General features: G+C 40.7%; 2 long non-coding RNA genes across 4 annotated transcripts in view; one reads left to right on the top strand and one right to left on the bottom strand.

Annotated features, from left to right (window-relative positions):
* Nucleotides 1-1,160, top strand: part of LOC147367529 (uncharacterized) — an 11,368-nt gene extending 10,208 nt beyond the window's left edge. For both annotated transcript variants that reach the window (XR_015168836.1, XR_015168835.1), the window contains one exon: nucleotides 752-1,160. This is a non-coding gene — a long non-coding RNA (uncharacterized LOC147367529). The remainder of the gene's footprint in view (nucleotides 1-751) is intronic.
* Nucleotides 1,161-73,811: 72,651 nt separating this feature from the next.
* LOC147367528 (uncharacterized) lies at nucleotides 73,812-143,930 on the bottom strand. 2 transcript variants are annotated; one of them, XR_015170171.1, is made up of 4 exons: nucleotides 143,501-143,930; nucleotides 113,163-113,219; nucleotides 112,944-113,075; nucleotides 73,812-75,196 (listed from the first exon to the last, which is right to left on the bottom strand). It is a non-coding gene; the product is annotated as an uncharacterized LOC147367528 (long non-coding RNA). The 2 variants fall into 2 exon arrangements; XR_015170172.1 differs by lacking the exon at nucleotides 143,501-143,930 and adding an exon at nucleotides 118,896-119,006.
* Nucleotides 143,931-144,179: the final 249 nt, after the last annotated feature.

Raw genomic sequence — 144,179 nt, 5'->3', positions numbered from 1 at the left:
GAAGATGAGATGGCTGGATGGCATCACCAACTCGGTGGGCGTGAATCTGAGTGAACTCCGGGAGTTGGTGATGGACAAGGAGGCCTGGTGTGCTGCGATTCATAGGGTAGCAAAGAGTTGGACATGACTGAGTGACTGAACTGAACTGAACTGAACTGAACCCTGAAAGAAACACCCTGCTAGAGGGGAAGGCATACAATAAAATAAAGAAGAAAATTATACAGAGCATTTGAAAGTGAATAAGTGCTATAAAGAAAAATAAAGCAGAGGAGAGGCGTGGGGTACCATATAATTTAGCTACAGTGCTAAATTAGGTGATAAGTTTTGGCTGAGAAGTTGGCACTTGAGCAAAGACCTGAAGGATGTGAGGGAGGGAGCCACACCCTTTCTTAGATTCCCTTAAGAAAAGAAACAGCAAATAATGCAAAAGCCCCTTGGAGGAGCAGCCTGGGCATTTGGAGCAGCTGGAGGCTAGCTGAGCTACAGGAGAATCAGCAGGGGGGTGGTCACAGGGGACAGTTCCTACCAGGAGGGCCAGGGAGAAGACAGCTTTGTCACATTGCGGTGTGCAGGACCAGGAGCTCCAGAGAGCAGGACACTGTCTCATTCTCTCTGGTGTCCTGGCACCTTGCACCAGGTGAGCATGAATTATTAGCACTTGAGAAACACAGCTGGAGGGAATAACCTCCACGTGGGGCATGGTTTTCTCTCTCCATCTTCACTGCACACTTCCCTTTCCTTTGGCATCCAGGACAGAGGCCCAGGACACCTGTCACTAGACTGTGAAGAAACCACCCCTGAAGCCAAGAAGTAGGAGTTGCAAAGGCCAGAATCCTGTGTGCTCAGCTTGCCGCCTCTGTCTCCAGCTCTGCCACTCGCCCAAGGTCCCTTCTTCAGTCTCGGGATCCCCAGGCAATGCCATCTCACCTGAGCTCAAAGCCCTGGTCTTCCATCACCTGTGGGAAGCCCAGGGTCACCCACAATCTGGAGAGAATGGGAGAACATCAGGTGGGGAAGGGAGGTGTAAGGAGTTGGGTGGGGTGGAGAGAACAAAATGAGAAGCAAATGAAGCTGGTCTGGGCATAGGGACAGGAGGGAAGAGGACATTAGGAGCTGTTTGTCCTGGTGCTGTGGAGTAATAAAGGGTTAAGTGATTTGCATTACTGTATTCGTGTGCAGCCTCCGAGGCCGGCTGGGGCTGCGCCTGGGTGGTCTGGTACAGTCTCAGGCAGCGACCTATTAGTGGTATTGCCACGTGATTTATGCAGCTGTCAAGCTGCCTTCACCAGGACAAGTGAACTGTGGGCACCGGCCGGTGGCCGTGCTCCTTCCAAGAGGAAAAGTAAATGGGGGCCAAAGAGAAAGGAAAACAGCTCAAGGTGCCTCCCCTCATCCTCCGGGGCCTCTAATGACGAGTCCCCTCTATAGAAAAACAACCAGCTGCCCACAGGAGACCAGCTCACAGAGCCCCACTGTCTGCGACGGCTGGCCGGGCGGGCTTGGCAGGGAGCCACCACTGATGATTCGGGAGAGCCCAGGCCAACAGACAGATCAATGGCCCCCACCCCGCCGGCCAGCATGGTTCGGACCCAGGACCCGCCATTTCAGGCTCAGGGGTGATGGTGACAATGAGAGGATATGGACTGTCATCTTGGGGCCAGGGAAGCATTGTCACCCTGACTTGCCATCCACAAGGTCCCCTGCTGCTCCGGTACCCCAGTGGGAGATGCACCTCCTCACTGCACAGCCCAGGCACTGAAGGGTGGGGGTTAGTGGGGCGAGATGCCTGGGCCACCAAGCATCCAGTTTGAAGTGTGACTCGTCTTTCACTCGTGCCCCTCCCGGACTGCTCTGCTGGTAACCACCAGACCCCAGAACCCATCATAACACACACACACACACACACACACACACACGCACCTACACACACCTGTACACACAGTCCTATACACCTATTGTCCACAGAGGCCGTGGCCCCAGAGGAGAGGGCTATCTCTCTCATTTAGTGTTTGATTGACAGTGAAGGAGCCCCAGACACGTGCAAAACTAAATTTACAGCCCTGGGAGTGTGTGTGTGTGTGTGTGTGTGTGTGTGTGTGCGAGCGCATGAGAGAGAGAGGTCACACAGCAGCAGGACTGCCCTTCTTAATACCATCAGGGGTTTTTCTTTAATGGGCCTCTTTTCTCTCTGCTGCCAACCAGCATGTGGGGCATTGTGTCTGTGGGGCAGCAGTGGAAGGCAGGTGTTCCGTGTTGGATCTGGTTTCCAGCCAGAGCGTTTGGGAGGTTGGGGCTGGGGGCGAGACCAGCTCCTGATCAGGACTGAAACAGAGGCAGCACTGCGTGCTTTCGGCCAGGGACCCAGGGACGAGGCGGCCACTGCTTCTTCACTCCTTTCTCCCATGAGTCCTCTGCCTGCCCTGGACTCCAGGGACCCCGGGTTCCACAGGGGTGAGGGAAGGGGCTGCAGAGGATATCACTTAGCTGGACTCACATAGACACAGGTGGCACCAGCAGCTGCATGTCCCCGGGTCCCTTGACTTGGCCATTTCACAGTCCTGTCAGCACACAGGCAGGAAGGGACAATGGCATTTTTAACAGGCTTCCTGTTTGTTCAGTTAGGAAGCTGCTAATGTCTCACTTTGAAATGAGGTCTGGGGGTAAATGTGCCAATTCGCCCTCCAAGCCCCTGACCGCCTGGTCCCTACCCATTCAGCCGGAAGTTTAAAAGGTTGACAGTTTCGTTCAGGGCATGGCAGTGCTTGTATTCCCCACTGCCAGGGGCCTCTTGAGGACCCTCATGCCCGTCTGTTTTCCAGGGTGCCATTCTTCTGCGTTGGTCTGGGTATAAAGGGAGCAGCTGCACTGGAAGCTGGCTGGAGCAGGCTTGGCCAACATTCCTCATGTAATTCCTGTCTTGGCGCTCGCCCCTCGCCCCCACGTCCGGTAACAACAGACAGTTTTGTGGTTTCTTGAGCTGCCTTCCAATTTCAAGTCTAAAACATGGAGCTTCTGGGCCATCCCCCAAAGAGATCACCTGCCTCGTGGGAACCCCTCACCATACCCCACACCTCGTAGGGCTCACAGGACACAAGGACTCCTTTGGGGCTTCATTTTCTGGACAGCTTGCCAGAGACCCAGGACAGAGAATGTCACAAAGCGTGTGGAAAGCATCCTTTCCCTTTTCCATTGCGCTTGAGAAAAAAGAAGGCTGGTGACAGAAGCCTAAACTGTTATTGTTTCTCAAGTGCCTTTCCAACAGACTCTGTGGGGAGGTCATGCCGGAAAGTAACAGGGGATGGGGCCCATAGTGATGTTTCTCTGCTAATACTTCACCTGTAGGGTCTTCAGTAATAAACTTAATAAAAAGACTGCCTTCTTTCCATAAAGTTGAGAGAAGGTAAAATTTTACAGTAGAGTCAGGATTTCTTCTGTGGAAGCCATGAAGTCAGTTTGCCATCTCCTCTGTTCCTACACAGGCCTGCCACGTCCCATCAAGTTCACTGCAAGGACTTCCTAAAAAGCCACCCCTTCCTGCTTCTATCATGATCACCTTCCCAAATCTGAACCAGATGGCACTTCTTCCTCCTGTACTATCTTCCCCAGCACTCCCTGTGCTACATCCCAAAGTCAAGGGTGGTATTCCAGGCCTTCAACAAGATGGATCCATCCAGTCTCTTTTTCTATCTCCTCCTTGTAGAAGATTCAGATAGTATGAACCTGGGTCTACAGAGAAGCAAACACCACAGTGGGATTACCATTGCACAGATTTAATGAAGGCTAACACCTGTGGAGGGGGGAGTGGGGAGGGAACTGGACAAGGCTTGAAGAACCCTCAAGCTGTCATGGCAATTTGACCCCCAGTGAAGGAGAGAGGGAGGAGATGCTGGGTAGAATCATCAAGGTCTGCCAAAGACCCTGAGAAAGTTGCAACAAGGCCACTGGGAAGAGATGTCAGAGCACATCCAGGGAGAGTCAGCCAACAAAGGAGTTCCATCACTCTTAGGAATGGGCCAGTCTTAATGTCTCTGCTTGACTCGACCACTGGCTGGGTGCAGCCCCTAGGGATGCACATGGTCTTGATGAGATCCCAGGTGGACTGGTTTGCAGATTTCAGAGGGTATTAGCTGGGGCCCTTGGTCAATTACACTCACTGGACTTGGATGTCTGCAAGGGACATTCCCATAAGCATTCTCATAGCTGCCACAAGACAGAAGTCAGCCAAAGAGGTGACCTTCAGTTTCCACAGCATAATCTTTAATTCCACATATACATACATTTCCTTGTGCCTTCCTCCTTGACTGCCAAGTTTTTCTTCCATCCCACCTTCAAATGAAACCCTACTCATTCTTCAAGGATTTACTCTAATGCCACCATCTTCACAAAATTTTTCCCCCCCACATGATGAAACTTTGCCTACCCCTCTATTATAGCATCTCCTTGAATTAGAACTACTTGTTTGCAAATCTATCTCCTCTCTGGCCTTGAGGGAAGAGACTGTTTCATTTCTCTTCAAAAGAAGTAGTCACATGTCACATCCATTCATTTATTCATTCAACAAAATGTATTAGTTGTTTATTATTGTGTACCAGGCACAACGCTAGGCCCTGTTGCTCTGGCAATGTACCAGACATGAAAGGAGCATGCTTTCAGTCTTGGTGAGGAAACTAGAAGGATGATAATGTGTTGAGAGTCAGAACAGTAAGCAATAGTTGATACTAAACCTCCCAAAAGAGAAAGAGGACGTTCAGAGATGACTAGATACTGGTTTTTAAAATTATACAGCAACAATTTATGAGATCTTGGTAGGCTAACGTTGAGGAGTTGAAGCTGAGACTCCTACAAAAGTTGGAATTCTCAAAGGGCTTCAACCCAATGAAAGGACAAATGAACGTCAATGTCCCAGTGTGCCCAGCAGAATGACCAGTAAGCTTATATCTTCAATGGTTCTGATGGGCCAAAAGTCCTCTGCACCTGGGTCTTGCACCAGTTTAAAACTTTTAATTTTTTTTTTAAATTTTATTTTATTTTTTAACTTTACAATATTGTATTGGTTTTGCCATATATCAACATGAATCCACCACAGGTATACACGTTCCCCATCCTGATCCCTCCTCCCTCCCTGTACCATCCCTCTGGATAGTCCCAGTGCACCAGCCCCAAGCATCCAGTATCGTGCATCGAACCTGGACTGGCGACTCGTTTCATATATGATATTATACATGTTTCAATGCCATTCTCCCAAATCATCCCACCCTCTCCCTCTCCCACAGAGTCCAAAAGACTGTTCATCAGTGTCTCTTTTGCTGTCTCATATACAGGGTTATTGTTAACCATTTTTCTAAATTCCATATATATGCGTTAGTATACTGTATTGGTGTTTTTCTTTCTGGCTTACTTCACTCTGTATAATAGGCTCCAGTTTAATCCACCTCATTGAAAAAAACTGATTCAAATGTATTCTTTTTAATGGCTGAGTAATACTCCATTGTGTATATGTACCACAGCTTTATTATCCACTCATCTGCTGATGGACATCTAGGTTGCTTCCATGTCCTGGCTATTATAAACAATGCTGTGATGAACATTGGGGTACATGTGTCATTAGCTATGAAACCCCAAGTGAAAGTAAAGAAATTAACAAATAAGCTTAAAAGAAAAGTTCTTCTGAAAGTAATTTTTCACCAAGAACTACAAAATACTTGAGCAAACAATCCATCATGAGTGAAAGTCATCAGATACAATAGATGATTAATCCATCAAAGACCTCAGAGAAAAGACAATGTAATATAAGCAATAAAGTAAGTATATTTAAAGGATAAAAAATTAGAAATATATGAAGGGGTTAGACTTTATGAAAAATGAACAGGCAGATTTGAAAAAAAACCAAATGAAACTTCTACAAATGGAAAATATTTTCATTAAAATTTTAAATTGAATGGGCAGATCAAATAGTATATTACCCAAGACAGATTTGAAAAAATTATTGCATATAGCATAGAGAAAAATGATAGAAAATATGAAACAAACAAAAAAAATATGAAACAGAGGTTAAGAAACATAGATAATGGGATGGTCCAATGTATGTCTAGTTGAAGTAGAGGCAATATTCAAAGAAATAATAATCTGAAACTTTTCTCAAGTAGATGAAAGACATAAATCTTCATATTTAACAAATATGAATCCTAAGCAGAATAAATAAATATGAAACTACACTTAGAACAGCATATTGAAACTGCAAAACACAAATGTCAAAGAGAAATTCTTTAAAACAACCAGAGAAAAAAGAGAGATCTCTTAATTAATATAACTCAATAGCTATAATAGAGGCCAGAGATACTGAAATATTGTGAAAATCCTGTAAAATGTTCAACCTAAAATTCTTTCAGTTCAGTCATTCAGTCATGTCCGAATCTTTGCAACCCCATGAACCGCAGCATGCCAGGCCTCCCTGTCCATCACCAACTCCCGGAGTCCACCCAAACCCATGTCCATTGAGTTGGTGATGCAATCCAGCCATCTCATCCTCTGTCGTCCCCTTCTCCTCCTGCCCTCAATCCTTCCCAGCATCAGGGGCTTTTCAAATGAGTCAGCTCTTCGCATCAGGTGGCAAAAGTATTGGAGTTTCAGCTTCAGCATCAGTCCTTCCAATGAACACCCAGGACTGATCTTCTTTAGAATGGACTGGTTGGATCTCCTTGCATTCCAAGGGACTCTCAAGAATCTTCTCCAACACCACAGTTCAAAAGCATCAATTCTTCGGCGCTCAGCTCTCTTTATAGTCCAACTCTCACATCCATACATGACCACAGGAAAAACCATGGCCTTGACTAGACGGACCTTTGTTGACAAAATAATGTCTCTGCTTTTTAATACACTGTCTAGATTGGTCATAACTTTCCTTCCAAGGAGTAAGCATCTTTTAATTTCATGGCTGCAATCACCATCTGCAGTGATTTTGGAACCCAGAAAAATAAAGTCAGCCACTGTTTCCACTGTTTCCCCATCCATTTGCCATGAAGTGATGGGACCAGATGCCATGATCTTAGTTTTCTGAATGTTGAACTTTAAGCCAACAGTTTCACTCTCCTCTTTCACTTGCACCAAGAGGCTTTTTAGTTCTTCTTCACTTTCTGCCATAATGGTGGTGTCATCTGCATATCTGAGGTTATTGATATTTCTTCCGGCAGTCTTGATTCCAGCTTGTGCTTCCTCCAGCCCAGTGTTTCTCATGATGTACTCTGCATAGAAGTTAAATAAGCAGGGTGACAATATACAGCCTTGACGTACTCCTTTTCCTATTTGGAACCAGTCTGTGGTTCCATGTCCAGTTCTAACTGTTGCTTCCTGACCTGCATACAGGTTTCTCAAGAGACAGGTCAGGTGGTCTGATATTCCCATCTCTTTCAGAATTTTCCACAGTTTATTGCGATCCACACAATCAAAGGCTTTGGCATAGTGAAAAAGCAGAAATAGATGTCTTTCTGGAACTCTCTTGATTTTTCCATGATCCAGCAGATGTTGGCAATTTGATCTCTGGTTCCTCTGACTTTTCTAAAACTAGCTTGAACATCTGGAAGTTCATGGTTCCCATATTGCTGAAGCCTGGCTTGGAGAATTTTGAGCATAACTTTACTAGCATGTGAGATGAGTGCAATTGTGCAGTAGTTTGAGCATTCTTTGGCATTGCCTTTCTTTGGGATTGGAATGGAAACTGACCTTTTCCAGTCCTGTGGCCACTGCTGAGTTTTCCAAATTTGCTGGCATATTGAGTGCAGCACTCTTTACTCTGATAAAATTTTATACTTTGTTGTACAAGCAAGAAAGCATAACTTAAATACATTTCTAGCAAATAAATACTGACATAATTTATAGTTCACAGATCCTCACTGGAAAAGACTTGAAAGTATATATCTCAACATGAAGGAAAATTAAGCCAAAGAAGAATATAGAGAGGTAAAGACACAAGAGGTGAAGATCACTTAATAGTTGTTTAAAGTTTGTTGTTGTTGTTAGTTGCTAAGCCATGTCTGATTCTTATGCAACCCCGTGGAATGTAGCCCGCCAGGCTCCTCTGTCTATGAGATTTCTCAGGCAAAAATGCTGGAATGGGTTGCCATTTCCTTCTCCAAGGGATCTTTCCGACTCAGGAATTGAACCCGCATCTCCTGCATTATAGGCAGATTTTTTTTTTTACCACTGAACCACTTGGAAAGCCCATTTAAAATCTAGGTAAATCTAAATTGAAATTGGCTGTAAAATTAATGACAATAATTATGAATAATTTTAGCTAGTTTAACCCCAAATGAATTTAAAGTACTTGATAAAAATCACATGTGAACTATGGGAGCCTGTCAAGAATAAAATCTTCAAAGCCCAAAGGCCCCACCCCATTGACACAATTCAGGACTCTCTGTGGGTTCCATCCCAGCTCTGGAACTCATGGTGGCAATGACTGAGGATTCAAGTACAGCTGTGTGGCAGCTCAGCTTCTCCTTCTGCCCAGTCCTGCTTTCCTCGCTTCCATACAGGTATGACTCCTGAGAACATATACTGATAAATATTCTGACTCCAATTCTCCATCTCAGTATCGGTTTTCACGGAACCCAACCTAAGACAATGAACGAACATGTCTGGAAAGCCACTTGTACCCACTACCACCAATAATCTGCAATGCTTCACAGTGTGTTTGAAAATAACATCTCTGAGATATCCTCCTATAAATACTTTAAACTTGTCTGACCCAAATTTGTTTGCCCAGAGAATCTTCTTTTACTGCACACTAACTTGGAACATATTTTGGAGGTAGTGGTTCAAAGAGCAGATCGGTTTATAAGCTATGGATCAATCTGCATCTATAAGCTGGGTTTTGTTTTTAGTTTTGGCAAACATAAATCAAGAAACTAAGAAACTGGTCTGCGCACGTGATCACCACGACTCCCTGCAGGATAGCAGGACACCCTCAGGTATTGGAAAGAGACTGGAAGACAGTTAAATCCAACTCTGTATATCCTGGCTGTGAGACTTCTGTGTGTGCTGTGCTTAGTCGCTCTGTCACGTCCAGCTCTTTGCAACCCCATGCACTGTAGCCCGCCAGCCTCCTCTTTCCAGGGGGATTCTCCAGATAAGAATACTGGAGTGGGTTGCCATGCCCTCCTCCAGGGGATCTTCCCAACCCAGGGATCAAACCCAGGTCTCCCGCATTGCAGGCAGATTCTTTACCATGTGAACCACCAGGGAAGCCTGGCTTTTGTCTAATGAGTCCCTTTTATCTACCTTATAGAATTATGATAAGAAAAATAGATAAGCAAAGGAAAAGTAGAAAGGTATATACTGATAGAGATTGTATTTACAGACTTAGAGATAATGTAAGTAAAGTAATCACTGGGCTTCCCTGGTGGCTCAGATGGTAAAGAATCTGCCTGCAATGCGGGAGACCTGAGTTCGATCCCTGGGTTGGGAAGATACCCTGGAGGAGGGCATGGCAACCCACTCCAGTATTCTTGCCTGAAGAATCCCAATGGACAGAGGAGTCTGGCAGGCCACAGTCCATGAGGTTGCAAAGAGTCAGACATGACTGAGTGACTAAGTACACAACACAAAGTAATCAATACATATTATAATTTTGAACTTTCATTGCAACTCTTTACCATCTTTGTCATTTGCTTTTTTTACTCTATTCTTTCTTTTCCTAAGTGACTAAGTTAGATACAATGAAAATAACATAGAAAATTGACAAGATGATAAAGGAAGAAAAAAACTGGAGCTGGAGTTCCCTGGAAATTTCACTGTCACCGTGATCATTGTGCATAGAAAGGCTATGAGCCATTGATTCATTTGGATTCAGCAAGGAGATGCTAGAGTATGGGTCCTCAATGTATGTTTTCATGGTTATACTCTTAAAACTGAATAAATATATGTTGACAGTTTGGGGGACCTGGGGTTTGTTGCAAACTGATTCTTTTGTCACATTGACACAGTGAATGATTAAATGACTGAGTGAATGGCACACAGCATCAGTAAAAAGCCTGCAGAGAGCAAACATTCAGGAGATCCTGGCCCTGGTGTCCAAACTGGGAAAAATAACCCCCTCCAAGCAACTGGTTATTCTGCTTTACTTTTGGCACCAGACAGGAACTAAGGAGTTCTAATGATCATTCCTCTTCATTCTTGTTAATTACTTTGTGGCATCATTTTGCCATTTCTAAAAAAGTCCAGTATTTCCAGCCATGCCCAGAGTTGATTGGGGAGTTCATCACACATGAAAATATAAAAAAAACACAGAGGCACCTCTATGTAGAATTAGCCTTGGATTCTCCCATTCTCTTACATCTTTTTTTCCCCACTATAAGTTATTAGGTGATTTCAACCCTCACTAGACTCTTTGCCAAAAGTAGGAAGAATTATGTGTATGGTGAAGCCCACAGTGGCCAGTGTTGGCTTTGCACAGTTCTCTGGAAGCAACTGTACTAACCTCACTCCTCCCCCAGGTGCCCTGTCAGGAGCTGGGGACAATCACTCACCCAACACTGAGTGCAGCATCTGCTCTTTTGATTCTCTCTGGGATCACCTATGGAGCGATGTGGAATCTCTCTAGTCTAAGATCAAGGAACTTAAAGATCTCAGGAGACCAGAATCAAGAGGACATGGATAATCCAGATCCAAGAAATGGAGCTCAAAACTCACTCTCTCCCATAAGCTGAATTTCCTAATTAAACCGAATGAAGCCTCATAAAAGAGTTTCCCTCAATGACACAAAAGTAGCATCACCATAACACATACATAAATCTGGCAAGCTCTCCCTTTTCAGTCATGTCATATGATATAATGGGAATATATTTTTTTAAACCAGCTCATGTCTCTCCAATATATTTACAGTCTGAGCCACTGAACCCAGTGGTATATGCAGTAATGAAATATTTAAGAGGAAGAAACTGAAAAAGAAGACTTCTCCCATCCCTTGGGTATTTCCCTCTGAAAAGCCTGTTTCCATCCATGTCTAGAATGCCTCTCTTCCCTGGAGCCACCTCCTGTGTACAACCTTGTGATGAGGACCCAGACAGAGCCTAGACTTGGAAGTAATTTAACAGTTTAAACTATATTTGAAATGGTTTCCTGGTTGCCAGACCCTGGTTTTGATCCCTTTTCTCCTAATTATGCCAATCTCCAAGTCCAAAAGGCATACAAATGACTCCAGAAATCCTTTATAGGTATTCAACAAAGGACTTTTGTTTATTTGTTTATTTTCATAATAATGATCTCACATTATCCCCTCAACATTTGGATCTGCCCAGGAGGACTTCATATTTCACTATGCAACATTCTTTCCTACTTTACTGTACTTACCGATTTTTTTCTTGCCCAATTTTAAAAGGTGAGTTTTGCAAAAAGTGAGCTATAGAACTTATATCTTCGGAGTTCAGTGTGACTTTAACCATTAAATGTAAGTAATAGTGTACTGAAGCGCATACAATCTAAAAGGAGAAAAGACTGATATAGCTGGAAGCATCTTTCTCCAATCTCCCCTCCCTTTCTGCTCAGCAGACACTATTTTTGTCTGTGTTGACTTTCCAAACCATAAGCTTCCAAAAGGAAGACTTCTCAGCCTTCTGGAGCTTGAATTCTATCCGTGTCATACGCCTTCTTGCAACTCGAGCTGTGAACTTTCCTTGCGTCTAAGCATTGCTCTGGGCCAGTCCCCTGTTTGGCCCTCTGGCTTTGTAGCTCCCACAGAGAGAGTTGGGCAAGTGCCTCAGGCCTTGGCAGGGACACCTGTCTGATTTCCTTCTCCCACCCAGCATCTTGATCACAGTCCCTGCACGGAACTCTACCTTTCAGAAGATTCTCCATGCCAATGGGATTAACAACTTCCTAACTCTAAGTGGGGCAAGAAGGATGTTTCCCAGTTAGGGAAAAGGCATGGGTTTTGAAGTTGGATAACCTGGATTAATACTGTTCATACTGTTCATGGGGTTCTCAAGGCAAGAATACTGAAGTGGTTTGCCATTCCCTTCTCCAGTGGACCACATTCTGTCAGATCTCTCCACCAAGACCCGCCCATCGTGGATTGCCCCACGGGCATGGCTTAGTTTCATTGAGTTAGACAAGGCTGTGGTCCTAGTATGATTAGATTGACTAGTTTTCTGTGAGTATGGTTTCAGTGTGTCTGCCCTCTGATGCCCTCTTGCAACACCTGCCATCTTACTTGGGTTTCTCTTACCTTGGGCATGGGGTATCTCGTCACAGCTGCTCCAGCAAAGTGCAGCCACTGCTCCTTACCTTAGACGAGGGGTATCTCCTCCCCATCACCCTTCCTGACCTTCAACATGGGATAGCTCCTCTAGGCCCTCCTGAGCCCACACAGCCATGGCTCCTTGGACTTGGGGTTGGTACTCCCTCCGCCCCCCCTGGCCTCGGGTGTAGGGTAGCTCCTTCCAGCCACCATGAACAGTATGAAAAGGCAAAATGATAGGATACTGAAAGAGGAACTCCCCAGGTCAGTAGGGGCCCAATATGCTACGGGAGATCAGTGGAGAAATAACTCCAGAAAGAATGAAGGGATGGAGCCAAAGCAAAAACAATACCCAGCTGTGGATGTGACTGGTGATAGAAGCAAAGTCTGATGCTGTAAAGAGCAATATTGCATAGGAACCTGGAATGTCAGATCCATGAATCAAGGCAAATTGGAAGTGGTCAAACAAGAGATGGCAAGAGTGAATGTCGACATTCTAGGAATCAGAGAACTAAAATGGACTGGAATGGGTGAATTTAACTCAGATGACCATTATATCTACTACTGCAGGCAGGAATCCCTCAGAAGAAATGGAGTAGCCATCATGGTCAACAAAAGAGTCTGAAATGAAGTACTTGGATGTGATCTCAAAAATGACAGAATGATCTCTGTTCGTTTCTGAGGCAAACCATTCAATATCACAGTAATCCAAGTCTATGCCCCAACCAGTAACACTGAAGAAGCTAAAGTTGAATGGTACTATGAAGACCTACAAGACCTTTTAGAACTAACACCCAAAAAAAGATGTCCTTTTCATTATAGGGGACTGGAATGCAAAAGTAGGAAGTCTAGAAACACCTGGAGTAAGAGGCAAATTTGGCCTTGGAATATGGAATGAAGCAGGGCAAAGACTAATAGAGTTTTGCCAAGAAAACCCCACTGGTCATAGCAAACACCCTCTTCCAACAACACCAGAGAAGACTGTACACATGGACATCACCAGATGGTCAACACCGAAATCAGATTGATTGTATTCTTTGCAGCCGAAGATGGAAAAGCTCTATAGTCAACAAAAACAAGACCAGGAGCTGACTGTGGCTCAGATCATGAACTCCTTATTACCAAATTCAGACTTAAATTGAAAGAAGGAGGGAAAACCGCTAGACCATTCAGGTATGACCTAAATCAAATCCTTTATGATTATACAGTGGACGTGAGAAATAGATTTAAGGGCCTAGATCTGATAGATAAAGTGCCTGATGAACTATGGAATGAGGTTCATGACATTGTACAGGAGACAGGGATCAAGACCATCCCCATGGAAAAGAAATGCAAAAAAGCAAAATGGCTGCCTGGGGAGGCCTTACAAATAGCTGTGAAAAGAAGAGAAGTGAAAAACAAAGGAGAAAAGGAAAGATCTAAGCATCTGAATGCAGAGTTCCAAAGAATAGCAAGAAGAGATAAGAAAGCCTTCTTCAGCGATCAGTGCAAAGAAATAGAGGAAAACAACAGAATAGGAAAGACTAGGGATCTCTTCAAGAAAATTAGAGATACCAAGGGGACATTTCATGCAAAAATGGGCTCGATAAAGGACAGAAATGGTATGGACCTAACAGAAGCAGAAGATATTAAGAAGAGATGGCAAGAATACACAGAAGAATTGTACAAAAAAGATCTTCACAACCCAGATAATCACGATGGTGTGATCACTCATCTAGAGCCAGAGATCCTGGAATGTGAAGTCAAGTGGGCCTTAGAAAGCATCACTAGGAACAAAGCTAGTGGAGGTGATGGAATTCCAGTTGAGCTATTCCAAATCCTGAAAGATGATGCTGTGAAAGTGCTGCACTCAATATGCCAGCAAATTTGGAAAACTCAGCAGTGGCCACAGGACTGGAAAAGGTCAGTTTTCATTCCAATCCCAAAGAAAGGCAATGCCAAAGAATGCTCAAACTACCACACAATTGCACTCATCTCACATGCTAATAAAGTAATGCTCAAAATTCTCCAAGCCAGGCTTCAGCAATATGTCTAAGGTGAACTTCCTGATGTTCAAGCTGGTTTTAGAAAAGGCAGAAGAATAAGAGATCAAATTGCCAAATCCGCTGGATCATGGAAAAAGCAGGAGAGTTCCAGAAAAACATCTATTTCTGCTTTATTGACTATGCCAAAGCCTTTGACTGTGTGGATCACAATAAACTGTTGAAAATTCTGAAAGAGATGGTAATACCAGACCACCTGACCTGTCTCTTGAGAAACCTGTATGCAGGTCAGGAAGCAGCAGTTAGAACTGGACATGGAACAACAGACTGTTTCCAAATAGGAAAAGGAGTACATCAAAATTGTATATTATCACCCTGCTTATTTAACTTCTATGCAGAGTACATCATGAGAAATGCTGGACTGGAAGAAACACAAGCTGGAATCAAGATTGCCGGGAGAAAAATCAATAACCTCAGATATGCAGATGACACCACCCTTATGGCAGAAAGTGAACAGGAACTGAAAAGCGTCTTAATGAAAGTAAAAGTGGAGAGTGAAAAAGTTGGCTTAAAGCTCAACATTCAGAAAACGAAGATCATGGCATCCAGGCCCATCACTTCATGAGAAATAGATGGGGAAACAGTGGAAACAGTGGCAGACTTTATTTTGGGGGGCTCCAAAATCACTGCAGATGATGACTGCAGCCATGAAATTAAAAGACGCTTACTTCTTGGAAGGAAAGTTGTGACCAACCTAGATAGCATATTGAAAAGCAGACATTACCTTGCCAACAAAGGTCCATCTAGTCAAGGCTATGGTTTTTCCAGTGGTCATGTATGGATGTAAGAGTTGGACTGTGAAGAAGGCTGAGCACCGAAGAATTGATGCTTTTGAACTCTGGTGTTGGAGAAGACTCTTGAGAGTCCCTTGGACTGCAAGGAGATCCAACCAGTCCATTCTGAAGGAGATCAGCCCTGAGATTTCTTTGGAAGGAATGATGCTGAAGCTGAAACTCCAGTACTTTGGCCACCTCATGCGAAGAGTTGACTCATTGGAAAAGACTCTGATGCTGGGAAGGATTGGGGGCAGGAGGAGAAGGGGACGACAGAGGATGAGATGGTTGAATTGCATCATTGACTCGATGGACGTGAGTCTGAGTGAGCTCCGGGAGTTGGTGAGGGACAAGGAGGCCTGGTGTGCTGCGATTCATGGGGTTGCGAAGAGTCGGACACAACTGAGTGACTGAACTGAACTGAACTGAACCTGGATTCGAATACTGGCCTCTAATGCTCATTAACTGTAATCCTATACAATCTACAACCTTATCTGAACCTCAGTTTTCTTAGCTGTGTATCGGAGATCATAAACCTTTAGGGGATCACAGCAAACAATGTATGTCTCATCTATACTTCTGAGGATCACACTGTCTGGTATATAGCAAATGTTCAACAACAAATATTAATTCCTACCCTCTTTCTGGAAGCTTCACCTTTTTTCCATCAGTTGCTTGATGAGCTATCTTCTAATTTGGACTCTTTGTACTTTCACAATATCATCTCTGAACAAAACTTTAGAGTGTGTTTAAAGATGTGGCATCACTAACCCCAACACTCCTTCCCAGATATTGGCTGTAACAAAAGTCATCATTGTTTTTCTGGCTAAGGAGAACATCCTAGATGACAGGTCAATCCATCAGGCATTTATTGAGCCTGCAATCACGCCAAACATTGTGTTGGCTGTTTGGTATGCAGAAATGTGTCAAACACATTTTAAGGAGAGAAGTTCGTTTTCTGGTATAACATCAAGCCATCCCCATGCATTTTTTTTCCTGAAAGGGTCACATCTATTTTCCTCAGTGTGTCTTTTGGAGAAATGTGAACTTTTCAAAAAATCTGCAGCCTTAAAAAAAGGAATATACTATACTGGGCTATTGTTTGGCAAGTGATGGGAGTAAGTGGGGAGGTACTGCTATGGATCCAACTTGCTTTGAGTTTCCATTGACAAACTGTCTCTTGATGTGTTTCAGTTCAGTCCAGTTCAGTTCAGTCACTCAGTCGTGTCCAACTCTTTGAGACCCCATGAATTGCAGCACGCCAGGCCTCCCTGTCCATCACGATCTCCCGGAGTTCACTCAAACTCATGTCCATCGAGTCGGTGATGCCATCCAGCCATCTCATCCTCTGTCATCCCCTTCTCCTCCTGCCCCCAATCCCTCCCAGCATCAGGGTCTTTTCCAATGAGTAAACTCTTTGCATGAGGTGGCCAAAGTATTGGAGTTTCAGCTTCAGCATCAGTCCTTCCAATGAACACCCAGGACTAATCTCCTTTAGGATGGACTGGTTGGATCTCCTTGCAGTCCAAGGGACTCTCAAGAGTCTTCTCCAACACCACAGTTCAAAAGCATCAATTCTTCGGCACTCAGCTTTCTTCACAGTCCAACTCTCACATCCATACATGACCACAGGAAAAACCATAGCCTTGACTAGACGGACCTTTGTTGGCAAAGTAATGTCTCTACTTTTTAATATGCTATCTAGGTTGGTCACAACTTTCCTTCCAAGGAGTAAGCGTTTTTTAATTTCATGGCTGCAATCACCATCTGCAGTGATTTTGGAGCCCAAAATAATAAAGTCAGCCACTGTTTCCACTGTTTCCCCATCTATTTCCCATGAAGTGATGGGACCAGATGCCATGATCTCAGTTTTCTGAATGTTTAGCCAACTTTTGCACTCTCCTCTTTCACTTTCATCAAGATGCTTTTGAGTTCCTCTTCACTTTCTGCCATAAGGGTGGTGTCATCTGCATATCTGAGGTTATTGATATTTCTCCCGTCAATCTTGATTCCAGCTTGTGCTTCTTCCAGCCCAGCATTTCTCATGATGTATCTGAATGTAAGTTAAATAAGCAGGGTGGCAATATACAGCCTTGACTGTGTTTAGGAAGGTAAAATATATCATGTGCAGCAGGACAAAAGCTATCACCATGGAAGCTCCTACACTTTTTCCTCACTCTGCCCTATGAAATCAAAGAGAAGAGTGGGAGAGGTAGAGACAATAAAATGTCATTAGATTGTTTTAAGGGAGAAAAGCCAATAAGAACAGAGAAAGAAGGAAGACACATTACATAGACTGGTCATAAAAGGATCCTGTTTTGTATTGTCTGAGAACTATGTGTACAAATTTAATATGTCTTTACATGGAATTGTGTATCAATGAACCTTAAGAAATCTAACCTAACACATGATGAGGTCTGCCAGTTTATGCTAACCTGAAAAATGTATGAGAACCCAGGAAAACACCAACATTAAGGTTGAAAAAGAAGTATTTTACCTTCTGGTGTCATCTATGGTATACAGTGGAGAAGGAACACACGTTATTTCTCATCTGTTTGAGATTGTTCTGATACAAATCAACCTCTTTCCCATCCTACAGAAGCAAGCAAGAAGGAAGGAAAGAAGAAAAGTGAGGACGTGAATGCTGCCCATTGTAAGATGGATGGATCCTAGAGAGTTTCCTGCATCAGACATTACCCTTCAATGTGACTTTTCAACACCAACTGTTGGAAGTCCTGCTTGTTTTATATTATCAAGAAATACAGTACCAGTGTACTCTCACGCTCACAGGATTTCTCTGCTTTGTATTAAATTCTCAAAGGACTTCTGCCTTAGGTTTTAGTTTTTTACATTATTTTATTATTTATTTATTTATATTTGGCTCTGCTAGGTCTTCTTTGCTGCAGAAGGGCTTTCTGTAGTTGTGGTGAGCGGGAGTTGGGGGATGGTTACTCTTTGTTGTGGTGCTCGGGCGTCTCACTGTGGTGGCGCCTCTCGTTGCAGAATACAGGCTCTAGGATGCCTGGGCTTCAGTACTTGTGGTGCATGGGCTTAGTTGCCCCACGGCATGTGGAATCTTCCCAGACCACGGATCGAACCCCTGTCCCCTACATTGGCAGGTGGATCCTAAACCACTGGACTACCAGAGAAGTCCAGATTTTAAAGATTCAGCGGAGCACAAATAATATTCTAAAATTATTCCAGGGACTCAATAGAGTCATTCCCTTTTCTTTCACAAAAGTCCTCTGAAGGTTTCTGAATCCAGGACCCTTGAAGATGGATTTTGACAAAAATGAGCTGGCAGAGTCAGATGGAATGACAACCAAGGATGCTGGCAGTCTAGGGAAGCACTACAGCTGGATGCAGAGATCATCTTGCCCACAAAGACCTTTCAGAGGGGACCTCTGGGTGTTTTCAAAATTCTTAACTGCAACCCTTTCTTGCTTCTTTGGCTTTTACTCATATGACTGCATCAAGCTTTGTTTTTCCTTGCTCATTTTTGGAAAAAAAATACTGAAGACTATAGTCTCTAAAAGACTATAGACAATATAAACTAAAGACTATAGAGTAGAATAAGCCAGCCTGTTTTGTGTCCTGCTATAGATGCAGGGCTGGTGTCCAGTCCTGTGTTGTCACTATGGTGTGTGTCTGGGCTCCGCACAGGCTAACAATGACAGTCAGCAAAACACACTTTATATACAATTGATAACCCCCATGGTCTGCTGTTATTTTCATTCTTGTCACTTTTTAGGTGGTTTATTCTCCTTCACTCTCTCATCTATACATGTTGCTATGGACTGAATGTATGGGTTCCCCCTAAAGTCATATATTTAAATCTAACCACCCCACCCCCAAGATGGTATTTGGAGGTTGGGCCTTTGGGAAGTGATTAGGTCATGAGGGTGGAGTCCTCATGAATAGGATTAGTGCCCTTATAAGAAAGATCCCAGAGAGTAGCCCAGTCCCTAGACCATGTGAGGACACAGTGAGAAGGCAGCCGTCTATGAACCAGGAAGTGGGACTCCACCAGACACCCAATATCCCAGCACTTTACCATGGACTTTCCAGCCTCAAGAACTGTAAGAAATAAGTTTCTATTGTTCATAAGGCCTCCAGTCTGTAGTATTCTATTATAGCAGCCCAAAGGGACAAGACACACATGAGCATGACAGCTTCTTCAGTGTCCTTAAGGACACAGCATAGGACGTACCAAGGGCTGCATGGAGCGGGCACACTATGGGCTTCCCCATTGGCAGGGTAACCTCCCTGATTCCAAGTCCCTAAAAAGCTGTTCTGTGGCCAGGAACCTCATTAGATATAGGTGAGAACTCCATGGGGTCACTGAAGAGGCTCTTCTCTCTCATTTTCAAGAGAGGGATTACACCCTCCTGGGCCTAATACTATATCTACATTGCATCACTGGGTGTTTACAACATCTGACAGCAAAATTGACTTTACTGTAAAGGGGAAAGCTGTTTGAGGGAGGACTAAAGTTTAAAGTGACCAATTATTTTTTCTCTTATGGTGACTCTCTATATAACCTCATAACTCCAGAAACATGAATAGCAAATACCTGGGCAGTGAGAAGCCCACCCAATCCAGAAAAGTGGTTGACTGGCTGATAGGCATTAGTAAGTCATGAAATGTCTCAGTGCCCTTGACCCCCTAGCAGCCACTGCCAACACTGAAATGTACTCCCTTTATGGAGAAATGGGCCTCGTGCCTACCCTGGAATGTTGTAACAATCCTATTTATCACTGCTGTGCTGGGCCATGCTAAGCTGATTCCGTCATGTCTGGTTCTTCATTATGATGGCTTATAACGAACAGAAGCAATATGTTTCCCAGGAAGTCTTCTTCTTACACAATTTTTAAAAATCATTTTTCAGAATTCAATGCCATGTAAACACCTTGTCTTAAACATATTTTTCATCATTCAAAACTATTTCATAATTCTACATATTTCTAATTTTTTTGCTGGGAGAGGCAGGGAAGGGAAAAGCCTTCAAAAAGAGAAAAATAACCATTTTTTCTCATTTGTTTTCCCTAGACTGTCATGTCTTTCACCAAATTGAGAAGCCCTACTACATCCTCTCCTCCCCATTCTGTCTCTTCTTCTCTTGGGGCCCAAGATTTGGTAGCATTAATGGTAAAGAACCTACCTACCAATGCAGGAGATATAAGAGACATGGGTTCAATCCCTGGGTCAGGAAGATCCCCTGGAGGAGGGCATGACAACTCGTTCCAGTATTCTTTCATGGAGAATCACCATGGACAGAGAAACTGGCTGGCTACACTTCATAGGGTCGCAAAGAGTCAGACAGCACTGAAGTGACTGAGCACACACGCACACACTCAACATATTGACCTTTTCTCCCAAACAGTCAAAGACCATCAGCACTTTCTCCTCTGGCTTTTGTTTCTTCAGGGCAGTTCTTCAGACAACCATCATTAAAATATTCCATTGCAATAACAGAGAGGTCTTGATAATGCCTTGAAGAACAATTTTGCCTTTATCACATATTCCCTGTAAATCCACCTTTGCATAAGTCTGGTCAACTGATATGTTACTCATCTGTTCTGTAATATTTGAAAAGTCCTTCTCCCTTCTCAATAGAAATATGTGCCTTATCAAAAAGAAGGAAATCTGAAGCTCTGAGAGTTCAAGTTCAATTCTGTTAGACACCTTGTGGTTATTTAAATAACTAATCTAATCTTGGGTGAATCACCTCCACTTTTTATATTGTGGACACTTGAAGCCATGACTGCTTTGAGTCAATGAGCAGCTGTCAGATGAGCTGGGCTTTTTGTTTCAAGGTCAGACCCACATCTATGCTAGAGCTTTGTGGTCCTTCAGCAACAGGCATTTACACAGACTCTTGCACATGCCTGTGACAAGCACATGTGTGCATGTGCAAGTACATACAGAGTGAAGGCTGAAGATTTGCAAAATTTTTAATTTGTCCTACGTTAGCCTAAAATTTTTAAAGTTCTCTTTGTGTGACCATTTCACAGACATTGACTGCTAATAAATGGATTCTTTCCTCATTCTAGAATAGGAATTCTAGTTAAGTTATATGATTATATACATACAGCTTTAGGTATTATTTAAAGCAAAACCAAGTATTTGCATAATAAATAATTACCTGCCACTATCAAATAACATACTTTTCCTTTACTGGAAGCAACAGAATGAATTTGTCTCTCAGACTTATGCTGATTCACTGTACAAAGGATTTTTGTTCCCTGAACAAAAGCTTTTTCCATGTCCTTGCTCTGAAAAATAAAGCAGTTTGCACACAACTCAAGACAATAGCAACCCGTTTCCTGGGTGCCAGCACAAATGCCCCCCTAAGCGTCCCTAGGATCTTCCTTCTCCATCTACCCCTTGGCAGAGTCAACCACCAGTGAGCACGTGAGCTGGGTTTCTCAAGGAAAATGAAGCAAGGCTGATACACTGCATCATTATCACTATTGTACCCAGAGGCCCAGGCAACTAGGCATGTCTGCACATTGCAAAATAAATGTAATCAGCAGCCCTTGAGTCAGCAGCAGTGGGTTTGACCCAGCCAACACTGAGGGCTGTCAAATGGTGCTGTGCTGTGCTTAGTCCCTCAGTCATGTCCGACTCTTTGTGACCCCATGCACCGTAGCCCGCCAGGCTCCTCTGTCCACAGGGATTCTCCAGACAAGAATACTGGAGTGGGTTGCCATGCCCTCCTCCAGGGGATCTTTCCAATGCAGGGATCAAACCCAGGTCTCCCACATTGCAGGCAGATTCTTTACCAACTGAGCCACGAAGGAAGCCCATGAATACTGGAGTACATAGCCTATCTCTTCTCTAGGGGATCTTCCTGACCCAGGAATCAAACTGGCATCTCCTGCACTGTAGGTGGATTCTATACCAGCTGAGCTACCAGGGAAGCCCACACACAGTGACGACCCTTAACATCCCAAGTGTTAGCCAGCTCTCAGTTTATCCCACTGTAATGAGCCAAACCCTCTCCTCCTTTCTCTCCCACTACTGTCTGATCCTTTGCTTAATGCACAGTGAGCTCCTGCCTTCCCAGCATGTGGACAGGCCAGCAGAGGACCAGGAACTGCAAGTCTTGCTGCCCGCACCTCTCCACCTTACTTAGCTCACTCTTTCATTTCTTCCTTTCCACAGTAATTGTGCTTCATTTTCCCCACAAGTATTACTTTGCAAGTGTTCTTGTTTGGCTTAGTCAATATCTAGTTTATATGAAATAATAATCACAGATAGGAAAGTGTTTCATATGTTATCTCAATTGTTTACCCACTGTTACCTGAACACCTAACTGAGGTAGGTTAGAACGCTACCTATTTGTGAATGTGCATTTTCCAGAGTGAAATTGAATGATTTCTTCAGGTTCATATAAAGAGAAAGAAAAGCCAAGTCATTACCCAAGTGTGATTCCAAATCCAGTGCCCTTTTTATTCTACAATGCACTTCTTTATTTTTCAATAAAGGTGAAATTTATACTAACATAAAATTTAACCATTTAGAAGTGTCAAATTCAGTGACATTTAGTATACACACAACATTGTACAACCACCACATTTGTCAAGTTCCAGAACATTTTCATATAGGTTTGATGTGCCTTTCCCTAATGACTAATGATTTTGAGCATATTTTCTTGGACTTGCTGGCCATTTATATATCATCATCAATCGTTTGTTCAAGTCTTTTGCCTCTTTTTTAGATTGTCTTTTTCTTCTTGGGGATTCCCTGGTGGCTCAGCTGGTAAAGAATCCGCTTGCAGTGCAGGAGACCCAGGTTCGATTACTGGGTCGGGAAGATTCCCTGGAGAAGAGAATAGCTACCTACTCCAGTATTCTGGCCATGAGAATTCCACGGACTATATAGTACATGGAGTCACAAAGAGTGACTTATTTTCACTTGTCTTTCACTGTGGACACGACTCAGTGACTTTCACTTTCACTTTTCTTGCTGAGTTGTAGGAGTTCTTTATATTCTTAATACTAGACCCTTAACAAATTTATGGTTTGCAAATATTTTCTTTCATTTTCTAAGGTGTTTTAACTTTCTTGATAATTCCTTTGATACACAAATGTGTTTAATGTTGAAGAGTCCAATCATCCCTTTTTTTCCTTTGCTACTCATGCATTGCGTGTCATTTTACTTCTTTTTTACCTAAAATACTTAGACTAGCCTTATACACCTAGGATATAAAGGAAGGATATAAAGGATATAAAGGAAATCAATCAATGTTTGTCAGATGGTTTCCTATATCTATTTGGCTGAAGAAAATGATCTTTAACTTCCTGTCCACCTCAAACATTCTAGGACTCTAAGGCTATTTGAAATCATACTTCAGATTATGTCATAATTTCCTTAAACCAACATATTGCTTCTCGTGCTCTGTCACTCAGCCATGTCTGACTCTTTGAGATCCTGCAATCCTGCCAGGCTCCTTTGTCCGTGGAATTTCCCAGGCAAGAATACTGGAGTGGGTTGATATTTCCTTCTCCAGGGAATCTTCCCAACCCCAGGGATTGAACTCTCATCTCCTCATCTCCTGCATTGGCAGGCAGATTCTTTACCACTCTGCCACCTGGGAAGCCCTACTAGACTCTTAGAAAAATCATAAAGATATAAATCAGTTTTGATGCACATCTTTTTTTCATGTTTTCATAGTATGCATATTTTTGCCTGTTTTACATGTCAGCATGTTTACCTAGAATACATGTTTCTTACAGATATGACATACATATTTACATGTTTGTATGGTGTATATTATGTTACATGTTTCATTATACACATATTTTACATGTGTGCTTTCAACATGTTTGTGTGGTATACATGTTTTGCTTGTACACATGACACATGTGTTTTACATGGCACTTTTGTTTTTTACATGTTTTATGTGGTCTAACATTTTCCCTTCTAAGAAAGAAAGGGCAAATTGCTGGTCTTCTGCTTGGCAATCGTCAATGTCTTTTTTGCTATTCTTGGCTCCTGAACAGCTCTGACCTCCTTTTGAAAATATAGACCTTTGGGTGCACTTTTCTCAGGCATAAATCATGAGGAAGAGGGAGTAACCTGAACGTTTAATTGTGTTATAATTGCTTTTGGACTGCTATACCACCTCTAACTTATTATTCCCCAAGAAATGATACCATTTCAATCTTTCTGTGGTGATTTATGGCTACGCTCTGCAGAAAAGTGATTTATGTGGCTAATAAATTCTAGATGAATTTCCCAGGTACGTAAGAGAGAGGACGGTCAGCGTTTGCTTTGTCCTTCATTACTCCCCATCCTCCAGTGGCCGGCGCGGACAGCTAAGACAGCCAAGACAGCCAAGAGCAGTCTCCACCCTCCACCGCCCCACTGCCGCCCACATCCTCCAGCTCCTCATCAAAGCTTCACAAATGTTTCTCACCAATTCTTACGTAGATAATTGTTAAACATGGCTTTGATCTGGTGACTTCTAATCTAACACCCAGTTTAGAATGCTCACATTCATATCTAATAGTTCTTTAAAAAATGATTTCTGAATTATTTGTGCAAACCAATTCAAATAATACACTGATCTATCTTCTAGGCATAGAGCTGAAGGGAAGAAATACACATTGCATAACTACCATCCCCTCTGAAATAATGAGGATAAAACTATTCAGTTGGATCTGGGGAAAATATGAAAAATAGTTGTAAAAGCATTGTATTTGAGTTATGAAAAGCCAGCTACAAGGAAATAGTTCACAAAATCATAATTACTAATTCCTTAGGAAATGAAAGCCCTCAGAAGAATAATATATAATAATTATATATTATTATAATAATTATAATATATAAATTATAATAATAATTTCTTAGACCTGGACCAGTTACACTGTAAAAACAGTAGAGGGATTTCTCAACCAAAAAAAGGGAAAACATACAAAACAAACATACAAACAAACAAAAAATATATATGCCTATATCCTCCTCAATAAAATGGGTTAAAAATAGTACTGAATATCTATTACATAGGGATTTTAATGATTAGCACATAGTGAGTATTTCATAAATTTCAGCTACTTCTTTAAAAAGTGACATAGTATAGAATAGACATATTCTTATCTTAGTGACTGGAGAAGGAAATGGCAACCCACTCCAGTCATCTTGCCTGGAAAATTCCATGGACAGAGAAGCCTGGCAGGCTACAGTCCATGGGGTTCCAAAAAGTCAGGCATGACTAGGCAACTATCACTATCTTAGTGACATAATATACAACAGAAAAAATGGAGACAAGAGGGTGGCTCTTTTGAACAGCAGTTCTATCTTGCTTTTTTCTTTCCTTTCTTCTACACACATAACTTCTTGCTTTTTCCCTCTCTAGAAAGCTTTCACTTGTGTGTCTGTGTGTGCACATGTGTGTGTGCACCAGTTCATGAGTACATACTTGCCATAATATGGGAGTAAATAATGTGATTCTGACTCTGCATCTGATCAGAGTGGCCAGACACTAGAGATACTAGAATTTATAGTGAATTCAATCACCAATGTCTAGGGAAACAATTTCCTTAAAAACAAGTCATATGTGCTGCATTCACACTCCACCATTGTCTCTAGCCTGGTATTTTCTACAAGCTTCTGACTTGTTCATTTGGTCCCCTCCATAACCATCCTTACCCCACACCCACTAGACTGAGACAGAGACCCTGTCTTGTACTTTCTGATTCCTCAAATCCACACAGAAGTTGTGAGATGAGCAATGGAATAAACTAGAAACTGCTGCTCAAACAGGCTGCTGTTATTGAACTGATAAAACAACTGCTATTCATTGGAGTTATTTGTCTATGCCCGGAAAGTACTTTACCCTAGCTTTCCACAGAATTAGACTTCCAATTTATCAAATCAGAAATGATATAGTACTGAAGTATTGGAAAAATTACATATTTTTAGTGGAATAAGAGAGTCAGAATGTTCCTTAAAAGTCAGCTAATCCAGCCAGCTCATTTTGTAAAAGGAGAAAATAAGGCCCAGAGAGATTAAGTGCTTTGCTTAAGGTTCACAGCTAATTATCATCAGAGCTGGAAACAGAACCTGAAATATCACCACAAATTTTACTAAACATCTTTGGTCCTATCAGGGTCTTTAATAAACTTCCTCTGTTTTTATAACAAGTCTTCCCAAAGCACAACCCTAATGTTTTTCCTCATCTGTAAAAAATCCTCAAATAACCAACTTGGCAAGTTACTAGCATTTACACTGTGCATTCAACTAAGAAAAATGGAATGGTAATGTACAAGTGGGAGCATATGCTGGCTGCCTTATTATCCTTTTCTTAAGCAGAAATCATGAAACCTGCCTCTATTTTAATGATGGAATGGGAGCTAGGCATTCCATCCAGGCATCCTTGTGAATTTAATAAAATCAAAAATAACAATGAGAAATTTTTTAAAAAGCACAATGACAACAACAGTAACAAAAAAAATCTAAGAATTCAACAAGTGTCAGCCTCACTTTCCATCAGAGGAAAAAAATGCCCTTTGGAGGTAGGGATGCCAGATATAACAAATAAAATTAGAGGACATGAGGTTAAACTTGAAGTCTAGGTTTAAAATGAGTAATTTTTAGTCTCCAGTATTGCATAGGACATACTCTTAATAAAAAGTTATCCATTATTTATCTGTAATTCAGACTTAATTGGACATCATGTATTTTATCTGACAGCAGTAGCTGAGGGAAATGGAAATTTCAGCAGTTGGGCTATGGCCCTTTTCATTCCCCATGCCATGGAGACATGTGACCCCACTGGGAGAGTCCACCAAAACATGCCCTCAGGAATGAACATCTTAGGATGATTAGGGAAAAGCAGGACTCCTGCTCTCAGGAGTCCTGAGAGTCAGGGCAGCTCTCCTGTCCCAGACAGCCAGTGAGGTGTTGACCAAATCTTTCCATCCGTCCTCCTTTCCATTGTGAAATTTGCTACATAAATGATGGCCATTCCAGCATGGATGAGTTCCTGAATGGAGTACAAATTAAATCACATTTCTAATTGGAACAGGAGAACATCTTTATTTACAGCAATCCTTAAAATAAACTCTCTGTCTCACTCACATACACGCAAAGAAACAAATCCCACCCTCCTTACCACAAAAGATCACTCCCTAATTAAAACTGTATTGCATTTCTGTCACAGTTTTTCTGAAACTGAGATAGATATGTCTATCTCAGTTTTTTATATATATATATACACACACACCCCCTAGTTTTTATATGTATATATGTATATAAACATAAAATCAAGAGATATATATGTATATATCTTAATCACAGCCTGGCACAAGTATTTTTAACTGTGATTTCAATGAAAAAAAAAATCTGCATTCCCTCCTCACAGCTCACTTCCACTGAGCATTCCAACACCACCTGCTTCTGTTTAAGCAGAGAGTTGCCCAGTTCTTCCCCCCAAACTGGGCTCAATTTAATTACGGCTTTTGTTTTAACCCACACCACTTGGTGATTAAGGCAACAACAGAAACCAAAAGAACCAAAAAAAGCTGGCATCAAGTCTTGTTTCAAACATTTTGAGAAATATCTCATATATTTCTTTGTCCCTGTAATATAGCCAATGGTGACATTAAAGCCTCTCCAGGGGAAATTCCCCTGTTATGACCACTCACAGTTAATAGCATGCCTTTCCTTTGGAAACTTGAAAGGACCCTCAAAGGTCTCTAGATACTTTAAATCAGAGCCTAGTGCTTCCTGATTACTTATGAATTACATCAGAACCATCTAACATTCCATGGCAAAGACACAGTGGAAATGCCCTTATGTATGCAGCTGGTTAATACCCATGGATTATTCATGAAGCACCACCATTCCAAATTGGCCTCGAGGAAACAACAGGACAAAGGACTCAGCAACCAGCTTGACTAACTGGAAATCTGATCAGATGAGGTTAGTGTAGTCACCAGAACTAAGGCCCTCATCAGATCTGATTTCTGATGAGTTTCAGCAGAATCTGAGCAGAAAATAGAAAGCAGTTGTTATTGCTGAGGCGCCAATGCTAGCGGCTATGATCCTTCCAGATCTACAGGCCTTGGATAGTAAGGGACACTCAGTGACATTCCCTCAGAATTCATGGATATGAGCTCTGCTGCATGGTCCTTGATGAGTAGCCGGCTCATTTTTAGGAGGGCCAAAGGCTGGGAGCTAGGCAATATACAAACCTCCAAGGCTCGATCCAAACCCAAACCCAAGTCCCTCAAAGGGACTTTCTCAAGGGAAATGACAAAGCAAGTGTCAAAGACAATACGTGGCCTCTAGGTTGCTGTCCTATCTCAAACAAAGCTGGGGTTTAGTGTTCTCTTTTTGCAGATAGAGGTGATACACAGAAAGGGTGATGACTTATCAGAAGACGTGGGAGTGGCACATATTCCTAAAGCTATAAGCCGGAAGGCAGAGGTTTGGGTCAGCACTCAAAACACCATGCTCAAACCAGGGATCGATGTGGATGGAGTCACTGAATGCTAAAACAAATGTTAATGGTAGAAGCTGGGTAGAGAATTATCTTGAAAGGCAGGAGAGAGAATAAGACAAAGAGCTAGAGAAGATAAGAACAAGAGAGGGAGAAAGGGAGAGACCCCTCAATGCAAAGTGAGTAGTGGTGCCGAACCACACCAGAGTATTTCTAACGGGTGTTATTGACACATGATGGAGCACTGTCTATGGTGGACATAAAGTTGCACCCAGCAGGCCCCCTGCAGTGAAGGACTGGTCTCAGTCACTGAGAATGCTGTTGGCCCAAAACCTTCACCATCAGCCCCTCACAGGACTGCCTCAGCTACAGAAGTCGCCTTGTCCAAAGTGACATCCTCCCAGGGGCGGCTCATATCTAATTGCTGGTCCATCTCACCTCAACTTGGGGCAACTCTGAAGGGCCATTCTATTTCCAGAGCTTCGAAGGCATCAGCCAAGACTGCCATGTGTCTGCATTCTTCCCACTCCTATTCCCTTCCCCCTTCCCCCTTCCCATGGACACCCTTTAATAAATATTCCACACATCAAAATCCATCACAGGTCTACCTCCCAACCTGTGACACCATCTGTATCTGGGATTTCCTTGACAACTTTCTAGGGAAAACTTTTTCAACCTGTAGCTGAACCATGGGATTACACTTTGACAATTTATTTCTTATGCCTGAAAATTAATCCACAGGAAACTGGGATCATCAATTTGTTAAGGCATTTGACTCAAGAACATGTGTTCCTTGAATATAAGAATTATTAACATTAGGACAAACTGTTATCAAATGAAAAGCAGCAGCACAGAGAACTAGCCTGGATAAGTTTGGCAAAGGGGGAGCTCTGCTAGGTTTTGTTTTTGTTTTCAGTTATGTGAATCATTTTTGGCCTTAGAGACCTGAGTGAGTTAATGCTGATCTTTCATAGATTCCTTTAATTAAAAGCCAGGATGAGGAATGCTGTTCAGATATTGTTTGCCTTAAATCACTCTTTATTTCCACTCGGCGAGGGCAGAGAAGGAGAGATCTATGTTCGAAAATAAGGGCAGAGCTTCCCCCTTTATTCCCCTGGTATTCTCTTGAGAGTACAAACTTGAACACTAACATCAGGGTTATCTTGAGTTCTGGGAAGCTCAGGACCTCACTTGCTTGGATCTCTCCTAGTACATTCTGGGCGGGGCTTTCTTTACCACTAACCAGTGTGCACAGCCATGGAAGAAACAAAGCTCCATCTCTGAGCTTGAAGCTGCTCTTATTTGTTAGGTATCGGCCAGAACATAGGCACAGGAGCTTGATTTTTGAAGGAATAGAGACTCCTGATTCTGAAGTCAGCAGACAAGCCCAGCATCCCTGAAACTAGAACAGTCTAGAATCTGATGTGCTCCCTATCTTCAGACACTGAGGCTGATGTCATTGGAAAACTGAGAGGCTAGGAGGGACCCAAACTGGACACTTGTTCTTGGAATATTCAGAAATCTCTGGGTTCAGTCCAGTTACCACCTGTCACTTCTGCAAAGCAGCCCTCAGGACATGCTGTACTTTCAGCATTTTGTTTTCAGAATCATGTTTCTTAGATGATTTTTCAACAAAGGTCGTCATCTTGGCCAACAGTCTCAGAAGGACCACTGTCAACTGGAGATGATATAACCCGGTAGTGGTGCACAACTCTTGCTGCCAGGAGAGTGTGTGGAGGGAGACCAGGAGAGTAGGCTATGGAAACCAGAGGCATTGCAGGAAATGTTAGATCAAATTTCTTTTCCACTCCAGCTGGAATGAGAGTGACAGAGGAGGATGCTGCCTTCCAAGGAGGATGCTGATGAATGAGATGCGCTATGGCACAGGCACTGGGATGTCAGCCAGCAATTCTGGACACTCTCTGGAAGGAGGTTCTTTTGATTGTTAGGAGCTTTTTCTCTCTGCCTCTCAACTTTCAGATACAGAAGGATTATTAAGAGTCCTTGTTGTAAAGGCTGGTCATGGCTGCTCCTAGAGTTTCTGATTTGATGAGTATGGAGTCAGAGCCAGGAGCCTAGTTTATTGACTTAATTATTTTTAAAGCGAGTCATAGGTGATTCACATGTATGGACCACAATTTGAAAAACAGAGCTCAGATCTACAGGGAGAAGTTTCCTTTTGTGGTTTTCCCATATGCTTCCCTGCCAGCAAACTAGTCTGGATTATTTGCATGAAGGGCAATCATAAATTCCTAACGTCAATAGGATCTGAACAAACATAATCATTCTAAGGGGAGTAGGATGGGAAGTAACAAATCTTAAGGTCTGACTACATTTAGACACTGTATTGGCAACTTAACCTACTATTAGTTTAGTTCATTCTTACAAGATGCCTGAGTAAGGAAGCATCTCAATTTTATAAATAGAGAAACTGAGGTTTGGAGAAGTAAAGTAGTAATTTACCAAGGATCATCAAGCTAAGGTAACAGAGTGAGGATTTAAACCCACGCATAACTGATTCTGTACCACATTTAGCAGGGTGGCTCAGATGTTAAAGCATCTGCCTGCCATGCAGGAGACACAGGTTCTACCCTTGGGTCAAGAAGATCCCCTGGAAAAGGAAATGGCAACCCATTTCAGTTATTCTTGCCTGGAGAATTCAATGGACAAAGGAGCCTGGCAGGCTACAGTTCATAGGGTCACAGAGTTGGACATGACTGAGCAACTAACACACACACACACACACACACACAATTCCAAAAGCAAATGTGCCTAAATAGAAGAATCATCCAGGGTACTTGTTTAAAATCTGATTCTCAGTTCACTCCCCTGGAGATTCCAATTCAGTGTCTTTGGGGCAGAGCTCTGGAAACTGTATCTTGGGCAGTTAATCGTAGGTGACTCTTACCTTGTGAATTAGGAAAAGACTACAAGCCACAGTACCCCTCATAAAGTACACATAATTGTGGGTTCTTCCAGTGGGATTAGGAGGCTCAAAAGATCCAAGTTTTCACCCTTTGCCTTCAAGGCAAAAGTGTGGCTTTTGAAAACACCTGACAATTTCCTTCAAAACTTCCTTTGAAAAATAAATAGGTGTTGCTATTCAGATGTTTTCCTTCCCTACATTTTTCCTTTCTTAGAGAAAAATGTTGGATTGGGATGAAGGGATTACTAAAGTTATGTAATAACATTTGAGTGTGGGCAACATTTTTCATACGACTCCCAGTAAAAAAAAAAAAAAAAAAGGCAACAAATGGTTGGAAAAATAACCACAAAATTAGAACAACCACGGTGTTCCATACAGAGATTAATTAACTTGGTCAGACAATCAAATTTCCACACTCCAACATCCCAACAGTCCCTGGTGTCCACACACCGTAGGATGCTCCAGAGTCATGTGGTATTGGGGGAGGCTGTTAGCAAGGTGCCCAGGCCCCATGCTCCAGAGATTCCAAGTTGGCTGGTTCGTGGTGAGAATCAAAAATCTACATTTTGAAAGAGCACCTGGAGCTCTTCTACTGCATGTGTGCTTGCTGTCTCTTCTGTTGTGTCTGACTCTTTGAGACCCTATGGACTTGTAGTCCTCCACACTCCTCTGTACATGAGATTTCCCAGACAAGAATACTGGAGTGGGTTGCCATGCCCTCCTCCAGGGGATCTTCCCAACCCAGGGATCAAACCCATGTCTCTTACATCTCCTGCATTGACAGACAGGTTCTTTACTGCTAGCACCATCCAGGAAGCCCAATTCTAATACAAATGGCTACAAACTACAATTCAAAAAAACTACCTCAATATATCAAGAAGACCTTGAGTTATTTTTGGAAGTAGGAAGAGAATGGACGGATGGATGGGTGGATAGTCAATAGATGAATGGGTGACAGAAAATCAACAACATATGTTACCAAGTCCAAGCTCATACTGCTCACTACACGATAGACCAATAAATCAGAATTATTGGGGCAAGAAATAGAAACTTTATTTTGAAAGCCAGCAGACCAAGAAGATGGTGGACTAGTGTCCCAAAGAACCATCTTATCCGAGTTAGAATTCAGGCTTCTTTTATACTACAAGGAGAGGGAGTGTGGTTGGTTACTGCAAACTTCTTGGAATCCTTTGTTCTTGCTGCACACAGGTCAGGTCACTACATTCCTGTGAATCTCCAACAAGACAAATGTTATTCTCTGTTCTACAGGTTTTTTATCTCTATGTGAATGAAAGTGTTATACCTTTAAATGGTCAAAGTCTTGAGAACAGGCTATCCTGTGTATAACAGGCCATAAGCAACATTCTTAACTTGAAGCAAAAGCAATAGAATACAAAGATTAAAATAAAATAAACAGATCCAATATGGAGTCAGATTTGTCCTTCTTGGTTACACCCAAACAGACCATATGACTTAATGGATACTTTGCTGTTTTATCATTAGTTATTAGAAATCCTACTAATTTAATATAAAATTTAACTGTTTATTCAAGACCAGTGTTAAATATACAAGAGCTATGACTGCATTCACTCAAATTTTCCAAGTGTTCTACACCCTTAGACCTCAGGGTTTCTCACACCTCTTATTGATGCAAGAGTACTCCAAGGAATGGTCATGAGGTAGTTAAATGAGTCAAATCCTGTTTTACTATGACATGGGTGCTCAGTCATTTAGTCATGTCCAACTCTTTGAGACCCCATGGACGGTAGCCCACCATGTTTCTCTGTCTATGGGATTTCCCAGGCAAGAATATTAGAGTGGGTTGCCATTTCCTACTCCAGGGGATCTTCCTGACCCAGGGATCAAACTCACATCTCCTACAGCTCCTGCATTGGCAGGCAGATTCTTTACCACTGAGCTACCTGTGAAGCCCCTCTGCTATCACTATCCATAAGCTCATTTCCTGCTGGTAGAAGTGTAACTGTTACGGCATTTCTGAAAGTCAATCTGACAATATGTGTCATCTGCATTACAAATGTGATTATTGTTCATTCCAGCCATTCACCCTTTGGGGTTCAACCTAAAGTAAATAGATTGGTCTGCAAAAATGTACAGGAATGACTTAAGAATGTTCATCACAACATGGTTTTTAACAGCTAAAAACATTAGAAACATCCAAATGTCCATCAATGGGCCAGCCCTACAATGTAACCGCAGGGAGCATTTAAAGAATTGTACCTTTATTTTTTACATGAGAAGTTATCAGTGTAAGTGAGAAAATTGGTTGAAATACGTGTTTGCACTATAGTGTTCATGTACTTAATGCCCCTAATTTTACACCCAAAAGTGGCTAAAACAATACATTTTATGTGTATTTTTCACAATGAAATTTTTTTACTAAATGTAATTTTCATAAGTGTTATGAAAATAGTTGTTTGCTCCTCTGTCCATGGAATTCTCTAGGCAAGAATACTGGAGTAGGTAGCCATTCCCTTCTCCAGGGGGTCTTCCCAAACCAGCAATCAAACCTGGGTCTCTGGCATTGCAGACAGATTCTTTACCATCTGAGCCACCAGGCAAGCCCAAAATAATAATTATATATTAGGATTAAGAAAAGTATTTATTCTGTGAGCAATGGAATCATGATTGATTTTTCTCTCTCTATCCTTTGCTGAAAATCTGAATTTTATAAGGTATAGATACAACCTTTATTATTTTGTTTATTACTGGCAAAGGTAATAAAGCTACTTCCATTTTGAAAATAAATTTGTCCAGTACAAACAGAAAAAAAGGTATAAATAATTCATAAAAGAAAAATTATAAGCAAATATGTGGGAAAATGTTCAACAATAATCAATTCATGCATATAAGGTAGAAGTAAATGCCATTTTTAACTACCATTTAGCACTTTAAGGCAATACCTAATACTGGTAACTTATGCCTTGAATTACTGCTGCTGCTGCTGCTGCTGCTAAGTCGCCTCAGTCGTGTCCATAGTCGGAAGCCCACCAGGCTCCCCCGTCCCTGGGATTCTCAAGACAAAAACACTGGAGTGGGTTGCCATTTCCTTCTCCAATGCATGAAAGTAAAAAGTGAAAATGAAGTCGCTCAGTCGTGTCTGACTCTTAGCGATCCCATGGACTGCAGCCTACCAGGCTCCTCCATCCATGGGATTTTCCAGGCAAGAGTACTGGAGTGGGTTGCCATTGTCTTCTCCCTTGAATTACTGGTGCCTCTCTATTACCACAGATTTGAAAAATAATAGTCGATTAATATCTATCTACTTCTATTCATTTCCTTTACTGCATCAAGCCCTATGCTGTGCCTTGCTATTAATGCCTTCTCTCCATGCTACTGGAGAAGGCAATGGCAACCCACTCCAGTACTCTTGCCTGGAAAATCCCATGGACGGAGGACCTGGAGGCTACAGTCCCTGGGGTCGCTAGTCGGACACAACTGAGCGACTTCACTTTCACTTTCACTTTTGTGCATTGGAGAAGGAAATGGCAACCCACTCCAGTGTTCTTGCCTGGAGAATCCCAGGGATGGGGAAGCCTGGTGGGCTGCCATCTATGGGGTCGCACAGAGTCCGACACGACTGAAGCGACTAAGCAGCAGCATGCGCAAAATTCTCCAAGCCAGGCTTCAGGAATATGTGAACCATGAACTTCCTGATGTTCAAGCTGGTTTCAGAAAAGACAGAGGAACCAGAGACCAAATTGCCAACATCCGCTGATCATGCAAAAAGCAAGAGAGTTCCAGAAAAACATCTATTTCTGCTTTATTGACTATGCCAAAGCCTTTGACTGTGTGGATCACAATAAACTGTGGAAAATTCTGAAAAAGATGGGCATACCAGACCACCTGATCTGCCTCTTGAGAAATTTGTATGCAGGTCAGGAAGCAACAGTTAGAACTCGACATGGAATAACAGACTGGTTCCAAATAGGAAAAGGAGTTCGTCAAGGCTGTATATTGTCACCCTGCTTATTTAACTTCTATGCAGAGTACATCATGAGAAACACTGGACTGGAAGAAACACAAACTGGAATCAAGATTGCCGGGAGAAATCTCAATAACCTCAGATATGCAGATGACACCACCCTTATAGCAGAAAGTGAAGAGGAACTCAAAAGCCTCTTGATGAAAGTGAAAGTGGAGAGTGACATAGTTGGCTTAAAGCTCAACATTCAGAAAACGAAGATCATGGCATCCGGTCCCACCACTTCATGGGAAATAGATGGGGAACAGTGTCAGACTTTATTTTTCTGGGCTCTAAAATCACTACAGATAGTGACTGCAGCCATGAAATTAAAAGATGCTTACTCCTTGGAAGGAAAGTTATGACCAACCTAGATAGCTTATTCGAAAGCAGAGACATTACTTTGCCAACAAAGGTTCGTCTAGTCAAGGCTATGGTTTTTCCTGTGGTCATGTATGGATGTGAGAATTGGACTGTGAAGAAGGCTGAGTGCCAAAGAATAGATGCTTTTGAACTGTGGTGTTGGAGAAGACTCTTGAGAGTCCCTTGGACTGCAAGGAGATCCAACCAGTCCATTCTGAAGGAGATCAGCCCTGGGATTTCTTTGGAGGGAATGATGCTGAAGCTGAAACTCCAGTACTTTGGCCACCTCATGCGAAGAGTTGACTCATTGGAAAAGACTCTGATGCTGGGAGGGATTGGGGGCAGGAGGAGAAGGGGACGATAGAGGATGAGATGGCTGGATGGCATCACTGACTTGACGGACGTGAGTCTGAGTGAACTCTGGGAGTTGGTGATGGACAGGGAGGCCTGGCATGCTGCGATTCGTAGGGTCGCAAAGAGTCGGACACGACTGAGCGACTGATCTGATCTGATCTGATTGTTGCCCATTCATCTAGAATGTTTTCCCACCTACTTCACACTCTACTCCCCATTCCAGCCCTGGTTTTCCTCATTTTGATCTCATGATTCCTTTTCTTATTTTGGGCCTCTCTTCATTCCTCAAACTGTATGACCCATCTCCCTATTATTCCATTTTGCTACCCACAAAGCAAGCCCTAATTAATTTCAGGAGAAAGATCACTGTAATTCTTCATTTTCTTTTAGTATATTATTTTCTACTAAGCCACAGGGTTTACAACTCATTTTCATCTCAAAATTAAATCTGATGTACAAGCTAAAAATTTAAGAATGTCTCCAGACCATTGTTCTCAATGGCATAGGTCATTCCACACTGGCAGACTAATTTTATTTGGAAATTCATATCTTCAAGTTCTTGTTTTATTTTGATTTCTGAATTAACCCTATTCACATGAGTCCTTATGCACTTCAAGCCATAGTTGTTATTTCATCTATAACAGACACATGCAGAATGCATACAACTGTCCAGACATGTCACATGGGGATGGAATTAAGGAAGGAAATGAACTGAACTCTGTGTTTTGTGTGAGTTCTGGCAGAACACAAGAAGGTCCCAAGAGACCCTTGAGTGATTTTATAAAATATGACCAGTTTTCCTTGGCCATGCATTTACCAAACACACAGGGAAATGCAAGGAAAAGTTTACATTATTAATGTATTCAAGTTTTTAATTTTGGACATTTTGTGTATTTGATGTGGAGAATTGAAAATGTATCTGGCTTTTTCCTTTAGTGCAAACACCTCAGTAAATACCTTTTTCTCAGCCCATTTTCTATCTTGGAAAGGAAAAATATTAAGTGTAGAGAAATACCCTGGAACCTTATTGTACTCACAGAGAAGATGTCTGAAAGGAAACTGGACCAGCTTCAGCTCTGCCTATGGCAACCTTCATGATCTTTAATAAATATTTTACAGAAAAATAATTTTTGAAGATTGAAAACATTTCAGCATATGGTCTCATCTTTCTGGCAGAGGTTGAGAACTTCAGAACCAGATAACAGAGATATATACCCAAGCAGCATGTCCTCCCAATAGGTTTGCCTTAGTTCTCTTGTAAATCCAAGTTCTGTGTGGCAACTGTGAGAGTTCAACTCAGGAAAACTGGTCACACTCATTTCTTCCTCAAGGGTATCAGAATCATTATTTATTTTTAGTAAACTAACTTCATTTATTCACAAACTTACGGGGATTCCATACCCTCTTCCAGCAGATCTTCCCAACCCAGGGACTGAACCCAGGTCTCCTACATTGCAGGCAGATTCTTTACCATCTGAGGCACTAGGGAAGACCACAAGAAAAATAAATAAATAAATTGGCCACACCATTTGGCCACAAGGAGGTGATCTGAGTTAATATATAAACTTTCCCAGATAAGTCCATCTTAGACCATTGACCTATGTTGACTAAAAATCCATAGTGGAACCCAGCCTACAGAACTGTCAGGCAACTTGTCTGAGCAGCCATGAGAGATGCTGTTCTAAACGTCTAAATTTGGGGATAGTTTGTTCTGAAATATTACAGTAGCAATAGGTAACTGTTACATGCACTCCTACCAGGAGTGTTTCTCTCTGTATTAGCTGCACTCACCAGTGTAATTAAATAAGAAGTTGAAAAGAGGAGGGAAACCATAAACATATGCAGAAGTTATGCTTGTATATCTGAATAACCCAAAATTATCAACTTAGTAATGACTGTAAGCAGTAAAAGGAATTTAATAAAGTGGTGGAATACAAAATCACTATTCAGAAATCAATGACTTTCAAATACTTAAACAGTGCAGTTGGAAGATAAAGTGAAAAAACTATAATAATAATGAAAAAGATTAAATATATAGGAATAAACAATTTTTAAATGTGGGTTGTACTTAAGAAAACATCAAAACACCATTAAGGTACAAAATGAGCCTCCCTGGTGGCTCGGTGGTAAAGGATCTGCCTGCAGTGCAGGAGATACTAGTTTGATCCCTGAGTCAGGAAGATCCCCTGGAGAAGGAAATGGCAACCCACTTCAGTATTCTTGCTGGGGGAATTCCCTAGACAGAGAAGACTGGCGAGCTACAGTCCATGGGGTCACAAAAGAGTCAGACATGACTTCGAGACTAAACAACAAGGTACCAAATAAAAGACGTGGAGAAAATTGTGGAGGCATACCACTTTCCTAGGAAGGAAGGCGCAGTGTCACAAAGGTGGCATGCCTGCCAAACTGATTCATAAATTAGTGTAACCTCAATGAACACACAACAGATTTTGGTCTCTGCTTTATTTTACTTTGCTTAGCTTTGAAGCTAGGCAGGCTAGCTCTAAGGTTAATCTAGAAAAAAATAAATAACAAGAGCTTGCAAAACTCTAAAAAGGAAAGGTAACAAGGGAGGAATACACTACCAGGCAGCACAACTTTCGCCAAAGTCTCAGTAATTAAAGCAGGGGGTACACCTATGTGCATAGACCCAAGGAGCAGACTTTCTAAAAATCTAGAAATAGACTCAAATATACTGGGGACTTTGGTACATGGTAGAGGTGACTTCTCAAATGTGGAAAAGGTGATCTCAGCAGATTTTGTGATTGATCTCCAAATTTGATTTCTATCTTTTTCTAGAGAAAAATAATCAAGTTGGCTCTAGACTTCACATGGTACTCAAAATAAATTCCCAAGAGAATTAAAATTTAAATGTAAAAAAAAAAAATGAAACTATAAGAGAATTACAAGAAAACATGCTGCTGCTGCTAAGTCACTTCAGTCGTGTCCAACTCTGTGTGACCCCATGGACCGCAGCCTACCAGGCTCCCCTGTCCCTGGGATTCTCCAGGCAAGAACACTGGAGTGGGTTGCCATTTCCTTCCCCAATGCATGAAAGTGAAAAGTGAAAGTGAAGTCGCTCAGTCATATCTGATTCTCAGTGACCCCATGGACTGCAGCCCACCAGGCTCCTCCATCCATGGGATTTTCCAGGCAAGAGTACTGGAGTGGGGTGCCATTGCCTTCTCCGAAAAGAAAACATAGAAGAATGTTTTTGTATCCTTGGATTGGGAATGGCCTTTGTAAAAGTCACTTAGAATTTGGAAATACATACGAAAGAGGTTAATAAATTGAAAATAAAATTCAAAAACTTTAGTTTGGCAAACTACACTAAAAATAAAGTCAAAAGATATATGATAATTGAGAAAAATATGCACAATCATAGTGTATTAAAAAAACTATATTCTTTAATATGTAAAGAGATTCAGAAATATAATAACTAAAACAATATGGATAAGTAGGCAAAGATGTCAACAGAGGATTTACACAAGGTGAAGAAAATGAACAATATGAAAAGGCAAAATGATAGGATACTGAAAGAGGAACTCCCCAGGTCAGTAGGTGCCCAATATGCTACTGGAGATCAGTGGAGAAATAACTCCAGAAAGAATGAAGGGATGGAGCCAAAGCAAAAACAATACCCAGCTGTGGATGTGACTGGTGATAGAAGCAAGGTCCAATGCTGTAAAGAGCAATATTGCATAGGAACCTGGACTGTCAGGTCCATGAATCAAGGCAAATTGGAAGTGGTCAAACAAGAGATGGCAAGAGTGAATGTAGACATTCTAGGAATCAGTGAACTGAAATGGACTGGAATGGGTGAATTTAACTCAGATGACCATTATATCTACTACTGTGGGCAGGAATCCCTCAGAAGAAATGGAGTAGCCATCATGGTCAACAAAAGAGTCCAAAATGCAGTACTTGGATGCAATCTCAAAAATGACAGAATGATCTCTGTTCGTTTCCAAGGGAAACCATTCAATACCACAGTAATCCAAGTCTATGCCCCAACCAGTAACGCTGAAGAAGCTGAAGTTGAACGAATCTATGAAGACCTACAAGACCTTTTAGAACTAACACCCAAAACAGATGTCCTTTTCATGATAGGGGACTGGAATGCAAAAGCAGCAAGTCAAGAAACACCTGGAGTAACAGGCAAATTTGGCCTTGGAATACAGAATGAAGCAGGGCAAAGACTAATAGAGTTTTGCCAAGAGAACACACTGGTCATAGCAAACACCCTCTTCCAACAACACAAGAGAAGACTCTATACATGGACATCACCAGATGGTCAACATTGAAACCAGATTGATTATATTCTTTGCAGCCAAAGATGGAGAAGCTCTACACAGTCAACAAAAACAAGACCAGGAACTGACTATGGCTCAGATCATGAACTCCTTATTGCCAAATTCATATTTCAATTGAAGAAAGTAGGGAAAACCACTAGACCATTCAGGTATGACCTAAATCAAATCCTTTATGATTATACAGTGGAAGTGAGAAATAGATTTAAGGATCCAGATCTGATAGACAGAGTGCCTGATGAACTATGGAATGAGGTTCGTGACATTGTACAGGAAACAGGGATCAAGACCATCCCCATGGAAAGAAATGCAAAAAAGCAAAATGGCTGTCTGGGGAGGCCTTAAAAATAGCTGTGAAAAGAAGAGAAGCGAAAAGCAAAGGAGAAAAGGAAAGATATAAACATCTGAATGCAGAGTTCCAAAGAATAGCAAAAAGAGATAAGAAAGCCTTCCTCAGTGATCAATGCAAAGAAATAGAGGAAACAACAGAATGGGAAAGACTAGAGATCTCTTCAAGAAAATTAGAGATACCAAGGGAACATTTCATGCAAAAATGGGCTCAATAAAGGACAGAAATGGTATAGACCTAACAGAAGCAGAAGATATTAAGAAGAGGTGGCAAGAATACACAGAAGAACTGTACAAAAAAGATCTTCACGACCCAGATAATCACGATGGTGTGATCACTGACCTCGAGCCAGACATCCAGGAATGTGAAGTCAAGTGGGCCTTAGAAAGCATCACTATGAACAAAGCTAGTGGAGGTGATGGAATTCCAGTTGAGTTATTTCAAATCCTGAAAGATGATGCTGTGAAAGTGCTGCACTCAATATGCCAGCAAATTTGGAAAACTCAGCAGTGGCCACAGGACTGGAAAAGGTCCGTTTTTATTCCAATCCCAAAGAAAGGCAATGCCAAAGAATGCTCAAACTACCGCACAATTGCACTCATCTCACACGCCAGTAAAGTAATGCTCAAAATTCTCCAAGCCAGGCTTCAGCAGTACTGTAAACTTCCAGATGTTCAAGCTGGTTTTAGAAAAGGCAGAGGAACCAGAGATCAAATTGCCAACATCCGCTGGATCATCGAAAAAGCAAGAGACTTCCAGAAAAACATCTATTTCTGCTTTATTGACTATGCCAAAGCCTTTGACTGTGTGGATCACAATAAACTGTGGAAAATTCTGAAAGAGATGGGAATACCAGACCACCTGATCTGCCTCTTGAAAAATCTGTATGTAGATCAGGAAGCAACAGTTAGAACTCGACATGGAACAACAGACTGGTTCCGAATAGGAAAAGGAGTACGTCAAGGCTGTATATTGTCACCCTGTTTATTTAACTTCTATGCAGAGTACATCATGAGAAATGCTGGACTGAAAGAAGCACAAGCTGGAATCAAGATTGCCGGGAGAAATCTCAATAACCTCAGATATGCAGATGACACCACCCTTATGGCAGAAAGTGAAGAGGAACTCAAAAGTGTCTTGATGAAAGTGAAAGAGGAGAGTGAAAAAGTTGGCTTAAAGCTCAACATTCAGAAAACAAAGATCATGGCATCCGGTCCCATCACTTCATGGGAAATAGATGGGGAACAGTGGAAACAGTGTCAGACTTTATTTTGGGGGGCTCCAAAATCACTACAGATGGTGACTGCAGCCATGAAATTAAAAGACTCTTACTCCTTGGAAGGAAAGTTATGACCAACCTAGACAGCATATTCAAAAGCAGAGACATTACCTTGCCAACAAAGGTTCATCTAGTCAAGGCTATGGTTTTTCCTGTGGTCATGTATGGATGTGAGAGTTGGACTGTGAAGAAGGCTGAGCACTGAAGAATTGATGCTTTTGAACTGTGGTGTTGGAGAAGACTCTTGAGAGTCCCTTGGACTGCAAGGAGATCCAACCAGTCCATTCTGAAGGAGATCAGCCCTGGGAGTTTTTTGGAAGAAATGATGCTAAAGCTGAAACTCCAGTACTTTGGCCACCTCATGCAAAGAGTTGACTCATTGGAAAAGACTCTGATGCTGGAAGGGATTGGGAGCAGGAGGAGAAGGGGACGACAGAGGATGAGATGGCTGGATGCCATCACTGACTCAATGGACGTGAGTCTGGGTGAACTCCGGAAGTTGGTGATGGACAGGCAGGCCTGGCATGCTGCGATTCATGGGGTTGCAAAGAGTCGGACACGACTGAGCAACTGAACTGAACTGAACTGAAGAGAAATGGCTATTAAATAGGTGAAATATTATTCCATTTCAATTAGTGATACTCTGGGGAAGCTAGGGTGTTGGGCAGCATCCTATAAATACAGACATGACCTCTAGAAGATAATTTCATCCTACATCCTGTACTGACTTTCAGAATGCTCTAAATGACCAGAACACAGATTTTTGTTTTTAAATGAATTATACCAATTTGACAATTAAAGCTATTTTCTCACCACAGTAAATGGCAACATTGGCTGAAAATCACACCTCCATAAATAAAAATCTGGACAATTCTCCATGGTCCTCACTGCAGGTTTGGTTGAGGGAAAACCAAAAACAGAGACTGAGAAATTGAAGAACACATTTTTCATACTACAGAAAGGATGAGACTATTACTTGACGAAAATTCCATGTTGTGAACAAGTAATCGCTACTAATTAGAAATAACTTTGTGTCAGTCCACACACTCTAAACCCAGCCAATCATCAACAGTCTTACTCACTGGGCCATGCTTCTAAGTCAGCAGGTCAGTAGCCCCCTAACTCCAGTGACCACACTAACCACAGAAAGGCCATTAGTTCCCAAACACCCCATTCTGACAGCCCATCATTTCTTGAACACCAGGCTTTCTGAAACCTCACACAGGAAAGTTCTGGCTTTCTTCAGAGACTGCACCTTTCAAGACTGCACTTTGCCAGCAAATGGAAAGTTTACCTTTTTGCACCAATATCAAGTTTGCTTTACTGTTAGTTCACAAATTTACAACACTTTCAGTGATTCAACCTGCTTCCGGTTAGTTATGGGTTTGGCACTGAAACTGCCATGAGATTATCAAATGCACTCTCTTTTGTGATTGTGATGGTTGCTATTATCTGTTATTTTATTGATGTGTATTTGCAGTCCTAAGTGTCAAAGCAAAAATGTAAAACTCATGGTAAATTTTCTGGACAATGGAAATAAGGAAAGATCTCTTTGAAGATTTTTGTGCAGCATGTGATTATTCATTCAATATCAAAGTCGAATGTAAGCTGGCATATCCTAACAGTAGGCATAAGAGATGCATGAGTTTTCCAACTACTACCAAAGAAAGTAGCAAAATGACAGATTTTTTAAGAGAATTAAATAATTGTAGCAGATATTGTAATGGCCTTCTACATAGTGTATTTTCAGTCTTTCAACTCAAATGTCCAGGTGTCCTGCTACCAGAAGTATTTTCTAATTCCAAAACTCAAGCAAATTTTCAAGTGCCCACATGAAATACACTGGAAAAATAAAAATGCACTAGCTCCATTTACTATTTCATAGATTATCAAAAGTCTGAGCACCTCAACTATTTTGTCACAGCCACGGATGCTAGTAATGACAATGCAGAAAAAATTTCTGTTGTGCAATATTTTTCTCATGAAAAAGTTTTGAGTATAAGGCCACTGAGAGTAAAATCCTTTCAAAGGATTTTGAAATCCTATTCAAAGTTGAAGCAAAGGTGATTCTGTAAAGGCGCTGGCTGTCTTGCCCTTGTTTTATATAACTGCTCAAACAGCATCTGATGGCCTTTCTTGACATCAATTTCTATTGCCAGCTACAGTGCTGCTGCTGCTAAGTCGCTTCAGTCGTGTCCGGCTCTGAGGGACCCCACAGATGGCAGTCCACCAGGCTCCCCCATCCCTGGGATTCTCCAGGCAAGAACACTGGAGTGGGTTGCCATTTCCCTCTCCAATGCATGAAAGTGAAAAGTGAAAGTGACGTCGCTCAGTCGTGTCCGACTCTTAGCGACCCCATGGACTGCAGCCTACCAGGCTCCTCCGTCCATGGGATTCTCCAGGCAAGGGTACTGGAGTGGGGTGCCAGCTACAGTGTGTTCTCTTAATTCAGCATTTCTAATGTTTGAACAGAATGATTAAAGGAGTTTTGTGATTTTATTAGTGTTTAGTACTCTTCAGTCTGCTCTCATTAAAAAAAAAAAAAAAATCCATTGGCCTTCTTTAACAAATATTAAAAAGTTGACAGAATCTTTAGTTTATTTGAAGCACTGAAATCTTAATTTAATTCTGAAAGAAAGATCCCAAATTTCTTGTTGACCTTTATATAATCCATTTGAGTAAAGCTACTTATTTGTTGCTCAGTTTTCAATATTTCTTTAGCAATAAGAATATGCAAATTAAAGGAAAATCAAACCATTTCGTTAAAGTACTCCAATACTTAAAAACTCAATTGTGTTTTAAAAAAGAATTGATGGAAAATGTATCGCTTCAAGTAACAGGCAAATGAGAAGATGCTCAACATCACTAATTATTAGAGAAATACAAATCAAAACCACAATGAGATATCACTTCATACCAGTCAAATGGCTATCATCAAAAAGTCTACAAATAACAAATGTTGGTGAGGATGTGGAAAAAAATGCAACTTTTGTACACTGTTGATGGGAATGTAAAGTGGTACAGCCACTATGGAAAACAATATGGAGGTTCCTCAAAAAACTAAAATTAGAACTGCCATATGATCCTGTATATATCTGGGGGGAAATGAAAACACTAATTCAAAAAGATACATATAGCCACATGTTCTTATTACATGCACTCAGCACTGCTTATAATAACTGAGTCATGGAAGCAACTCAAGTGCCCACCAACTGACAAATGGATAAAGATGTGGCATACACAGACACACACACACACACACACACACCAAAATAAAATTCTGCCATTTGTAGCGATGCAAATGGACCTAGAGGATCTTATTTTCAGTGAAATATGTCAGACAGAGGAAAACAATACTGTACGATAAACTTATATGTGGATTCTAAAAAATAATGCAAAAGAAAGTATGTAGCAAAACAGATTCACAAGTATAGAAAACAAAGTAGACCAGTGAGTGGTCTACACATTAGGGGTATGGAATTAAGAGATACAAACTTCTATGTGTAAAATAGAGAAGCAATAAGGATATATTGCATAGAACAGGTAATTCTAGTCACTATCTTATAATAACTTTTAATCAAATGTAAACTATAAAAATACTGAAGCACTATGCTGTATACCTGGAGCTGCTGCTGCTGCTAAGTCGCTTCAGTCATGCCCGACTCTGTGCGACCCCGGAGACGGCAGCCCACCAGGCTCCCCCATCCCTGGGATTCTCCAGGCAAGAACACTGGAGTGGGTTGCCATTTCCTTCTCCAATGCATGAAACTGAAAAGTGAAACTGAAGACGCTCAGTCGTGCCTGACTCTTGGCGACCCCATGGACTGCAGCCTACCAGGCTCCTCTGTCCATGGATTTTCCAGGCAAGAGTACTGGAGTGGGGTGCCATTTCCTTCTCTGATACCTGGAGCTAATACATTACAAATTGACTTTCATTAAAATTAAAAATTAAAGGGATATAATAATTTTTAAGTTGCTAATCAAGAAAGGCAAATATCATCTTGAATAATGTAAAAGCAAAGTGCCCAATTGAAAAAATGTTATTAGGTATTTAATCAAGATCAAACTTGAAGAGCACTTCTTGGAACTGTTAATTTTATACAAGTGTATGGTCAGAATACTGGCTCATAATGTTGAGCCTACTGTCTTACTAAAAAATGTTCACTGGACAAAAGAAAGTAAATTGGCTGTGAACACTGTATAAGCTATATTAAAGTGTAAATGCAACATAGACTCTAACAGCAGGCAATTTCATAAGCAAAGTCTGCCAAACAAGGAACTATTGTGGAAAGTCAAATACCCAGAGAAATGTAATTAATAGAAGAGGTATGCAAGTTAGGTATACTTTATTTCAGATAAATGATAAACAGAATAGTTATGTCCCATGAATATCACCAACAATTAGAAATAATTTAAAAATTCCTGAGTATCTTGTATATTTATTTGTTAAATCAGGCAACCTTAAAGTACAGCCAATAAGGAGCAGAGAGATGCTTATAGGAACTCGCATGGCAGAGGCACATTTTCCATTGTAATTGAACCTGGGGAATCTACCTCTGAGGCTGTTGGCTTGCATCGTTTTACCATGTGAAACCTGAAAAATGAAGAAACCAGGAAGAATTTAGCCAAGAATTAGAGAGACACTGAATCCTGACAAAATCAAATGAGCTCTTAATTGTAGCCCTAATCCCAGACTTGTCAGTTACATGAATCAATACTTCCCCATTTTTGTTTAAACCAGTAAATCATGTCTTCTGCCACTAACATCCAAATGGTTTTTCAAAATACAAGTGTCCATCCCTACCTCTATGGTCCAGACTCAGACATTTGATGTAGTCCTTCCAGCAAGCACATCAGCAAGCACATCAGCTCACCTTATCAGAAGTCAGCTGCCTCACTGTGTGCTTTGAAAACAAGACTCTGCTTCTAGTGAAATTCATCTCCATCTTCTTTTCCTCTTGTCCCTGAAGCCGTTGTACACCTTGGGCAATTCCCCCTTCATCAAGTCAAAATCCCCCCAGACCTCCCTCTCCAGAAACACCGGGATCAGACGTGGAAGAGATGCCTAGCAACTTTAGTTTGGGATTAGTTCAGTTTGGTTGCTCAATCGTGTCCGACTCTTTGTGACTCGGTAGACTGCCACACGCCAGGCTTCCCTGTACATCACCAACTCCCGGACTTTACTCAAACTCATGTCCATCAAGTCAGTGATGCCATCCAACCATCTCATCTTCTGTCGTCCCCTTCTCCTCCTGCCTTCAATCTTTCCCAGCATCAGGGGCTTTTCCAATGAGTCAGTTCTTCGCATCAGGTGAACAAAGTATTGGAGCTTCAGCATCAGTCCTTCCAATGAATATTCAGGATTGATTTCCTTTAGGATTGACAGGTTTGATCTCCTTGCAGTCCAAAGGACTCTTAAGAGTCTTCTCCAACACCAAAGTTCAAAAGCATTGATTCTTCAGTGCTCAGCTTTCTTCATAGTCCAATTCTTGGGGATCAGGAAACCTAAAATCCATTAACCATCTCAGAGACCAGAAACCCAGAACTTCCTGGAAGAGAGGAGGATTTTTCAAATTAGCTTTCAACCTCCAGAGTCTTCCCTGGCAAAAGGGAGTTTGTTGCTGTTGTTTGTTGTTATTTAGTTGCAAAGTTGTGTCGGACTCTTTGTGACCCCATGGACTGTAGGCCACCAGGCTCTTCTGTCCCTGGGATTTCCCAGGCAAGAATTCAGGTTGGGTTGCCATTTCCTTCTCCAGGAGATCTTCCTGACCCAGGGATCAAACCCGAGTCTCCTGTATTGCAGGAGGATTCTTTACCACTTGGGTAAAGAGCCTGGGAAGCCCCATGGCAAAGAAGAAACAACAGCTTGATAAGTCATCCTTCCACAAATGTAAATTACTAAAAAAGTAGGTAACTAGATCACAAATCCCTACAGAGGGAAATTACACCTCCTGTCATTGTCACCCCATATTGTCTCCAACACTGAATTGCTTTTCCTCTAAATTCCAGTTGTTAATAATCACTCACATCCCAGACCACATCCTTCCCAGGAAGGAAGAGACCCTGATTCACCTGTGTCATCTCAACCCTAAGGGTATTCGCACATTCATACATATGTCCCCCTGGAATGGGGTCTGAGGCTTGGTGCAGGGTAACTGCAGGGAGCCCCATGCCTGTTGTGATCACTTGTCAGAGCATCATTTGAACAAGGTGAGTGATGGTCCCTGCGTTCATACCATTCTGTGAGCCCTTGGAATGGGCACAAAGCATTTGAAAGTGTTTCCAAGTCAAACGTGTAGAAAATTCTTAAAGAGATAAAAGTACTAGACTACCTTATCTGTCTCCTGGAAACCTGTGTGCAGGTTAATAAGCAACAGTTAGAACTGGACATGGAAAAACTGGTGGGTTCCAAATTGGGAAAGGAGTAAAACAAGGCAGTATATTGTCACCCTGCTTACTTAGCTTATATGCAGAGTTCAGTTCAGTTCAGTTCAGTCGCTCAGTCGTGTCCGACTCTTTGCGACCCTACAAATCGCAGCATGCCAGGCCTCCCTGTCCATCACCAACTCCTGGAGTTCACTCAAACTCACGTCCATCGAGTTGATGATGCCATCCAGCCATCTCATTCTCTGTCATCCTCTTTTCCTCCTGCCCCCAATCCCTCCCAGCATCAGAGTCTTTTCCAGTGAGTCAACTCTTCGCATGAGGTGGCCAAAGTACTGGAGTTTCAGCTTTAGCATCATTCCCTCCAAAGAAATTCCAGGGCTGATCTCCTTCAGAATGGACTGGTTGGATCTCCTTGCAGTCCAAGGGACTCTCAAGAGTCTTCTCCAACACCACAGTTCAAAAGCATCAATTCTTTGGCACTCAGCCTTCTTCACAGTCCAACTCTCACATCCATACATGACCACAGGAAAAACCATAGCCTTGACTAGATAGAGTACATCATGCTAAATGCTGGGCTGGGTGAATCATAAGCTGGAATCTAGATTGCCAAGAGAAATATGAACAACCTCAGATATGCAGGTGATACCACTCTAATGGCAGAAAGTGAACAGGAACTAAAGATACTCTTGATGAAGGTGAAGAAGGAGAGTGAAAAGCCTGCCTTAAAACTCAACATTCAGAAAACTAAGATCATGGCATCCGGTCCCATCACTTCATGGCAAATAGAGGGGCAAAAGTGGAAGCAGTGACAGGTTTTATTTTCTTGAGCTCCAAAATGACTGTAGAAAGTAAGGGGACTGCAGCCATGAGATTAAAAGTCACTTTTTCCTTGGAAGGAAAGCTATGACAAACCTAGACAGTGTATTAAGCAGACACTTTGCTGACAAAGGTCTGTATAGTCAAAGCTATGGTTTTTCTAGTAGTCATGTATGGATGTGATGGTTGGACCATAAAGAAGGCTGAACACCAAAGAATTGATGCCTTCAAATTGTGGTACTGGAGAAGACTCTTGAGAGTCCCTTCGATAGCAAGGAGAGCAAACCAGTTAATCCTAAAGGAAATCAACCCTGAATATTTACTGCAAGGATTGATACTAAAGTTCCAACACTTTGGCCATCTGATACAAAGAGCCAACTCATTGGATAAGACCCTAATGCTGGGAAAGATTGAAGGCAAAAAGAGAAAGAAGGGGCCAGCCTAGGATAAGGTGGTTTGATAGCATCAGTGACTCAATGGACATGAATTTGAGCAAGCTCCAGAAGATAGTGGAGAAAAGAGGAGTATGGGGTGCTGCAGTCCATGGAATTGCATTCAGACACAACTGAGTGACTGAACAACAAAAGTGAAATATGTCCTCTTTTCCCTCACTACTCTTCAGTTAAAGAGCTTTCCTGCTTTGGGAGAACCTCTTGATTTTCCTTTTAGGCATGATTTGGGGAAGAGAAGAAGCAAAAAAGAGTTAGAAGCAGAGGGAGACTCAGAGTCACTCCTGGACCCACCAGCTTCTGTTTGGCCCAGGTCTGTAGGAGCCCCCTCCGTGTAAATCCCATCTCCCTGTCTCATTTCCTATATGTGTCTGCAGTAAAGCAAAGACCCTGGAGTCCAGGGACAGCTGGCTGTGTGGCCCAATGCCAGGCCCTCATCCTTTTGTTTTGTTTTATTTACTTACTCTTTTAAAACTTCTTTGATATAATTACAGGTGCACATGCAATTATAAGAAATGATAGCCTGACCCACTGTACTCCTCAGTTTCCTCTGATGGTGACAGCATCTTACAAAACTGTAGACAATATTACAGCCAGGATATTGACATTGATAATTCATCTCTCTCATGCAGATTTCCCCACTTTCACTTGTACCCATGTGTGTGTATGTGTGTATTTAGCTCTATGGAGTCTCACCACGTGTGCAGATTTATGTATCCACTACAGTAAAGATATAGAACAGTTGAATCCTTTATGTTGCTGTTTTTTACTCACACTCTCCCCTTCCCTCCATCCCTAAAACCTGGCCACCAGGAATCTCGTCTCCATATTGTGAATTTTGTTATATACTTTGTTATACAAATGGAATCACACAATACATAGCTTTCGGGGAACGGGTCCCCCTCCAATCCCACCCCCAAATATATTTCCTTTGCAATTTATCCAAGTTGTTGCAGGTACTAATAGTTTCTTTTTTCAGTTGCTGAGTAGTATTCCATGTTATGGGAGCACCACAGTTAAACTATTTACCCATTGAAAAATATCTGTGCTATTTTCACTTTTTGACTATTACAAATAAAACAGCTATGCATAGCCATGAGCAAGTTTTTGGTCATCATAAGCGTTCATCTTTCTGGGGTGAGTGCCCAAGAGTGTAACTGCCAAAGCATATGGTAGTTGCATATTTAGTTTTATAAGAAACCAACAAACTGTATATTTTATATTTTCAGTGCTCAGCATTTTCAAGGCACTGTGTCTCCCCTGTTGTGAAGTCCTTGAGCTTCAGCTCCACAAAAATATCATTTCCCTGGGAGTCACATCCCCAGAGTTCTCAAGTCTTGCCCTTTTTATCTACTTGTAACAAGTTCCTCTGGACTGCAATTTGTAAGAGTCAAGTAACATTATGGATTTGTAATATTATCAGATTATTAAGAGTTAACTGAATCTTCCCAGACTGAAGGCTTTGCTTTGTCTATAGACTTTCTCATTCATTTGATGATTATGAATTGAACATTGTTATACAAATATCTGTTTGAGTTCCTGCTTCAGTTTTTCGGGGTATGAAACCAGAAATGGGGGAGCTCGTCTGCACTCAGCAGCATGGAGCAGGGAGGAAAGCCACTCTCCTCGGACCAGCCTCAGGAGCCAAGCCAGATATGTCAGTGAGCCTCAGGCTTTGGGAATTGAAGAGGAGGCGGTCCTAAGATGGCGGAGGAATAGGACAGGGAGAGCACTTTCTCCTCTACAAATTCATTGAAAGAACATTTGAGCGGCAAGCAAATTCCACAGAACAATTTCTGAATGCTGGAAGAGGACATCTGCTGCTAAGTCGCTTCAGTTGTGTCCGACTCTGTGCGACCCCAGAGATGGCAGCCCACCAGGCTCCCTCGTCCCTGGGATTCTCCAGGCAAAAACACTGGAGTGGGTTGCCATTTCCTTCGCGACCCCATGGACTGTAGCCTACCAGGCTCCTCCGTCCATGGGATTTTCCAGGCAAGAGAACTGGAGTGGGGTGCCATTGCCTTCTCCAGGAAGAGGACATCAGGCACCCAGAAAAGCAGTCCATTGTCTTCAAAAGGAGATGGAGAAGTCTTGAGGCTACTGTAAGAATAAGACTGAAAACCAGAGGCAGGAGGCTTAAGTCCAAATCCTGAGAACACCAGAGAACTCCTGAATCCAGGGAACATTAATCGATAGGAGCTTATCAAATGCCTCCATACCTACACTAAAACCAAGCACCACCCACGGGCCAACAAGCTCCAGAGCAAGACAAACCACACAAATTCTTCAGCAACACAGGAACATAACCCTGAGCCTCAATATACAGGCTGACCGAAGTCACACCAAACCCACTGACATCTCAAAACTTATTACTGGACACTTCATTGCACTCCAGAAAGAAGAAATCCAGCTCCACCCACCAGAACACCGACACAAGCTTCCCTAACCAGAAAACCTTGACAAGCCACCCATCCAATCCCACCCACAGTGAGGAACCTCCACAATAAAGAGGAACGACCAACTGCCAGAATACAGAAAGGCCACCCAGAACACAGCAATATAAACAAGATGAAAAGACGGAGAAACATACAGCAGGTGAAGGAACAGGATAAATGCCCACCAAACCAAACAAAAGAGGAAGAGATCGGTAATCTACCTGATAGAGAATTCCAAATAATGATAGTGAAAATGATCCAAAATCTTGAAAACAAATTGGAGTTACAGATAAATAGCCTGGAGACAAGGATCGAGAAGATGCAAGAAAGTTTTAACAAGGACCTAGAAGAAATAAAAGAGAGTCAATATATAATGAATAATGCAATAAACGAGATTAAAAACAATCTGGAGGGAACCAACAGTATAATAAGAGAGGCAAAAGATAGGATAAGTAAGGTAGAAGATAGAATGGTAGAAAAGAAAAAAAAAAAAAAAACAGAGAGGAAAAAAGAAAAGCAAATTAAAAGAAATGAGGACAACCTCAGAGATCTCTGGGACAATGTTAAATGCCCCAACATTGAATCATAGGAGTCCCAGAAGAAGAAGACAAAAAGAAAGACCATGAGAAAATACTTGAGGAGATAATAGTTGAAAACTTCCCTAAAATGGGGAAGGAAATAGCCACCCAAGTCCAAGAAACCCCTAGAGTCCCAAACAGGATAAACCCAAAGCAAAACACCCCAAGACACATATTAATCAAATTAACAAAGATCAAACACAAAGAATAAATATTAAAAGCAGCAAGGGAAAAACAACAAATAACACACAAGGGGTTCCCATAAGGATAACAGCTGATCTTTCAAAAGAAACTCTTCAGTCCTAAAGGGAAAGAAAATAACCTACAGCTCAGATTACCGTACCCAGCAAGGATCTCATTCAAATATGAAGGAGAAATCAAAAGCTTTACAGACAAGCGAAAGCTGAGAGAATTCACCTCCACCAAACCAGCTCTTCAACAAATGCTAAAGGATCTACTCTAGACAGGAAACACAGAAAGGGTGTATAAGATCAGATCAGATCAGATCAGTCGCTCAGTCATGTCCGACTCTTTGCGAACCCATGAATCACAGCACGCCAGGCCTCCCTGTCCATCACCAACTCCCAGAGTTCACTCAGACTCACGTCCATCGAGGCCGTGATGCCATCCAGCCATCTCATCCTCTGTCGTCCCTTTCTCCTCCTGGCCACAATCCCTCCCAGCATCAGAGTCTTTTCCAATGAGTCAACTCTTCGCATGAGGTGGCCAAAGTACTGGAGTTTCAGCTTTAGCATCATTTCTTCCAAAGAAATCCCAGGGCTGATCTCTTTCAGAATGGACTGGTTGGATCTCCTTGCAGTCCAAGGGACTCTCAAGAGTCTTCTCCAACACCACAGTTCAAAAGCATCAATTCTTTGGCGCTCAGCCTTCTTGACAGTCCAACTCTCACATCCATACATGACCACAAGAAAAACCATAGCCTTGACTAGACGGACCTTTGTTGGCAAGGTAATGTCTTTGCTTTTGAATATACTATCTAGGTTGGTCAGAACCTTCCTTCCAAGGAGTAAGCATCTTTTAATTTCATGGCTACAGTCACCTTCTGCAGTGATTTTGGAGCCCAGAAAAATAAAGTCTGACACTGTTTCAACTGTTTCCCCATCTATTTCCCATGAAGTGATGGGACCGGATGCCATGATCTTCGTTTTCTGAATGTTGAGCTTTAAGCCAACTTTGTCACTCTCCACTTTCACTTTCATCAAGAGGCTTTTGAGTTCCTCTTCACTTTCTGCCATAAGGGTGGTGTCATCTGCATATCTGAGGTTATTGATATTTCTCCCGGCAATCTTGATTCCAGCTTGTGTTTCTTCCAGTCCAGCGTTTCTCATGATGTACTCTGCATAGAAGTTAAATAAGCAGGGTGACAATATACAGCCTTGACGTACTCCTTTTCCTATTTGGAACCAGTCTGTTGTTCCATGTCCAGTTCTAACTGTTGCTTCCTGACCCGCATACAGATTTCTCAGGATGCAGGTCAGGTGGTCTGGTATTCCCATCTCTTTCAGAATTTTCCACACTTTATTGTGATCCACACAGTCAAAGGCTTTGGCATACTCAATAAAGCAGAAATAGATGTTTTTCTGGAAGTCTCTTGCTTTTTGCATGATCCAGCGGGTGTTGGCAATTTGGTCTCTGGTTCCTCTGCCTTTTCTAAAACCAGCTTGAACATCAGGAAGTTCACGGTTCACATATTGCTGAAGCCTGGCTTGGAGAATTTTGAGCATTACTTTACTAACGTGTGAGATGAGTGCAATTGTGCGGTAGTTTGAGCATTCTTTGGCATTGCCTTTCTTTGGGATTGGAATGACAACTGACCTTTTCCAGTCCTGTGGCCACTGCTGAATTTTCCAAATTTGCTGGCATATTGAGTGCAGCACTTTCACAGCATCATCTTTCAGGATTTGGAATAGCTCAACTGGAATTCCATCACCTCCACTAGCTTTGTTCGTAGTGATGCTTTCTAAGGCCCACTTGACTTCACATTCCAGGATGTCTGGCTCTAGGTCAGTGATAACACCATCGTGATTATCTGGGTCGTGAAGATCTTTTTTGTACAGTTCTTCTGTGTATTCTTGCCACCTCTTCTTAATATCTTCTGCTTCTGTTAGGGCCATATCATTTCTGTCCTTTATCAAGCCCATCTTTGCATGAAATGTTCCTTTGGTATCTCTAATTTTCTTGAAGAGATCTCTAGTCTTTCCCATTCTGTTGTTTTCGTCTATTTCTTTGCATTGATCGCTGAAGAAGGCTTTCTTATCTCTTCTTGCTATTCTTTGGAACTCTGCATTCAGATGTTTATATCTTTCCTTTTCTCCTTTGCTTTTCGCTTCTCTTCTTTTCACAGCTATTTGTAAGGCCTCCCCAGACAGCCATTTTGCTTTTTTGTATTTCTTTTCCATGGGGATGGTCTTGATCCCTGTTTCCTGTACAATGTCACGAACCTCATTCCATAGTTCATCAGGCACTCTATCTATCAGATCTAGGCCCTTAAATCTATTTCTCATTTCCACTGTATAATCATAAGGGATTTGATTTAGGTCATACCTGAATGGTCTAGTGGTTTTCCCTACTTTCTTCAATTTAAGTCTGAATTTGACAATAAGGAGTTCATGGTCTGAGCCACAGTCAGCTCCCAGTCTTGTTTTTGCTGACTGTATAGAGTTTCTCCATCTTTGGCTGCAAAGAATATAATCAATCTGGTTTCAATGTTGACCATCTGGTGATGTCCATGTATAGAGTCTTCTCTTGTGTTGTTGGAAGAGGGTGTTTGCTATGACCAGTGTGTTCTCTTGGCAAAACTCTATTAGTCTTTGCCCTGCTTCATTCCGTATTCCAAGGCCAAATTTGCCTGTTACTCCAGGTGTTTCTTGACTTCCTACTTTTGCATTCCAGTCCCCTATAATGAAACGGACATCTTTTTTGGGTGTTAGTTCTAAAAGGTCTTGTAGGTCTTCATAGAACCGTTCAACTTCAGCTTCTTCAGTGTTACTGGTTGGGGCATAGACTTGGATCACTGTGATTTTGAATGGTTTGCCTTGGAAACGAACAGAGATCATTCTGTCATTTTTGAGATTGCATCCAAGTACTGCATTTCGGACTCTTTTGTTGACCATGGCCACTCCATTTCTTCTGAGGGATTCCTGCCCACAGTAGTAGATATAATGGTCATCTGAGTTAAATTCACCCATTCCAGTCCATTTCAGTTCACTGATTCCTAGAATGTCTACATTCACTCTTGCCATCTCTTGTTTGACCACTTCCAATTTGCCTTGATTCATGGACCTGACAGTCCAGGTTCCTATGCAATATTGCTCTTTACAGCATCGGACCTTGCTTCTATCACCAGTCACATCCACAGCTGGGTATTCTTTTTGCTTTGGCTCCATCCCTTCATTCTTTCTGGAGTTATTTCTCCACTGATCTCCAGTAGCATATTGGGTACCTACTGACCTAGGGAGTTTCTCTTTCAGTATCCTATCATTTTGCCTTTTCATACTGTTCGTGGGGTTCTCAAGGCAAGAATACTGAAGTAGTTTGCCATTCCCTTCTCCAGTGGACCACATTCTGTCAGATCTCTCCACCAAGACCCACCCATCTTGCGTTGCCCCACGGGCAAGGCTTAGTTTCATTGAGTTAGACAAGGCTGTGGTCCTAGTGTGGTTAGATTGACTAGTTTTCTGTGAGTATGGTTTCAGTATGTTTGCCCTCTGATGCCCTCTTGCAACATCTACCGTCTTACTCGGGTTTCTCTTACCTTGGGCTTGGGGTATCTCTTCACGGCTGCTCCAGCAAAGCACAGCCACTGCTCCTTACCTTGGACGAGGGGTATCTCCTCACCGCCACCCTTCCTGACCTTCAAGCATGTATAAACTCGAACCCAAAACAATAAAGTAAATGACAATGGGATCATACTTATCAATAATTACATTAAATGTAAATGGCTTGAATGCCCCAACCAAAAGAAAAAGACTGGCTGAATGGATACAAAATAAGACTCCTATATATGTTGTCTACAAGAGACCCACCACGAAACAAGGGATACATACAGACTGAAAGTAAAAAGCTGGAAAAAGATATTCCATTCAAACAGAGACCAAAAGAAAGCAGGAGTAACAATACTCATATCAGATAAAATAGACTTTGAAACAAAGGCTGTGAAAAGAGACAAAAATGGACACTACATAATAATCAAAGTATCAATCCAAGAAGAAGATATAAAAATCATAACTATATGTGCACCCAACATAGGAGCACCACAATATATAAGACAAATGCTAACAAGAATGAAAGGGGAAATTAACAATAACACAATAATAGTGGGAAACTTTAATACCCCATTCACACCTATGGATAGATCAACTAAACAGAAAATTAACAAGGAAACACAAACTTTAAATGATACAATAGACCAGTTAGACCTAGTTGATATCGATAGGATATTTCACCCCAAAACAATGAATTTCACCTTTTTCTCAAGCACACATGGAACCTTCTCCAGGATAGATCACATCCTGGGCCATAAATCTAGCCTTGGTAAATTCAAAAAAACTGAAATCATTCCAAGCATCTTTTCTGACCACAATGCAGTAAAATTAGATCTCAATTACAGGAGAAAAACTTAAAAATCCCAACATATGGAGGTTGAATGACATGCTGCTGAATAACCAACAAATCACAGAAGAAATTTAAAAAAAGAAATCAAAATATGCACAGAAACGAATGAAAATGAAAACACAACAACCCAAAACCTATGGGACACTGTAAAAATAGTACTAATGGGAAGGTTCATAGCAATACAGGCTTACCTCAATAAACAAGAAAAAAGTCAAATAAATAATCTAACTCTACAGCTAAAGCAACTTGAAAAGGAAGAAATTATGAATCCCAGGGTTAGTAGAAGGAAAGAAATCTTAAAAATTAGAGGAGAAATAAATGCAAAAGAAACAAAAGAGACCATAGCAAAAATCAACAAAGCCAAAAGCTGGTTCTTTGAGAAGATAAATAAAATTGACAAACCATTAGCCAGACTCATCAAGAAACAAAGGGAGAAAAATCAAATCAATAAAATTAGAAATGAAAATGGAGAGATCACAACAGACAATACAGAAATACAAAGGATCATAAGAGACTATTATCAGCAACTACATGCAAATAAAATGGACAACTTGGAAGAAATGGACAAATTCTTAGAAAAGTACAACTTTCCAAAACTGAACCAGGGAAAAATAGAAAATCTTAATAGACCCATCACAAGCACGGAAATTGAAACTGTAATCAGAAATCTTCCAACAAACAAAAGCCCAGGACGAGACGGCTTCACAGCTGAATTCTACCAAAAATTTAGAGAAGAACTAATACCTATCCTACTCAAACTCTTCCAGAAAATTGCAGAGGAAGGTAAACTTCCAAACTCATTCTATGAGGCCACCATCACCCTAATACCAAAACCTGACAAAGATGCCACAAAAAAAGAAAACTACAGGCCAATATCACTGATGAACATAGATGCAAAAATCCTTAACAAAATTCTAGCAAACAGAATCCAACAACATATTAAAAAGATCATACATCATGACCAAGAGGGCTTTATCCCAGGGATGCAAGTATTCTTCAATATCTTCAAATCAATCAATGTAATATACCACATTAACAAATTGAAAAATTAAAACCATATGATTATCTCAATAGATGCAAAGAAAGACTTTAACAAAATTCAACATCCATTTATGATAAAAACCCTTGAGAAAGCAGGCATAGAAGGAACATACCTCAACATAATAAAAGCTATATATGACAAACGCTTAGCAAACATTATCCTCAATGGTGAAAAATTGAAAGCATTTCCCCTGAAGTCAGGAACAAGACAAGGGTGCCCACTCTCACCACTACTATTCAACATAGTTTTGGCCACAGCAATCAGAGCAGAAAAAGAAATAAAAGGAATCCAGATTTGAAAAGAAGAAGTAAAACTCTCACTATTTGCAGATGACATGATCCTCTACATAGAAAACCCTAAAGACTCCACCAGAAAATTACTAGAGCTAATCAATGAATATAGTAAAGTTGCAGGATATAAAATCAACACACAGAAATCCCTTGCATTCCTATATACTAACAATGAGAAAACAGAGAAATTAAGGAAACCATTCCATTCACCATTGCAACGAAAAGAATAAAATACTTAGGAATATATCTACCTAAAGAAACAAAAGACATATATATAGAAAACTATAAAACACTGGTAAAAAAAAAAAAATCAGAGAAGACACAAATAGATGGAGAAATATACCGTGTTCATGGATCGGAAGAATCAATATAGTGAAAATGAGTATACTACCCAAAGCAATCTATAGATTCAATGCAATCCCTACCAAGCTACCAATGGTATTTTTCAGAGAACTAGAACAAATAATTTCACAATTTGTATGGAAAAAAAAAAAAAAAAAAACCTCTAATAGCCAGAGCAATCTTGAGAAAGAAGAATGGAACTGGAGGAATCAACCTGCCTGACTTTAGGCTCTACTACAAAGCCACAGTCATCAAGACAGTATGGTACTGGCACAAAGATAGAAATATAGATCAATGGAACAAAATAGAAAGACCAGAGATAAATCCATGCACCTATGGACACCTTATCTTTGACAAAGGAGGCAAGAATATACAATGGAGAAAAGACAATCTCTTTAACAAGTGGTGCTGGGAAAACTGGTCAACCACTTGTAAAAGAATGAAACTAGAACACTTTCTAACACCATACACAAAAATAAACTCAAAATGGATTAAAGATCTAAACACAAGACCAGAAACTATTAAACTCCTAGAGGAAAACATAGGCAAAACACTCTCTGACATAAATCACAGCAGGATCCTCTGTGACCCACCTCCCAGAAAGGTGGGTGCTTTTATTGGAAATAAAAGCAAAATTAAATAAATGGAACCTAATTAAAATTAAAAGCTTCTGCACAACAAAGGAAACTATAAGCAAGGTAAAAAGACAGCCTTCAGAATGGGAGAAAATAATAGCAAATGAAACAACGGATAAAGAATTAATCTCAAAAATATACAAGAAACTCCTGCAGCTCAATTCCAGAAAAATAAACGACCCAATCAAAAAGTGGGGCAAAGAACTAAATATACATTTCTCCAAAGAAGACACACAGATGGCAACAAACACATGAAAAGATGCTCAACATCACTCATTATCAGAGAGAGGCAAATCAAAACCACAATGAGGTACCATTTCACGCCAGTCAGAATGGCTGCTACCCAAAAGTCTACAAGCAATAAATGCTGGGGGGGGTGTGGAGAAAAGGGAACCCTCTTACACTGTTGGTGGGAATGCAAACTAGTACAGCTACTATGGAGAACAGTGTGGAGATTCCTTAAAAAACTGGAAATAGAACTGCCATACGACCCAGCAATCCCACTGCTGGGCATACATACCGAGGAAACCAGAATCGAAAGAGACACGTGTACCCCAGTGTTCACTGAAGCACTGTTTATAATAGCCAAGACATGGAAGCAACCTAGATGTCCATCAGCAGATGAATGGATAAGAAAGCTGTGGTACATATACACAATGGATTATTACTCAGCCATTAAAAAGAATACATTTGAATCAGTTCTAATGAGGTGGATGAAACTGGAGCCTATTATACAGGGTGAAATAAGCCAGAAAGAAAAACACCAATACAGTATACTAATGCATATGCACGGAATTTAGAAAGAAGGTGACGTTCCAAAACAAGACCAGGAGCTGACTGTGGCTCAGATCATGAACTCCTTATTGCCAAATTCAGACTTAAATTGAAGAAAGGTGGGAAAACCACTAGACCATTCAGGTATGACCTAAATCAAATCCTTTATGATTATGCAGTGGAAGTGAGAAATAGATTTAAGGGCCTAGATCTGATAGAGTGCCTGATGAACTATGGAATGAGGTTCGTGACATTGTACAGGAGACAGGGATCAAGACCATCCCCATGGAAAAGCAATGCAAAAAAAGCAAAATGGCTGTCTGAGGAGGCCTTACAAATAGCTGTGAAAAGAAGAGAAGCGAAAAGCAAAGGAGAAAAGGAAAGATATAAACATCTGAATGCAGAGTTCCAAAGAATAGCAAGAAGAGATAAGAAAGCCTTCCTCAGGGATGAATGCAAAGAAATAGAGGAAAACAACAGAATGGGAAAGACTAGAGATCTCTTCAAGAAAATTAGAGATTCCAAGGGAACATTTCATGCAAAGATGGGCTCGATAAAGGACAGAAGTGGTATGGACCTAACAGAAGCAGAAGATATTAAGAAGAGGTGGCAAGAATACACAGAAGAATTGTACAAAAAAGATCTTCAGGACCCAGATAATCATGATTGTGTGATCACTCATTTAGAGCCAGACATCCTGGAATGTGAAGTCAAGTGGGCCTTAGAAAGCATCACTACGAACAAAGCTAGTGGAGGTGATGGAATTCCAGTTGAGCTATTCCAAATCCTGAAAGATGATGCTGTGAAAGTGCTGCACTCAATATGCTAGCAAATTTGGAAAACTCAGCAGTGGCCACAGGACTGGAAAAGGTCCGTTTTCATTCCAATCCCTATAAAGGCAATGCCAAGAATGCTCAAACTACCGCACAATTGCACTCATCTCACACGCTAGTAAAGTAATGCTTAAAATTCTCCAAGCCAGGCTTCAGCAATATGTGAACCATGAACTTCCTGATGTTCAAGCTGGTTTTAGAAAAGGCAGAGGAACCAGAGACCAAATTGCCAACATCCACTAGATCATGGAAAAAGCAAGAGACTTCCAGAAAAACATCTATTTCGGCTTTATTGACGATGCCAAAGCCTTTGACTGTGTGGATCACAATAAACTGTGGAAAATTCTGAAAGAGATGGGAATACCAGACCACCTGATCTGCCTCTTGAGAAATCTGTATGCGGGTCAGGAAGCAACAGTTAGAACTGGACATGGAACCACAGACTGGTTCCAAATAGGAAAAGGAGTACATCAAGGCTGTATATTGTCACCCTGCTTATTTAACTTCTATGCAGAGTACATCATGAGAAACGCTGGACTGAAAGAAACACAAGCTGGAATCAAGATTGCCAGGAGAAATATCAATAACCTCAGATATGCAGATGACACCACCCTTATGGCAGAAAGTGAAGAGGAACTCAAAAGTGTCTTGATGAAAGTGAAAGAGGAGAGTGACAAAGTTGGCTTAAAGCTCAACATTCAGAAAACGAAGATCATGGCATCCGGTCCCATCACTTCATGGGAAATAGATGGGGAAACAGTTGAAACAGTGTCAGACTTTATTTTGGGGGGCTCCAAAATCACTGCAGATGGTGACTGCAGCTTACTCCTTGAAAGGAAAGTTATGACCAACCTAGATAGCTTATTTGAAAGCAGAGACATTACTTTGCCAACAAAGGTTCGTCTAGTCAAGGCTATGGTTTTTCCTGTGGTCATGTATGGATGTGAGAGTTGGACTGTCAAGAAGGCTGAGCACCAAAGAATTGATGCTTTTGAACTGTGATGTTGGAGAAGACTCTTGAGAGTCCCTTGGACTGCAAGGAGATCCAACCAGTCCATTCTGAAGGAGATCACCCCTGGGATTTCTTTGGAGGGAATGATGCTAAAGCTGAAACTCCAGTACTTTGGCCACCTCATGCAAAGAGTTGACTCATTGGAAAAGACTCTGATGCTGGGAGGGATTGGGGGCAGGAGGAGAAGGGGACGACAGAGGATGAGATGGCTGGATGGCATCACTGACTCGATGGACTTGAATCTGGGTGAGCTCCGGGAGTTGGTGATGGACAGGGAGGCCTGGCGTGCTGTGATTCATGGGGTCACGAAGAGTCAGACACGAATGAGCGACTAAACTGAACTGAACAATAACCCTGTATGTGAGACAGCAAAAGAGACACAGGTGTATTGAATAGGCTTTTGGACTCTGTGGGAGAGGGGGAGGGCGGGATGATATGGGAGAATGGCATTGAAACATGTAAAATATCATATGTGAAATAAATCTCCAGTCCAGGTTTGATGCATGATATAGGGTGCTGGGGCTGGTGCACTGGGATGTCCCAGAGAGATGGGATGGGGAGGGAGGTGGGAGGGGGGTTCAGAATGGGGAACACATGTACACTCATGGAGGATTCAAGTCAATATATGGCAAAACCAATACAATATTGTAAAGTAAAATAAATAAATTAATTAATTAAAAATAAAATAAATATAATTTACTTTAAAAACTTTTTTCGCTTAAAAAAAAATAAAACCAGAAATGGAATGCTAGATTATTCTGTTTATTCTATGTAATTCTACGTTTAATTTTTTGAGGAACTACCAAACTATTTCCAACAGCTTCTGTACCATTTTACATTCTCACCAGCAATACCCAACGTTTCTAATTTCCTCATATCCTCTTCCACACCTGTTATTTTCTGAGGGTTTTTCTTTTTGTTTAGAATAGCCACCCTAATGGTCGTGAAGTGCTATCTCACTGTAGTCTTCATTTCTGTTTCCCTCTGAGAAGTTATATTGAGCATATTTTTTGTGTGCTTTTTGGTCATCTATGTATCTTCTTTGAGAAAGACCTATTCAAGTTTCTTGCCCATTTTTTATTTAATTTGGGGGTTTTTTTGTTTCTGAGATGTAGGTGTTCTTTGTATATTCTAGATATTAATTTCTCATCATATATATATATTATTTGTAAATGTCCTCTCCCATTCTGTGAATTGCCTTTTTACTATGTTGACAGTGTCTTTTAATACACAAAAGTTGTTTTTTGTTTTTTTTTTTTTTTGATGAATTCCTATTTGCCTACTTTTTCTTGTTGACTGTGTTTTTGGTATCATACCCTTCCAAATCATTATCAAATCCAATGTCAAGAAGTTTTTCTCATGGATTTTCTTCTAAGAGTTTTATAGATTTAGCTCTTACATGCAGGTCTTTGATTCATTTTGAGCTAATTTTTGTGTATGTTATAAGGTAAGTGTCCAACTTTATTCTTTTGCCTATGGATATCCAGTTTTCCCATTACCATCTGTTGAGAAGACTAAGGTTTCCCCATAGAATGGCCTTGGAAGTCTTATCAAAAGTTATTTTACCATATAGGCAATTTATTTCTGGGTTCTCTATTCTATCCCACTGACTATATGTAAGTCTTTATGCCAGTATTACACTTTTGATTATTGTAGCTTTGCTGTAACTTTTGAAGTCAGAAATATGAGATCTCCAACTTTGTTCATTACTTTTAAGATTATTTTGGCTATTTAAGGTCCCTTAAATTATATACTCTAGGCCCCCATCCTAGTCCCTGGCCTCTTAGAAAATTTTACTAATAAATGACTTACACACAGTCCTAATTTCAGTCTTTGCTTCTGGGAACCTAATCAGAGACAGCCTGTAGTACCTTGTGAAATGTCAAAACTCTCAGAGAGATTTCCCTGGATTCATCCAACCCAGCATTTAGCATGATGTATTCTGCATATAAATTAAATAAACAGGGTGACAATAGACAGCCTTGATGTACACCTTTCCCAATTTAGAACCAGTCCATCGTTCAATGTCTGATTCTAACTGTTGCTTCTTGACCTGCATATAGATTTCTCAGGAGGCAGGTATGGTGGTCTGGTATTCCCATCTCTTGAAGAATTTTCCACAGTTTGTTGTGATCCACACAGTCAAAGGCTTTGGTGTAGTCAATAAAGAAGTAGATGTTTTCCTGGAACTCTTTTGCTTTTTTCATGATCCAACAGATGTTGGCAATTTGATCTCTGGTTCCTCTGCCTTTTCTAAAACCAGCTTGAACATCTGAAAGTTCTCAGTTCACGTACTGTTGAAGCCTGGCTTGGAGAATTTTGAGCATCACTTTGCTAGTGTGTGAGATGAGTGCAATTGTGTGGTAGTTTGAACATTCTTTGGCAGAATCATCCTAAAACTGACCTTTTCCAGTCCTGGGGCCACAGCTGAGTTTTCCAAATTTGCTGGCATATTGAGTGCAGCACTTTCACAGCATCATCTTTCAGGATTTGAAATAACTCAACTGGAATTCCATCACCTCCACTAGCTTTGTTCATAGTGATGCTTCTAAGGCCCACTTGACTTCACATTCCAGGATGTCTGGCTCTAGGTGATTGATCACACTATCGTGGTTATCTGGGTCATGATGATCTTTTTTGTATAGTCCTTCTGTGTATTCTTGCCACCTCTTCTTAATATCTTCTGCTTCTGTTAGGTCCATACCATTTCTGTCCTTTATTGTGCTCAACTTTGCATGAAATGTTCCCTTGGTATCACTAATTTTCTTGAATTGAACCAGCCTAGTTCCTGGTATATAGTAAGCACTTAATATATATCTATTGGAGGAATAGGTGTATGAATTAATGAATTTACTCCTGAAATTTCAAAATAAAGTGTAAAGTAGATGACTTTTTTCATTGATGATATTAGCCTTTTAAACTAAAGTATCATCATGACAGTTTTATGAGTAAGAGGACATATTTTTAAATGACTTTTTAAAGGTACAGTTAGACACAGTACTACAGAAACACAGTACACAGTATCAGGGAATAAACTATTCCTGAAGCTCATTCCTTTTTGTCAAATCTACATACACCATCTGGCTCTGATTTATTCAGCTCCAAGCTGCTGTCTTTTTTTATTTTCCTTTTTTTCCTTTTCTTTCTTCTTTCTTCTTTTTTTGGCTGAAATTTTCCTATATATTTCCATTATGTCATGTATTTTGTAACTATAGCTTGAATATCTGATTTCTTAGTACTCTCTGGACCAGAAAATCTGTTTTGGTTTAGATAAGCCTCATATTTGTAACACAATGATATGATCAGTGTACCTGGGGACACTCTTTTTGCTGTTTTATCATTTATATAATGTAAACTTTCTGCAAGTTTGCAGGACACAAAGACTCTCTTTTCCAAAATATTATGCAAATACTAAAGATATCTTTTCCCCTTCAAGGGCCTATGAATGTTTGCAAACATTGGAGATTCTTACAATATTCCTTTGTAGGAAGCAGGAACAGAGACTTCGGAGAGGAATGAGGTATGGAGAGCCTGGGCCTGGGAGATGACTGCATTTCAGAAAATAATAAGAGGGTGAAGCATCTAAGAAAGCAGTTGCTCCTGACATGCAAAAGGCTTTGCTGGCCCCCTAGCCAAGAGAAAGGTCCTCATTGTATGAATGTGTGCTTTCCATGGATGTGTTCTTCACTCATATGCTCAAGGATTTGCTCTAGAAGAGGAGACAACAAACATTCTGAAAAAGGTCAGATAGTAAACACTTTAGGCTTTGCCAGCCATGTATTCAGAGAAGGCAATGGCACCCCTCTCCAGTACTCTTGCCTGGAAAATCCCATGGATGGAGGAGCCTGGTAGGCTGCAGTCCATGGGGTCGCTAAGGGTCAGACACGACTGAGCGACTTCACTCTCACTTTTCACTTTCATGCATTGGAGAAGGAAATGGCAACCCACTCCAGTGTTCTTGCCTGGAGAATCCCAGGGACCGGGGAGCCTGGTGAGCTGCAGTCTATGGGGTCGCACAGAATCGGACACGACTGAAGCAACTTAGCAGCAGCAGCAGCAGCAGCAGCCAGGTACTGTCTCTGATGAATCTTCTTTGTTTTCTACAAACCTTTAAAAAATATAAAAATGATTTCTAGCTTGATAGTGTGAACCAGACTCTCTTTGTCTGCCATAGTTTGCCAATCTCTGATTTAGAAGACAGGAGGGCAGAAAGGATGTTCCCTACCCACACTTCTAATGGTTTCCTTCATGGCTTCTTGTCTAAGCCTTATTATCTGCCCTGTCCCTAATAATATCACTTACCCATTCATTAGTGTGTGTCAGACCTTGTATCTGATATTTTAAATTCATTGCAGAATCTCATTGACCAATCCTTTGATATAAGTACTATTATCACCCTCATTTTATCCATGGGAAAACTGAGGCTTAAGGAAGTTAAGTAATATTCCCAAGTCCCCATTGCTAATAAGTCACAGTCAAGAATCAAAAGTAAGTCTATCTGATTCCAAATCTCTCTCATTTGTTCTTTGCACTAGAACCTGACAACAGCAGCTCTTCCTCTGTGTACTTCCAATACATCCTAAATATTATCTCCATTTAATCTTCCTAAAATATCAGTTTGATTGTGACATTCTCCTGCTCACAGTGGCTTTCCATTATTTACCCAGAACAGTAAAGGCACTTCCATTTAGCTCCTGGTATGACCCCAACTTAACATCTCAGATTTATTCCCATGCCCCTATATTTTCCCAATCTTTTAGTCCTGCTGAAGTATCCTATTCATTCTCCCATCAAATGGCATGGTCCTTCGGCCACCGCCATTTTTTCCTCCAAGACCATTCTTCCTTCCCATGTCCCTTCTCCACTTACCGACCTTCTGCCTTCTCACAGGCTTAGCCCAGCCTCCTTCATGAAGCCAGCCATGGACCTTTTCCCATGTTAGCTATTAGCATAGCTATAGCAGTGATGGCACCTCACTCCAGTACTCTTGCCTGGAAAATCCCATGGACTGAGGAGCCTGGTAGGCTATAGTCCATGGGATCGTCAAGAGTCAGACACGACTGAGCAACTTCACTTTCACTTTTCACTTTCATGCATTGGAAAAGGAAATGGCAACCCACTTCAGTGTTCTTGCCTGGAGAATCCCAGGGATGGGAGAGCCTGGTGGGTTGCCGTCTATGGGGTCACACAGAGTCAGACACGACTGAAGCGACTTAGCAGCAGCCTGTTGCTTGCACCTCTTTCTGGGAGTTAAAACTTGGGGGCCAAATGTTTATAGAGTGTGGCTTGGACATGATCCATGCCCTTTGAAGGTCTCCTTCTTCAAAGTGGCCTTGTCTGGCCTTAGATATGCCTGTTGTTGGCACCTGTCCCCGAGTAGGACCTTCTAGCTTCCTTGCATGTTCAGTGTCTCCAGGACCTCATTTTTGTTTTATTTGATGATCTATTGCATGTCTCAAGGGCATAATTTTGCTTTAGCTAGAGATTCATTAAATAGACTTTCCAATTATTCATCACTCAAGCCCAGTCTTGCAAGATGGAAAACTGAGTTTGGCCAACTCTGACACTCCCTTCTCAGTCCCTGTCTCGTGTCTTCGACTTTCTTGCTAACTCCAAGACTCACTTGCATCATGCTACCTACATTTTTAAGGTATCTCAGATTTGATACACTATTTTCCAACACATTATCACATTTAACCTTTACAAAAACCTCATGAGATAAGTGGTGTAGTCTCACTTTACAAATGAATAAACTGAGGCTGGTAAGAATTAAAGAACTTGTCTACAGGTCAGTGTAACTTGCTGAGCTTGAAGTTTGCCCCCAAATGCCCCTTGGGGATAAAAACCAGTAGCTCCAGACTCCCAGCCTCCTGTATTCAGAGGAATTGCCTTCAGTGCATTTTAAGTAAATGCTGTAGCCAAAATCTCAGGAGAGAAGTAGAAAGGCAGGGAGTAAGAAGGACAGGAAGCATCTGAAATTGTTTCTCCCAGCATCCTCTTGCCCATTTCTATGAGGTTCAGCCTTTCTACCCTAATATTTCACTATCATCTATCCTGGCAGATTTGCCTTTGCTACACCCCATATCCTGTAGGGACTTGTAATATGAACATTCCATTTCTGAATCTTCTGCATCAAACACCCTTAGGGTAAAAAAGTATGTATGCACGCACATATGCATGTACACATATACATGTGTAATAGCTCATGGGAAAACCACATGAAGTTACCCTGCAAAGTGTATGTAATTTTCACATGGTTTTGATTTTACATATCCAGGGTAAAACTGAAAAAGATGTGGCTATTGAAAAAAACAAAGTTTAAATAAAAAGAAGAAAGTGAACAAGAATGAGGTAGGAATTGAAATGACTGAAACGCTCATTCAGATTAGAAGTTAGGTCGAACTTCAGGCCCACCAACAAAAATAGACAGGCTTGGGGTGAGGTGGGTTATTATGAATGGCCTGGAATGGCCAGTTTATAGCTAAGAACTTTCCTTCAGCGATCACAATGCTGTTTACAATCTCTGACATGCTTGTCTTTCATCAAAATTATCAAGTGGGTATATTTTATCTTTGAAGAAATGTGCTCAAATCATGTCTGATATTGTTTCCTTCATTTCTTCCTTTAAGAAACATTTCTTGACTTCCTTCTGTGAGTCAGCAGTCTGTTGCTGCTGCTGCTAAGTCGCTTCATTTGTGTCCAACTCTGTGCGACCCCATAGACGGCAGCCCACCAGGCTCCCCCGTCCCTGGGATTCTCCAGGCAAGAACACTGGAGTGGGTTGCCATTTCCTTCTCCAATGCATGAAAGTGAAAAAATAAAGTGAAGTCGCTCAGTTGTGTCCGACTCCTAGCGACCCCATGGACTGCAGCCCACCAGGCCCCTCCGTCCATGGGATTTTCCAGGCAAGAGTACTGGAGTGGGGTGTCATTGCCTTCTCCGAGCAGTCTGTTAGGTGCTCTAAAGGTAAAACTAGGGGCTGGTCCAGCAGGGCAATCGGACCTCACTGTGGATAACAGAAGCCACAGCAACCGTTTGGTAAGTATGCCCCATGTGCTATTAGTTACTCCGTTAATAGGCACAAATAACCCCACAAGTCCAGTTCCTCTTCTGTCTACATGGGAAATGAGGATGTTCAGGAGTTCACCTGTCCCCCTGCTCAACACTCTCTACCTCCAGGGCTCAGCCTTCTTCTACTGTGCTCTCTACGCCAGTGCTGCTTTGTATAAATAAGATGCAAGCCATGCATATAATTTTCAGTTTCTAGTAGCCGCATTTGAAAAACAGGTAAGAAGAAACAGGTGAAACTAATTTTAATTATATGATTTAGTTAACCCAGTACATCCCCCAATACTATCCTATCCACATGTAAGTGTTAGTTGCTCAGTCATGTCTGACTCTACCCCATGGACTGTAGCCATCCAGGCTCCTCTGTGGGATTCTCCAGGCAAGAATACTGGTGTGAGTTACCATTCCCTTGCTCCAGGGAATCTTCCTGACCCAGGGATAGAACCTGGGTCACCTGCATTGCAAGCAGATTCTTTACCATCTGAGCCACCAAGGAAGCCCCCTATCCACATGAAATAAGCACAAAAACTATTGAGACAGACTTCCCTGGTGGTCCAGTGGTTCAGTTCAGTTTAGTTCAGTCGCTCAGTCGTGTCCGACTCTTTGCGACCCCATGAATCACAGCACGCCAGGCCTCCCTGTCCATCACCAACTCCCAGAGTTCACTCAGACTCACATCCATCGAGGCCGTGATGCCATCCAGCCATCTCATCCTCTGTCGTCCCCTTCTCCTCCTGCCCACAATCCCTCCCAGCATCAGAGTCTTTTCCAATGAGTCAACTCTTCGCATGAGGTGGCCAAAGTACTGGAGTTTCAGCTTTAGCATCATTCCTTCCAAAGAAATCCCAGGGCTGATCTCCTTCAGAATGGACTGGTTGGATCTCCTTGCAGTCCAAGGGACTCTCAAGAGTCTTCTCCAACACCACAGTTCAAAAGCATCAATTCTTCAGTGCTCAGCTTTCTTCACAGTCCAACTCTCACATCCATACATGACCACTGGAAAAACCATAGCCTTGACTAGACAGACCTTTGTTGGCAAAGTAATGTCTCTGCTTTTCAATATGCTATCTAGATTGGTCATAACTTTCCTTCCAAGGAGTAAGCATCTTTTAATTTCATGGCTGCAGTCACCATCTGCAGTGATTTTGGAGCCCAGAAAAATAAAGTCTGACACTGTTGCCACTGTTTCCCATCTATTTCCCATGAAGTGGTGGGACCAGTGGTTAGGAGTTGGCATTTCCCCTGCAGGGGCCTTGTTTTCAATTCCTAGTTGGAGAACTAAGATCCTGCGAGCTTCATGGCAGAGCCCCAAAAATATTTTTTTTAACTATTGAGATACTGTGCAATTTTTTTCTTCTTCGAAGCCTAATACACATTTTAAATTTACAGGACAACTCAATTTGGACTGATTACACTTCAAGGGTTCAGTGGCCACCTAAGGTTAATGGTGACTGTGTTAGTAGCACAGCTGTACCCTTCTCCAGGCAGCCGTCCATAGCAGGATGAGGCACAGCTCAGCCTCACTGAGGGCACAGAGGAGGGCTCTGTACTTCTGCATGGGGCGGGGGCGGGGAGGGGGGGAGATCAGGAAGCAAAGTCTTCAGTGAAGAAAATGCATTTGAGTCAGACCTTGACGATAGGGAGGGAGTGGGTGAGAGTAGGGGAGAGGTCATTTCCAGCTGGAGGAACAGCATGAGTAGAGGAGGAGACCCCAGAAAGGGCAACATCAGTCCATGTGGCTAGCACACAGGATCTTAGGAAACAGTGTTTTTACACCTTCTTACCATGCCCCATGGAGGGAGATATGTTTCACACATATGTACCTACACATTGATACATACATATGAATGCAGATACACACATGTAGATGCAGCTACACACACACACACACATATATATATATGTACACATACCCTTGTATGTGACCTACTACATATGACACACTCAGATATCTCCTGTTCTTTTAAATTGTCTTCTGTTAGAATCTTTTGATGCTGGTGTGATCCACCAACATGATTTCACAGCCACTCTGGATGGGGACTCACAGAGACTGATGAAGGGGACACACAGTCTCTATCTTCAGACCCACTTCCCTCTTCCACTCACATTTGCTTTTCCACAGTGCAGGTGAACCAGTGGAATTTACTCACCTCTGGCTCCAGAAGGAAACATATAACTCCAACATGACCCACAAGAGAGTTGAATTTGCTGGTTACAGATTACTGATTTGGGCTTCCCTGGTGGCTCAGAGGGTAAAGCATCTGCCTGCAATGCAGGAGACCTGGGTTCAATCCCTGGGTCAGGAAGATCCCCTGGAGAAGGAAATGGCAACCCACTCCAGTACTCTGGCCTGGAAAATCCCATGGACAGAGAAGCCTGCTAGACTACAGTCCATGGGATTGCAAAGAGTTACTGATTCAGAGGTAATCAGAGCCAGTGAGAGCTAAACCCACAACTTTTGCTGAGTGATCAGAAGGAAGAAACTTTTATACTACAGTTGGGAGATGACAGGAGCACAGGGCTGGGAGGAAATTCAAAAGAAAGGAAAGCAGATTCAAGAGCAGAGAAGATCGAGTTTTCAAAGCACTGTTTGTACCCCTGGATCAAGCCATGCATGATCCAAAAATCTACCATGAGACTTTTTATACCATATGAGCCAATGGATTCCTTTTCCTTCCTTAAGCCCAATTATGTTGGGTTTTTTATCACTTGAAACCAAAATAATTTGATTGATTAAATATCCATAAGTGGATATTTATCCATAAATATCCGTAAGTATCACTATAGATATTCAGTGGGTTTTCATTGCTTGCCTTTGAAAAGCTCCAGACATTTTTCTTCTGAGCAATTCCCTGTCCTTTACAATGGTCCTTCCCTCCTCTCCAGTTCAGAAGCCCTTTCTCCATGCATTCTTTTCACCATAGCACTGCAAGCTCATGTTCAGTCTCTTCAGTCATGACCAACTCTTTCTCTTTGTGACCCTGTGGATGATAGTTTGCCAGGATCCTCTGTTCATGGGATTCTCCAGGCAGGAATACTGGAGTGGGTTGCCATACCCTCTTCCAGGGCATCTTCCGGACTCAGGGATCGAATCCTCGTCTCTTATGTCTCCCATGTCGACAGGCGGGTTCTTTACCACTAGCACCACCTGGAAGCCCCACCATAGCACTAAGTTCTCATAAAATCCTTAACCTGGCTACTTCCTCTAGGAAAGTAGCCAAAGGAATAATCTAAGAGAATTAGAATTTCAGGAGTGCGGCAGACAAGCCGGGGAGATATCTGGGAACAAAGATTCACCTTGTCTCTATGCTGGAAGATTGTAAGTCTAGTTCTATACACTGAGACTGGCTTTTAGAAATAATTTAAAAGGCACACTTTTGTTGTGGTGGTGGTGGTTGCTAAGTGATGAGTTCTTCCTTGAAACTTCAAGCTGCCCTCTGGATTTGTGGCTCTCCAAAACCCTCTAGCTTAATTTGAAACAAGGCACCCTAAGAAGTATCCTGCGAACACTTGGTTACTCATAGGAAAATATGAACCCTTAAAAAATAAATGTACTGCCAACATTTCAGAACTGTGAAAGGTTGTGCCTAGAACTGTCATATGTCAAAAATAATTACCAAGCAGAATGTTACTCACACATCTAGCCGGCATGATCAAAACTAATCCTTCCTGCCTTCATCTGTCTGAACAAAGTTAGGTAGGAAAGCTGCCCAGCCTGACACTTCAAGGCATCAAGGATTTGGAAAGAGAGAGTTCTCAACCTAATTCTGGAACATTCTCTTTAACTGTCGGGGTAATTTTATATACCCACAGGTCAGCAGCTGGTTTTTTTGTTAATTGAAGTATAGTTGATTTACAATATGATGTTAGTTTCAGGTGTACAGTACAGGGATTCAGTTATATGAATACATTTGTATAAGTCTTTTTTTCAGATTTTTTTCCCTTATAGGTTAAGTGAAAGTGAAGTCGCTCAGTCGTGTCCTACTCTTTGCAACACCATGGACTCTAGCCCACCAGGCTCCTCCATCCATGGAATTTTCTAGGCAAGAGTACTGGAGTAGGTTGCCATTTCCTTCTCCAATAGGTTATTACAAAATATTGAACATAGTTTCCTATGCTATATATGTCCATGTTGGCTATCTATTTTATATACAATAGTGTGTGCATATGTTAATCTCAACCTCCTAAATTGAGGGGGAGGGATAAATTAGCAGTTGCTGTTTTTATGTGTGCTTGTTTTTATACACACACACACACATATAATTTTGCATAAATGCACAGATTGATAGTATCATACGTATTAGGGATTTTAACCTTTTCATTGCAAACTATTGATAAAATATGATACAAATGCAGAAAGCTATTCAAAACAAACATACATTTCAAAGAATTATTATAAGTATCACTCAGGTCAAGAAATAGAACTTTGCTGCCACCTTAGAAATCTCTGTCAAGTGCGACATCATAAGCACTACCTGGCTCCTTTAAAAAAAAATCACTCTCTGGACTTTGGTAACAATCTCTTCTTTGTGTTTCTTTATGGTCTTATCACCCAACTGTGAAATCCTAGGTAGGATAGCTTAGTCTTGTCCATTTTTTTAAAAAAACTCTTTATTTCTTCCTATCATACAATTCCCCTTTCTTTTCCTTAAAAAGTCACTTTCCAAAAATAAGAATAGCAACCTCCACCTTTTAAGACTGTTGTTAGGATTAATGAGATAATCACACTAAAAGCACTTTGCAAAGTGTAAAATGAACATACAATGGCAGTGAAATATTAGCTGGTTGCCCCAGTGGGTTGTGTTTAGAGGTACACAGAGCCCAAAGGAACAGGTTTAGCCCACTTCCCATACTAGCAGGATCTGGCATACTGTGTCCAAGGACATTGGGTGTTTTTTCCCAGCTTATTTTATGCCCATTCCCTTTCATGCTCTCCTCCCTCACCCATATTCCACATCTTCCTTTCGCTGCTCTGCACCAAACAATCATGCTAACAACCGTGTACCCTTCAGTCTTCTCCTCTGATTCACGTGCAAGTGATTTCTTGAGATGAGCCCAAGAAGCAGAAACGAGAAAGAGGAAGAGTTTAGTAGTATTACTGCACTGGTTCCCTCTGTAGGCACCAGACTCAACCCTCAGAGAACTCCATGGACCACGCATCCCAGCTGCCAGGGCACTTGTCCACCAACTCTCATCCCACTCAGCTGGGGGCTGCCCTCAGCCTGAGAAGTTCCTGCAGCCAGGTGAATGCTCTTCTGGACCCCAGAGGAAGCCCTGGGACAAAGTAAGAGAGACCCTGAGGCACGCATGTGATGAGGGTGCTGCCAGCATGCAGGAGACTATGCACCACAGGGACACCCAAGTCACCAGAGGGCCATAGGGAAGTGACACAAGTCAGGGAGCATGCCTGCTACTGCCCCTCCCAGACAAGACCCAACTTGGCTCCTGCAGCATCTCCCTCTCCTTCCCAAAAGTGGCTCTAACTTTTCTGCCTTCACTATCTAGTTTATGCTTTTTCTTCCCCATGCAATGATCCTTACACCTCTGAGCTTAAAATAATCCTACTGTCTCTCAAAATCCCACTCTCAGCACCACCTTTGAGAGGCAGTGTCTTTGGGCTTTAGGGCCCACCACTGGTAACAAGTCCTAGCTCAGCTCTTCCCGATGCACCTGAGACTTAAATGTTTCTGTACATGTGACCCCACCAAGCACAGTCATAGGGCATCTGACTCAGCCAGAACCTCTGCTGAAGATGACATCCCCCTGCAATGAAGGTCTCAAAGCAAATTCCAGCATGTTGCAGCCAAATGAGCTCTGCTTCCCTGGAAAAGAGAAAGCACCTGCAATAAAAGAAAGCAGAAGAGGGTCAGAAGGAACAGACTTTGATAACTATATGAAACGAGACTTCTCTTACCAATGCCTTTTCCCTCTCCCCATTAAGTTTCTAAAACTTCCTGAAAAGGATTAGGCAAAGGATAGGGAGAGTCCACTTTCTCTAGATATATCAAAGAAGAACTATTTTTCCTGTTTAAAAATTGTTTTAATTTCTAAACATGGTGTTCTATTTTTCCCTCTCTCTGTTTTCACATCACTGGGTTCCAGAGAGGTTAAATTACCTTGAGGACTTTTTTAAATGGACAAATAAGAAAATATGTGAAAATAAAAGTTCGTTACAGTAGTAGATGTTTGTTCAGACCTGATTAAAAAAAATAAAAATTTGATTCAAGGAGGAAAAAAAACTAGTCTTCTGCACAACTTTTTTATCCAAGTCTTATACCCCCACCTAAAATCCCTCCCATCAGTTTTCTCCAACCACGCTTTCAGTCACTGTGGCCTGGGGTCAGAGGAAGAGTTTGAATCACCCAGTTAGAGCATCACCCAATCCGCACAAAATTTAGATTGCTTCCAGAATACAACTAGAAGAAAAAAATTTTCTCTCCACAGATAAAAAAGAGGAGGAAAGGGGGTATTCACCTACACTCATGAAAAGAGAAACATCTAGATTTGACAAGTTGGAGACAATTCAGGTATGTGCCACCTGTCACGTCATGTAAATATCATTTCCCACTTACCTCTGAGGCTAAAATATTAAAACTGACACTATCTCATGGTTTGAGGGTTATTCCCTGCAAAATGACATCAAATAATTTTATCATAAACAAGTCAGCACAAAAGTCGTCTGTTCCTAATTTAATTTCAGGAGAAACGATGTTAATCCTTTAATTATGCAGCTTATCTGTCAAACCTACTTTCTCTCTGCTGAAAAGTACTTTGCTATCACAGAGGGTGCTGATAAATATCAGCTCCAAGAATTTAGAGTGCTATCTAAAAGATTTCTTCTTTTTTTAAAAAAAGCAGAGAGTTGAAAACAATCAGCAATGGTCACCCCCATCTTGCCAACCTCTTGCTGGTAGAGCTGCAGATAAAAGCCTGGGGAGCAAGCTCTCAATGCTGGCCAGCCTGCTATCAGCTACTAAGAGTGTATTTCCAAAGGGTGTTTGAGGATTTAACGGAAAAGATCCACAAATAAAATCTCAGATCCTGTTGAGGCACCACCTGCTCAAAAGCCTGAAGGAGGAATACCTTTTGGTAGAGATGACCTTGAGTAAAAGATCCAGTATTGCCCTGGAAATACAGCCGCTGTGTTTTGGGGAAAGCACACAGAGAAACGGGGACAGGAGTCCTGGTTGTGGCATGTGGGAGCTATGCAATGCTGGTCAAACCCCAGAACCTCTATGAAAGTCACTTGCCAAATAGCAACCTCCACATTACAAGACTGTTGTTAGGATTAACGAGATAATCACACTAAAGCATTATCTGAAATGTAAAATAAACATATGATGGTAGTGGAATATCAGCTGATTGCCCCAGTGGGCTGTGTTTAGAGTTACACAGATCCCAAGGGAACAGGTCTAGCCCATTTCCCACACTACCAGGTTCCCAAGCAGAGGCAAATAATTTGACTCAAAGTTGAATACATTTTAAGACTAAAAAGAGACTAAAAAGATTAAACATTTCCAATACTAGAGCGGATAAGACAGAAATAGATCAATGAGATAAGCTAAAGAGTCCAGGAAAAAAGATGCAGGTGACATTTCAAAACAATGAGTAAAACCTGGTATTGGGGAAACTGGTTAGGCAAAAAAAAAAAAAAACCTCAGTTCATACATTACTTCTTGAACCAAATTCATTCGAAATAGGTCAAAAACTTAAGTTTAAAAATTAAATCATAAAAAGTACCAGAAAAGCATAATTAGATATGCTTACAATTTTGAGGAAATCACAGAATGATTAAAAAATCTGCACAAAAGAAATATTGATAAATTCAACTCTAAAAAAGAATATCAGTATGGGAGATTGGTCCAAGATGGTAGAGTAGAAGGAAGTGCACTCGTTTCCTCCTGTGAGAGCGCCAAAATCACAACTAGCTGTAGAAAACCCACTGACAGGAGGACTCTGGAACTCACCAAAAAAAGATACTCGTGTCCAAAGACAAAGGAGAAGCTACAACAAGACAGTAGGAGGGGAGCAATCGAAATAAAATCAAATCCCATTCCTGCTGGATGGGCAACTCACAGACTGGAGAAAAATAATACGAAAAAAGGTTGTGAAAGTTCTAAGCCCACATCAGACTTCCCAGCCTGGGGATCAGGTGAAAGGGCTATGAATCCCCAGGGAATCTGACCTTGAAAGCCAGTAAAGGGATTTGATTACAGAACTTGCACAGGGTTGGAAGAAACAGAGACTCCATTCTCGGAGGGCACAAACAAAATCGTGTGTGCACCAGGACCCAGGGTAAAGGAGGAGTGACCCCGCAGGAAACTGAAGCAGACCTACCTGCTAGAGTTGGACTGTTTCCTGTGGAGGTGTGGTTCAGAAGTGGCTGGCCATGGGAACAGGGCCACTGTCAGCAGCAGTCCTGGGAGGTCCCCCTTGTGAGCCCTCTTGGAGGTTGCCATTAATCCTACCATAGAGCCTGTAGACTCCAGGATTGGGTCACCTCAGGCCAAACAGCTAACATAGAGCACAGCCCTATCCATCAGCAGACAATCAGATAAAAGTTTTACTGAGCAAGAGGCAGTTTTTCCCACTGCCAGTCCTTCCCATCAGGAAACTCACACAAGCCTCTTAACCTCATCCACCAGAGGGCAGACAGAAGAAGCAAGAAGAACTACAATCCTGCAGCTGCCAGAATGAAAACCGCATCACAGAAAGTAATCAAAATGAAAATGCAGAATATTATGTCCCAGAGGAAGGGATAGGACGAAACTCCAGAAAAATAACAAAATTAAGAGGAGATAGGGAACTTTCCAGAAATGAATGCAGAATAGTGATAGTGAAGATGATCCAGGGTCTTGGAAACAGAATGGAGAAGATATGAGAAATGTTTACCAAAGACCAAGAAGAACTAAAGAACAAACAGAGGTGAACGATACACTAGATGGAATCAACAGCAGAATAACTGAGGTAGAAAAACCTCAAGTTAAGTGACCTAAAAGACAGAATGGTGGGAATCACTGTTGAAAAACAGAATATAGAAAAAAGGATAAAAAAAAAAATGCAGGCAGACCTCTGGGATAACATTAAACACACCATTATAAGGGTCACAGAGGGAGAAGAAAGAAGAACTTGAGAAAATATTTAAAGAGATAATAGCTGAAACTTTCCAAGCATGGGAAAAGATATAGTCAGCCAAGTCCAGGAAGTGCAGAGAGTCCCAGACAGGATAAACCAGAGGAGGAACACACTGAGTGAGACGAATAGTAATCAAACTGACAAAAATTAAAGACAAAGATAAAATATTAAAAGCAACAAGGGGAAAATGACAAATAATATACAAGGGAAATCCCATAAGGTTATCAGCTGATTTCTCAACAAAAACTCTATAAACCAGAAGGAAGTGGCACGATATATTTTCTGATGAAAGGGAAGAAACTGCAACCAAGAATAGTCTACCGAGCAAGACTCTCCTTCAGATTTGATGGCAAAATCAAAAGCTTTCCAGAAACAGCAAGAGTTAAGAGTACTCAGCTCCACCAAACCAGCTTTGCAACAAATGCTGAAGGAACTTCTCTAGACAGGAAACACAAGAGAAGGAAAAGACCTACAAAAAGTAAACCCCAAACAATTTAGAAAATGGTAGTAGGATCATTGTTGCTATTGTTTAGTCATTAAGTTGTGTTTGACTCTTTGCAGCCCCACAGACTGCAGCATGCCAGGCTTCCCCATCCTTTGCCATCTCCCAGAGTTTGCTCAGACTCATGCACATTGAGTCAATGATGCCATCCAACCATCTCATCCTCTGTCGTCCCTGTCTCCTCCTGCCTTCAATCTTTCACAGCATCAGGGTCATTTCTAATGAGTTGGCTCTTTGCATCAGGTGACCAAAGTATTGGAGCTTCAGCTTCAGCATCAGTCCTTCCAATGAATATTCAGGGTCGATTTCCTTTAGGATTGACTGGTTTGATCTCCTTGCTGTCCAAGGGACTCTAAAGGTTTTCTCCACCACCACAGTTCAAAAGCATCAATTCTTCAGCACTCAGCTTTCTTTATGGTCCAGCTCTCACATCCATACATGACTACTTTAAAAGCCATAGCTTTGACTATGCAGACCTTTGTCTGCAAAGTGATGTCTCTGCTTTTTAATATGCTGTCTAGGTTTTTCATTGCTTTTCTTTCAAGGAGCAAGTGTCTTTTAATTTCATGGCTATAGTCACCATCCACAGTGATTTTGAGGCCCAAGAAAATAAAGTCTGTCACTGTCTCCATTTTTTTCCCCATCCATGTGCCATCAAGTGATGGGACCAGATACCATGATCTTAGTTTTTTGAATGTTGAGTTTTAAGCCAGCTTTTTCACTATACTCTTTCACTTTCATCAAGAAGCTTTTTAGTTCCTCTTCACTTTCTGCCATAAGGGATTTGTCATCTGCCTATCTAAGGTTATTGATATTTGTCCTGGCAATTTGATTCCAGTTTGTGCTTCATCCAGCCCAGCATTTCTCATGATGTACACTACATATAGGTTAAATAAGTAGGGTGACAATATACAGCCTTGAGGTACTCCTTTCCCAATTTTGAACCAATTTGTTGTTCCATGTTCGGTTCAAACTGTTGCTTCTTGCCTGCATACAGGTTTCTTAGAAGGCAGGTAGGGTGGTCCAGTATTCCCATCCCTTTAAGAATTTTCCACAGTTTTTTGTGATCCACACAGTCAAAGGCTTAAGTGTAGTCAATGAGGGGGCTTCCCTGGTGGCTCAGCGGGTAAAGAATCTACCTGCAATGTGGGAGACCTGGGTTCGATCCCTGGGTTGGGAAGATGCCCTGGAGAAGGGAAAGGCTACCAACTCCAGTATTCTGGCCTGGAGAATTTCATGGACTGTATAGTCCATGGGGCTGCAAAGAATTGGACACGACTGAATGACTTGTAGTCAGTGAAGCAGAAGTAGATGTTTTTCTGGAATTCTCATGCTTTTTTTAATATCCAATGGATGTTGACAATTTATGTTGAATTGGGTCATAGTGCTTTTCAAATATACTATATTCTTCTACTTTTCTGTCTATTCATTCTATTAATTTTTAAGTTTGATGTTGAAACTCCAACTAAAAATCTTAATTTATCTACTTAAAAAATAATTGTAATATACTATGTAACTATCAGAGAAGGCAATGGCATCCCACTCCAGTACTCTTGCCTGCAAAATCCTATGGACGGAGGAGCCTGGTAGGCTGCAGTCCATGGGGTCGCTAAGAGTTGGACATGACTGAGCGACTTCACTTTCACTTTTCACTTTCATGCACTGGAGAGGGAAATGGCAACCCACTCCAGTGTTCTTGCCTGGAGAATCCCAGGGACAGGGGAGCTTGGTGGGCTGCCGTCTATGGGGTCGCACAGAGTTGGACACGACTGAAGTGACTTAGCAGCAGCAGCATGTAACTATAAAAGCTAATTAATTAAAGTAAAAAAAGGAAATCAGTATGGAAGGATATATACATGTATCTGTATACAGCACAAGGAAAAATGTAGGTGATCAATTATGATTTTTTTAATTACACTGTGACAGAAATTTTATATAAAGTACTCTTTATAATAAATCTAAACAATCCAGTGAGGGGAATATGTGCAAAGATCCTAAAGAGTAGTACAGAAAAAGAAACCCAAAGGGGCAATTAATAAATGAAGGGGTTCAAACTCATTCATAATAAGATTCATATTAAAATAAATGTAAAAGTTGTTTTTTGCATATAAAAGTTTGATTATATCAAGTCTCATCTAAGACAAGGGAATAACAATCACCTTTTTTTGAGAATATCATTTCAGAGAGTCATTTGACAATCACTATCACAAATCTTAATGCACATATTCCATAATTATATTTCCAGAAATATACTTTTCCAGCAGGTGTGTTAAAATTACATGAACAAGGATATTTTTGGCAGCAATGTTTGCTTTTGCAAAAGGGAGGGAGTCCTAAGTGGTTACTATTAGGAGACTAGTCAAATAAGCTATGAAGTGTGAAACAATAAACCAGTAATAAGAATAAAAGAGATCTGTTTATATGGACCTGAAAAAGATTTTCCATATTTTGTCAACTGACAAAGCCTACTTCACAGAAGAGTATAATCCATTCAGGTAACATCAAAGTATATATATATATATATATATATATACACATATATATTCTTATCAGTACATAGAAAAGTCTATAATGTTACATAAAAGGGAGTAAAATTTAGAGAACTAATGAGGGAAAAAGATTTTTAATTTCATACTTAATTCCAACTTATATGCTGTGTGAAATGTCTTAACATGAACTTGTATGATTTTCATAACATAAAATGGGAAAAATTGTTCTTATTCTATATGCACATACCCAAACAAGAATATGAAAAATATTCTAAAATGAAAAATATTCCAAAAAATAAACTAGATAGAACTATAGTCCATCTTGCCTATTAAACTCTCTGGAAATATACACATTCTTTACTTGGGGACCTGAAGAACATGAAAACTGTCTACATAAACTCAAAACCTCCAGAAAACTTTGACCATAAAAGTATCTGGCATGCAGTTTGTCTTAGGTATAATTATTTTCTTTTTTATGGGTGTGTTTATCAATACTGTGCCTCATTCCAAAAAGAATCTGAGATTTATTAAAAATATGATCTATTAAAATATGTGTAAGTGGTTCTAGAAGATTAAAATCAGTGAGAAAATCCAATAGAATGCCAATAGGAGGAGGATAAATAAATGAAGTTAGAAATTGGAGAAGTAGGGGGAAATTGTACACTGAAACATCCCAGTGTCTCCCCAGCTTCAGGGGTCCAATGTTTGCACAAAGAGAAAAACAATAGTTTCAGAGCTCACTGTGCTCACAAGATCAAAGCAAATCAATCACTTGGGAAGAGTCCAGTTATTCAGGGTGGTGAATCCTGAGAGCCATTTCTTTCATGATTCCTCATAAGAAAAAATACTGCTACATTAACAGAATTCTCAAGAAAATCCTACAGAGATGAGTTTTCATGAGGCAGTATCTATTTGAGTTATGGAAAACAGAACAAAAGAACATATGATTGCTCTTTTTAGTGTGGGATCTTCTTCAAAAGAAAACAAAACAGAAAAAAGACATTTCCTCGCCCACTTCGTAATCAAGATATGCAATTTAGATAACTAAAATTGCAAAAAAAAAAAAAAATGCTAATGACAAAACAGTTTGCCTACCTATCTCCAGCACTTAGCAGGGTGCCTGGTGTATGTAGACTTTCAATGAAAGTGTTCAAACCTGATGAACTTGGATTTTAAAACAATTCTAAAACAGTCTTCTGTTTTCCATGATGCTTTTTAATCAATGACAAACTGGACTATAAGTGGGAAAACACACAATAGAAGCTTGGAATTTCTTTCAAAACATACTCCTTCCTTTCTCCTCTTGCCCTAGGAGCTGGGAGGTGGGTGCAAAACCATTAAAAGATAAGTTTGCTGGCATGAAACCAGAAACAGTTCAAAAGGTGCTATTGTACTGCTGTCAGCTCAAGGAACTATGCCACAGAACTCATTAGAATGATACGGGAAACGTGTGATTTAATCAGCTGCAGACTTGCTCACCACAGGACCTACACAGAGATGCATCCATTCATCAGGGTGTCAGCTACATATTTCATAAGTGGGAGGGGGGCAGAGAGATTTAGGAGCTAGGGCAGAAGTTGAAGGCGGGAGCTGCAGTTCACCGAAGCACTTCTTCCTGCTAGGGAACTTTATGCTGTTGGCAGCTGCTGCTGCTGCTGCTAAGTCGCTTCAGTCGTGTCCAACTCTGTGCGACCCCATAGACGGCAGCCCACCAGGCTCCCCCGTCCCTGGGATTCTCTAGGCAAGAACACTGGAGTGGGTTGCCATTTCCTTCTCCAATGCATGAAAGTGAAAAGTGAAAGCGAAGTCGCTCAATCATGTCTGACTCTAGCGACCCCATGGACTGCAGCCTACCAGGCTCCTCCGTACATGGGATTTTCTAGGCAAAAGTACTGGAGTGGGGTGCCATTGCCTTCTCCAGTTGGCAGCTACATGTATTTAAAAATAAAGAAGTAAATTCACCATGCCCTTTGGTGAAACCCCCACCAAGGGTTAACACAGGCTGACCTTTCAATTTCTGACGATAAAACTCATTATGACTGTCACATGTTTTACCCTCTAAAGATCTCATTCTGCACTCATATACTAACCTAGCAGCCCTTCCAATGTGGAACACGTCCCAGATAGACATTTCTGAGGCAGGGCAGCTGTACCAGAAAGAGGAAGTCAGCAAGGGAGAGAGAAAACCCAGAGGCACCTCAATAAACCACCTAACCCCTCCTGCGTGCTAAGTCACTTCAGTCATATCCAACTCTGTGCAACCCTATGGACCGTAACCCACCAGGCTCCTCTGTCCATGGGAATTCTCCAGGCAATACTGGAGTGGGTTGCCATACCCTTCTCCAGGAGATCTTTCCAAGCCAGGGATCAAAACTATTAACTAAACCGTACCACCATCTCTGGGAGCCATCAAAGCACTAAACCACCCTCTGTTAGTATGGTCTCATCCTTGTAAAGCAGTCAGCCAAAGTAGAGCAAAAATTGAAGTCCTGATGGCCAGTTGAAGCCAAGCCGAGTGTCCTCACGTTTCCCCTCAGCCTGGAAGAAACATAGCCGCACCAACGGCCAGCCAGGCTCCTGACGCTGGTGAGGAAAGGGCATGGACCACACATCCACCAACCACGGGCTCGCTTACTCCTTTTTCTCATTTTCCTATTTCTTTCCTTCCTAGCGAGATAGCATACCCACAGCTTCTCTTCCCTTTTGTATCTCTAGCATCACTGAAGAGTCCTGAGAGATCATTCATCAGTGCTGATTGATAAATACAATTCTGTGTGAACAGCTAGTGGAACACATGCAACCATACCACACAGACAAACTGAAATAGGAGTTTATCCTATTTTTAAAGACATCCAAAGAACAAACTTCCATACATTTTATTCTATAATCCAACCCAAGACCTTGAACTTCAATATCAAAGTTCCAAAATTCTACTACACAAGTAGGGAAGGATACAAATAGTGAGACCAAAGGGGGCTGAAAAAGTGAAGGTCCCTCAGTCCTGCCCAACTCTTTGCAATCCCATGGACTATACAGTCCATGGACTTCTCCAGGCCAGAATACTGGAGTGGGTAGCCTTACCCTTCTCCAGGGGATCTTCCCAACCCAGGGATCAAACCCAGGTCTCCCACATTGTGGGCAGATTCTTTACCAGCTGAGCCTCATAGGAAGCCCAAGAATGCTGGAATGGGTAGCCTATCCCTTCGCCAGCAGATCTTCCCCACCTCGGAATCAGACCTAGGTCTCCTGCATTGCTGGCAGATGCTTTACCAACTGAGCTACCAGGGAAGCAGTGTAATAAATATTAACATCCCTTTTCCAGGAAGATTAAAGTCTACATCACTATTCCTTTGCAGATGAAGAGAGACAGCTACAAAAGATGGGTTGTGAAAGTAACTGTGCTGAAAATGAGCTGTCAAAGGCGGGACAGGCTGGGGCAGGAGAGTACACATCAGGCAGTCCCAGGGCTCTTGCCACCACGTGGCGCTCTCTCCCTTTACCTGAGACCTGAAAGACATTCTCTTGCCAGGCCCCCAGCGTGTCACTGCTACCAAACAAATTACAGATGCCCCAAGAAAGCTCCTTCTGCAAACAGTATCTCTTACTAGACATAAACACCTCCTTTCAAAGCTTGAAATTTATTAGCGCCCAAATGATGTTTATGACCCTGGGGCTTGTGATCCTGTCATGGATTCTATCAACCAAGGAGACTGGATTAGCTCATGGACCTAGGCATTTATGGCTCTGAACTGAGCCACTGTTCAAAGAGGGCTGAGGACAGATGGAACTGATCTACTCACAGGTGGATGAGCGTCACTGTTACAGAAGGGGGCTGGGCTGCCTGAAAGAACACCCAAGCCCAGGGGCAGAAGGCAAGATAATCAGTCGGATATCAGCACAGGCAGTCAGCAACCAACCAGGGCCCACAACCAAAAGAAGCTAGCCACAGGAGAAAAAAGGCCACCGAAGGCTGCGGCAGTATCACAACCCCCCAAAAAAAGCAGCAAGATTGTTTTATTGCAATTGAAATGCATAAGATGAATACATGTCAATGTAATTTCTTCTTACAGGAACTTTCCAAGTTATCTGTATAAACAAATATAAAAGGAATGCATTTTTGACGTTGTGGTTTGGTTTGGTTTTGATTTTTTAATTTTTAAAAAGCAGCGTTTTGTGCCTTTTTGAAATGCAGTTTTAACATCTTCAGACTTAACCAAAACCCTTCAAGAGAAGAAAATTTGGGTAAACACTGAAGGTTATTCACTGGGTTAGGAGTTCGGGGAAAGAGGGAAAAAAAAAAAAAAATGCAGAGTCCACTGAAATTTAGTGAAATTCTACACTCCACCAAATATAGATGGTATAAAGAAATAATCACTTTAGTATTCTATTATCATCTTTTGCAGGAGTAGTTCCTAATATTTCTTAATAATAGTTAATTCATAGTTCATTGCTATAAGGAAAATACAATGTGAAAATAATGAAGACATTTAAATTATAAACTTTGGCCTTTACCTTTGGGCCCTGTCTCCAGAACAAGAGTAATTGTACCAGGGTCTTTTAGAACACCCTTTCAAAGAGAGACTTGAGATTTATTTTTCTGGGTAGCAGGCTCTGAAAGATCAAGCCAGTCCTGGAAGGTGTTTCAGAGCTTTAAGTATCTTGAGAGTTGAGACTACATCTTTATTCACACATATTGGGATATTATTTGATATGTGATAAGCGAAAAACTTCTAGGTCTTGGGTAGGGTGAAAAAGATGAAAAGAGCATGCTCCCCGCAGTTTCAAGAAGCTTACTCTCCTGTTAGGAGATAAGACTTTGCACAAATAACTGAAACACATACATATATATAATGTATAATTAAGTAAATATGTATGTATTTATTCCTTATGCACACTTGCAGATGGGAAATGTATGTCTCATATATATGTGTTTGTATATCTGTGTGTGCATGTGCATATATCGTCCAAGACATATATAGATTGTCTAGGAGCCTGTTATGGGAGAAGGCAATGGCACCCCACTCCAGTACTCTTGCCTGGAAAATCCCATGGACAGAGAAGCCTGGTGGGCTGCAGTCCATGGGGTCGCTAAGAGTTAGACACGACTGAATGACTTCACTTTCACTTTTCACTTTCATGCATTGGAGAAGGAAATGACAACCCACTCCAGTATTCTTGCCTGGAGAATCCCAGGGACAGGGGAGCCTGGAGGGCTGCCGTCTATGGGGTCACACAGAGTCAGACACGACTGGAGCGACTTAGCGGCAGCAGCAGGAGCCTGTTCTAGGCCTTCTCCGTAATCAGCATGTGTGTCCTATCAGCTTGCCCACTTTCCATTCCCAGGGATATAGATAATAGGAAGGTGGTTTGAGGTTGTTCATCAATTCTTGAGCTATAATAAAGCTCTGTTTCTAAAAATCTTTATAACTCTGATTGTTCTCCCTCCTAAAATTTACCCTATGCCTACTGCTACTGCTGATGCTAAGTCACTTCAGAGCTGGGGTAGAGCAGTTGCCCCTATGACCCGAGTGATTCGCCATGATTATCAGCAGGTTCTTGACAAACGCCCACGGGGTGCACATCCTGGCCCTAAGACAGCTAGTGAGATTATCTACACAGAGTCATTGAATTACTACACGTGGCCCTAATTCTCTACTTCTTTGTCCTAGTGGAGACCTGCCTGTGTTTTTCCCAGGACAGTGCCGGTGTCTGAGGGCCAGGCCTTCTCCTGGAAGAAGATGGAAGCCACACTGGTCTGGGGTGTGAGGGGAGCCAGGGAAGCCAAGCTCTCCTGTTCTTTAACCAGAGAAATCACAGTGTGCCTGCGGCAAACCCTTAACCTATTTGTGTCTCCATCTCCCTTTTGTAAAACCGGGTAATTATAACCTCCCTGCCTTATATGGCTGTTGGGAAGCTACATTAATGTTTGTAAATCACTTTGAAGATGGGAGTGATTGCTCACTGCTGTGGCAGGTGGAAGATCTCTGGCTCCTGTCCTTCCTCCCTGTTTCCTGGCAGCTCTCTTAGATGAAGGAGGAAAAAGTAACTAATTACTCTTGCCAGTCTGTTTTCCTATTTATATTGAATATTCAAAGGGAAACTTGTTAACCTTTTTTCCTAAATTTCTGCGTTCTCAGTTCTATGTTTTCATCACAGTATAAGAAGCAATAATATTTTTAGATGTGATAACTTAAAATTAATATCTTTGAGAAGTTTCACAAAGCTTATGGAATTATCATCAGTGACATTTTCTATTATACCCATGTTATGTTCAAGGGTATATTTCTATGAGTTTAAAATTTTTAACTCTTGCATGCTATCTCCCAGTGAGTCTAACACCTAAATCAATTAATGTTCTTTTAAAAAAAGACACCCATATTTTAAACTGCACATAAAACATACATACACAAAGACATACATAACTGTGTGAAGTGAACATAGGTATATTATTGTATGTTAAAAGTACAAAACAGTGTACTTTAAAAAAAAACCCACTTGGGTGTTAAAATCTCACAAGAACCACATTTTAAGGATGCATTAGTTTACTTTGGCTGCTTTTCTTTAATTTCAAAAGTATAACATTTTGAAAAATAAACTTTGAAGACCATTTTGACTTATATGATCATCATTAGCGTGCTAGCTACATGGTACATCCAAGAAATTTGTGTGTATATGGAATAGAATTCTAGATACATTTTTAATTTTAAAAAATACAGAATAATATTCATCATAGTTTATAATTTATGTTTTTAAAGGGGACATATGCAATCATCATTTTCTATCTGAGGGGACTGGTTCCAGAACTCCCTTGAATATCAAAATCTACAAATGTTCAAGTCAAGGGACTTGCATAAGGATACATACTTGGATGTGTAAGGGTACATGTCCGTGCATGCTAAGTTGCTTTAGTCATGTCCGACTCTTTGCAACCCCATGGACTGTACCACACCAGGCTCCCCTGCCTATGGAATTCTCCATACAAGAATACTGGAGTGGGTTGCCATGCCCTCCTCCAGGGGATCTTCCTGACCCAGGAATCGAACCCGCATCTCTTACATTTCCTGCATGGCAGGCAGGTTCATTACCACTGGCACCACCAGGGAAGCCCTAAAGGATACATACCCAGTAGTATAGTATTTGAATATAACCAATGCACATCTTGGAGAAGGCAATGGCACCCCACTCCAGTACTCTTGCCTGGAAAATCCCATGGATGGAGGAGCCTGGTAGGCTGCAGTCCATGGGGTCGCTAAGAGTCAGACACAACTGAGAAACTTCACTTTCACTTTTCACTTTCATGCATTGGAAGAGGAAATGGCAACCCACTCCAGTATTCTTGCCTAGAGAATCCCAGGGATGGGGGAGCCTGGTGGATTGCCGTCTAAGTGGTCGCACAGAGTCGGACACGACTAAAGCGACTTAGCAGCAGCAGCAATGCACATCCACCTACATGCTATGAATCATCTCTAGATTACTTGTAATATCTAACACAATGTAAATAGCTGTAAATACAATGTCAGTGCTATGTAAATAGTTGCCAGTGTATGGCATGTTGAAGTTTTGCTTATTGGAAACTTCTGGAATATTTTTCTGAATATTTTCCATCCACAGTTGGTTGAATTCACAGATGTGGAACCCTCAAATATAGAATCTTCACATACAGAGGGCCAGGGATATGTGTGCGTAGGCATGTACATAAGTGAATACAGAAAGAAAAAAAGGCAACAGTAGCTTCTTCTGGAAAAAAAGATTAGAGGACTTAAAGGCTGTAGGCAAAAGTTTTAACATTTTTATATACTCCATTTGGCTTGTTTAATATTTATAACATAAGAATGCACCATTTCTAGTTAAAAATGTAAGAGTCACATTAGAATATTTTATTATTAATTTGGCATCTGTGATGTATTATCTTGATAACACAGTTGTTTATAGTATATACTACTAAGGAAAACTGTCAACTATGCAGAAAGTAAACTGGTGTCATAATATTTTAAACTGTCTGACAGGCATATATGGGAAGTCTCTGTACCTTCTGCTCAATTTTACTGTGAACATAAAACTTCTCTAAAAAATAGTATATTTTTAAAAGTTTCCTGCCTACAGTAGGATAAAAATGCTGTAAAATAACACCCCAACTATGTGCAAATGAACCACAAGACCATTTTCTTTGGTATAAAAACATATAGATACCCATTGGTGAATACACAAAACATTTATCCACTATTGTAATGTGATCACTCATACAGAATTGCTTTATACTCTTCTCTCAGAATTAATCTCCTTGTAAGCAAGGAAAGGATCGTTTTCATATAATTTCCGCAAAAGTCTAGCTCAACACCTGGCAAAGAATGATATTCAAAAAATATTTATCAAATAAAAAAAAATTAATTGACCTCTCTCTGTGATATCTTGTCTATTCTCATTTAACAGGTTTCTTTAATGTGGAACTTCTCAAAATCTTTAGTAAATAATTACACATTATAAATTCAATTAGTTAAATGTAGTACACAGCATCTCCCAAACTTATTTTACCATGAAAATATTTCCCCACAAAATTCTCTGTAGTTTTCAGAGGCAATGAAGTCTAGACAACTAAATGTGGAAGATATTGCATTGACTTTAGATTTATACCCCATTGTTTCCTAAAATTCAAGGGCAGCAGAGACCTGTAGTCCTCACTGAATATTCATAAAGTCCTTGTATCTCCCACACTCCCCTGTTGCTGGCTCAGGGGCACATGATTGCATCTGGCACACAGAAATGTAAGAGCAAGTGATTTCTCATTTCTATCCCAAGGCACTTGAGAGCCGATGGGTCTCTGATCTTTCGCTTCCTTTACTGGGACCAGTCTGGAAGTCAGTTGTTGAGAAGACAACCTCACAAATTACAGGGAATCTTTAACTCACCAGATGTAGAGGACCTGTCCCTGCCAACTTACATCAGAGCTTGTGGTGAGCAAGGAATGTACTTTTGTTGTGCTAAACCACTGAGATGTCAGAGTTCTTTGTTACTACAGCATGTCATAGCCTGTCCTGACTAAATATATTAAAGATCATGGCATTTCTTCATATAAAAAATACATACTGAATGCCTACTATGTGTCAAGCCTGATATTTGAGGCATCTTATAATAAATATGTGTATCACATGACTTCCAAAGGAGAAATTAAAGAATAAAAATGTATAGACTGAGGGATGAACAGCCTCAGTCATTTGAAGGAAAAGTACTGAAGCTGGGTGATTTTTTGATAAAGGAGTGGCCAAAAGTAAGCTTAAATGCAAAGAATACAAATTCACCCAAATCAACTAGTGTTCTACTTTCCCTGAATTACTCCATACTATCCTAAAGACTAGGTATTCCCTCAGTAAGACTGGGAAGTAGTGTGTTCAGAAATATTGCTGCTCTCCTGTCATATCTATATAGAGTTCTTAGCTTAAAAAAAATTGCAGACTGAAAGGGAAACCTGCAAGTGGCCCAACATATCAGAAATCATCTCCCGTCCTCATCTGTCAGAGTGCCTGTGTCATAATTAGCCAATGTGCCTGTGAATTTTCTGGATTAGGGTTAGTTAATAAAGCAGGGCTTGGGTACTTCCCTGGTGGTCCCATGGTTAAGACTTACACTCTCAATGCAAGGGGCTCAGGTTTGATCCCAGGTCAGGGAACTAGGTCCATATGTCGCAAGTAAGAGTTCACATGCCAACACTAAAGATTCTGCCTGCCGGAACTATTAATAATACCCAGTGCAGCCAAATAAATAAATAAAATATTTGAACAATAATAAATACATATATTAGGGCTCTTAAGAGATTCATAATCTCCAATGAAAGAAATATTCAGATAAGATAAAATTCCATTGCACTTAGGTACTTTGATTCAACATCTATAACTGCCTTGTTATTAATATATGATAGTGAATTGAAGAGGAAGAAAATTGGGAGAGGACATGGAGGCAGAATGCAGAGGAGGCCTTTTAATTCATTGTTCATCCTTCTGAGTGGTGAAAAGTCCAGATAATCGGAGGTACTCAGTGTCCGCCTCTCTTGAGTCTCAAGCGTCTCTTCTTAAAGACTAGCAGTAATTTAGCAATCACAGTGATCCAAAACAGTCTGGAATTCCAAGACAGACTGTGAGACAAACCCCAAGTCGTGGGAAAACAAACTATCATTAATTTTCTGTCCGAGGCTCTAATCAGCTGCATGACATTGTGTGATGGAACATCCACAGTTGCATAATGCTGCATGTCCCTCCCTTCCTCCCACTGAGGCAAAAAGCATTTGTAGAGGATTGTTTTGGAAAGGTTGTTCCCAGGTCTCTGTGTACTGGCCAGGGTTTAACCTCAAGTTTATAGAACTCCTGGGATTCTTCATGGAAGCTGTAATGACAGTCCAAGTTGAAATCTGCTGTGCTGGGCAAGAAAACCACAAACCCTGTCTAGGCTTTTTATCAGCCAGGCCCTGCCTTTAAAAGATAAGCCCCTCCTAGGCAGAGGTCAGGGTTAGAACAAGTGATGGCAGCTTAGCCTCTGGCCAAAACTCTCAAGAACTAGGATGGATGCGGCTCAAAGCAAAGTTTGGATGCACACATCAAGTTCACTCTTAATACCATTTTCATTTTAACTCACTACTAACTTATTTAACATCGAGTTAATACCCACTGAGGTAGCTAACCAGATTGTCTGAACAGAATTGTAAAGTGCCTCTGAGCCCTTGATAACCATTAGCTTGCTTTGGGTTTTTTTTTTTTTTTTCCTTTGAAAAAATATTTTCTTATCTTAAAATAATCTTTTTCTTTATTAGACATTTTTTTAAATTATAAAAATAATGAAATATTTAAAAATAAATATTTTTTCAAATTTCCACAAGATGTATGAATAAAAAGCTGTCCAACATGTCCATGTGTGTCTTTCATAACTCTGACTAAGCACATATATATACACATGTTACAAGTCCAAGCTTGTTCTGCTTGGAGGAGGAAACAGACAGAGCTGGACTCCATCTTAGGCCAGGATGAGAACATTAGGCTACGCATAGTCACCCTCCCAATAGACTCTGAACTTTGTGTCCGGTGTCTATAGAAATGGCATACCAATAGAAAACCAACCCCCAGATAAAAGAGCCTCAGGACTTGTACTTGGACTCTCCATTGCCTAAAAGAATATGCTAATTATCTCTGTAACAGAACAAAGTGGTAAACTTCATTCTGTTTATCGGGATATGACCACAGGCCTATTGATAAATATCCACCGTATATCTAGTCTTGTGACACATGAATCATGGGTTAACTTTGATCATATCTCTCTTTTACCTTGTCCAGACTAGTTTCAAGGAATTTGGGGAGGTGGGTTTGAGCAAGTACACTTAGGGTATATAAGGTTTTCACAAAAACTGGTCGGGGTCCTTGGCTAAGAGGAGACTCTGCCTTGGGCCCACCGGTGTAATAAACTGCACTCCACTATCTGCATTGTCCTTCTGAGTGAGTTTGTTTCCTGGAATGCGTGGCTACAACATGCTTACCACATGACGGGCCAATAAATAGAGAAATGAGGTTTGGGGTCAAAGAACAATGACTGTCTTCAAAAAGCCAGAGGTTCGAGAAGATAGCAGGCTAATGTCTTAGAGAACCACTTTACCTGAGTTAGAATTTAGACCTCTTTTTATACTAAAAGGGGGAGAAGGTGTAGCTGATCGTTGCAAACTTCTTGGTGTCAGAATCCTTTGTTCTTGCAACTGTCCATAGAGGTCAGATGACAATGCTCCAGTAAACCTCCAACAAGACAAATGTTATTCTCTGCTCTGCAACTCTTTATCTCTAAATAAATGGGAAAGGGTTATACCTTTAAAAGTCAGAGCCTTAAGAATGAACTATCCTGTATATTTCAGACTATAGGCAACAGTCTTAACTGGAAGCAAAAGCAATAGAATACAAAGGTTAAGTAAAACAAACAAACAAACAAACAAAAACAGGTCTAATATGGGGTCAGATTTGTCCTTCCCTATTACAGAAGTACCTGCGAATACAAAAGCATACATATACATATAGATGGGTTCACTAACAATTGATTGGATAACTTCTGTTGTACAATCTAAAATAATACTATCTCCATTACTTTGATATTTTCTTTTTCAATCTATACAATTGTGTCTAGGTTGGTTTCTCAAATTCTAATCCTTTTTTCCTACTTCTTTATACACACAAGTTAATTTTACATAAATGAAATCATATCATCTTTGACAAATATCTGTTTTAATGTAGTCTTTTTCTTTCTTTTTCTCTTGTCCTCATTTTTCCTATCCTCACAATTTCTCAGTATCCCATATCAGTAGACTAAAATTATTGTCTTTATTTTTCTCTATGTTTATATCATCATAAACACACATCTGGAGCTTTGCTGATCCATCTTCATATTACAAATTGGATCATTTTACAGATTCCTCTGCACATTTTACTTTCTCATTCTATAATACTTTCTCAACTATATCTCTAAGCTCATTGTTTTTGGTATCTAAAAATATACCTCGGTGAGGTGATACCAACAATTTCACCAGATTTTCTCCTACCACTTTTTGTTTTTAGCTTGCATTTGTGTTTTATTTTTAATTTTTCCTTAACTAACAAAGCTTTGGTAAATTTGTTTCTAAATGTAACTTTCCATATTGATGATTTAATTTCTAAGGACTACAGTCATCGCAGTAGACTTCTAGGTTGGAAACCATGTGAATTTTTTAATTTTAATGCAGGTCAGGAAGCAACAGACAGACCTGGACATGAAACAACAGACTGGTTCCAAATAAGAAAAGGAGTACGTCAAGGCTGTATATTGTCACCCTACTTATTTAACTTTTATGCAGAGTACATCATGAGAAACGCTGGGCTGGAAGACGCATAAGCTGGAATCAAGTTTGTTGGGAGAAATATCAATAATCTCAGATATGCAGATGACACCACCCTTATGGCAGAAAGTGAAGAAGAACTAAGGAGCCTCTTGATGAAAGTGAAAGAAGAGATTGAAAAAGTTGGCTTACAGCTCAACATTCAGAAAACTAAGATCATGGCATCTGGTCCCATCACTTCATGGGAAATAGAGGGAGAAACAGTGGAAACAGTGGCTGACTTTATTTTTGGGGGCTCCAAAATCACTGCAGATGGTGACTGCAGCCATGAAATTAAAAGAAACTTACTCCTTGGAAGGAAAGTTATGACCAACCTAGATAGCATATTCAAAAGCAGAGACATTACTTTGCCAACAAAGGTCTGTCTAGTCAAGGCTATGGTTTTTCCAGTGGTCATGTATGGATGTGAGAGTTGGACTGTGAAGAAAGCTGAGCACTGAACAATTGATGCTTTTGAACTGTGGTGTTGGAGAAGACTCTTGAGAGTCCCTTGGACTGCAAGGAGATCCAACCAGTCCATCCTAAAGGAGATCAATCCTGCGTGTTCATTGGAAGGACTGATGCTGAAGCTGAAACTCCAATACTTGGGCCACCTGATGCGAAGAGCTGACTCATTTGAAAAGCCCCTGATACTGCGAAAGATTGAGGGCAGGAGGAGATCAGATCAGATCAGATCAGTCACTCAGTCGTGTCCGACTCTTTTCGACTCCATGAATCACAGCACGCCAGGCCTCCCTGTCCATCACCAACTCCCAGAGTTCACTCAGACTCACGTCCATCGAGTCAGTGATGCCATCCAGCCATCTCATCCTCTGTCGTCCCCTTCTCCTCCTGCCCCTAATCCCTCCCAGCATCAGAGTCTTTTCCAATGAGTCAACTCTTCGCATGAGGTGGCCAAAGTACTGGAGTTTCAGCTTTAGCATCATTCCTTCCAAAGAAATCCCAGGGCTGATCTCCTTCAGAATGGACTGGTTGGATCTCCTTGCAGTCCAAAGGACTCTCAAGAGTCTTCTCCAACAACACAGTTCAAAAGCATCAATTCTTCGGCGCTCAGCCTTTTTCACAGTCCAACTCTCACATCTATACATGACCACAGGAAAAACCATAGCCTTGACTATGTTGGCAACCTTTGTTGCCAAAGGTTGCCAACCTTTGTTGGCAAAGTAATGTCTCTGCTTTCGAATATGCTATCTAGGTTGGTCATAACCTTCCTTCCAAGGAGTAAGCGTCTTTTAAGGGGACAACAAGGAATGAGATGGCTGGATGGCAACACCGACTCGATAGACGTGAGTTTGGGTGAACTCCGGGAGTTGGTGATGGACAGGGAGGCCTGGCGTGCTGCGGTTCATGGGGTTGCAAAGAGTCGGACATGACTGAGCGACTGAACTGACTAAATTAGTGGTTTCCTGGTTATTTCCATAAATAAGGTATTAATTCACCTTGTTACTAGCCATGCATAAGTATTACAGTCTTTTAAATTTTGCCAGTGGTATTTATTACTTTATTTGTATTTGTGTGTGATTTTTAAATTTGTTATTCAAATGTAGTTGATTTACAATATTATATTGGCTTTAGATATATAACAGGGTGGTTCCACTTTTTTATTAATTATACTCTATCTAAGGTTATAAAATATTGGCTACATTCCCTGTGCTATACAATATATCCTTATAGCTTATGTTCGTTGTCACTTTAATCTGTTTTCCTAATTACCATTGTGTTTGAGCATCTCTCATAACTCTTTTAGTTGTTTTGATTCACTCATCTATAAATAACCAATATTTTTATTTGGTAATTTATTTTGATTGCTTTTTCTAAGTTTTCTCTCAAGTGACACACCTACAAGGTACACAGAAAACACATGGAATGTAGAGTCAGGGTCCAAAATAACTGGGATGTGACTACAGTTAACAATACTCTACTGTAAATTTGAAAGTTGCTAAGAGTAGATCTTAATTTAACTCAGATGACCACTATTACTGTGGGCAAGAATCCCTTAGAAGAAATGGAGTACCCATCATAGTCAACAAAGGGTCTGAAATGCAGTACTTGGATGCAATCCCAAAAACTACAGAATGATCTCTGTTCATTTCCAGGGCAAATCATTCAATATCAGTAATTCAGTAATCCAAGTCTATGTAATCCAAGTAATTCAATATCATTCAGTAATCCAGGTCTATGCCTGGACCAGTAATGCTGAAGAAGCTGAAGTTGAATGGTTCTATGAAGATCTACAAGATCTTCAGAACTAATACCCCCACCACCCAAAAAAAAAAGTCCTTTTCATTATAGGGGACTGGAATGCCAAAGTAGGAAGTCAAGAAATACCTGGAGTAACAGGCAAATTTGGCCCTGGAGTACAGAATGAAGCAGGGCAAAGGCTAATAGAGTTTTGCCAAGAGAATGAACTGGACATAGCAAACACCCTCTTCCAACAACACAAGAGAAGACTCTACACATGGACATCACCAGATGGTCAACACTGAAATCAGATTGATTATATTCTTTGCAGCCAAAGATGGAGAAGCTCTATACAGTCAGCAAAAACAAGAATGGAAGCTGACTGTGGCTCACATTATGAACTCCTTATTGCAAAATTCAGACTTAAATTGAAGAAAAGTAGGAAAAAACCACTACTTTGGTTTTCAGGTATGGTTTCATGAACATTCATCAAATCCCTTAGGATTGTACAGTGGAAGTGCCAAATAGATTCAAAAGATTAGATCTGATAGACAGAGTGCCTGAAGAACTCTGGATGGAGGTTAGTGACATTGTACAGGAGGCAGTGATCAAGACCATTCCCCAAGAAAAAGAAATGCAAAAAGGCAAAATTTGAGGAGGCCTTACAAATAGCCTTAATTTTTTTAATTTTTTTATTTTAATTGGAGGTTAATTACTTTACCATATTGTATTGCTTTTGCCATACATTAACATGAATCTGCCACGGGTGTACACGTGCTCCCCATCCTGAATCCCCCTCCCACCTCCCTCCCTGTACCATCCCTCTGGGTCATCCCAGTGCACCAGCCCCAAGCATCCTGTATCCTGCATCAAACCCGGACTGGTGATTCATTTCTTATATGATATTATATATGTTTCAATGCCATTCTCCCAAATCATCCCACCGTCTCCCTCTCCCAAAGAGTCCAAAAGACTGTTCTATACATCTGTGTCTCTTTTGCTGTCTCGCATACAGGGTTATTGTTACCATCTTTCTAAATTCCATATATATGCGTTAGTATACTGTATTGGTGTTTTTCTTTCTGGCTTACTTCACTCTGTATAATAGGCTCCAGTTTCATCCACCTCATTAGAACTGATTCAAATGTATTCTTTTTAATGACTGAGTAATACTCCATTGTGTATATGTACCACAGCTTTCTTATCCATTCATCTGCTGATGGACATCTAGGTTGCTTCCATGTCCTGGCTATTATAAACAGTGCTGCAATGAACACTGGGGTACACGTGTCTCTTTCAATTCTGGTTTCCTCAGTGTGTATGCCCAGAAGTGGGATTGCTGGGTCATAAGGCAGTTCTATTTCCAGTTTTTTAAGGAATCTCCACACTGTTCTCCATAGTGGCTGTACTAGTTTGCATTCCCACCAACAGTGTAAGAGGGTTCCCTTTTCTCCACACCCTCTCCAGCATTTATTGCTTGTAGACTTTTGGATCGCAGCCATTCTGACTGGTGTGAAATGGTACCTCATTGTGGTTTTGATTTGCATTTCTCTGATAATGAGTGATGTTGAGCATCTTTTCATGTGTTTGTTAGCCATCTGTATGTCTTCTTTGGAGAAATGTCTATTTAGTTCTTTGGCCCATTTTTTGATTGGGTCATTTATTTTTCTGGAATTGAGCTGCAGGAGTTGCTTGTATATTTTTGAGATTAATTTTTGTCAGTTGCTTCATTTGCTATTATTTTCTCCCATTCTGAAGGCTGTCTTTTCACCTTGCTTATAGTTTCCTTTGTTGTGCAGAAGCTTTTAATTTTAATTAGGTCCCATTTGTTTATTTTTGCTTTTATTTCCAATATTCTGGGAGGTGGGTCATAGAGGATCCTGCTGTGATTTATGTCAGAGAGTGTTTTGCCTATGTTCTCCTCTAGCAGTTTTAAAAAGAGAAACAAAAGGCAAAGGAGAAAAAGAAAGATATATCCATTTGAATGCAGAGTTCCAAAGAATAGCAAGGACAAATAAGAAAGCCTTCCTCAGTGACCAGTGCAAAGAAATAGAGGAAAACAATAGAATGGGAAAGACTAGAGATCTCTTCAAGAAACTCGGTGATACCAAGGGAACATTTCATGCAAAGATGGGCTCAATAAAGGACAGAAACGGTATGGACCTGACAGAAACAGAAGATATTAAGAAGTGGCAAAAATACACAGAAGAACTATACAAAAAAGATCTTCATGACCCAGATAATCACGATGGTGTGATCACTCACCTAGAGCCAGACATCCTGGAATGTGAAGTCAAGTGGGCCTTAGGAAGCATCACTATGAACAAAGCTAGTGGAGGTGATGGAATTCCAGCTGAGCTATTTCAAATCCTAAAAGAAGATGCTATGAAAGTGCTATACTCTATGCCAGCAAATTTGGAAAACTCAGCAGTGGCCACAGGATTTGGAAAGGTCAGTTTTCATTTCAATCCCAAAGAAAGACATTGCCAAAGAATGTTCAAACTACTGCACAATTGCACTCATCTCACACACTAGCAAAATATTGCTCAAAATTCTTCAAGCCAGGCTTCAGCAGTATGTGAACTGTGAACTTCCAGATGTTCAAGCTGGATTTAGAAAAGACAGAGGAACCAGAGATCAAATTGCCAACATCCATTGGATCATCAAAAAAGCAAAAGAGTTCCAGATAAACATCTACTTCTGCTTTATTGACTGTGCCAAAGCCTTTGACTGTGTGGCTAACAACAAACTGTGGAAAATTCTTCAAGAGATGGGAATATCAGACCATCCAACCTGCCTCATGAGAAACCTATATGCAGCTCAAGAAACAACAGTTAGAACTGGACATGGAACAACAGACTGGTTCCAAATCAGGAAAGGAGTACATCAAGGACATATATTGTCACCCTGTTTATTTAACTTATATGCAAAGTACATTATGAGAAACACTGGGCTGGAGGAAACACAAGCTAGAATCAAGATTGCCAGGAGAAATATCAATAAATCAGTTATGCAGATGGCACCCTTATGAGTGAAAGTGAAGAAGAACTAAAGAATCTTTTGATGAAAGTGAAAGAGGCGAGTGAAAAAGTTGGCTTAAAGCTCAACACTCAGAAAACTAAGATCATGGCATCTGGTCCAATCACTTCATGGCAAATAGATGGGGAAACAATGGAAACAGTAACAGACTTATTTGGGGGGGCTCCAAAATAACTGCAGATGGTGATGGCAGCTATGAAATTAAAAGACACTTATTCCTTGGAAGAAAAGTTATGCTTAACCTGGACAGCATATTAAAAAGCATAGACATTAGTTTGCCAACAAAGGTCCGTCTAGTCAAGGCTATGGTTTTTCCAGCAGTCATGTATGGATGTGAGAGTTGGACTGTTAAGAAAGCTGAGTGCTGAAGAATTGATGCTTTTGAAGTGTGGTGTTGGAGAAGACTCTTGAGAGTCCCTAGGACTGCAAGGAGATCCAACCAGTCCATCCTAAAGGAAATCAGTCCTGGGTGTTTATTGGAAGGACTGATGTTGAAGCTGAAACTCCAATACTTTGGCCACCTGATGCAAAGAGCTGACTCATTTGAAAAGACCTGGATGCTGGGAAAGATTGAAGGTGGGAGGAGAAGGAGATGACAGAGGATGATATGGTTGGATGGCATCACCAACTCAATGGACATGAGTTTGAGTAAATTCCGGGAGTTGATAATGGACAGGGAGGCCTCGTATCCTGAGTCCATGGGGTTGCAAAGAGTTAGACACGATTACGTATATCAAAACATTATGTTGCATACCTGAAACTAATATAATGCTATATGTCAATTGTATGACTATTAAAAAATACAAGGACAACTGGTAAGAACATGTGCACATAAAAGTGTTGGGGGATGGGAATTGCAGTTAATTTTGCTAAAAGCCTGGCGATAACTGGAAAGGAGTCCTACTTTTCACATTGATCTGAGTATCCACATTAGGACATCCTCCTCTTTCTTGGCCATGAACTCCTGAGAGTTCAAGTGCTGAACTGAACTGGCCTAAATTGTGCAAGTTTGGTGGAAGGAAAGAAAACAGAAAATAAAGAAGGAAGGGAAAGGAAAATAGCATGTGGAGAATGCTTGCCTTGAGCCAGAGACTGGAGTATGCACTTTATAGATGTATTCCCACTTATTCCTTCTAGATAAGTTAGATTTTCACCTCTATAGAGTCTCAGAGATATCAGATAACTTGGTCCTGCATCATTCAGCTGGTGAGGGATGAACCTAGAAGGATGACCCAGATCTGTCTCATTCCCATATGTATGCCCTTTCTTGGCCAAAATGGAAATATCAGTGGAAATGTGAGTCTATGGCCTGCACAGAAAAGTCAGGTAGATGCAGGTTTCCATGCCCACCATCCAGAGGAACCTTGTTTGTAGCTTTGGGTTCTACTTTCCTAATATCTCCATTCCCATAGTCAATATCATCTTCATATGGCGAACCAATTCGAATCTGGCAATTCAGTTTCACTTGGCGTTTTTGATCTTCAATACTTGAGACTCTCTTGCGGGCATTACTTTAAGTGAGATCAGTGAGACTGAGAAAGACAAATACTATGTGATTTCACTTAGATATGGAATCTAAAGAAGCCAAACTCATAAAAACAGAGAATTGTGTTTAGTAGGGGCTAGGGATGGGAGAATTAGGGAGATGTTGTTTAAGGGTACAAACTGGCAGCTAGTAGATAAATAACTTTTAGAGACCTAGCATGCAGCAGGGTGATCATAGAAAACAATCCTGTATTATAAACTTCACCGTTACTGAGGGACTAGTCTTAACTGTTCTTATCATGAAAGAAAATGAAAACTATGTGTCATGACAGAAGTATTAGCTATCACCAGAGGCGGCTGCGACCAGCGCACTAAGCGCAGGAGGCTGCGCGCAGCCGAGAGGAGCTACCCCACGTCCGAGGTCAGGGGCAGAAGCCGGGAGGACCCCATGCCCGAAGGGCGGCAGCCAAGAGGAGTTACCCCACATCCGAGGTCAGGGGCAGCGGCAGAGAGTGCCAGACTGCGACGGCACAGGAACGGCCGAGAGGAGCTACCCCACGTCCGAGGTCAGGGGCAGCAAGGAGAGGAGCTACCCCACGCCCCCAAGCCTGAGGCCAGGGGCGGCAGGTGGGAGGAGCTACCACTCGCCCCCACGCCCGAGACCAGGGGCTGCGGCCGGGAGGAGAAACCCCATGCCCGAGGCCAGGGGGAGCAGCCGGGAGGACCCCATGGCAGAAGGGCGGCAGCCAAGAAGGGTTACCCCACGCCCGAGGCCAGGGGCTGCAGCCGGGAGGAGAAACCCCATGCCCGAGGCCAGGGGCAGCAGCCGGGAGGACCAACCCCACGTCCAAGGAGCCGTGGCTGCATGGGCGCAGGCAGGCCTAGAGGAGCTATCCATGTTGAAGGTCAGGAAGGGCAGCGGTGAGGAGATACCCCTCATCCAAGGTAAGGAGCAGCGGCTGTGCTTTGCTGGAGCAGCCATGAAGAGATACCCCACGCCCAAGGTAAGAGAAACCCAAGTAAGACGGTAGGTATTGCAAGAGGGCATCAGAGGGCAGACATACTGAAACCATACTCACAGAAAACTAGTCAATCTAATCACACTAGGACCACAGCCTTGTCTAACTCACTGAAACTAAGCCATGCCCATGGGGGCAACCCAAGATGGGCGGGTCATGGTGGAGAGATCTGACAGAATGTGGTCCACTGGAGAAGGGAATGGCAAACCACTTCAGTATTCTTGCCTTGAGAACCCCATGAACAGTATGAAAAGGCAAAATGATAGGATACTGAAAGAGGAACTCCCCAGGTCAGTAGGTGTCCAATATGCTACTGGAGATCAGTGGAGAAATAACTCCAGAAAGAATGAAGGGATGGAGCCAAAGCAAAAACAATACCCAGCTGTGGATGTGACTGGTGATAGAAGCAAAGTCTGATGCTGTAAACAGCAATATTGCATAGGAACCTGGACTGTCAGGTCCATGAATCAAGGCAAATTGGAAGTGGTCAAACAAGAGATGGCAGAGTGAATGTCGACATTCTAGGAATCAGTGAACTGAAATGGACTGGAATGGGTGAATTTAACTCAGATGACCATTATATCTATTACTGTGGGCAGGAATCCCTCAGAAGAAATGGAGTAGCCATCATGGTCAACAAAAGAGTCTGAAATGCAATACTTGGATGCAATCTCAAAAACGACAGAATGATCTGTTTGTTTCCAAGACAAACCATTCAATATCACAGTACTCCAAGTCTATGCCCCAACCAGTAACACTGAAGAAGCTGAAGTTGAACGGTTTTATGAAGATCTACAAGACCTTTTAGAACTAACACCCAAAAAAGATGTCCTTTTCATTATGGGGGACTGGAATGCAACAGTAGGAAGTCAAGAAACACCTGGAATAACAGGCAAATTTGGCCTTGGAATACGGAATGAAGCAGGGCAAGGACCAATAGAGTTTTGCCAGGAAAATGCACTGGTCATAGCAAACACCCTCTTCCAACAACACAAGAGAAGATTTTATATATGGACATTACCAGACAGTCAACACAAAAATCAGATTGATTATATTCTTTTCAGCCAAAGATGGAGAAGCTCTATACAGTCAGTGAAAACAAGACCAGGAGCTGACTGTGGTTCAGATCATAAACTCCTTATTGCCAAATTCAGACTTAAATTGAAGAATGGAGGGAAAACCACTAGACCATTCAGGTATGACCTAAATCAAATTCCTTATGATTATACAGTGGAAGTGACAAATAGATTTAAGAGCCTAGATCTGACAGATAGAGTGCCTGATGAACTATGGAATTACGTTCATGACATTGTACAGGAGACAGGGATCAAGACCATCCTCATGGAAAAGAAATGCAAAAAAGCAAAATGGCTGTCTGGGGAGGCCTTACAAATAGCTGTGAAAAGAAGAGAAGCAAAAAGCAAAGGAGAAAAGGAAAGATATAAGCATCTGAATGCAGAGTTCCAAAGAATAGCAAGAAGAGATAAAAAAGCCTTCTTCAGTGATCAATGCAAAGAAATAGAGGAAAACAACAGAATGGGAAAGACTAGAGATCTCTTCAAGAAAATTAGAGATACCAAGGGAACATTTCATGCAAAGATGGGCTCGATAAAGGACAGAAATGGTATGGACCTGACAGAAGCAGAAAATATTAAGAAGAGGTGGCAAGAATACACAGAAGAACTATACAAAAAAGATCTCCATGACCCAGATAATCACGATGGTGTGATCACTCACCTAGAACCAGACATCCTGCAATGGAAAGTCAAGTAGGCTTTAGGAAGCATCACTAGGAACAAAGCTAGTGGAGGTGATGGAATTCCAGTGGGGCTATTTCAAATCCTGAAAGATGATGCTGTCAAAGTGCTGCACTCAATATGCCAGGAAATTTGTAAAACTCAGCAGTGGCCACAGGACAGGAAAAGGTCTGTTTTCATTACAATCCCAAAGAAAGGCAATCCCAAAGAATGCTCAAACTACCGCACAATTGCACTCATCTCAATGCTAGCAAAGTAATGCTCAAAATTCTAACAGAAACAGAAGATATTAAGAAGAGATGGCAAGAATACACAGAAGAACTCTACAAAAAAGATCTTCATGACCCAGATAATCACGAGGGTGTGATCACTGACCTAGAGCCAGACATCCTGGAATGTGAAGTCAAGTGGGCCTTAGAAAGCATCACTACGAACAAAGCTAGTGGAGGTGATGGAATTCCAGTTGAGCTATTCCAAATCCTGAAAGATGATGCTGTGAAAGTGCTGCACTCAATATGCCAGCAAATTTGAAAGACTCAGCAGTGGCCACAGGACTGGAAAAGGTCAGTTTTTATTCCAATCCCAATGAAAGGCAATGCCAAAGAATGTTCAAACTACTGCACAATTGCACTCATCTCACACGCTAGTAAAGTAATGCTCAAAATTCTCCAAACCAGGCTTCAGCAATATGTGAACCATGAGCCTCCTGATGTTCAAGCTGGTTTTAGAAAAACAGAGGAACCAGAGATCAAATTGCCAACATCCGCTGGATCATCGAAAAAGCAAGAGAGTTCCAGATAAACATCTACTTCTGCTTTATTGAGTATGCCAAGGCCTTTGACTGTGTGGATCACAATAAAGTGTGGAAAATTCTGAAAGAGATGGGAATACCAGACCACCTGATCTGCCTCTTGAGAAATTTGTATGCAGGTCAGGAAGCAACAGTTAGAACTGGACATGGAACAACAGACTGGTTCCAAATAGGAAAAGGAGTACGTCAAGGCTGTATATTGTCACCCTGTTTATTTAACTTCTATGCAGAGTACATCATGAGAAACACTGGACTGGAAGAAACACAAGCTGGAATCAAGGTTGCCGGGAGAAATCTCAATAACCTCAGATATGCAGATGATACCACCCTTATGGCAGAAAGTGAAGAGGAACTCAAAAGCCTCTTGATGAAAGTGAAAGTGGAGAGTGAAAAAGTTGGCTTAAAGCTCAACATTCAGAAAATGAAGATCATGGCATCTGGTCCCATCACTTCATGGGAAATAGATGGGGAAACAGTTGAAACAGTGTCAGACTTTATTTTGGGGGGCTCCCAAATCACTGCAGATGGTGACTTCAGCCATGAAATCAAAAGACGCTTACTCCTTGGAAGGAAAGTTATGACCAACCTAGATAGCATATTCAAAAGCAGAGACTTTATTTTGGCAACAAAGGTTCGTCTAGTCAAGGCTATGGTTTTTCCTGTGGTCATGTATGGATGTGAGAGTTGGACTGTGAAGAAGACTCAGCGCCAAAGAATTGATGCTTTTGAACTGTGGTGTTGGAGAAGACTCTTGAGAGAGTCCCTTGGACTGCAAAGAGATCCAACCAGTCCATTCTGAAGGAGATCAGCCCTGGGATTTCTTTGGAAGGACTGATGTTGAAGCTGAAACTCCAGTACTTTGGCCACCTCATTCGAAGAGTTGACTCATTGGAAAAGACTCTGATGCTGGAAGGGATTGAGGGCAGGAGGAGAAGCGGACGACAGAGGATGAGATGGCTGGATGGCATCACTGACTCGATGGATGTAAGTCTGGGTAAACTCCGGGAGTTGGTGATGGACAGGGAGGCCTGGTGTGCTGTGATTCATGGGGTTGCAAAGAGTCGGACACGACTGAGCGACTGAACTAAACTGAATTGAGAGTGGTCCTCATACTGCAATATATAAATGCATCAAATCATTACATTGTATACCTTAAACTTACACAGTGCTATAATTCAAATATATCTCAGTTTTTAAAAGACTCTCTTGCATGTAAATCTTCTTTAGAGTGGGTGGTTTTAGAATCACCGAGATGTATTTGAATAATTAACTTCAACATTCATATTTGATAGTTTGAATAATCAATAAGATATGTTTAAAAGTCCAAATTTGTCTTTAAATAATACAAAATATACTTCTCCTTTTTAAGAATTTTTATATTTCCTTAGTAACTTTTAACTGGTGTTAAAAACACGATACATGCATATTGTCACTATTTTAGATATCCCCAGTAAATAACTGAATGTGCATAAAATAAACTGAATTACCCTATGTATGGAGACCCATAATCAGTTAATCCATTAAAAAGTTTACTTAGCACTTTTTGGATTAGATTAAAAACCTGTATATTTAAACACTTTCCCTGAAGAAATATTTTCCTTTTTTTTTTTTTTTTGCCTTAAGGAGAAGATGAAATAGTTTGAAAATAATAAAGAGAACTTACAATTTTTAAAAAATCATGAAGATAAACAAATTAAAAACAAATATTCATATTGCCACAGACTGAATATCTCAGTTTCTGGACAGCTGGTGATTACAACCAAATTTATCATTTACCAATTACCATTACACAATACATTCTTGTAACGAAAGACCATTACATAAAAGGACAAATGTTAGGCATTATCCAAAGGAATGTCCTTGGAGTAACAGCTTCAGATGCCAATTTAGATATAGCCCATCTATTAAGAGGACTTCAAAGGAATACTGGGAGGGGTTTTGGGGTAGAGATTGTTATTTTCTCCATTTTCAACTTAACAGTTACCTCACTAATCAGTCCTCTTGGTCTTGTCTTCCTTTAAACTAATTCTGATTTTTCCTTTCAAAGAAATCCACAAGTATCTCATACTGGAATGAAATCCAATCATTCAAGATTAATTCTCTGTTCAGAACCTGAGAAAATAAACTTAATATATAAAGCATTCTTGGATTTTTCCATGAAGTAATTGATTGTGCAAAATAGAAAGTATTAGTCATAATATGAAGTTATCAGCCCTATGCTAGAGAAGACATAAAACAGCCCATCCAGCTGTCTCAAAGGTTCTAAGAGGCAGACACTCAGTTGAAACATTTGCTTTGACTTCTCATTTGATTGTCAAGCCTTATTACATAATGGTGATTTGTGTTCCACACTAATTAGCTAAGAGGTTTGGACATTAATCTGCTACTCAATAAGCAGCACTCTGCAATGAGGTGGTTTTTGAAAAAGACCAGTTCTGGCTTTACTGGTCTAGGGTCTATCAGGCTGAGGAGATATGTACACAGGCTCCTGAATGTCAGCTGAAGACATTAGACTTTACACTTTTACACAGAGAGTACTTTCCTCCTGGTTCTCTCTATGCCTTGTGGCCACATCATCCAAGAGCAAGCAGGGTGAGGTGAAGAAAGTGGGGAATATCATGTACAGAACTTCAGTAAAAAGGAACTTGAATGTAACTGATAGGAACCAGTATCCAGAATATATAAAGAACTCTTACAACTCAATAATAAAAAGACTAATAACCCAGTTAAGATAGGGTTAATCCATGTCCTTCCAAAAAAGATATATGAGTGACGAAGAAGCACATAAAAAGGTGCTTGACATTATTAGTCATTAAGGAAATACAAATAAAAACCATAATTAGATATCACTTCACACTACTAGATGGTTAAAATAAAAAAGTCAGGTAACAACAAATGTTGGCAAAGATGTGGAGGAACTGAAACCTTCATTCATTGATGATGATAATATAAAATGGTATTTTAGAAAATAGTCTAGCAATTCTTTAAAACATAAAAGTAGAGTTACCATATAACCGTGTAATTTCATTCCCAGATATGTACTCAAAGAAGAAAACAAACATTCACCCAAAAATATGCACACAAATGTTTATAGCAACATTATTTATAATGGCCAAAGGTGGGAACAACACAAAGGTTCATCAACTGATAAATGGATAAATAAAATGAGGTATAGACTTAAGATGGAATATTATTCAGTATAGAAAGGAATAAAGTACTGATATACATTATAACATAGATAAACCTTGAAGACATTATGCTAAGTGGAAGAAACCAACCACAAAAGACCACATATTATATGATTTCATTAATACAAATATCCAGAATGGGGGAATCTGTAGAAACAAGCTGTGGACAGAGAGTAGTTCAGCTCAGTTCAGTCGCTCAGTTGTGTCCAACTCTTTGTGACCCCATGGACTGCAGCATGCCAGGCCTCCCTATCCATCACCAGCTCCTAGAGTTTACTCAAACTCATGTCCATTGAGTCAGTAATGCCATCCAACCATCTCATCCTCTGTCGTCCCCTTCTCCTCCCACCTTCAATCCCTCCCAGCATCAGGGTCTTTGCAAATGAGTCAGTTCTTCACATCAGGTGGCCAAAGTATTGGAGTTCAGCTTCAACATCAGTCCTTCCAATGAACACCCAGGACTGATCTCCTTTAGGATGGACTGGTTGGATCTCCTCGCAGTCCAAGGGACTCGCAAGAGTCTTCTCCAACACCATAGTTCAAAAGCATCAATTCTTCAGCACTTGGTTGTCTTTATAGTCCAACTCTCACATCCATACATGACTACTGGAAAAACCATAGCCTTGACAGAGAGTAGACTAGTGGTTTATTGTATCTGGAGGAGGAGGAGGGATAGGATGGTGATAGATAAAAGCCATGAAATTTATTTTTGAGGTGATAAAAATGTTCTAAAATTGTGCTAATGGTTGCACATATCTGTGAATATGCTAAAAACCCCAGAATTATTTACTTCAAATGTGTGAATTATGGTGAATTATATATTAACAAACCTTTTTTTTTTTTAAAGGAAATATAAGGAAGCTGTGAGTATAAGAAACACTCAATGGCTGCCCCAGGTAGAAGTGAATGGCAGGAGGACATAGGAAAGGTAAGAAAGGCCATGTGGAACCCATGATCCCATCCAATGGCAAGTTAGTATAGCAAATGAGCAGCCTAAGAGTCACACAGCTGGTATGACAGCATCAGAGCCCCTTCATTCATTTAGTCATTCAACAAATGTTTACTGAACACCCTCCATGTGCCAAGTTACACGCTAAGAAGGTGGGATATACCTGTGAACAGCTGTTTGAAAAAGAGAGCGAAACATTAAAGGATGTTTACTACAGTATTGTTATGCTCTCAAAAGACCACATATTATATGATTTCATTAATATAAATGTCCAGAATGGGGGAATCTGTAGAGACAAACTATAGACAGAGAGTACAAAGGTCCGTCTAGTCAAAGCTATGGTTTTTCCAGTAGTCATGTATGGATATGAGAGTTTGACTATAAAGACAGATAAGTGCCGAAGAATTGATGCTTTTGAACTGTGATGTTGGAGCGTCACCAACCATCATCATTCTTGTCGCTCTGGGATGATGGGGAAGGACAGGGAAGCCTGGTGTGCTGCAGTCCCTCAGGTCACAAAGAAACAGACATGACTGAGCGACTGAACAACATGAACAAATTATGTTGAACCATATGAAATTACCAATTTTATAGGTCAAAATGGCCAAACACTGGCAACTTCATATTGGCAACTATATATTTAAAAATACATTGCATGTAGGCTCATCAATTGTAACAAAGGTTCCACTCTAGCTGGGGATGTTGATAATGGGGGAAGCTATGCATATGTGGAGACAGGGGGTTTATGGGAAATTTCTGTACCTTCTAATCCATTTTGCTGTGAACCTAAAACTGCTCTAAAAAAGTAAGTCTATTAAATTGTTTTAAAATGCACACAAATGTGTTTAATAGTATATGTATCTATATTTGTATATAATTCCACGAGGATAAGGAAAGATGTGAAAGATAAATACTTGCCTGTTACTATGCTAGAAGAGAGAGAACATTGTGTGTATGTGTGCATGTGTGTGTGTGTTAGGAAAGTATTAACTTTTTCTTTATATATCTTCACATTGTTTCATTTATGACAATTATGCATTATTTTCATAATTACTAAGTATAATTGACAATTACAAATAAGCAAAAGAATACAAGAGGTGCTTATGGAACCGAATCCATGATCCAGATTCACAGCCCTTTAGCTTCAAGTTGAGTTTTATGGCCAGACTGTCTAGACATAAACACCCACCACATGCTGAGGAAGTTTCATGGAAATGGGAATTAGCTGTGGATCTGGACTGTCTCGATAGCTACTCGAAAGGAAACACAATAAAAATAGTTTTGTAACATTTGTGATAAGACTACAGTACAAAGATTGATCACTAGACGTCCTCAAAGCAAGTGCTCTTTGTGAGAGTTTCTGAGGACAAAGAAGTCAGGGGTATTTTATGTGCAACATGAAATATGAGACAGGAAATCAGCAGAGATAAGATTTCAGTACGTTGATGTGTACCTTGATGGATTCCACTTTCCCTCCCTAACTGCTGAACCAAATCTCAAACATCTCGGATAGACTTAAAGCAAACAGCGTATCTTTTTTTTTTTTTTAATGAATTTCACTTTATATCATGTTCCTCCTGGGCACCCCAAAGCATTGGCAGCTTGAGAGGCATGATGGGATCGTGGTTTCAGACACAATCTCTGGGCATAGGATGCCTGGGTTCAAACCTCAGCCCTGCCACTCACTGAATTGGACAATCTCCTCTACCTTCATGTGTGTCCAGTTTCCCTACATGTTCGTCTATAAGGTGGGGATGACAATGAAGAGCTCCTCTGGGACTATTATGAGAATTAAATGTGCTTATGTAGTTAAGCACTTAAAATTGTACCTGGCATTTAAACTTTTTTTTTTTTTTTTGGCATTGAAAACTTCTCATAAAAGGTAACCCTCCTACACTATTGGTGTGAATGTGAATTGGTGTAGCCCTGTGGAAGACAGTATGGAGTTTCCTCAAAACACTAAAAATACAATTACCATATGATCTAGCAATCCCACTCCTGGGCGTATACCCAGATAAAACTTTAATTCAAAAAGATACATGCATCTCAGTGTTCATAGCAGCACAGTTTACTATAGCTAATACATGGAAGCAACATAAATGTCTATCAGCAGATGAATGGAGAAAGAAGATGTGATATAAATATATATATCAGTAAGTCTCAGTCTGTCTAATAGATCTCTAAGATAGCCCTCTGCCACACCCTCTCTTGCCCAAAACTCCTGTAGGCATGAAAGGAGGAGACCTGTTAGTGGTCTCCTCTTCCTAGCCCCCCAATTCAGGGTGCCACCACCTACTTACAGGTATATGGTCAGCTCCAAGGAAATGACAAGTGGTCTGGGTGGTTTTAGTCCTCTGATTTCTCTTTTGCATGAGGATTAGGAGCAAGTGCTTCCAAAGGAATATAACATTTTTAGGAGGCACTCAGTTGAGAATCATGCCTAACCCCAACCTCTGCCTGTGCCCCAAACATGCCCTCATAGTGAAATCCATGGCCATGGTGATACAAGGAGTTAGGGTGACCAGGTCCATGTGATGGAATGCCTGACTTCATCCATCCATTGAACACTCACTTACACATCTGCCATGTCTCTGGATGTTAATGCTCAATTTTCTCCCTAAATTATTTGAGTCTAATGCCCACGTATGAAGTGGTAACAGCAACAGGGATGACACGAAGTTGTGCGTGTTCTGTACTGCACGAAGGTACTCAACCAAGGAGGTGAGTAGGAACTGAAATCCAGCCCATGCTCCTTTTACCAAGCCAGGTACCCATGGGGCTATATCTGCCCAGGGGTACACCTTTCCCTAATGTACAAAAAAAATTTTTTTCTAGTCAAACAGAGGCCTTATGTTATACAACGTACTATAGTATCCCACTATGAATTTCACCCCCAACAGATGATACATTTGCTATTGCCTCAGTGTCCCCATCTGTCAAATGGGGACAATGCACTTCTCTGTGTTTTATGCCTTGAGATAGTCATTATAAGCAGCAAACTGCACTTACTAGAAAGAAGGTCTTCAAGGAATGTAAAGTTCATGTTAAATATTAATCATTATTTCCTCACTTTGTCCCAAGAAAGTGCTACTTAGTAGTTATGGGTTATTCCATGATCAGAGAGGAAAATAAAACTATTTTGTAGCCCTTGCCAAGGAAAGTTAATGGAAACTCTTATTCCACTACCTATGTAAAGGTCATGAGAAAGACCCACCTAGGACTAGCTGCACAGCTAAATGCCTATTTAGGGACCCAATAGAATCTTCAGATTAATTCTTCATCAACTGTGCTCTCAAGTTTTGTATGCAAACAAAGGTCATAAACAAAGCTACTAACCAATTTTCACAAAGAGATGAAGAAGAAGGGACTTTCTTTCCTTGAGAGCAGACAATGTGCCTCTCTCATCCTAGAGTTTCTGGACCTGAATTGGAGAGTGGTTGTTCAATCAAATGTTTGTTGACATTTGTGCTAAGTAATCCAATACATGCTGCCAAGTGACTAATGCTCCCCTTAGGGGAGAGATGTTGATCCAGACACAGGATCAGAAGGGTCCTAAATAATTCATATGGACTCATCTATTTTGGCTAAATCTACAGAAAAGGGACTTCAATTTCCAAGTTTAGAAACTGTCTATATCTGATCCAAATCTTACATTTTCTTATTCCAGTGTTAATAGCATCAGAAAGCATGGCTTTAAAGCAATCACTCTCATTCTACTGATCCAGACTAAAACGCTGACATCTTTAAAAGTCTGAATTTAACTATGTGAAACTTCTAGATAAATTTATCTTTCTAAGTAAAAATCTCAGTGAGCTGACGTTAGTATCATTCGGTCATTCTATGACCACTTGCTCTAAGTACAGTGCTTCTGAATTTCTTTTCAACCAATTCATCATTCAGTTATGGACTGTATTTTCAGCCTTGAAGCCAACAAGTTATTGAAGCCTTTTAGTTATTATCTAACTTAAAGAAAACATCTAGACAGTAGTAAAGAGAAAGCCAGTCCTGGGGTCCCCAACTTGGCGGCTGGCAGAATCTCTCTATCTCTAGTCATGCTTCTCTTTTCTTCCTCTGCCTCATGACCCTCCTGAGAGATAAAGAATCAGTTTGCAGAGGGGGATTCTCGTGAACAACACTCACCCAGGTTTTAAATATGTTTCCTCTGGTTTCAGTAGCATCAATTCCCGTAGCATACACAGCAACTACTCAGCCACCGAGTGACTTCATTCTTCCCCCAAGCAGATGGCTACTTAAGAACATATTTACTGCCACCTAGTGGAACCAAAACCAACACACTTTTAAAAAGCCTGTTCTATTCAATTTTTTTTGTCACTTGAATTTTTTCTCATTTTTTATCACCTTTTCTTCTTTGGAAAGGAGCCTCCATGCTGCTCTTGTTGCAGAAGCATCTCACACCTGGCAGGGGAAAAAAAAAACAATCTTTCTTGCTTTATGTACTGTCATTCTTGGTCAAAATGGAGCTGTGCCGTACAGAGAGCAAAAGCTGCCATTCCCTGGGAAGCTCCTAAGCCTCACCGACAGTGCCAGAAATTGAACCATAATCCCTGATAATTATATTTACAAGAAAGGGCTTGCCCGTAATCTCTCCAAAAAAATAATGTTATTCACATGTGTTTCGTACAGAGATCCACATATAGTAGCTTAGCCATGTCTGAATTCTGATCTTAGGCTAGAAAATGAGCTTGACCTAACAGAAGTGTTTAAATTGCCTGCCCTGCAATATATCACATCACGTGCTTTCAATGCAAGGCACGATCTGGTTTATTTTCCATTGTGTTTCCCTATCACAAAGACATTTCTATAGCTGTGTGTATCTCTATAGACGGCTTTAAGGGAAGGACTTAGGAGTAAGACTATACCCATGTTTGGATAAACATATCTGTCTGTTTTACCTCAGCCTGAACTATCTCATCATGGGAAAGTTTAAGCATGTTAAATACATACCAAAGTTTTTAAAGGGTTTGATTATAAGCAATGTGTCCGTTCTTTAAAAATACAAAGCTTTTTCACCCAGAAGAAGCTAGTTTTGTACAGTTCTCAACAGCTACTACTTTTAAAATCTAAGTAGATAACTCATATTACTGCAGCTTTGGCCTGAACGACCACGGTGGTTACTAAAACTATACGAGGTGGGCATTAAATGTGAACAGATACAGTGTAGGAAGCAGCTAGAATTATCTTCCAGCATATCTCCTTCTTTTATGAAACCTATTTTTTTTTTTTCCACTGGGAGAGAGAACTGACTCTGAACAGACTCTATGAGTTTTCTCAACACAAATCCCTTTACAAGGCCTAAGAGATTCTGGAGTTGAAAGTTCAGGAGAGGAGGTGGGGAAGAATGTGGGGCTCTCGCAGGAAAGCTCAGGAATTTAGTAATACTAATGTAAGAATATCTGCAAGGGAAAAAAGTGACACAAGACAGGCCCCAGAAAGAAAGCCAAGAAAATGCTTTTTCCCATGTTGGTCAGGAGCCCTATAAGGTTCAGTCTCGGGTTTTCAGAGTACCGTCAAAGCTAGGTGGGAACTAACAAGTCACAATTCCCCAGAGTGGAATAAATAATGCAAGGAAAATAAAGTTGAACAGACTGAAAAGTAAAATGCATTCTTGATTCTGTGTGATAGGCCCATCTTATCTCTAGGTCCTCAAGAAGAAAAATAAAAGAGAATCCAAAAGAAAGTAAGAAAAATCCATGAGCTCTTTCTGAGGAAAGAAAGTGAATCTGTCACCAAATATTTATTCAGAATGTTGTGGTGGCTAATGGTGCTGTTCACCAAAGTGATTAATCTCCTAGGTTCAGGGGAGAATTGTACTTTCCGGCTCCCAGGTCATTGGATGAGGACATGTGGTTTTGGTCAATGAGTAGAGAGCAGAAATGACATGGGCCGCTTTCAGGACAGAACACTGACTTGTTGATACAAGACTCAAGTTCTCTCTTCCCTGTGCCACAGTGGTCTGTGATTCAAGGTGGTACCTGATTAGACACCCTGGGTCTCTGAAAGAATGATCACAGCCCCCTTGCCTATGTACACTGAACGTATACTGTAAATGAGAACAAACCTTTGTGATTTAGGCCATTAACTTTTGGGAGATGTTTGTTGTTGCAGCGTTATGAAGCTAATCCTGACTGGTACATACCTGCGGTAGAAGCAACATTCTGTCTAGTTGACGTAGACAGGGGTATGTGACACAGTCTTTATGTACAGGCAATGAGTACCTAAAGCTTATAGTGGGGAGGTAGGAACGGCATTGGCTAATGTGAGAAAATCTTACATTGAAAAGCAAGTTTCTGAGATACATTCACCCCTATGTGTGTAGCACCACTGTTTACAATAGCCAAAACATGGAAACAACCTAAATGTCCATCGACAGAGAAATGGATAAAGGAGGCACATATATACAGTGGAACACTACTCAGCCATAAAGAGAACAAAATAATGCCGATTGTAGCAACATGGATGCAACTAGAGATTATCATAATAAGTGAGGTAAGTCAGAAGAGAAAGACAAATATCATATGATCCCACTTGTGTGGGGAATATAAAATATGGCAAAATGAACCTATTTACAAAACAGAAAGAGACTCAGACATAGAGAACAGACTTGTGTTTGCCAAGGGGGAGAGGGGACACCTTATTTTAAGAAAAGCACCAAAGCGTGCCCTTTGGTTCAGTTCAGTTTAGTCGCTCAATCATGTCTGACTCTTTGCGACCCCATGGACTGCAGCACGCCAGGCCTCCCTGTCCATCACCAGCTCCCAGAGTCTACCCAAGCTCATGTCCATTGAGTTGGTGATGCCATCCAACCATCTCATCCTCTGTCATCTCCTTCTCTGCCTGCCCTCAATCTTTCCCAGCATCAGGGTCTTTTCAAATGAGTCAGTTCTTTGCATCAGGTGGCCAAAGTATTGGAGTTTCAGCTTCAATATCAGTCCTTCCAATGAACACTAGGACTGATCTCCTTTAGGATGGACTGGTTGGATCTCCTTGCAGTCCAAGGGGCTCTCAAGAGTCTTCTCCAACACCACAGTTCAAAAGCATCAATACTTTAGAGCTCAGCTTTCTTTACAGTCCAACTCTCACATCCATACATGACTACTGGAAAAACCATAGCCTTGACTAGACAGACCTTTGTTGACAAAGTGATGTCTCTGCTTTTTAATAAGCTGTCTAGGTTGGTCATAACTTTCCTTCCAAGGAGTAAGCATCTTTTAATTTCATGGCTGCAGTCACCATCTGCAGTGATCCTGGAGCCCCCCAAAATAAAGTTAACCACTGTTTCCACTGTTTCCCCATCTGTTTGCCATGAAGTGATGGGACCAGATCCCATGATCTTAGTTTACTGAATGTTGAGCCTTAAGCCAACATTTTTACTCTCCTCCTTCACTTTCATCAAGAAGCTCTGAGTTCTTAATGCAAATCAAAAACCCTCCCATCTTAATCATAATTACTTTCTCAAAGAGCAAAACATTGTCTTTCATTGTGGACCTATACATACATATATATATGTATATTTACATATATTTATTTTGTGTAGATTTTGTGTGTGTGTGTATAGATGTATTTTACTGGTAAAGTCAGTTTTAAAAATCACTAGTCAGTTCCCTGTGTTTATGATAAAGGCTGTACCTTCTCATCAGTAGAAGTCATTAAGTTATTTGGAAGATTTTCAATTTTAAATGAATGTTGATATTTCCTTCCTCTTTTTAAATAATTATTTGCTTTGAATTCATCCTTAATCACTTATATTATTTTTACCCAAGTAATTTTTAAAAAACAGAATTCACTTAATATTTGTGATCAAATCTGATAATCATTGCTTCAAGCAGTCCCCATGAAAAATGACTTAGTATATGAACAAATAAAGTTAATTATTAGTTTTTACACATTCAAAGTATATTTAGGAACAAATAATGATATTAAACATAACTTTAAGCTTAAATAGTGGAGAAGGAAATGACAACCCACTCCATTATTCTTGCCTGGAGAATCCCAGGGACGGCAGAGCCTGGTGGCTGCCGTCTATGAGGTCGCAGAGAGTCGGACACGACTGAAGCGACTTAGCAGCAGTAGCAAGCTTAAATAGATATCTTAATTTCATAGAATATTCATATATAGCAATAGATACACAACTATATGAATATTTGGAGAAGGAAATGGCAACCCATTCCAGTACTCTTGCCTGGAAAATCCCATGGACAAAGGAGCCTGGTAGGCTACAGTCCATGGGTTCGCAAAGAGTTGGACACGACTGAGCGACTTCACTTTCACTTTTCATTCTCATGCACTGGAGAAGGAAATGGCAACCCACTCCAGTATTCTTGCCTGGGAATCCCAGGAAAAGAGGAGCCTGGTGGGCTGCTGTCTCTGGGGTCACACAGGGTCAGACATGACTGAAGCGACTTAGCAGCAGCAGCAGCATATGAATATTTGTCATTTTTTCCTTTCTCAAATTTCTCTCTGAAAACTTTGTACATTTAAGAAATTTGTTAAAGTAGGTTAAACCATGCTACTTTTCTTTTTTCTTGTAAATTGTATTCAGACATAACTTAACAGACATAACTTAACAGGGGCTTCCCTGGTAGCTCAGACAGTAAAGAATCTGTCTATAATGCAAGAGTCCCAGGTTTGATCCCTGGGTCAGGAAGATCCCCTGGAGAAGGAAATGGCAACCCACTCCAGTATTCTTGCCTGGAGAATTCCATGGACAGAGGATCCTGGTGACTTAAAGTCCATGGGGTCACAAAGAGTCAGGCATGACTGAGCTACTGACACTTTCATAACATACGTATAGAAAAGTTGAGGAGCCATAATTATAACACTTCAATAAATTTTCACAAAATGAAGACACACATGTAACTGGCACCCAGATCATGAAACAGAACTTGACCAGCACCCCATGGCCTCCTCCTGCCTCCTACCCCTCTTCCCAGTCACAGCCTTCTGAGAGTAACCACTAAGCTGAGCTAACCCCACGGTTTTGTTTTGTCTCTGTTTAAACTTCATATAAGTGGGATAATCCAGTATGCACTTTTTGTGACTGTTGCCTTCCTTCAATATTGTGTTTCTGAAATTCATCCCCATGGTTGCATATAGTAGCAGTTTGTTTATCGACATTGCTATATAGCACTGTATTATAGGAATATTTGTTGTTATTTAATTACTAAGTCATGTCCAACTCTTTTTGTCGGACATGCTACAATTTATTGTAGAATAAATGCTACAGTTTATTCTATTTATGCTATATATGCTACAATTTATTTCTCCATTACACTGCTGCATGGCATGTGCATACACCAAAACATTATGCCTATATATCTAAATTTCAAATTTAACGGAGCCTCCTACTTGTTGCCAGGTAACCCTTATCCTTGCCAACACTTAGCATTATCAGTAGAAGTACCTACTTTGTTTTAAAAACAAATGACTAAAACCACTCACTATCCTTGTAGAACTGCATCTACCAAACAAAAGTGAACATTTAAAAGTTGTTCAGTTTATTTGAACAGACAGGGAAACTAGTTTGTTCAAAGGTACCTCTTTAGGACTTCCCAAGTGGTCCAGTGGTTAAGAATCTGACTTCCAAAGCAGGGGACACAGGTTCTATCACTGGTTGGGGAACTAATATCCCACATGCCTCGGGGCAACTAAGCCCAAGAGATGCAACTACTGACCCTGCTCTGGAGTGTGTGTTCAGCAAAGAACCTGCATGCTACAGCTGAGACCTGATGCAGCTAAAAATAAAGAAATATTTTACTTTAAAAAAAGAGTACCTCTTTCTCCAGAAAAAAAAAAAAAAAAGTCCATTTTCTGTAATGAAGTATATCTTTTAGCTATCTACATTTATTAAATCAACTGGAACATGGCCAAGTTTTCATTTTATTTTTGATGTGTAAACAGCCTCAATAGGGTTAATAGTTTGCTTATAAACACAGAAGTTGTAGTTAAAACAATATTATTTCTATGAAGTCCTTTTATTCTTCAAAGCATATTACAAATTACAGATTAATTAAGCTCCACAACAGCCCCCAGGGAAACAGGGAATCCAGTCTCAAACTCAAGATATGAACCAACCTGAGACCAAAGATCTTGCTTCCTTGTTCCAAACACCAAGCTTACATTGATGGCGAGCATTAATATTCCAACTACCAAAAGCTATTGCCATTCTGCTTTTCCATCTAAAAATGGGAAAGAGAGTTGAGGATCAGGGAATAGCGAATGTTCAACAAAGTGCTTATCTTCTTAGATGTAGGCCTCATCAACCTCAGTAAATTTCTGATGTGTTTTTTGATTCTAAAATGTGTACTCATCAAGACCACCAGGTTCAGACAAGGGATAACCACAGAAAGCCAGAAACATACAGATTCATGAAAATTTAGTGGGGTCCAGAGGAAATTCTTATATTAAATTCCAAATGATCATTTACTGAGGAATTCTGAATTAGAAATATTTTGCTGCTATCTTCCAGTGTGATTACTAAACTAGTACTGAAAATTACTGAACTAGTACCATAAAATTGGTCTAAATTTCTCTCTTGACTCTCCCAGCCACAAATATCTTGGCATGGGGGAACATTGTCCTAAAATGACTGTTTGTTCAGTCCAGATCCTGAATGAAAGTGTGACTCTGAGGTTGTGTTGGGAACAGCTGGGATATTTCTGGGGAAAGTATTTCTGTGTAATTCCATATGCTCATGTTCATGCTAAGTCACTTCAGTTGTGTCCAACTCTTTGCAACCCTATGGACTCCAGCCCACCAGGCTTCTCTGTCCTAAATTCTTTAGGCAAGAATACTGGAGTGGGTTGACATACCCTTCTCCAGAGGACCTTTCCAACCCAGGGATCAAACCCGGGTCTCTTGCATTACAGGCAGAGTCTTTACTGCCTGAGCTACAGGAAAGCCTGTCTAACTCCATATTTGCCTTCAAATATTAACCAATGGTTTATGAAATTTCCTTGGCAACTAATATTTTAAAAAATAGAAACTGTGTGTTTTCCAGAAGAATTTTTACCCTGAATTATCCCCTTAGTTCCTCTGGAAGCATCTTCATCAAATTGCTTACACTAAAGAATTTCGTCCCTTTCTTTGCACTTATTTTCTATTGAAAGAAGGAAAATGGCCATTTAAAATGTAAGTCTAAGTATGGTTGGTGGCTATGTACTTAAAAATAAGTGTGGGTTCTAGAGGACATACAATTGGGGTGACAAAAGATAAAGTTTTATTCACAAGTTCAGAAAGTTAACCAAAATATATTATTTATATTGAATGAGCCAAAGATACTGAGAGCAGAACTCCTTAATGGGTAAGGGAGAAAAGTTGGCAAAGAGTCACAAAATTAAAAACAGAGAGTTTTTTTAAATCACTATCGTAACACAGTTGACTATGATCTAGTATGTACAAAGAAAAAAATATATATATTATTAAAACAGTTTGTTTAGCTGAAATGGGAATTACCACTGAACCACCAGGGAAATTCCTGAAAAGGGGATTTTCAAGAGGTGAATTAGTGATGTGCCTTTGAGTCCATGAAAGTTTTGAAATGTTCCTATTTATCCCATGAAACTGGTTATCCTCCCATGACCCCTCACCCCTGCCAACTTCCTCATTTCCATACACGACCCATGTGTTTCCTCATGTCACACACCAGGTTGTTGTTGTTGCTTAGTCACTAAGTATGTCTTAGGACAGCCCGCAAGGAACTATACTAGCACCATCAAGATACACTTGCTGAATAAATAATACATACAATAAAGAAGGATTTTTAAGGGAGACTCCCAAGGGAAGAAGAAAGTCCAGGAAAGTAATAGCAAAGGAAATGATGAGGCAGGAAAGATGATCCATAAGGGGGTATGTTCTAGGCAGTTCATTACTTGGCCTTTGCGATCAACTCCCAGAGAAGCCCCTGAAACTCTTCTGTCTTCAGACATAGCATCCACTTGCCCTCCCATCCCACTTCCATCCTCCACACTGGTTCCATTATTTCAAGGCAGTGACTGAGGAAGCCAGAGTCTGGCATAGTCTTATCAGCCAGTTAGCTCCCTGGGTGCCAGGGTCTCTCCCTGCTGGTTGGCATCTAGCCTGGTGGTCCCTTGGTCTGTGGAGAGGGTGACTGCTGGGTTGGGCCAGCTTCCTAGACCCTGGTGATGGCATGAACCTTCACAAGGCTGCAAGTGGCTGACACAAGACTGAGAAGATCTCAAGAATAACAGAACATTGACTAGAGTTCCCTGTGCTAGACAGAAGGTCCTTGTTGATTACATAGTTTATATATGACAGTATGTATATGTTAATCCCAAACTAGATGGAAAAAGAATCTGAAAAAGATAGGATATATGTATATGTATATCTGAATCACTTTGCTGTATACCTGAAACTAACACAACATTGTAAATCAACTATGCTCCAATATAAAATAAAAACTGAATTTAAAATTTTAAAAATAAAATGCAAAAAAAAAAAAAAAAAAAAAAGAATAACGAAACAACCATAAAGAAGAGTCATAGAAGAATCACCAATTAAAAAAAAAAAAATCAGTGACCCCGACCCTGCAGCAGGCCACCACCGACTCACGCCTCTGCCAGAGACTCCTGGACACTTACAGGGAAGTCTGGGTCAGTCTCTTGTGGGGTCACTGCTCCTTTCTCCTGGATCCTGGTGTGTACAGGGTTTTGTTTTTGCCCTCCAAGAGTCTGTTTCCTCAGTCCTATGTAAGTTCTGGCAGCTCTATTGTGGGGTTAATGGCAACCTCCTCCAAGAGGGTTATGCCATACCCAAGTCTGCTGCACCCAGAGCCCCTGCCCCTTCAGCGGGCCACTGCTGATCCGTAACTCCACAGAAGACACTCAAACACTGGCAGGTCTGGCTCAGACTCTGTGGGGTCCCCTGGTGAGCACAAGGTTTTGTTTAAGCCCTCTGAGCCTCTCTGGCGGGTATGGGGTTTGATTCTAAACGTGATTCTGCCCCTCCTACAGTCTTGCTGGGGCATCTCCTTTGTCCTTGGACATAGGGTATCTTTTTTTGGTGGGATCCAACATTCTCCTGTCAATGTTTGTTCAACAGCAAGTTGTAATTTTGGAGTTCTCACAGGAGAAGATGAGCACACGACCTTCTAGTCCACCATCTTGGGTCTATCGTTACAACTGGTGTTTATGCAGTGTGTTTTTGGGCACAGGGATACACAGATTGTCTCCATGTCTTCAGATTGTTAGATTCTCATAAGAAAAGATTAGATTGTATACTTTTAACAAAGAAAAATGCCCAAAGAATTTTATTTTTATCTTTAGGAAGAAAGGAAGACATTAAAGGGAACTGCCACTTAAATCATAGCTATCTTCATAGTTAACATAAAGCAATGGTTATTTTGCTATACTATATAAACCTACTGCTTGCAAATTTATATGCATATATACACATATTGTAAATGTATATACACATACATATGTAAAATTAGTTTTAGGGTTATAGATATGATAACTTTTTTAATCATCTGTTCATTGCTTTACTTTTTTTTTGAAAAAAATGGAAATGGAATTTCAGTTGTAAGCTTAAATATGTAGAAGTCTGCTTCATTTATATCTAAATGAATGTTAATTTTTATATTAAATGTTTAAGTGGCTATGTATTTTTTTAATGTTTTCATATATACCTCTGTTTGAGAACAGAATTTCTATGATTATGAGTATTTTATTTTTCTGAGAGCTTTTGAAAATTTTCTGATGAGTAGTTAAATTTGTATATTATAATCAGTATCCAATGTCGAGAGTATTCTCAGTTGCCTATAATGTAAGTAATAAAAATTTCTTAGGAGTATAATTAGTGTATCTTATTTTGTGTAGCAGTTTGGCAATGACAATCAAAATCTGAATATGTAAAACTTTTGAAATGATAAAACTTGCTGATGGAATTTTACCTATTATTGTTCTCAAATTCATAAACAAGAAAATATGTTAGAGATTATAACATAATTTGAATGTCTGAAATATACATCATTAAAAGAAGAATTGTAATGACAGCTAATTTGTATGACTGTCATTCAAACACTGAAAAAATATTCTGATATTGAAGAGTGTTTTAAGTTGATTCTTTTAATTGTCATTTTTCAACAGATAACAATTAAATGTGTATGCTGAGGTGTATCCCTATGCCTCTGTTTTTTTCTATTTGAAATATTAGGGGTTACTATTACTAAGGACTTAATTTTTGGAGGCTCTAAATCACTGCAGATGGTGACTGCAGCCATGAAATTAAAAGACACTTATTCCTTGGCAGGAAAGTTATGACCAACATAGATAGCATATTAAAAAGCAAAGATATTACTTTGCCAACAAAGGTCCATCTAGTCAAAGCTTTGGTTTTCCCATGTATGGATGTGAGAGTTGGACTATAAAGAAAGCTGAGTGCCAAAGAATTGATGCTTTTGAACTGTGGTGTTGGAGAAGACTCTTGAGAGTTTCTTGGACAGAAAGGAGATCCAATCAGTCCATCCTAAAGGAGATCAGTCCTAAGTGTTCATTGGAAGGACTGATATTGAAGCTGAAGCTCCAATACTTTGGCACCTAATGCCAAGAACTGACTCATTTGAAAAGACTCTGATGCTGGGAAAGATTGAGGGTGGGAGGAGAAGGGGATGACAGAGGATGAGATGGATGGATGGCATCACCGACTCAATGGACATGAGTCTGAGCAAACTCCGGGAGTTGGTGATGGACAGGGAGGCCTGGCGTGCTGCAGTCCATGGGGTCGCAAAGAGTCAGACAGGACTGAGAGACTGAACTGAACTGAACTGAATTTGTTGAAATAATTCCAATGAAACTATGAAGATAAGAATACCCAAAGTTTAGTTTTGAGTCCAGACAAAATAGATTTTCCTCTATTATATAGACAGGATTTCATCAATCTTACCTACGAGAGTTGATGTGGATGTATTTCCTCAAACCGTACAAATGTTACATTTTTATCCTTTTTTTAAATTTAAATTTATTTATTTTAATTAGTGGCTAATTACTTTACAATATTGTATTGGTTTTGCCATTCATCAATATGAATCCGCCACGGGTGTACACAATATTATGTTACAAAGAAATTGCCCTTTCTTCTGTTACTGTTCAGTTCTGTCATCTTCATACATGCTTATTCCTTACCAGGTTCTTGTGTTATTTCATTTTGCTCTGGGTGTTTTTTTTTTTTTTTCCTTTCATTTTCCTTGGTCTATCAATGTCTTAGTGTAGTGCAAATGAAATACCACATTTTATTGCTGCCAATTTACTGTGGTGTTTTGTATTTTGGTTGTGTATTAAAATATAATCTTGCTATGTTTTTAGGTGGGGGGGAGGAAAATTCCAGAGATTATGGAGAAGTCTTTTCACTCTTTCACCTTCACTAATCCACATTGAGATGAGATGAGACAATAACCCCAGATCCATGTCCTCTGTTTGCTGTCTGTTGTTTACAATACACTCCGCATTCCTATCTGTATGTTCAGTTATTCTCAATTACTCCTTTGCTTACCATTGTAAAACTTCAATTAGGGAATTCCTGCAAATACGTCACTACAGTTGGATATCTGAATTGGGAAAACACAGATTTCAGTTAAATTTGATTAAATTCAGTCATCGGGTCAACAATAACCCTTAGAAAATGCTGCTCTGACAAGGTTTATTCCTATCTGAATGTCTGTGCCTTTTTAATGCCATCCATCCAAGCAGCAGAAACTTGATATAAAGACGTTAGGACTAACAAATAAAATTTGTGCAGGAGTGTGTGACAGTTACATGATTTATTTGTTGACAACTACAGGAAGGCCTATTTCAGCTTAAAAACACAATAGTAGATCATTAGAACTAATGTAAAATTACAGAACTAAAAAAAGCAACACAGGAATGACTGATTAATAATAGTGTCAATTTGAAAATGTGTTTTCAATTTTTGAACTGTTGCTTAAGAAAAACAACAACAGAGTAAACAAAGTTAAAGGTGACACTAATAAATCATGCGGTGACCAGATATATTTTAAGTGCTGTTAGAAAAACAAAAAGACAATCTAAATATATTTATTTAAAATCAAAGATTGCAACTTGTGAAAATAGTATAAACATTATATGGAAATAGAAGAAATCGTAGGGTATCATCAGAGAAGAACTTCATTTTTATTCTTTACTGTCCTTTTAAATGTGCCCTACAGATCTATTTCTTCCCACAACCCTAGAAGAAAACTTGATCAGCTCCTTTATTTTTCTAGCCCCTTTTACATAACATGAACAGTGTGGGTTTCAAGTCACATAGCACAAAGTCAATTTCAGATTTAAAATGCCTAATAATATGTAATAGGTAAAGCTTTCATCTTACTTCAAATTTTGCAGAATGTTTTATGACCCCCAAATGTGGTCCACTGCAGACAGGAAGGCTGCAGTTAGAGGAGGAGATGTGGCGGGAACATGTCCTCTTTCCCCATCTAAACCTTCCATTCCTCTACCCCATCTGGTAGCCCTCCAGGGTTGGAGCAAGGAGAGAGGATAAAAGGAGCTAGGGGAGTTCTTCCTGGATGCTACTATCCTACAACAGGACCACGGTGCCCTCTGGGCTTGACATTTGTTTAAGGTCGACTTTCTTCCTTTTGAGTATTTTTGAGGGTTTTTCAGACACCATTTCCCTCTCTCAACAGGAATTTTGAACCTGCAGTTTCTTCCACCTGGGCAAACGAGTCTCTACTCCAACTGGTTGCTGGAGCCTTTTCCTGCAGGCGATAGTTTTCGAGTGGCACACCTCTCACATCCTTTTGTTGAGTAAGTTGTGCTCCTCTAGATGGACTCATGGGAGGAACTGAGACAACCCTACTTTGGTTTTTCTCCTTTGAGGAAGTCTGTTCCATAAGAAATGCTCATGAATCCTGTGCTCCTACAAACTCTGAGTGCAGGATGATCCCAGAGGTGCAGGAAATTCGCCTGTGGTCCATCATAACAGCAGCTGAGCAGTTGGTCACTCATCCTATAGATTTCTAAATTTGAGTCCAACATCAGTTCACGCTACCTACCAAACCTCAGGGGCCATGTATTAAACTATCCAAATTGTCCCATTAAAGTCAAGCCCCCTGGACATTAGCTAAGAGACAAGCATAACTCTCCCCCAATATTGGGGATGATTTGCACCACATAGACAGACAGTATTAAAAATTCTCTCATCTAATCTCCAAAATCTGCCTGTTATAACCTTAATGTGGCAAGGTTATACAGGATTAGTGAGACTAGGTTTTACCCATATCCAACCCTCACTTTGGAATTATATATATGGAAATACATATATGAGTATGTACATACACACACACACACACACACAAACACACACACACATGTGCAGTCCTCCCTGCTCCCTTGGCATTTGAGGTACATTGATTCCAGAACCTCCCCTGATGCTCAAGTCCTTAATGTGAAATGGGATTACATTTGCATATCAAAAACTTGTAAGGTATAGTTCTGGCCGAAGCAGAAAAAGGAAAGACGACCTCTACAGAAGTAGGCTACTTTTATTCAGGCAAGAAGGGACAACAGTCGGCCTAAGGACCAGGCTGAACAGGGATCAGGGATCAGGGAGGCTCCATATTTATAGGGAGGTTTGTGGAAGTGATAAGGGAAATGTTAATCAGGCGGGATGTTTGGGGTATTCTTTAGTTGAGATGGCATTTGTAGTTGGGCAGGGGGTGATAAGTCTTCTGGGCAGGTGTAGGGGGTGGAAGGTTTCTGGACAGGGGGTGATAAGTCCCAGATAGATGCAACCGGCCTGGAGCATCAGGGCGGGACCTAAAGTTCTGTTTTCTCCAAAGTTAGATGATTCAGCAAGGGCCTTTGAGACTATTTTCTTTTCTAGGCCCAAAAGACTCCTTCAAAACTTCCTTAAATCATCTCGTGATTCCTTTTTCTTATTGTAGATTACTTTTAATACCTAAATACAATGTAAGTTCTATGCATATAGTTGCAAATAAATACTGTGTACTTAGTTGCCGAGTATGGCAAATTTGGGTTTTGCTTGGAGGAACTTCCTGGAATTTTTTCCAAATATTTTTGATCCACAATTGGTTGAATCCATGGATGGAAGTAGTCATGGATGTGAGAGCTAGACCATAAGAAAGGCTGAACGCCGAAGAATTGATGCGTTTGAACTGTGGTATTGGAGAAGACTCTTGACAGTCCCTTGGACTGCAAGGAGATCAAACCAGTCAGTTCTAGAGGAAATCAATCCTGAAGAGTCATTGGAAGGACTGATGCTGAAGCTGAAGCTTTAATACTTGGGCCAACTGATTCAAAGAGCCAACTCACTGGAGAAGACCCTGATGCTGGGAAAGACTAAAGGCAGAAGAAGAGGACGACAGAGGATGAGATGATTTGATGGCATCACTGACTCATGAGTGGACATAAGTTTGAGCAAGCTCTTGGAGATGGTGAAGGACAGGGAAGCCTGGCATGCTGTAGTCCACAGAGTCACAAAGAGTTGGATGGAAGGCATGCAAATACAGAATGCTGACTGTATATTAATGATGAGCTGTGGATGTTAGCCAGCACTTCCATTTTAATAAACTGTTCCACTGATTTCCTTGAAACATTCATTTCCTAGGCTGGTTTGGCTCTCCAAGTAAATCAGTTGTTGAATATGCCTGGGGGTAACTTGGTGCCCTAACATACTACAACAAGATTCCACAGGCCATTAAAATGTCAGCATAGGTCTACTGGACAGCATATTAAAAAACAGAGACATTGCTTTGCCAACAAAAGTCCATCTAGTCAAAACTATGGTTTTTCCAATAGTCATGCATGGATGTGAGAGTTGGACTATAAATAAAGCTGAGTGCCAAAGAACTGATGCTTTCAAACTGTGGTGTTGGAGAAGACTCTTGAGAGTCCCTTGGACAGAAAGGAGGTCCAACCAGTCCATCCTAAAGGAAATCAGTCCTGAATATTCATTGGAAGAACTGATGCTGAAACTGAAACTCCAATACCTTGGCCACCTGATGTGAAGAACTGACTCGTTGGAAAAGACCCTGATGCCAGGAAAGATTGAAGGCAGGAGGAGAAAGGGACGACAGAGGACAAGATGGTTGGATGGCATCACCGACTTGATGGACATGAGTTTGAGTAAGCTTTGGGAGTTGGTGATGGACAGGGAAGCCATGTGCAGTCTATGGGGTCACAAAGAGTAGGACACGACTAAGTGACTGAACTAAACTGAACTGAGGTCTACTGGAGGCCAAAGGAGAAGTTAGATTAACTTCTTAGACCACTCCCAACTCCAGTGCTAAGATCATGACAAGGTAATTCAACAGGACACCTCTGGAAGAGCCCACAGGCTTTTCTATAACTCAACCCCAGGTCCATGCCAAGACCACTACCAACTCCATCTTTACTGCTCCTCTCCCTGACACCGACAGGTTCCTTGGTATGTTTCCCATCCTTTTTTTGCTGACTCTGAAGATAAGTTCACAAGGTGAAGACAAGACCAGGCTACTGAACACCTTGGGAGTACAGAAAGATAACATCAGGATCAACCACAACTGGGGCACAGTGAACATTCTTACAGCCCTGGTACCCACCTGAGGGGGCAAAGGTAGTTCTGGTGTATTCTAGCCCCCCCGTTATATTTCAGAAAGTAACACTCTCTGAAGCTTTGGTGGCCGTACAATTTATCATCCATATTGAGGCAGTTCTGAACATAAAAAGAGATGCTAATAATCCTTATGCTGGAAAGGAGACATAAACACCCCCTCCTTCGTTTCTCCTGCCTCCAACCAAGTCTGTATGATTCACACTTATCTTGGCTAACCAATTTTATTTCCACTAGGATTTTGCCCCACAGTGAGATGGATCACTTAGAACAACTTCACAGGTCAGGTTTCCTTCAGAAAGATCTTTCCTGGGTTTCTGAATATATTGTGGTGGTTTAGTCACTAAGCCATGTCTGACTCTTGAAACCCCATGGACCATAGCCCTCCAGGCTCCTCTGTCCATGAGATTTTCTAGGCAAGAATGCTGGAGTGGGTTGCCATTTCCTTCTCCAGAAGATCTTCCCAACCCAGGGATCAAACCTGTGTCTCCTGCATTGCAGGCAGATTCTTTAACAACTGAGCCACCAGGGAAGCCCTTAGTATGTACATAGTATATTCCAATGAAGAAGGAAATGGCAACCCACTCCCGTATTCTTGCCTGGAGAATCCTGTGGACAGAGGAGCCTGGTGGGCTGCTGTCCATGGGGTCACATAGAGTCGGACATGACTGAAGCGACTTAGCAGCAGCAGTATATTCCAAATAGTGAAACTTCTCAGTGTTTATAACTCATTTTATTGAGTCTCAAAAACATTTGAATTTCCATCACATACACACATTCTGCACATATGGAAAGTCTCTAGTCAGTGAAAAAGAGAGGAAAAAAAGGTCAAGTCTTTGTAAATAGTGCCACAATGAACATTGGGTGCTTGTATCTTTACAAATGATGGTATCCTTTGGCTATACGTACAGGATCGATGTTGCTAGATCATATGGTAGCTCTATTTTCGATTTTTTAAGGAACCTCCACACTGTTCTCCATTTACAATAGCCAGGACATGGAAGCAACCTAAATGTACATCGACAGAGGCATGGGTAAATAAGATGTGGTACATATATACAAAGAAATATCACTCAGCCATGGAAATGAATGAAATAATGCCATTTGCAGCAACGTAGATAGACCTAGAAATTGTCATACTGAATGAAGTAAATCAAAGACAAATATTATATGATATCACTTATATGTTAAATCTAAAAAAAATAATAATAATACAAATGAGCTTATTTACAAAACAGAAATAGTTATAGATGTAAAAATCAAACTCAGTTACCAGGCAAAAATGCAGGGGAGGGATAAACTGGGAGATTGGAATTGACATATGCATACTACTATTTGGAGAAGGCAATGGCACCCCACCCCAGTACTCTTGCCTGGAAAATCCCATGGACAGAGGAGCCTGGTAGGCTGCAGTCCACGGGGTCACTAGGAGTCGGACACGACTGAGCGACTTCACTTTCACTTTTCACTTTCATGCATTGGAGGAGGAAATGGCACCCCACTCCAGTGTTCTTGCCTGGAGAATCCCAGGGACGGGGGAGCCTGGTGGGCTGCCATCTATGGGGTCGCAGAGAGACGGACACTTAAGTCGAAGTGACTTAGCAGCAGCAGTAGCAGCTACTACTATTTATAAAATAGGTACATAATAAGGACCTACTGTACAGCACAGGGAACTCTACTCAATACTCTGTGATAACCTAAAAGGGAAAAGATATAAAATATATTTTTAAAACACATACATATATATATATATATATGTACATACACACACACACACACGTGTGTGTGTGTGTGTGTGTGTATGTTTAGTTAGTCATGTCTGACTCTGCGACTCCATGGACCGTAGTGCACCAGGCTCCTCTCATCATGGAATTCTCCAGGCAAGAACACTGGAATGGGTAGCCATTACGTTCTCCAGGGGATCTTCCCAACCTAGGGATCGAACCTGGGTCTCCTGCACTGCAGGTAGATTGTTTACTGTCTGAGACACCAGGGGAGCCCCAATACATATGTATGTATGTATAATCGATTCACTTTGCTGTACAGCAGAAACTAACATAACATTGTAAATCAACTATATGCCAATAAATTTTTTTTTAAAAAAAGTCAAGTCCTTAATGAAGCATCTTTATCAGTAAAAGTACAACTGCAAACAGGTTAACAGTCTCATAATTCACTGCAAACCCGAAGACAAAAAACACATTCACGTCTGAGAATTTCAGTGTGAATACCCTCATTTGATTTTTACATGAAATCATATAATTACAGGATTCCTACATCTTTGGAAAATATTAGCTCTTCCTAATTGATCTTTTTCTGTTAATGTAGAGATTTTGCACTTTTAAATCTTCCACTTTTGACTGTTACAATCATTTTTAAAGGATTTAAGCCTAAGTTATTAACTCTGGCTTCAGAACATCAGTCTGAAACAAAGGAAGCAGAAATATGCTTTATGTGTAACATATCTCAACTACATAAGAAAAGAAATATTATCAAGTGTAATACCTACCACTGTTACCCAATTTATTTCCTAAACTTTATTGAACCTTGAACTATATAATCACCTAAAAAAAAGCCAGTGTTATATTTCTCTTTGTTATTTTCTTAAATATTATACAGATCATTTATTTCAGATGATCCCTAACATCAAGTTACTTTTCCTTCATACAATGTGTGACTATCATCCAAATGACCTCATTAATCCTATTAAATTAGAGGGCTTCGATTGAGAGGCTTGAATAGGGAATGTTTTGGCCTTTGAAAATACAATGGTTTGTTAACAACAATGGCTAAGTTTCTGAACTGCTAACATGGAATGGTGTGAATATTTCACATATATACAGCTCATTAATGGATTAATGTAATCACCATTTCATATTAAGATAACAAAAGGTTGCCCCAAAAATAAAAGTTTATTTTCATACTTACTATTATCATCCTCAGTCTTTCTTTTTAAAAGCTGCACACACCCTCCTGTAACAATTATTCTTCAGCTATTAGGAAAGTTCCACTTCTCCCTCATAAATGTGAAGAGAAAGCAACTTTATATATTATTTTAACTACAATTTAAATGGTATTTTACAATTTACAAAACACTGCTTATATGAATTTGCCCATTTAAAATAGCAGTTTGTGAAGGCCAAAAAAAGTTAATTTTCAATGGTTCAATCAGATCTCACTGGATCCTTACAACCACCTTGTGAGAAAAACAATATTATTTACCCATTAGGCAATTTAGAAAGGTTAAGAAATTGACACAAAGCTATCCAATAAAGTCCATGCCCAATATTTAGGTCCCAAATCTTCTAAGTCTTTTTTTTCCTATTATGATGTGTTGTGATACATAGCTCAGGGCTTTCAAAGTGTCTGTGCAGAATGTTCAGGGTCTAAACAAGTGCGAGAACCACTGAGATTACCTTTAAGTTTTTGAAAAGCAAATTATAAGGACACTAAAAGAGAAGCAGAAGGAATATGTACTCCTGATCAGCTGCAACTATCAACACCTGCCCCACCCGCTCCTCGCCCACTTTATAGGTGGAATCAATGCATAAAACTACACGGCCTCTCAGGCCATCCACTTTTCTTTTGTGATTCCCTTTTTCAAAAATGGACTTTTTTCTAACTGACGTAATGTGAGGAGCAGTTCTTCATAGAAAAAAAGGTCAGCATCATCAAATTCATCTTTTGAATGATCTTAACTCACACAAGTCCCTGCTCCTATCAACACAGCAATGGTTACTAAGTAGAATCAGCCTCTATAACCTAGAAGGCAGACCTGCCAGCATTTTTAGGCTTCTGCTGCTGCTGCTGCTAAGTCGCGTCAGTCGTGTCTGACTCTGTGCGACCCCGTAGACGACAGCCCACCAGGCTCCTCTGTCCCTGGGATTCTCCAGGCAAGAATACTGGAGTGGGTTGCCATTTCCTTCTCCAGTGCATGGAAGTGAAAAGTGAAAGTGAAGTCACTCAGTCATGTCTGACTCTTAGCGACCCCATGGACTATAGCCTACCAGGCTCCTCCGTCCATGGGATTCTCCAGGCAAGAGTACTGGAGTGGGATGCCATTGCCTTCTCCGATTTTTAGGCTATCTCCCAAGAATTCAGACTCACAGGTAGCAACAAGTACATAAAATCTGAGTGTTCAGGAATTGGAAAATAATAGATCTAAAGCAATCTGACATCCTCTTCAAACCTTCTCCAAACTCTCAACCCCTTCTCCATCAAAGTCCCCATAATAGAAATCCAGGGCTGCACAGGAAAAGAAATGGAAGTTCAGATGTATCTTGTCTATTCAAACAAAAGGTATGCTTTCGTAACCTGTCACTGTATAAATAACATACTGTCTTCCACTAAGACGTTCCTGCTTTGAAGAAATTTTGAAAGTGACTTAACCTTTCACATCAGGTTAGCACATCTCGGAAAAGGAATGTGAGAGAATGTTCCTTCAAAGATGGAAATATATGTACAATCCCCATGTCATAGGTGAGTTAAGCATGACAGGGAAGAACTGAATTCTCTTTGTAAATTAAACTGGTAAAATATGTTCTATCAGAAGTTGGGGAGGGTGGAATAATACATACATATAGACACATACTCAGGAAACCTCAAACTTTTCAGAGTTGTTAAACTGATAGACTCAAGACAGAGAGAGTGGATAAGTCTGAGCACCATGCATTTTACTTCCAATTTTCATTTTGAAAGACAAGCTCGCCTGACTTTTTTCAGACCTATCTAAATTTCTCTGCTCTCGAAGCTTGTGAATGAGTACCACATGTTTATAGCTGGCTAAAGTGACTGTCTCTGTGGAGGATGTTTTCCTGTTTCTTATTTAAGGCACTAGTAATTAATCTGAACTGTCTTTCAGACATAGAAGAACCAGATTCTAAAATTCTCTCCTTTCCTTCCTGTCCCCTCCCCAGCCTTGCAGGAGAAATGGGGAATACTTTTCCTGTCATCAGAACCTTCATGGAGTTTTGAATTGTCTATTCTGGTGAATCTGTTAAAGCTTCAGGCAGTTTGAGATCTGAGGTATCCGAATGGCAGGAAGTGATTTACTAAGATTCATCCCCAGAGAACAAATATTGGAGCACAATAGTGATTTTGTTAATAATATGAACAGAGATTTTCTACATATAAATCACATCAGCATATGTTTCTAGATTCAATGTCCATAAGGTTCCAATTCAGGCTAGAAAGTAAAAAAAAAAAAAAAATTACATTCAATAATCTTATATTGTAGATTTGATATGGAATGAGTGAGTTTTATTCAACAAAAGCATTTACCTCTAGGGGAAACATCCAGTACAACAAATTGACTAAACCCAAAATATACTTATGGCAAACTGTTAAAATAATTTCAAAGAAAAACATGAAAAAACAACATAAGAATTCTCCCATAAAACGCAATTCTTAGATTCATGCTAATTTACAATGGGTTTGATATTTAATAGTACATTTCTAGTTAATTGCTTTACCAAAATCTCCCTCGGGCCAAATGTCCAGATTCCTTGCTTTTTAGTCAAAGAAGAGAGAAAGAGGGGGGAAAAAGCCTGACATCTAGACTTCTTCAAATTATTTACTAAATAATTTTAAGCAGCTCTGAGTTAAGGATCTGAGTTCATTATTTACTTATTTAGAAACAAGCATCCGAATCCTAGTAGGTGTCAGAGACCAATAAGGCCCTACCTGCCTTTAAGGAATTCACAATCTAGTGGGAGAAAATGGCATATAAACACTCAGAATATAACATGTGAGTGCTATGGGCTACCCAGGTGGCAGAGTGGTAAAGAATCCACCTGCCAATGCAAGAGACTCAAGAGATGTGGGTTCAGTCTCTGGATCAGGAAGATCGTCTGGAGTAGGAAATGGCAACCCACTGCAGTATTCTTGCCTGGGAAATTCAATGGATGGGGAGCCTGGCAGGCTACAGTCCATGGGGTTGCCAAGAGTCGGACACAACTGAGCATGCGCGTACACATGCATGTCAGTACTAGCTCCAGAATCAAACACTCCACCGACAACAACTCCATTCAGGACTGTTCTCATCACCTCCAGAATCAAGGTAGTTAATAATAGCTTCCGTTCACAGGAAGCACAGCACTCTACCATAAATGCTTTACAAGCATTATGTTAAACCTAGCCTTGACAATTTAGGTAGGTATTATTTGCTCCTTTTCACAGATAAGAAACGCAGCTTGATCTTGTACTCTGTTGGTAGGAATATAAATTGGTGCAGCCTATAGGGAGAACAGTATGGAGTTTCTTCAAAAAACTAAAAGAGGACTACTATCTGATCCAGCAATCCCACTTCTGGGTAGATATCCAAAGGAAACGAAATCACTCTCTTGAAGCAATATCTGCACTCCGTGTTCACTGCAGCATAACTTACAATAGGCAAAACATGGAAACAACTCAAGTGTTCACCAACAGATGAAGGGATAAAGTGATGTGTTTATAAATACAATAAAATATTATTCAGTTAGTAAAAAGAAGGAAAGCTTGCCTTTTGTGACAACATGGATGGACCTTGAGGGCAATAGGCTAAGTAGAGTAAGTCTCAGAGAAAGACAAATACTATTTGGTCTCACTCATGTGGAATTTTAAAAAGTGAAACTCACCAGAGCAGAGAGCAGAATGATGGTTGTCAGAGGTTTAGAGGTGGAGCAAAGGGGTGATATTGACAGAAAGTGCAAACTTTCAGTTCTAAGATGAATATGTTTCTGAGATCTAAGATGGAAGTGCTAACTAACCTCATTGAGATACCCATTTCACAACTGTATACATATATCAAATTACCATGTTGTATGCCTTAAACTTACACTGCTATATGTAAATTATATCTCAATAAAGATGGGTGGGAAAGCTTGCATTCCAATGCAAAAGCAGCCATACATGACGTATAAGTTAATGTGGTAGCAGTGTTCCAATAAAACCTATTGACACTAAGAAAAAGAAACACTGAAGTTCAGAATGTTTAGGTCTTTGATGTTCAATGGGTATAGTTTCAGTTATGCGAGACAAATAAGTTCTAAAGATCTGCTGTTCAACATTGCTCGTATAGATAACTATACTGTATTGTGCATTAAAATTTTAGCATTCTTACAACAATAAAATCCTTTTAAGGAAAAAGGATAATAAGAAATCTGTAGTACCATGGGGGATGGAGGGAAGTGGAAATGAATTCAATATCTCATGTCATGATGACAGTGAACAGAGAAAACAAATAGCAAAGTACAGTGTCAATACACAAAAGTCAGTGTGTTTTCTCTACACTAATAATGAACAATCAGAATTGACATTTTTGACTAATGAATTTTTATTGAAATATATTTGATATACAATATGATGTTGGTTCCAGGTATTTAGAACTGAAAATTTTTTTTTTTAATTTTTATTTTTTTTTAATTTTATTTTATTTTTAAACTTTACAATATTGTATTAGTTTTGCCAAATATCGAAATGAATCCACCACAGGTATACCCGCGTTCCCCATCCAGAACCCTCCTCCCTCCTCCCTCCCCTACCTTCCCTCTGGGTCATCCCAGTGCACCAGCCCCAAGCATCCAGTACCGTGATGAATGGGTAAGAAAGCTGTGGTACATATACACAATGGAGTATTACTTAGCCATTAAAAAGAATACATTTGAATCAGTTCTAATGAGATGGATGAAACCGGAACCTATTATACAGAACTGAAATTTTTAACAATTCCATTTACAGTAGCACCAATAAATGAAATACCTAATTATAAATCTAACAAAATATGTACATATGTCCAGAAGACTATGAAACAGTGTGGGAAAAAATCAAATAAAATCTAAGTAAATGGAGAAATACTCTAAAAGGAAAAAAAGAGCATATTTAAATCAGTTGTCTAAAGCCATGTAACTATTAGGCTGGAAAGCCAATACCCAAAACTCCTCTGGCTCAACATTTATTTGTGCTGACTTAACTAAGCTTTGTACTAATGCCTCATTGTAAATAAATCAATGTTCAGTAGTCCTTTGGTTACAGGACTAAAAACTGCAAAATATTGTTTCAGTAAGGGAACCCCTTACTGAACTCTCAGGATAGTTTGCTTTTGGAAAATTATAACTCTCTCTTCAACCAGAGCATGAATTATAATATATTACATAGTTTTAGGATCTAAGACTCCATTTTAATGTGAGAGATAGAAGTAAAGAACTTCTAAACATCTTAAAAGGGTCTTTTTACCTTGTTCTAGAATAAATATCTTAAGATAACAGTAGATATCCCAAGATACCTGAAATCTTCTGCAGCTATTTGCGCTCATATAAAACTAACCTGCAGAGAACAATCGGGGTTTGCAGCAGAAGTTTAAAAGTAGTTTGGTTAGATGTTTAACTAGTTGAATTCGATGTTCAGTTGGTTAAACTGTTAATTCACAGGTTCTGATGAGGCAAGGCTTTCCTCATCCATCACTCAATTCCATCACTCAATTCCACACTCAACTGAACTTACAGACAGGATGAAGCCCATAACACCCTTGGTCTCTAGTCGCAGAAAACAAGGAGTCCATCTGAATGGGAGGCTTCCTTTCCCCTGCCCAGGACCCCAGGGAATCCTGGATGGCTCAGAGACCTTCCTGCTTTCAACAGACCTAGACAGCTCTCAGCAAATAGATCTATCTTCTATCTTGAATAATTTCTTAAGGGACATTTACAGATGGGTCATCAATTCTTTTTAAATCCTATAAGATGTATTTAAGTATACAACGCAGGATACAGTCACCATGTTCTAAGCAATTACACCCAGGAATTTCCTTACCTTGCACTAAAGGGGAAAGCATGCACACTTGCAGCAATTTCACTAAATGTGTACTCCTCAAGCGTGCTTATTTTTAGGACAATATATTCTTTTCCATGTCCTAAATATGGTAAAGTTAAAGCCTACATTGTTTTGGCTATTAAAGATATTAACCAGTTCAGTCGCTCAGTCGTGTCCGACTGTTTGCGACCCCACGAACCGCAGCACACCAGGCCTCCCTGTCCATCACCAACTCCTGCAGTTTATCCACACTCATGTCCACTGAGTCGGTGATGCCATCTAACCATTCCATCCTCTGTTGTCCCCTTCTCCTCCTGCCTTCAATCTTTCCCAACCTCAGGGTCGTTTCAAATGAGTCAGCTCTTCACATCAGGTGGCCAAAATACTGAAGATACAAATAAGTGAGAGGAAAAGAATTTTGACTGGTTTCATCCCATGATATTCACAAGGGAAATGTTTTCCTCCTATTCAGACAGGAGTATTACTTCAATGTTTCAATTATGAGATTATTATTGTCCAGTACTTTTTTCCTGAGAGGTCTCATAGTCCTTACCTTTTATTCCTCTCCACTAATATTAGAATTATCAGAGGTTTAGTGTTTAATTTGGTAACTGTTTTTGGTTGTGGGGGGTTGGAGGATGTAAGGGTGATTCTAGCACAGAAACTCGTTGGTCCATTGATGGAAACAGGGCTCATAAGAGGAGAATCATTTTGTAGGGAAGATGAGAATCAGACACAGAGAAAGGTCTAGACTGGAACCATATATTTGAGAGTTATTGTACAAAAGATATGCTGAAATGGAAGCTAGAATTTCTACCTCACCACACCCACATATACACAAAACATAGGCCTGACCTTGCCCAGGTAGGTGAGGAAAAGACCTCATTCTGATCCGTGTGTTGGACAGGTCTTGCAGAATGCTCCAATTCTTAGCTCATCTAATTGCACCTACATGGAATGAAGTCAAGTACGTGCAGTTATGCAAGTTCAATTGTTCTCACCCTAAGACTAAGACATACCCAGGCATAACTGAGAACAGAGGCTATGTGAACCAGGGTCAAAGGAGTCACAGGAGAAATTACCAAGGTTAATGATGCTAGGTCCATTTCACAATAAGGAGCCAGATAAGAGAGGAAGATGATTTCTGAATAAAATATGTGCCTGTTGCACAGATTACCCTTCCAGTCTTAAGGACACATGCCTCATGTCCTAAGTTGAGATAGGTTTATTGAAAGGAAAGAAACAGACACTCCATGGGGCATTGAGAGCACAGAGGAGTCAATGGCTTTCCCAGAACTACCTCTGTGCAGAGGTGAGCACCATGAGCAAGAGCCACCGGCAGCCGTAGCATGAGATTTGCCAAGCACCACCACTGCAGCAGGCATCCCAACTGGCAGTGGTGTCACGACAGGTAAGGATTAACAATGATGCTCCTACCACAGACAGCAGAGCCTTAACACTAGGTATCAGGGTCATCAGAAAAGGTAAAACAAAAAGTGACAGCCTTTTCCTTCCAGTGTGAACCACACCTGAAAAGGAGGGAAATGGCAGGTGCAATGTAGCATCCAGGAAGCACATGGGTCCATGTGGATTTCTTCCAATACTATCTAAGAAGAATTTGAGAATCTGGAATTTTCAGAGTTTGTAGAGGTAGAGCCTATTTGTGACTTATTTTCATCTTCATATTACCCCTAAGCCAGTGTGACTTTGGAAGGGCAAGTAAAACTGAAAAACAGGGCTACCCAAGTAAAGAAAAAATAAATTTTAAAACTCCCCCCGTTTCCCCATGCATGAAAAAGTATCTATATCCAGCCACCCTCATAATGCAGAAGTTTCTGATTTTTTCTATTAAAAATGACATAACCATTCCCTTTCCACCCCTGGTAATTAAATGCTTACAGCAGTTGTTTGTCTCAAAAGCTCTCTTGTAGTCATATGGGCCCCTTTTGCTTCAAGACAAGAAAGAAGAATCTTGTAGGATCCTGCTTTCTAATACTCATAGTGATCAGAAAAGCACGAGTCCTTAGAGAATTCAAGGTAAACCTGATACACAATAGCAGGCACTGTTCTCACAGCTAATTGGGGGAACCTGGATGGTGCCCAGGTTTGAACCACACAGAAGTAATTATTCCTTTCCCTTCACAGATAACTTTAGAAAAGCACTCGCTTACATTCATGAACTTTTCCCACTACAGCATGAGAAATGCAGGAATGTAGCTCAGCCTGCCTTGCTTAGAGATGTTTCCCAAAATTGAGTGCATTTGTTTAAGCTCGTTTCCAAAAAAAAAATTGAAAGTTTAGCTCAAAATTTTCTTTTGGGGAGTGGAGGGATGGAATTTTATCAGATTGGTGGGAAAGTCATGGTGAGTGTGCCAAAGAATCATATTGCTTTCTTTTTCTTTAACAAAAAAAAATACCAAAAAAAAAACCCCTCATGCTGATTTTGCAGCGGGAAGCCTGCCCAAATGACAAATTAGGCAAGATGAAATGCAGTGGTTTGGCCTTTCTGGAAATTTAATTCTCAGGTTTCGAAAAATCTGGGGAAAACAAGAAATCTTATTGTTAAAGGACAGTAAATTAGCATACGGCAGCAACCCTAGTAAGAAAAGCTTGCCTGCAAAACAGGAAAAGTATGGAGACATTTTGAAATGCAAAGGCTGCCTATGAAACAGCCATTTAAAATAACTACATGGAGATAATCCAAAACATGGAGAGAAAGAAGCACAGGAGTAAAAGCAAGAATGAGGAAATGATGTCCAAGGAACTGAAAGTCTTATATGGTTTTCAGCCTTTGCTTTCATTTTGCCCAAATGTCAGGAGGACCCAGGTGCCTTAGGCTGAGATTTTAAACAGAGTTTAGATCAGTAAAAACTTAGAGATAAAAAATCTAAACCAAGGGATTCCCTGGCGATCCAATGGTTAGGATTCCGAGCTCTCACTACTGAGGGCCCAGGGTTCAATCCCTTGTCAGGGAACTAAAATCCCAATAAGTTGTGAGGTGCAGGCAAAAAAAAAAAAAAAAATCCGAATCAGAAAGAATCAGAAAAGAAGAAGAAAGGTCAAGAACGCAAGAGGTGAGAACCAAGTGGCCAAGGCAAGGCCAGAAACACTCAGAGTCATAGGAAAGGGACAGAAGACCACCATGTTCAAGTTCACTTACTAAAAGAGACCAAAGCCAAAGAGGCCAAGGGGTGGCTTTAACACTGGCCTTTTCAGACTTTTCCAAAGAAACCATAGATAGAGGAGAGTAGATTCACATCCCCTAGAGATCCCGAAGCACTTAGCCAGCATTTGTAAACATCATATAGCTTAAAAATTAATGAAAATTTTGCATTGTCCCCATACAGCAACCTTGTTCTTATCAATATAAAGTTAATATAAGGTCAGTTTCTCCCACTGAGCAAAACAGAATGCTCAAGAGGACACACCATATGCAAAAGCACAGGAGAACCCCCACCCTTGTGCTAAATGAATTTTTTAAAGGAGAAGAAATCAGTCCAAGAAAGAAGAAATAAAAGAACAAAAACTATACTTCATGTCCTAACTTAGTAAAGCTATTTTTCACAGATTCTCCATTTTAGTAAAGGACAAAGGCAGACCGGGTACAGAACAGAGTTTGGGTGTTGGTTACCCAGAAAGCAGTAATCAAGGCAAAGTTAATGAACAAAACATTCCTGGGGTGTGGGATGGGGGTTAGATAAAGAGTTAGTATTTCATGGAAATGGGGATTCAGCTGTATAAAATGAAAAGTTCTGGATGGTGGTGATATTCGCACAACAATAAAATGTATTTAATACAACTGAACTGTATACTTTAAAATGGTTTAAAATGTGATATACACACACATATATAGGAATATTATTCAACCATAACAAAGAAGAAAATCCTGCCATTTATAATAATATGGATGGGTCTTGAGGGAATTATGCTAAGTAAAATGTCAGACATAGAAAGATAAATACTGTATGATCTTGTTAATGTGAAATTAAAAAAAAAAACTGAACTCATAAATACAGAGAAAAGATTGGTGGTTGCAAGGTGGGAGGTGAGCAAAATGCATGAAAGTGATCAAAAGGTACAAACTTCCACATGTACAATGTGGCGACTATAGTTAATAATACTGTATTATATGTTTGAAAGTTACTAAGACAGCAGATCTTAAAAGTTCTCATTATAAGAAAAAAGATTAATTGTGTGAGCTGATGGATATTGACTTACTGTTGTGATCATTTTGCAATATATACAAATATCAAATTATCATGTTGTACACCTGAAACTAATATGAAGTTATGTGTCAATTATATCACAATTAATAAGGTAAATTTTATATTATGTATGCATGCATGCTAAGTTGCTAAGTCATGTCCAATTCTGTGAGACCCTATGGACTATATCCTGCCAGGCTCCTCTGTCCATGGAATTTTCCAGGCAGGAATACTGGAGTGGGTTGCCATGCCCTCCTCCAGGGGATCTTCCTGACCAGGGATTGAACCCATGTCTCATGTCTCCCGCATTGGTAGGCAGCTTCTTTACCATTAGTGCCACTTGGGAAGCCCTACATTATGTACCATTGCTGTGTTCAGTCACGAAGTCTTGTCTGACTCTTTGTGACCCCACGGCTGCAATCATGCTAGGCCTCCCTGTCCCTCACTATCTCCTAGAGTTTGCTCAAACTCATGTCCATTGAGTCAGTGATGCTATCTAACCGTCTCATCCTCTGTACCTCTTCTCCTCCCCTCAATCTTTTCCAGCATCAGGGTCTTTTCCCATGAGTTGGTGCACATCAGTAGGAATCAAGTGGTTTGATTGTACGGAGCAAGACACAGTTGAGTGGCACACATGTGTAACTACTCAGAGTCCTATAGCAGTAGGGGGCTAGAGGAGGCCACAGGGACCTGAAATGATGTTCAATCCACAGACGAGATGTAAAAACAGAGGGAGACAGTAATACTCTAAGTAATGATCTAATGCAATATTAAGCAATGCTCCAGTTTTGAAATATCATTAAGTACACTGTTTTACAATTTCTGATCATTTGCTTGCCATCTTTTACCATTGCTGCATACCACCTTTACAGTTAAACATTGGATATTGTCTTTACACTAATGCTTTTGATTTGATTTTTGGCAGGTTATTGAGATATAGTCTACATACAGTAAAATTCACTCTTTTAAGGTGTTGAGTTTGATAAATTTTAATAAACACAGTTGTGTAACCATCACCACAATCAAGATACATATTTCTATCATCCCAGAATTTCCCTTGGGCCTATTTTTATTGTCCATAGCCACCCCTTTCCCCAGGTTTTGGCAATCAGAGGTCTGATTCCTGTCCCTATAAATCGGCCTCTTCCAGCCTGTTTTTTTCTTTTTAAAGAATCATACAGTATGCTATTTATAATGTGGAATATTACTCCAGCCATGAAAAAATGAAATAATGCCATTTGCAACAATGTATGGACCTAAAGACTTATCACTTTTATGTGGACTCTAAAAAAAATGATACAAATGACCTAATATGCAAAACAGAAATAGTCCCACAGACATAACAAACTTATGGTTACCAAAGTGGGGGAATACTTCAGGAGTTTAGAATTAATATAAACACATTACTGAATATAAAATAGATAACCAATAAGGACCTACTCTATAACACAGGGAACTATACTTGACACTATGTAATAATCTATAAGGGAAAAGAATCTGAATATCTCTATACAAAACTGAATCACTCTGCTGTACACCTGAAGCTAGCACAACACTGTAAATCAACTATACTTCAATAGTTGCTTAAATAGGACTTCCCTGGTGGTGCCGTGGAGAAGAGTCTGCCTGCCAATGCAGGGACACAGGTTTGTCCCTAGTCTGGGAAGATTCCATATGCCGTGGAACAACTAAGCCTGTGTGCTCTAACTACTGAGCCTGCTTGCTGCAATTACTGAAGCCCACGCACCTAGAGCCTGTGCTCCACAACCAAAGAAGCCACCACAGTGAGAAACCGTACACTTCAATGAAGAGTAGCCCCTGCTCATAGCAACTAGAGAAAGCCCGTGCAAAGCAACGAATAGCCAGCACAGGCAAAAATAAATAGATCTATAATTTTTTTAAATATATAGGATTAAATAAACAGGTAAAGTCAACATCACCAAATAAATCATGCAGTATGTTATCTTTTTTACTTAAATTTGTTTGATATGTGAATCCTACTATAATACATATCAAGGAACAAACACATTATAAAAATGAAAGTATACCACCTATACCATATCTTCCGGAGAAGGCAATGGCACCCAACTCCAGTACTCTTACCTGGAAAATCCCATGGACGGAGGAGCCTGGTGGGCTGCAGTCCATGGGGTCGCTAAGAGTCAGACAGGACTGAGCGACTTCACTTTCGCTTTTCACTTTCATGCATTGGAGAAGGAAATGGCAACCCACTCCAGTGTTCTTGCATGGAGAATCCCAGGGACAGGGGAGCTTGGTGGGCTGCCGTCTATGGGGTCGCACAGAGTCAGACACGACTGAAGTGACTTAGCAGCAGCAGCAGCAGCAGCAGCAGCATACCATATCTTCTACCATTCTTTGAGAAACATCAAGTGGATTCAACTGGGCTAGGCTGGGACTCCGTGTAAACTAGGATGAGACCATCAGGTGGATGTGAAAAGCACAGGCAAGCATCAGCTGCTAGAAACAGAGGTGAGATGGAGTCTACCATACAGACAAAGGAGTCTATCATGATCAGGTAGGTGGGCAATGGGAACAGAGGACTCATAAAGAACTGAGCCCTGGAATCCCAGGCAAGTGTTCCTTGATTTAGACCCAGGGTTTAAGGGCTATTTACAATCTCTGTGTGGACACTGGCCAGAATAGGGGAATGATCTTACTCAGAACTTCTAGAATACCAGACTGGTGTCCAAGAGAAGGACTCAAACTTGGGGAATAAGTCTGGTTTCCAGTTAGTTCATTCTCTTGTTCAAGAAATATTTAT

This window comes from Bos grunniens, chromosome 8 (genome assembly GCF_055505025.1).
Source record: "Bos grunniens cultivar Pamir isolate PY7600 chromosome 8, Bosgru_T2T1.0, whole genome shotgun sequence".
Classification (NCBI taxonomy): domain Eukaryota; kingdom Metazoa; phylum Chordata; class Mammalia; order Artiodactyla; family Bovidae; genus Bos; species Bos grunniens.
The sequence above is the reverse complement of the archived record's forward strand: the minus strand, read 5'-3'. Positions and strand labels throughout refer to the sequence as shown.